This window comes from Ochotona curzoniae, unplaced genomic scaffold (assembly GCF_017591425.1).
Source record: "Ochotona curzoniae isolate NIBS_2020 unplaced genomic scaffold, NIBS_Ocur_1.0 contig_523, whole genome shotgun sequence".
NCBI lineage: Eukaryota > Metazoa > Chordata > Mammalia > Lagomorpha > Ochotonidae > Ochotona > Ochotona curzoniae.
The window spans coordinates 10,418,533-10,524,019 of NW_024466459.1; the positions used below are offsets into that span (position 1 = coordinate 10,418,533).

Below are 105,487 nucleotides of genomic sequence, written 5' to 3' on the forward strand. Positions count from 1 at the left end.
CCGGGCCAGCGCAGCAGCCGGCGAGAGATCACCCTGATGCCCACTCCCTGTCCAAGCCCACAGCCCCGGCCCCGGGCAGCGGCTGCGCGACCCACGCAGGCCTCACGGGGAAGCGAGCCTCCCGTGCAGCCGCAGCCGCAACCGGCCCTCACACGGCCCGCCCCGCGCACGGCCCGCCCTGCAGCCCCCGCCGGACGTCACCGGGCCGGAAGCTGGCCTGCCCCGCCGGGGCCCCGCCCACCTCCGCTCCGCCTCTCATTGGCTCGCGTCCGGCCGAGCCCCGGCAGGCCTCGCCCGCCGCGGCTGCTTGGCTGGCTTCCAGCGAGCCCCGCCCCTGATGGCGTCATTTCCGGGCAGGGAGGCGGAAGGACGCGGGAGAGGGGCCGGCGCGCTGACCTGTTGCTGGGGCCTCCCGGCTCCGCGCTCCGCGCTTGGGGACTGCGAGCGGCGCTCCATGGGCGCCCGCCGGCCACGGGGCCCGACGGGGTCCGCCGGCTGAGCCCGCTCGCCCGCCGCCCGCCGTGCGGGACCCTAGCCCCGCACCATGACGGCCGCCGCCGCCTCCAACTGGGGGCTCATCACCAACATCGTCAACAGCATCGTGGGGGTCAGCGTCCTCACCATGCCCTTCTGCTTCAAGCAGGTGAGTCCGCGCGCCGTGACGCAGGGCTGGGCTCGCGGGGCACGTGGACCCGGACGTGGACCCGGACGCGGACACCTGCGGAAGGGCCCTTGGCCCCGGACGTGGACACCTGTGCCACGTCCAGGCTGTGGGGGCCCTTGGCCCCGGACGTGGACAGCTGTGCCACGTCCAGGCTGTGGGGGGCACAGACGGGCGCGCCCTGCCCCTGGAGGTCGCCCAGGAAGCGCAGCCTTGCAGCAGGAAGTGTGTGGCGCTGTGACATGTAGTTTTGTTAGTTATTTCATTTGAGCGTCAGACATGGAGAACCCCCATCTGCTGGCTCACTCTCCGAGTGGCTGAGCGGACGCGATGCCAGGAGCTTCTGCCAGGTCTCCCCCACGGGTGGAGGGCCTCGAGGCTTTGTTCTGTCCCCTGCTGCTTTCCCAGGCCCCGAGCAGAGAGCTGGATGGGAAGTGGAGCCACTGGGACTCAGGCCTGTGTCCACATGGGACACAGGTGCTGCGGGCTTGGCTCCCCTTCTAGGGACGGGGTCCACAGCCTCTCTGGGTGTGGCTGGGCAACTGCTGTTGTCAAGATGCGCTCTGTAAACTCACCTTGTGGCTCAGGGCTCACCCTTCACAGCGTCTGGTGCCCACTCGGCCTCGGCCTGGGTATGCCGTCACTGCTCGCTCTGTGGCTGGGCCACGGTTTGTGCAGCCGCCAGTCAAGACTGTCAGAATGTCGGTGGGTTTGGTTGGCTGGTGGAGGTGCTGTGTGTGCATGACCCCCCCCCCGGGTTGGTGGTGCCATGGCTGGGCACCTGGCTGGCATCTGACTGACCCATGAGGTGGGCGGCGGCATCCTTCTCAGTCTTTCCACACAACCTGCAATGGGCTGGATGGTGCCCGTGGCCACTGCTTCCAGGCAGCATGGGCCGGGTGGAGGGGCAGGCTGCGGAGGGGTGCGTGGGGAAGTGTGGGCCTGCGTCTCACGCGCCTGTCTCCCCATGCAGTGTGGCATCGTCCTGGGCGCCCTGCTGCTGGCCTTCTGCTCCTGGATGACACATGAGTCGTGCATGTTCCTCGTGAAGGCTGCCAGCCTCAGCAAGCGCAGGACCTATGCTGGCCTGGGTGAGCCCTGCGCTCGGTTCTTCCCCCGCTGCTTTGTCAGCTACTTCCTTCCCCATGTTCCGACCACGACGCACGGATCAGTGCTTCTGGCACCGTAAGATTTGTTTATTAGAAAGGTCAAGTTCACAGAGACAGTGAGAGAGACGTTGTGTCTGCTGGTTCGCTTCCCAGATGGCTGCACCGAGCAGGGCTGGCCCGGAGCCAGGAGCCAGGTGTCCCATGTGGATGCCAGGGCCCAGGGCTCAGGCCTTCCTCCACTCCCTCCCGGGCCACAGCAGAGACCTGAGCCGTGCCCACACCAGCTGCTACACCGCACTTTCAGCCCCGTGCCCACACCAGCTGCTACACCACACTGCCAGCCCCGTGCCCACACCAGCTGCTACACTGCACTGCCAGCCCCGTGCCCACACCAGCTACTACACCACACTGCCAGCCCCATGCCTGCACCAGCTGCTACACCACACTGCCAGCCCCGTGCCCGCACCAGCTGCTACACCACACTGCCAGCCCCATGCCTGCACCAGCTGCTACACCACACTGCCAGCCCCGTGCCCGCACCAGCTGCTACACCACACTGCCAGCCCCGTCCACTCCTCAAAGGCTTTTGGGCAGTGTTGTTTTTTAATGCAATTCTAGAAAATGGTTGGTAATTCACACTTTAGAACTCAGGTGACGTGGAGGGGGGTCTGTGGGCACAGGTTCCTGGCCGCAGAGTACATACCTGCCGCTGAGGGCACGTGGTCCTGGGACTGTCCAGTGCCTAGCCGCCCTCTGCTCCCACTCACTAGGCCCGTGCCCAGCCAGGTCCAGGTCGAGGGGTGCGCTGCCCCACCCCGCCTATCTCCTCCAGCTGCTGTCACGGGTCGTCGTTCCATCTGCCTTCATTCTCCCTCCTGGAACAGGTGTCTGGGTAGCTTGCCTGCAGGGTACACTCCTCCTCAGGGTTCTGCCCGTCCCAGCGTGGCCCTGGACGTTGGGCGTGGGTGCTGGTAGGCTGACAGGAGCCCAGGAGCCTTCCTGGCTGTGGCTAGCCGTGAAGGGGAGAGGGAATGGGTGGAGCCTGGGGGAGGGGTCTAGCAAAGCCCCAAGCTCCAGGCTGCTCCCACATTCAGTCAAGGCACCCACAGTCAGTTAGGGTGCCCACGGTCGTTCAGGGCAGCCGTGGTCTGTCACTACGCCCACAGTCAGTCAGGGCAGCCACAGTTGGTCACTACGCTCACAGTCGGTCAGGGTGCCCACAGTTGGTCAGGGCGCCCACAGTTGGTCAGGGCAGCCATGGTCAGTCACTATGCCCACAGTCGATCACTATGCCCACAGTCGGTCAGCACACTGTGCCCATGGTAGGTCAGGGAGCCCATGGTCGGTCACAGTGCTCTGCATGGTGCTGGCACGAAGTAGCAGCAGTGGCTTCTGCCTGGAGTGCCCAGGAGGCCTTATCAGTTAGCCCTGACCGTGACCCTGACCCAGCAGCCCCAGAGGACGTCCTGTGGGTTCCTGAACAGAGGCTGGCGGCAGGGCCCTGTGGACCGTGACTGGGGCTGGCCGTCTGGCTATTCTTGGAAAGCTCCTGAGAAGCCGGACCGGTTTGGCTAGATGGAGTCCCCAGCCTCTCCCTGTAGACCTGGGGTACGGCTGTGGAGTCCCAGGTGGAGCATGCTGACGCGAGCAGCCAGAGGCGCCTGGCACTGCCCCTACGCCTCCTTGGCTCCCAACCCCTGGCAGAGCTGCTCTCTGGGCCCCGGTGCTGTGGTTGAGCCCAGCTGGGCCGGCGGGTGCTCCACCACTGTGTGGCCCGTGGGCCGTGTGTGGGCCTAGGGCCAGCTGTTGGGTGAGGAGGTGGGTGCAGGGTTCCGTGCAGTCCTGGGGGGCTTGGGAAGTGGGGAAGCGCGCCCAGCTGGGCCGGTGGGCTGCATGACCATGTGGACTCTCCCTGCTTTTTTAAAGATGTGTACGTGATGAGGCAGAGGTACCAGGGAAGGGGGCGAGACCTTCGTTCATTCTCTGGGTCACTCCCCAAGTGGCTGCGGAAGCTGGGGTTGGGCGGTCCTCCACCGCGCTGCCAGCTGGGAGTCGGAGTGATGCATGGGGTGCCCCCGGCCCGGCTGGCCCGCGTCCCCGCCTCTGAGGGACAGGAGCCAAGGCAGGTCCTGCGTCGGAGCCGCTCAGAGCGACCTGCATGCGTCAGCTGTGTTCACTAACTGCTTGTGCTAGGTTTTGAATTTTTTTAAAAGATTTATTTATTTTTGCTGGAAAGTCAGATTTACATGGAGATGGAGAAACAGAAAGATCTTCGGAACTGAGCCGATCCGAAGGCAGGAGCCGGAGCCTGTTCCGGGACTCCCACGTGGGCGCAGGGTCCCCAGGCTTTGGGCCGTCCTCTGCTGTTCTCCCAGGCAGGGAGCTTCAGATAGCAAGTGGAGCAGCTGGGACTCAAACCCGCACCCATATGAGATATGGACACTACGGGTGGGGGATTGGCCAGCATGCCGGCCTGTTTCTCACTTTACTGAGTGGAACCCCACCTCATGTTGCTGTCTTGCTCTATGACTGGGGGACAGAGGAGCTCGTGGGCGGGGGGCTAAAGCCCCTGTGAGGCCCGCAGGAGCCCGGCTGCGCGGGGTGTGCCCGGGCCGCGCTGACTGGGCGTGTCTCCCCCTGCCCCGCAGCATTGCACGCGCATGGGAAGGCAGGGAAGATGCTCGTGGAGACCAGGTAAGGGCTTGGGTGCGGGGTGGGGTGCCGGGGGGGTGTTCTGAAGAGCTGCCCTACCCCGTGGTGCCCTGCTCCATGACCCCTCAAGGGCTTCACGTGGAGGACAAGACCTGACAGATGCAAGCTTGGGGGTCCGGGGTCTGCGAGCAGCTCCCTGTCCCCATGCTGCCACATTCGCCTCCTCTGAGTCAGGGCTCAAGATGACGGTGTGCGGGCAGCGGCACTTGCAGGCTTCTGAATTAGACGCAGACCTGCGAGGTGGGAGGCCGCGGCTGGGGTTCCCCTACCTGCCTGATGCTGCAGGGCCTGTTGGGTTCCATCCTGCGTCCGCGAGGGGCAGCCTGGGGTGGTGGGACCCCGGCTCCTTGCTCCGCGTCCCACGTGTCCCTGCTTCCCCAGCATGATCGGGCTGATGCTGGGCACCTGTATTGCCTTCTATGTCGTCATCGGTGACCTCGGCTCCAGCTTCTTTGCTCGACTGTTTGGGTTCCAGGTGAGGCGGTGCACTTGGTCACTGCTGCGGCAGCTCCGCTGAGCCACACTCTGCCATGGGAGCTGGGTCGGGGAGGCTTGCCTTGCTGTCCCCAGGGTGCTGCTGCCCAGTGCTGGCAGAGGGAGTATGAGCCCGGGGCCAGCCCCTGGCCGGGCAGGAACACTGGGAACCTCAGAGGGACGCACAGGGGATCACCTCGGTCCAGTCTGCGTGCCAGCCAGGACTGGCTGGGCCGGGAGCCTCAGGCTCCATCCGGTCTGCCATGTGGGGTGGTGCAGGCTCTTGGGCCGTCGTCCCCTGCCTTCCAGGTGCAGTAGCTGAGGCCAGGTCAGGGCCAGGTCAGGGCCAGGGCCAGCGTTCTGAGCGGTGCCTGATGTGCACTGCGCCCCGCACCTGTCCCGGGATCCTGTGTGGCTTCTAGGCTGAGCACCCTTCCTGGAGGTCACTTTGGAAGGGACCTTGGCAGGGCTGTCAGGGTCTAAGGGAGCCCTGGATCCCCTGCTCTGCTACAGCCTGTCTCATCCAGCACTGGCCTGGGCCCCTGAGGCTCCCATGCACTGTGCAGTCAGAGCCCTGCGGTGGGTAGGGCCCTGCCAGAGGACAGCTCAGCACGGGGCCGTGTGTTCTCGGCGCCTCTGACCCTTGGTGCCCGGCGCTGCCTGGCAGGTGACGGGCACCTTCCGCGTGCTGCTTCTCTTCGCTGTCTCGCTCTGCATTGTGCTGCCGCTCAGCCTGCAGAGGAACGTCATGGCCTCCGTCCAGTCCTTCAGCGCCATGGCCCTCATCTTCTACGCCATCTTCATGGGTGTGGTGAGTGCCACGAGAGGTCCCGACGGCCCACCCGCACCCCTGCTGCAGCACCCACACCCCCGGTGCTGACCTGCCCCCTCCTGTCCCCTCTGTCCCTCTGCAGATGGTTCTGTCCTCATTCAAGCACGGCCTCTTTGGCGGGCAGTGGCTGCGGCGCGTCAGCTATGTGCGCTGGGAAGGTGTCTTCCGCTGCATCCCCATCTTTGGCATGTCTTTCGCCTGTCAGTCGTAAGTGCTCTGCCCTTGACCGTGGGGAGCCACTTCCCTGGGGAGAGGGTCTACTAGACCCACTGGGCCGTGTTGCCGGGCCTCCTTGCACGACTGTCTGCCAAGGTCCCTGCGAGTGGCTGTTGTGGAGAACCTGGGGCCTTGAAGACCCAAGTGGAAGTCGCCAATGTCAGCTACAGGTTGCTGTGCAGTGGTGTGAGAGTGTGTGCATGGGTGTGTCACCCAGCATGAGAATGCTAGTGAGGGGTGTGCAAGCATGTGAGAATGAGGGAGTGTGTGCACAGAGTGTGTGTGAGGGAGTGTGTGCACACAGCTCTGTGAGTGTGAGGAGTGTGTGCACACAGCTCTGTGAGTGTGAGGAGTGTGTGCACACAGCTCTGTGTGTTTGTGTATGCGGGAGTGTGCACACAGCTGTGTGAGTGTACGGACAGGCATGTTGGGAGCGTTGTGGGTTTGTGGGAGAATGCGCACAGACAGGGCCTGTGGGGGAGTGGCTTTCTACTGTCATAGCAACTTGTGTCAGCCGGCTGAGCAGAGCTGCGGACGTGGTGCCTTTGGCATCAAGCTGGCACCATGGCCTCCTACCCTGCCCGCTGTGGCCAGTGGGTGTGGCCGACCAGCGGGGGACGGCTGCAGCCTTGTCTGAGGCGCCACTCAGGCCTCCTTACCGGGGTCGCCCGGCATATTCTGGCCTTCCCAGCTGAGGTCCCCATGTCCCTGGGTACTGCGTACTCGCTATCCACCTGTTTGGCCACAATAAACCGCGGTCGGACAAGCTCGTGGCCTGGGGTGGCTGTTGGTGCTCTTGGAAGCTTGGAGTCCATAGCTACCCCTGTGCCTCCCCACCCCTGCAGAGCACCCCCCTGTGTGCCTCCCCACCCCTGCAGCGTGCATCCGTGGTCCCTCTGCTGCCTCCCCCTCCAGAGGGCTGGAATATGGTCCCCTCTGCCCCGGCAGAGAGCCTTCCAGACTTAGGCAGATGGGTAAGCAGGAGCCTGGGTCTCCACTGCTGGCACCTGCAACTAGGCTGAGGGCGTGGTCAGCTCGGGGAAGCTCGAGCTGGCCCAGGCTGTGAGGCTGCAGGGGCGGGTGGGGCCTGGCCAGCCTTCCTCTGGCTCTGCCATTGCCCTGCTGGCCTGGCAGGACGGGCCCTGATACTGTGCTGAGCGGGGGTGCCCCCAGTGGGTGGGGCACGCGTCCACGTCCTAGCGTGCTGGCCCTAGCCCTGTCCCCCACAGCCAGGTCCTGCCTACCTACGACAGCCTGGACGAGCCGTCGGTGAAGACCATGAGCTCCATATTCGCCTCCTCGCTCAACGTGGTCACCACCTTCTATGTCCTGGTGCGTGCCCTCCCCCGCAGCGCTGGGCCCGCGCTATGGGCTCCCATCCCACACTGCATCACGGCTCTCTGTAGCCGCTCTGCCATGCCCTGTGGACAGGTTTATCTGTCTATGCATGTGACAGCTGCCAGCTCCCACCCCAGTACCCACAGGAGCAGGGCTGGGCACAGTGACAGCCAGGAGCTCCCGCGGGCTCTCCCGTGTGGGTGCGGGGGCCCAGCACTCAAGCTGTTGCTCCCAGGGCATCTCAGCAGGGTGCTGCTTGCAAGTGCAGCAGCCGGCACATGAACCCCCTGGATGCTGGGGTCCTAGGGCAGCCGCTTAGCTCAGCAAGCCCCAACATGAACCCCCTGAGGGGGCTGGGTACACTCTGGAGGCCCCTGCCCGGCCCTGGGGCCCAGCAGGCGAGTGTTCATGGCAGCTCATCCCCGCTAGGTGGGCTTTTTTGGTTACGTCAGCTTCACGGAGGCCACGGCTGGCAACGTGCTGCTGCACTTCCCCTCCAACCTGGTGACCGAGATGATCCGAGTGGGCTTTGTGATGTCCGTGGCCGTGGGCTTCCCCATGATGATCCTGCCGTGCAGGCAGGCACTCAACACGCTGCTGTTTGAGCAGCAGGTGAGTCTCCAGGCGTGCTACTGGGGGCCGTCGGGGGTCGCCGGGCGTGCTGCTGGGGGCCGTCGGGGTCGCCGGGTGTGCTGTCAGCCGGGCGTGCTGCTGGGGGCCGTCGGGGGTCGCCAGGGCATGCTGCTGGGGGCCGTCGGGGGTCGCTGGGTGTGCTGGCTGGGGGCCGTCGGTGGTTGCCGGGGGGTGCTGTCGGGGGTCGCTGGGTGTGCTGGCTCTGTTACCTGTAAACAAGCCTCGCCCAAAACCACACCTGTCTGTGAGCTCCGAGTTAGAGCTCTTCTGCCAGATGGCGTCCGTGGCCGGGCCAGGGCCGGGTCACTCCCACGCGGCCTCCATGGCCAGGCTGGGCCAGGCTGGAGCCAGGCACCCTTGCAGGTCTCCCATGCAGGGACCTGAGCCCTGGGGTCGTCCTCTGCTGCTTTCTCAGTATGTGAGCAGGCTGCTGGATGGCAAATGAGCAGCTGGCACTGGAACCAGTGTCAACATGGGTATGCTTCACCCAGTTACTGTGCCACATTGCTGGTCTCTTAAGATGAAACCATTCTGTATAAGTTTAAAAAAAAGAAACAATTTTGGAAAGTAGCCCAGAATAGGGGGCTGGAGGCCCGGGAGCCTTCAGCTGGGCCTTGGTCATGGTGACGTTGCAGCCAGCCCCTGGTCTGTACTCGGGCAGGGCACGAGGTAGGTCTGGCTGGTGCTGGCAGGGAGTGTGGACAGTGCCAGGTCCAGCAGCCAGTCCCCTGCTGTGGCTGTAGCCATTGGGGTCTGAGAGCTTGGTCTGCCGTTTACTCGCTGCTGTGTACTCACTGTGGGGACTCGGGGGTGGCCGGGACGTGTGTTCCCTTGAGCTGCTTCCCAGGCTCCCCCCGCCTGTCCTGTGGCGCCCCAGCTGGTCTGTGGCTGGCCAGGGCAGGGTGCAGGGCACTGGGACGCTAGCTGTCCAGCTGGGGGAATGTGTTCTTAGCAGTAGAGGGGGTGAAGCGGCTGCTGCCCTGCCATCTGGTCCTCTGGCCTTTGCTGAACGCTTCCTTCAGCAAGGCTCTGCTGCCTTACCCTTTACCCGGCCTCACGGAGACGCTCGCTGCTGTGTCGGGATGGGGAGTGTCCGTCTCATGGCAACAATGTCTGATGTGGTCGTGCTGGGCATGTCTGTGGGCCAGTCTGGGGGCCCTGGCAGAAAGGAGGTGGCCGCCCCTGTGTCCTGTTAGTGGGGTGTTCTGTGTAGATTCGTGGGCATTCTGCTCTGGAAGGTTCTGCAGTGTCTCCTAGACTCGCTGTCTGAATCAGTCAGTCCTCAGGAGGTGCTCCTGGTGGAGAGGGAGTTGTGTGCACACCTTGCCTGTGTACCTGTGTCTGTGTGTGCACCTTGCCTGTGCACACCCGTGTCTGTGTGTGCACCTTGCCTGTGTACCTGTGTCTGTGTGTGCACCTTGCCTGTGCATACCCGTGTCTGTGTGTGCACCTTGCCTGTGCACACCCGTGTCTGTGTGTGCACCCGTGTCTATGTGTTCAGTCTGAGCCTGTGTGCACACCCGTGTCTGTGCACAGCTGTGTCTACCCAGCGGTGGTGCTGGCCTGCCAGGTGAGCTCCCGGCTGGCACTGCTAGGAGAGGGAGGGGAGGGCGGCGCCGTGCCCGGCGTCCACATGCACGTCTTCCCTCGCAGCAGAAGGACGGCACTTTCGCTGCCGGAGGCTACATGCCGCCGCTGCGGTTCAAGGCGCTGACTCTCTCAGTGGTGTTTGGGACCATGCTCGGCGGCATCATGATCCCCAACGGTAAGAGGGGGCCCCCACACCCCATCTTGCTTCTCTTGCCACGAGAAAGGCAGGGGTCCGTGCTTGGCTCCTGGCCCGGGCCAGTCTGTGGACACTCCTCTCCCCGCCTCCCCGGCCCCTCACCCACCTGCCGCTCTGTCCTCCCCAGTGGAGACTGTGCTGGGCCTCACGGGCGCCACCATGGGAAGCCTGATCTGCTTCATCTGCCCAGCTCTGATCCACAGGAAGATCCACAAGCACGCATTCTCCTCGCAGGTGGGCCGGGGGCTTGGCTGTCCTGCCACGTGGGGCTGCGACCGTGCTGCCAGTGGGTGGGAGAGCTGGTGCCCTGGTCAGCTCCCAGTGTTGCCTAGTTTGACCATGGTTTCTTCCTTCCTGCGGTCCCGGGGGCTCCCCCGTGACACCCGGCAGCGTCAGCCTGTGGGGAGGCTGCTGGGAGCTATGGCTGCCATGACGGGCTGGGTGTTGAGGCCACAGCCCCTCATCCGCCAGTGATGAGCAGGCAGGCGGTTACAGAGTGTTGGCCCTCTCTGTCCCAGCTCCATTGGCGTGGCGCTTGGTCCTAGGGTCGTGGTCACAGGAATCCTGTGTACTGCCCGGCGTGCTCCTGGTGCCCAGGTTCCTGGCTGCTCCGCTCCTGGCACACAGCCTGATCCCTCTGCTTCTGTCAGAATCAGGCTCTGCTGTCCACGGTCCCCAGGCCTGCCTTCACTTACATCCCAGGCAGCTGTTCTGTGCAGCTGCCCCCCCGGAGCTGGGGCTGCCGGGAAGCCTCTGCTGCTGGCCCCTGGTACCCACTGTGAGCATGAGACCCTGGGCAGGACTGAGGCATGCCAGGAAGGAGTGGCTGGCTGTGCCAGCAGCTTTTTCCTCCCAAGACTGATTTATCTGGGAACATTGTGACACAGTGGATCAAGGTGGTGGCATTACCTAGGGGTGCCAGTTTGGGTTCCAGCTGCATCACTTCTGATGCAGGCAATTTGTTTTCTTGTTTGAAATGCAGAATTACTTCCTGAAGGAGAGGCGGGGCCTAGGGAGCAGATAGGGCATCAGGAGTTCAGTCTTCCATCCTCTGGGTCACTCCGCAAATGGCCACGGTTCCTGTGGCTGGGCCACGCTCAAGCTGGGAGGCAGCAACTCCATCACCAGTAGGCTCCGCGTGGTCACACCTCAGGACCGTGGCTGGGCACACAGCATTAGGGGCGTGGTCTCCCCGTGTCCGGTAGGCTCATCAGAATGCTGGCCCTGGCCCACAGGTGGTAGGCGTGGCAGCACCCCACGACGGCTGGGCAGCTGAGGGCCCTGGGTGACCTGGAGAAGTGGCCCTTGGAGCCCCAGGGTCTGGCAGGGGCCGAGGACTTGGTGCACTGTGCCCTGCAGGCAGCAGGGGGCACAGTGTGGCTGTGGGAAGGGGCAGGGTGGGCCTGTGGGAAGGTTTGGGTCACACTAGTTGCTGAGCCTCTGCCCCAGGGTTTGGGGTTCATGTGCAGGGTTCCTGGTCGGCCACAAGGCTGGTGTGCGCGCTCCTGGCCGTCCCCAAGGTAGGTCCTGGACTAGGAGCTGGGTGCTCTGGTCTGGAGTTCCTCTAGGGCAGGGACCGGCCTGGTTCTGGCTCTGAGTAGGTGGGTAGGACTTGCCGTGCCCTGGACGGTGGCTTCGGGGGCCACAGGACCTGCCATGTGCTCTGCTGGTGGCTGTGCACCAGATGCGGTTCTGAAGTTTTATCTCCCAGAACAGTGGGTCTGGCCTGCTTTCTCTTTTGTTGGCCTTGTCACAGCCTAGGTGTGTCCATCTCTAGGGGGGTGTGGGTTAACTGAGCACCGTGGGCCTGGTGCTGCTTGCACAGCTGGGCAGATGGGAGCCGCTTCCTTCTTGCTTACACTCCACCAGCTGTGGCCCACGTGGACTGGGGTCTGCATCTGCCCACTGAAGCCCACGTGGACTAGGCGGGTCAGCTCCGCTTACTATGGCCCACATGGACTGGGGGCTGGCCCCGTCTGCTGGGACCCAGGGGCTGCTCCAGGCTCAGTTCCGGGTAGCAGGGTGGGTGCCCACGCTGCCTGCTCTGCTCTGGAGGGCACACAGCATCATGGGTTGGCAGCTGCTGCTGTGAGGCAGTCTGCTCTGTCTCGTTCCCCACTGCACCCTGGGCACGACCCTGGGCCCCTCTTGCTGGGCAGCTGTGCCATCATCCCTCTGCTCTGTCCAGCGTGGCCACTGCTGGACCTTGAGGCACGCTGGGCCTGGCCTGTGGCACTATTGCAGGCGTGGGTTTTGGGGTAACTGAGCAGGAGCCACCTAGCTTGTCCTCCTGGAAGCTCACGCCCTGCACTGCTTGGCCAGCTGTGGGAGCAGCCAGCGTGGCTGGAGCTGCTGGGGGCTCCTCTGGGGCAGGCCCCTGAGCAAGGAGGCACCTGCTGGGTTAGGGGGCTGGAGCCCTCTCCTTGCTCCTGCCTCCCATTGCGTTCTGCAGCCCCAGTGCTCTGTGTGTTGAAGTGTGGACCAGATCCCTTCCAGCTGGCAGCCAGCTGGCAGCCAGCTGGTGCCCCCACGTATTTCATGTGCAACCCTGCCCCAGGCTCCTCTCATGCCATGGCTGCTGGTGCCATGGCCCCCGGCTGATGGGTCCTCACAGGCAGCTTTGTGCCCGTGACCATGCATGGGGCTCCGTCTCACACAGGTGGTGCTGTGGGTCGGCCTGGGCGTCCTGGTAGTCAGCACACTCACTACTCTGTCTGTGAGTGAGGAGGCGCCGGTGGACTTGGCGAGGGCAGCTGCAGGTGATCCGCCGGGAGAGGCTGCTGGCGGCGTGAAGGCCAAGGAGGACGCGGCCCGGCTCGCAGGTGGGTGCTGGCCTGGGCAGCATGCACGCCTGGGCGGGCTGTGAGCTGCGTGGCTTCGCGCGCCCCCTGGTGGAAGTCGTCGGCATCGCAGGGCGGGCGGCCCCAGCCGCGAGCCACCGGACATGCGGTCAGCGGGGGTGTCTGCTCACAGTCCAGGACCCCGTCGTGGACGGGGCTGTGGCCGAGGATAGCCGGCAGAAGCCGAAGCTGCCCGAGGGGCGAGGGGAGCCAGAGCAGGCCCAGATCAAGGGTCCCGTGGACGTGCCCGATGGAGTGGACACCAAGGAGAGGCTGGAAGCCGCCCAGCTGGACCGCCCGGAGCAGGGTGAGGCTGAGGCTGTGGTTCGTGGCAACACTCGGGCCGAGTCTGGTTTCAGCCTTGCTGCTGGAGCTGGTCCTCCCCGCTGTCCCTTGGGCCATAGCACCTGCGATGGGAGTCTGCCTGCGGGGAGGGGCCCAGTCAGGGTGGCTAGTAGGGGGTCCTCACCCACCCCGCCATTGGTGACCCACAGGTGTCGCTGTGCCTTTGGGTGAGGCCCACCGCCACGAGCCGCCTGTCCCCCACGACAAGGTGGTAGTGGACACTGGGGAAGATCAGGAAGGACCCGAGGGGAACAAAGTGCCCTCCCAGCTCATAGGGGCACGGGCTGTGGCCCCGGAGCAGCAGCAGCGGGAGCCTGAGGTACCAGCGGCCGGGGAGGAAGTGGGCCATGTCCTGGAAGGTCCCCAGAAAGTTCCAGAAGCAAATGGTCAGCCCGTTGTCCAGCCTATGAAGGAGGATCCGGGGCCCCAAGCAGCAGCCTCTGAGGAGCGGGCTTTGGCAGCAAGAGCAGGGGCGAAGGCAGAGGCTGTTGCCGCTCGAAGCCTGCAGGAGCCTGCAGACAGTGACCCTGGTGGGTGGCGGACACTCCTGGCGGGGTGGGGGAGCCCCAGGGGCCTGTCACACAGGGGCAAGGTTAACCCAGGTGAGTGACCCTGCTTTGCATCTGTGGGTACAGGTGTGCCTGCCGAAGGACCAGCACCTGCACAGCAGGCCGACGTGGGCGGGGAGCACGCGGGCAGCAAGCTGGAGGGTAAGCCGGGGGACCTGCCGCCCAGGAGCTGCGAGTGGCCACCCTGTGCCCAGCTGCCACTGGTCTGTGTGCTGACCTCCTTGGCACCTGCAGGGAGTGGGGGTGGCTGCAGGGCCCTGGTCCTCAGGGCTCCCCGGGGGCGTCTCTGGCTGCCCTGCCTTCATGCTGTCTCCCTCCTGCTGTCCTCTGACTGCCTTCTGTCTCTCGCTCTCTTCCCTGCCTGCCTGGGACGGGACATGCAGCTGAAATTAAAAAGATCGTGGCAGGTATGCGGGCTTCCTGATGTCCTTTCAGCCAGGGCCCCCACGTCACCCTGTGCTCGAGACAGCTCCACCCCTCCTGCAGCCTGTCCCCACGGGCTCTATCTGCCCCAGGCGGGTTCCTGCTGGATGCGGGGGCTGCTCATCCCCTCCCCCAGCCTTCCTGTGGGTGGGGGCTGCACAGCAGGAGTTACCTGCCCGTGCTGTGCCTCTGACCTCTGTGCGATCGGCCATGGGCTCCCTGCATGGGAGGGGGCTGCAGGAGACCCTGTGGCAGCAGGGGCCCTGCTCCTGATGGAGCTTACTGCCAGTGAAAACTGGACTGAGCCCTGTCCAGGGTTGAGTGGCCTCGGGTCCAGGATGGCTCCCCTGGTCCCAGCAGCTTCCAGGCACCCTTGCCCACCAGGTCCCTGTGTGTGTGGCAGTGCTGGCCTGGCCACACAGGTGCCCCTGCCGTAAAGTTCTGGTTGTCACTGGTTCCCACCATGGGACTCCAGTGTTCCTCTCATGCTTGCCAGCGCAGGGGCCGGGGCCAATGCCTACGCCCCAGCTCACTCGTTCCCTGGCTGGAGTTGGGATGGGCGCTGGCCCCTGGGCATTCCAGAGGGTGTCCTGGGGCCCAGCTCCCAAGCCCAGGTGAGTGTGAGGGACGGAGGCCTGGTGGCAGCCCCCTGACGCTGGTCTCCCACCTCAGACGCAGGCCGGGCCGAGATGCTGGAGCATGCCGTGCTGCTGCAGGTCATCAAGGAGCAGCAGGTGCAGCAGAAGCGACTGCTGGAGCAGCAGGAGAAGCTGCTGGCCGTCATAGAGGAGCAGCACAAGGAGATCCACCAGCAGAGGCGGGGCGACGAGGAGGGTGGGTCCCGGCAGGGCGGGGGGGGGGGGTCCCGGGAGGGCGGGGGGGGGTCCCGGCAGGGCGGGGGGGGTCCCGGGAGGGCGGGGGGGGGGGTCCCGGCAGGGCGGGGGGGGGTCCCGGGAGGGCGGGGGGGGGTCCCGGCAGGGTAGAGGGGGGGGTCCCGGCAGGGCGGGGGGGGTCCCGGCAGGGTAGAGGGGGGGGTCCCGGCAGGGCGGGGGGGTCCCGGCAGGGTCCGGGGGGGCCTGCCAGGTGACCTATGCTGGCTGAGCTGGCGACTTCTGTTTGCAGTGGATGCACAGGCTGAACCCGGGGCTGCCGTGCCCGCAAGCCAGGAGGAGGCCCCCGCAGGCCAGGCGGGAGAGACGGTGGAGCAGCACCCTTCGCAGCCCGCTGTACCCGGGGAGCTGGAGCACAAGGGGGCCATCAGCAGAGAGCAGGCGGGCGCCCCCGACTCAGAGCCCCAGGCAGCCCAGGCCAGGCCTGCAGAAAGCTGGAAGGATGCCGGGAAGGCTGGCGCTGTGCAAGAGCAGCAGGTGCTGGGGCCGGACGCTGCTGGGCCTGGGGGCCCGCCTGCACAGAGCCAAGACACCGCGGGTGAGGGAGCCCCGGAGAGGAAGAGGTCTGGGAAGGAGGCAGGCAGGCCTGCGGCCGGGGCAGAGGGAGACCGCAGGGGCCCGCTCAAGCAGCCCAGGCCGACTGGCCCAGCCCTGGTGCCTGGAGTGCGCCCATCCAGCAGGTCGGAGGCTGTGGCCCCTCAGCCCCAGGCTGCACTGGGCCTGCCAGAGCAGCCGCCTGTGCCCCAGGTCGGACAGGAGGACCAGCAGCCGGGCCAGGGTGGTGCCCAGGAGGTGCCCGGTGGGGGTCATGCCCCCGCCCAAGAGCAGGCCAGGGCCAGGGTCACTGCTGCCCAGGACTCTAAGCCAAGACTGGAGCCAGGGCCTGGACCTGAGGACAAGCAGCCTGACACCACCAGACCCAACCAGGGCCTGAAAGCACAGGCGGGCGTTGACCTGCGGAGAAGGCGGGACCTGGGCCACGGTGAGCCCGCTGCCAGGGACCGAGTTGTGCTCAGCTTCCACGACCTGCCCGACGTCAGGGGCAACAACTTACACGGCGCCCTGGATACGCAGCTCCGCCAGGCTGCGGGGGCATCGCTGCACGTGGTGCAGAGCCGGCAGCTCAGCCAGTGGCCCCGGGCCCCGGAGGAGGCCTGAGCCTCTAGCACTCCAGGCTTCCTGTCAGCTGGGTGCTCGCCCTGCGTCACCAGGACCTGTCCAGCGGCCACGCTGTGCTCCTACCCAAAGGACGGTGCCCCCTGCCCTCTGACCAGTGTCCACTGGGGCTAGACTGGCTGGCCCTGCAGCCTCCCAAGCAGCTGACCACGGGCCCAGCAGAGGGCGGGAATGGCTCAATAAACGCTTCTGCTCCACCTGCGTTCTTGGGGTGCTGTGGGCACAGCAGGCGGTCATCCTGCCGGCCGCACTCCCCGGGAGTAGACCTGGGGCTGCCTGCCTCAGGCCAGGACCTTCCCGCCTGCCTGCGGGAGCCAAGGCCGGGCCCAGCTTCACGTGAAGCCCTGGGGAGCGGGCAGGGTTGGCACAGCCACCCTTTACCCCCCTGGCTTGATGAAGCAGCTGCAAGATGAAAGCGGCCCGACGTGGCTACCAGCTGGCCCCGGGGGGCTGCGCGGAGACCCCGTGCCTGCACCGCAGGGCGGCAGGCGGGGTGCTGCGCGGGCGCCAGAGGGGCAGTGCCGAGGGTGACCGCGAGTGACCTGCCGCGCGGGAGCTTTCCATCATTTATTTGCACGAGTGGACGCGGCGCCCGGCAGGGGTCGAGGCGGGGTCCGGGTGTCCACGCGCTCGGCTGCGCGGGGGAGCGGCGGGCGGCCTCCGGGCGGCGTCCTGCTGGCCTGCAAGGGAGGGCGTCCGCTCGCTGGGGAGGCCGGGCCCGCCGCCCGCCCCGCGCCCCGCGCACCTACCGCGGCCGCCACGCAGCTCCTCAGGGCCTCGAACTCGCGCGCGCACAGGTCCCTGCCGAGGCGGCCGCCCGGGGCCGTGGACGCCCGCACGCACCGGCCGTAAGCCGCGGCCTGCGGAGGGACGCGCAGTGAGCAGGCCCGCCCCGCACCTCGGCCCCGCCGCCCCGCCCCAGCCTCCGCCCGCACCTCCGCCCCGCAAGCCGCCAGGCGCTCGGGGAACGAACGCAGCCGACTCCGCACGCGCTCCCACACCGCCCGGTCCGCCGGCATCTTGACCCGTCCTCTTCCGGCGTCCCGCGGCGTGATAGGCCTGCGCTCCCACCTCGAGCGTCTGCGATTGGCTGCTGTCCTCGTCTGTTTCTGGGTCGGGAGTTCGGATTGGCTCAGGCTCAAGTTGTTTACGAGGCTGCGCTCGGGGCCCGCCCCGTCGCCAGCGATTGGCGGGAGGAGTCAGGTTCGCAAGGTGATTGGAGGACTCGGAGCCTGGCGGAAGCGGGGCAGACAGGCCGGGCGGCGACCGGGACCATGGCGGCCGCCCCGCAGCTGCGGGACCGCCTGAGTTTCCTGCACCGGGTGAGCCAGGATGGCCCTGCTTGGTGGGCAGCCCGCGGGATGGCGGCTGGGACCGCGGTTGCCCTGCAGCCCTCGCCGACTGAAGCCGGGGTGTCCAGGCCGGGGTCGGCGCCTTGGCGTCCGCTCACGGGCCGCGCCGTGTCCCTCACAGCTGCCGATCCTCCTGAAGGGCACAGCGGACGACGCCGCCCCGTGCCCCGGCTACCTGTTTGAGGAGATCGCCAGTATCCTTGCCGAGCGCCCCCCCCCGGGGTGGGGACGGGGTGGGAGGGGTCCCCAACCTGCTCCGGGCAGGGCTGCGGCTGGGGGACGGCTGGGGTCAGCGCACCCCTTCCCTAACCCGAGCGCACCCCAGAAATCTCGCACGAGTCCCTGGGCAGCAGCCAGTGCCTGCTGGAGTACCTGCTGGGCCGGCTGCACAGCACTTCGGGCCACGTGAAACTCAAGGTGGGCCCCGGCCCGGCGAGTTGGGGGGCAGGAGCGAGGGGCGCGTCCGGCGCGGCCCCCAGTGACCGCTGCTCCCCAGGTGCTCAAGATCCTGCGATACCTGTGCGGCCACGGCTCCGCCTCCTTCCTGCTCATCCTCCGGCAGAATGCGGCCCTCGTCCAGGAGGCCACGGGTGCGGGGGGCGCCCCCAGACCCGGGACCCGCAGTGTGGGCAGCTGGGGGCCCGTTGTCTGCTCGGTGGTCACCGCAGTGCCCTGAGCCGGGGTGGTCGGTGACCCCTGCCCCGTGCAGGCACTGCCCGACGGACGCTCTTGGGGGGAGCAGCTCCTCGGGGAGCTGCCCTTTGGCTGGGTTTAGTCCAGGGGAGAGCCTGACTCTGTGGGGGCTGGCAGGGGAACCCCGGGTGTGAGTCCAGAGCGAGGCATACGGTTGGCCGTGGGAATGGACTCCCAACAAGAGGCATGGATCAGGCAGCCCAGGGTCCTGGGGTGGTGTGGTGTTTCCTGGCGCCCTGGCTGGTTGCAGCCCCCCACTTTGTCCTCAGCTTTCTCAGGGCCCCCAGATCCCCTGCATGGAAACAGTTTGTACCAGAAGGTGCGGGCGGCTGCTCAGGTGAGCCCCTGGGAGCCACATGAGAGCCAGGCTGGGAGGGGACTTGAGGGGGCCAGCAATCTCAGTGTCCAGCTGGGGTAAGGGTAGGACAGCAGGGTTCCCCCAACCTGGTTCCGCTGAGGCCGCGCCTCCCCTTCAGGACCTGGGAAGCACCCTCTTCACGGACGCCACCTTGCCCCTGCCCTCGTCACAACCCCCCAGGACCCTGCCTCCAGCAGGTACCACAGCCTCCTTGGCCCCGTGGGGCTGGGGGCCGGTGCTGGGTGCTTGGCCGCTTACACCAGGCCTTTCCCCAGGTATGGGCTCGCAGTCCAGGCTTGACGGTACACTGCAGGGCTTCGGCTATAGCCAGGATGGGGGCCAATCAGGTACAAGGGGGGGATGGCCTGTGGGGGGCCGCTCAGGTACTGGGGGTACCTATGGGGGCTGCTTAGATAAGGGGGAATGGCCTCTGGGGGACTCGTCAGGTAGTGGGGGGCCTGTGGGGGCTGCTCAGGTATTGAAAGGGCCTATGGGGGACCGCTCAGGTACTGGGGGGGGGCCTAGGGGGGCTGCTCAGGTACCTGGAAGGGTCGCCACGGGGGGCGGGTAGAGGTGGTTGGCACTGGCTAGGTCCCATGAGTGGCTGTCCTGGTCCCCTCTCCCAGTGTGGAGCCTGTCCCTTCCTGCTCTGGCAGGCTGTTCTGGGGACAGGTGGGAGGCGGGGGCCTGGCCAGGTCCGGCTAGATAGGCCGTCCAGCTCCTCAAGGGCCAATGGTAGTGGCCTGGCTGGGAGTAGAATGTCAGGGCACTATTACCATCATGGGTGCCTGTCGGGGTACAAAGGCTGCAGGTGGGCAGCCTGCCTGGCTGTCCTGCAGCCCAGCGCCCCAGCAGCCGTGAAACATCATGGGGGAGCCATCCTGGCGCAGGCTCAGACTTTGCTTTGGGGCTACCTCCTGCAGGGGCCCAGGAATTGCTTACGTGGGGTATACTAGGAAGCTCCTGAAGAGACCGGGTGTCCCCCAGGACGCCATCTGTGCCGTGTCCTGTTTCATGCAGGCTCTGCAGGCAAGGCCCTCCTGTCCACCATCCAGAAGGCTGCGGAGGTTGTGGCCAATGCCGTGCGCCCCGGGCCCGAGGACCCCGCCACCCACAGGCCCCTGCTCCAGGATGACACCTACCAGCCAGCCCAGACACCGGGCGCCAGCCACAGCTGCTCTGTCCCTGGGAGTTGTGGGGCCATCCCAGCTGCCCGAGGTACTAAGGCGAGGTCTAGAGGTCCAAGTTTGGCGGTGGCCATTGACACTGTAGACTTGTGAGCTCCCATGTGGGTGGCGGGGGACAGGAGGCCTGGCGGTGCAGTCATCAGGGCCTCTGTACAGGACACAGCCACTGGGGCTCCCAACCTGAGAGTCCCGAGGTCAAACCTGTTGTCCCTGTCACATCCAGATGCCAGACACCAGCCAGGGCAGGCCGGAGGGGGCTGGGACGACTTGGACAGCAGCCTGAGCCCCCAGAGTTCCTCTCCGGGCAGCAGCGGGAGCAGGACCTCTGACTTGGGCAGCCGCTCGGGCAGTGACAGCCATTCAGGTGCCAGCCGGGAATTCGGGGAGTTGGCAGAGAGGTGAGCCAAAGCCACAGGGGTGCCTGGGGGTGGCCCAGCCTGTGGCCCTGAGTGACTGCCAGCAAGAGCTCAGCCTGGTGTAGAATGCGGTTGGGGTCCTTGGCTGTACCCCACTGCCCAAGCCTGGGGCCCCTGACCTGCCACCACCTCTGCCAGGGCTGAGGCTGTGGCCCCGAGCGACTGCCAGCAAGAACTCAGCCTGGTGCGGAGGTTGACTCAGGGATCCTGTGCCTTCCTGAGCCCCAACGAGGTGCAGTGCTTCCTCAAAGAGTGAGTTGGGGCAGCCCTGGCCCCCCGGGACGGGGAGGAGGGACCACTACCACCTGTGCCACTCACCTGTGCACGTCTCCTCCTTCAGGTGTGGGCTGCTCAACTGCGAGGTTGTGCTGGAGTTGCTGGCTGGCCAGCTACGTGGGGCCGGCGAGTGTGAGCAGATGGTGAGGGTGGGCGGGCGTGTATATGCCAGCAAGGGTGACTGTGTGTGCATGTGTGTGAGCTGTGTGTGTGTGCCAACACGTGTGCCTCTGTGTGTGTGTCAGCAGGCGTGCCTGTGTGTGTGTGAGCAGGCGTGCCTGTGTGTGTGTGTGTGTGAGCAGGCATGCTCGTGTGTGTGTGTGTCAGCAGGCGTGCCTGTGTGTGTGTGAGCAGGCGTGCCTGTGTGTGTGTGTGTGTGAGCAGGCATGCTCGTGTGTGTGTGTGTCAGCAGGCGTGCCCGTGTGTGTGTTTGTGTGAGCAGGTGGTCCCGTGTGTGTGAGCAGGTGTGCCTGTGTGTGTGTGAGCAGGTGTGCCTGTGTGTGTGTGTCAGCAGGCATGCTCGTGTGTGTGTGTCAGCAGGCGTGTGTGTGTGTGTCAGCAGGCGTGCCTGTGTGTGTGTGAGCAGCTGTGCCTGTGGGTGTGTCAGCAGGCGTGCCTGTGTGTGTGTGTGTGTGTGAGCAGGCATGCTCGTGTGTGTGTGTGTCAGCAGGCGTGCCCGTGTGTGTGAGCAGGTGTGCCCGTGTGTCAGCAGGCATGCTCGTGTGTGTGTGTGTCAGCAGGCGTGCCCGTGTGTGTGTGTGTCAGCAGGCATGCTCGTGTGTGTGTGTGTCAGCAGGCGTGCCCGTGTGTGTGTTTGTGTGAGCAGGTGGTCCCGTGTGTGTGTTTGTGTGAGCAGGTGGTCCCGTGTGTGTGTGTGTGTGAGCAGGTGGTCCCGTGTGTGTGAGCAGGTGTGCCCGTGTGTGTTTGTGTGAGCAGGTGGTCCCGTGTGTGTGTTTGTGTGAGCAGGTGGTCCTGTGTGTGTGTGTGTGTGAGCAGGTGGTCCCGTGTGTGTGTGTGTCAGCAGGCGTGCCCGTGTGTGTGTGTGTGTCAGCAGGCGTGCCCGTGTGTGTGTGTGTGTGAGCAGGTGGTCCCGTGTGTGTGTGTGTGTGAGCAGGTGGTCCCGTGTGTACTTGTGTGTTGGGGTCTTACACGTGCATTGGCCTGCTTGCCCACACTGTGTGTGTTGTGGGCTGGCTGTACTCTACCTCACCACCCCCGGGCCCCAAGGCCTGCCCTTGGTGTTGGGCGCAGGTACCCAGTGGCTGCTCCCCTCGGGTTGGGCACAGGTGCTGTGGTACTGACTTCCACCCTCCCTACAGAGGGCGCTGGGTGCCATCGCTGCCCTTGGGCATGCCGACCTGCTTCCCCAGGAACTCATCCTTGCCCTCACCCGCCTTCGGCTGCAGGAGCTGAGCTCGGGCAGCCCTGGACCCGTCACCAACAAGGCCACAAAGGTGAGTGGCAGCAGGGGCCGTGGGTCACCCTTCCCTGCCCTCGTACTGTCCACTAGAGGAGACGCTGATCAGGTCCTGCCTTCTGTGCTTGCTCCCTTTCTGTTGGCCCCTGGCCCTGCTGGGCAGCACCTGTGACATAGCTCCTGGCTGCCCGGTGCTTGGGCACAGGTGGTGGCCTTCCACTGTGCCCACCAGCCCTGCCTTGGAGCTTCCATGCTGCTTCCTGTCCACAGTGTGGTCCTTGGCCACAGAGTCCAGCCCCATTCCTGCTTGCCGATGCCTCCTTGCCAGGGGTGATCCCAGGCCACGGTTTCCATGGTGCCCTGGGCAGGAAATATCCCTTTGTAAGTGGGACTTAGGTGCGTGGTCAGCACTCCCCACTGCCATACTGGACCCACCTGCCAGCCAGTGTCCCACCCCTGGGCTTACCCACAGGGGAGTAGACAGAGGGCACCATGCCCACACTGCCAGCCCCACTTCTGCTTCCGCTTACAGATCCTGAGGCATCTGGAAGCCTCCTGCGGGCAGCGGCCCCCTGCCCCGCTGCCCCCAGCCTGGCCTGGCCCTGCCACCACCACTGCCCCGGACAGCTCGACCGACCTGCTGACCACTGCAGTGCCACCCGCCGTGGACCAGGCCTTCCTGCAGCCTCTGAGCCCTGCCCCCATCTCACCCAGGAGTCCTGTGCCCACCACAGTGCCCGGGGACATCGGGCAGGCTGAGACCAGGCCAGAGCAAGTCACCTCCCTGTTTGCTGGCATGGATCTGGTGGCTTGTCCCTCTCCACGCCTGGCGGGGCCTGGCCCTGCAACAGAGGCCCCCCCCACACCATGCCCGGGCGCCCAGGCTTCCCAGACCTTGGCGCAGGGAGCAGCCGGCTCGGGGCAGTCAGTTTTCGCTTTCTTAAATGCCTGATGACCTGGGAGCGGCCACTTGCGGGGGTTTCCTGCACAGAACAGCTGGCTGGTCCTGTCTTTCTTCCGGGACTACCCCACCCTTTCCGGGGCTCTGGTGTGGGTAGCGCTCGCCCCAGACGCTGCGGTGGGCCTGGGGGCTGTGGGGAGCTACAGACTGCAATCTCAGCCTGCCCCGCTGCCCCCCACCACACGTCAGCCGCCCAGGCCCACAGAGGCCCTTGCCACGTCCAGCAGAGCTGCAGCCAAGCCACGTGCTTTCTGGGTGGCCCTCAGCCCGCCCCCTGCCCTCGCCAGGGTCACGTCCCTCCCCTGACCTGGGCCAACAGCTGGCCGTTTGCACTCAGATGCCCGTAACAGTGAGGGCCTTGAGTGCTGCCCTTGGGCTCCCAGGGCACCTGGGGCCGCTGCTGGGTCCCCGCCACCTGTCTGTCAGGTGGGCCCAGGCCAGGACTGTGCCGGCCTGCCTGTGTCCCAGCTGTACATCCTACAGGTCAGGCTTCAGGAGAGTGCCCGGCTGAGAATAAATGTCTCCTCCGGCAGCGCTGGAGGGACCGCCTGGTCTCTGCTCTTCCTCCACCCCTGCACCCGGCTCTCAGTGTCCCTGTGGCCGGGAGGACTTGCTGCTGCGTGGGGCACGGGCGGGCCCCGGGGCTGCCCCTCCACCCAGCCCTCACTTTTTTTTTTCCAGTGTTTTCCTGTCTTGGTTAATTTCCGCTCATTTTAATCTCCTGACTACTTGGGGCTTCTCCCTCCAGTCGCGGAGGCCTTGCGTGCCTGACACGCAGGGCTGGGGGTCTCCTCTGAGCACTGTGGTGGGACAGCCATGAAAGTTAACATGTTTTCTTAATGACACTCAGAGTATGTTGTGATTTCTCCTAAAACTTGTTTCTGTGCCATAGCTACGCCAGTGCATTGCTGCGTTACTGCTCTTTGAGTCCGACAGCTAGAGAGGGCCAGCCTCATGGCAGAGTGGGTTAGACCTTGGGACCTACGGCGCCATCCTGCTCTAGTTCAAGTCCGGGCTGCTCCACTTGCCACCGAGCTCCCCGCCTGTGGCCTGGGGAAGCGCTGCACCCACAAGGGGACCCGCAGGAATCTCCTGGCTCCTGGCTTCAGATCGGCTCAGCTCTGGCTGTTGCTTCCTCTCGGGGAGAGAACCAGAAGATGGAAGATCTGTCTGCCTCTCCCCTCTGTAAATCTGCCTTTCCAATAAAAATAAAGGCTGGTGGGAGACACGGGTCACTCCCCTGAGGGCCTTCCTAAAGGCTCCGTGGCCGGTACCCCACCCCTGCCGCTAAACCCGGCAGGGTGTGCGGGTTCGGGCAGGTGCGTGGCTGTCCACGGGGCTGTCCCGTGCAGGCCGGACCCGACCTCAGCAGCTGTCAGGGAGATGTAGCAGTGCGAGGCGCCTGCTGGCCTGCCTTCCGAGTGTCCCCTGCTTCCCGCCTGTGCGGGCCAGCAGGTGGCAGCTGCCCCTTCCTGCTGGGCACGGTCTTCCAAGTGAATAAACTGGTAAAAGCCAACAGTGCAGGGCGGGATCCCACAGCCCTCGGGAACACTGCGCGGCCGCCACCTCCACCATGGAAGGACAGCTGCCCGAAGGGCCTGGGAGTGACCGGCCCCGGGGCAGCCGGTGTCCACCGTGTGGGTGACCTGTCCCCCATGGACGGGGCGTCGCTGTCGGCACGCTCAGACCCTGGTGGACCCCAGACGCTGAAGGTCGGGCTGGAGGTCCACCATGTCCACCTGAGGCCAGCGGACCGAACAGCCTTCAACCACGGAGAGAGGCCACAACCCCTCCTGGGGCAGCCTTGCTCCCGCGTCGGCCCCGCTGACAGGCCCCGCCCACTCCCTCTGGCCCCGCCCCGGCCAGCCGCGCCCCGCCCGCTCCCTCTGGCCCCGCCCACTCTATCTGTCCCCGCCCCCGGCCAGCCGCGCCCCGCCCGCTCTCTCTGGCTCCGCCTCTGCCCTGCTGCTTTCGGCTCCATCGGTTCTGGTCCCGCCCCCACAAACCCCGCCCCCTAGGATCTTGTCCAATCGCACGCTGGAACCCTGTGAAGGACAGCCGAGAGGCTCAACGGGCGCCCGGCATTGCCAGGACTGGCGGTCCGAGGTCCAATCGTGGAGAGGTGCGCGCAGGGAGGGCGGGCCGGCGTGACGGACAGCGGGGGCGGGGCCCGGCTGGTTGCTAGTGGCCGCCGCATTGTGGTCCCCGGTCCGCGCGTCCTCCCGCCGGCCGCGTCCGCGGGCCTCTCGCCCAGGCCTGGCCCGCGCAGGTGAGAGGGGTCGGGGGTCGCCTGGGTCAAGGGCGCGCAGGTGCGGGGTGCACGCAGGCGGGGAGCTCTGCACGCTCCCGGGGGGCAGCATGGAGTCCCGTCCGGCCCCCTCGGGCCCGGGGAGAGGGGAGCGCCGGGCTTGCCCCGCTTGGACCCTGGGAGCCAGGCCGCCCATGCCGCCCCTTCCTGGCGAGGTGGCCCCCCGGGCCTCCTTGGCGCCGGCTCCCAGGTTCCCATGGAGAGGCTGTGTTTACCAGCCGGGTGTGTCCGGTGTCGCCTCGGCGACCCAGGCTGCTGGCCGAGGCCACGGCGCTCACCTCCCCGGTCCCTCTCACGGAGCAGCCGCCCAGAGTGTGGGGCCATCCCAGGCTGGCCTCGCCGGGGAGGTCCGGCCTCTCTCCGCTGTCCACGCTGCTGCCCAGCCTCACCTCGGAGATGGGCTCAGATATGGCTTCTGCGCTCCCAGGCAGGTGGCCCAAGCCTGAGCTGCGGGGGCCGTGGCTCACTGTGGCTTCCCTCGCAGGGCCTGCCTCGTCCGTCCACCATGCGAAGCTCACGTGCGACCCCCAGCACCCCCGAGAGTAGCCCCGAGGCCCTGGACCTGTGTCTGACCGGCCTGCCCCCGCCCGTGTCCCGGCGCCCGGGCAGCGCCTCCACCTGTCGGTCCCTCGTCCGCTCGGTGTCGGTGGTCTCGGGCAGCAGGCCCCGGAGCAGAGTGCTGGTGAGTGTGGGCCCACAGCGAGTTCAAGGCCAGGCCTGGAGTTCTGTTCTGCGCGTGTCGTGATCCACCTGTGACTCTGCTGCTGCTGGTCTCCCAGTTCCTTCCAAGGCGCCCCCTTACCCTGTGGCACTTGTCAGGGAGTGGACCCCTGCCCCTGACGTCCTGGGGAGCCCCTCGCCCTGATGTGTGTGAGTCATTTAGTCACCCCACATGCGCGTTTTACAAGATTGTGTATTCGGGAGGCCGTGTCCCAGAGAGAGCCTGCATCCTGGGTCACTCTGAAGGGGGCCGCGAGAGCCAGGACTGGGCCAGGCTCAGGTCTGGACTGAGGCGCTCCATCAGGGCCTCCTGCACAGGGGCGCGGGGCAGACACCTGCCGCCTTCCAGGCACGTTAGCAGGGAGCTGGGGCTTGAACAGGTGTCTCATACGAGGTCGGGGCCCCCAAGCATTGACCCCCACCCCACACCCGTGCATGCTTTGAAGCAGGTCACAGGTGAGTCTCTGCAGGGGGCCAGGCCTGCCTCTCGGCTGACCTGCAGGCCGGTGTCCGGGCATTGGAAGCCAGGCTGTGGCCTGGGGGCGTCCCGTGCCCTGTCTGATCTGCACACAGGGCCACAGCCCTGGCCGTGTGTCTGTGTCCTTGGAGTGTAGACAGGCGTCTGGAAGTCAACCAAGATGGCCTTTCCGCAGAAAACTGCTCTTGGAGTTCAAGATTTCCTGCACCAAAATCAAACACGTTGAAAAGGATTTACTTACTTATTTACTTGGAGGAGTTGTAGAGAGAGAAGGTCAGCAGAGGGAGGCTGGCCGCCCGGTGATTTAGGCCCCAAATGGCTCCATAACTGGAGCAGGCGTTTTGTCCAGGTCTCCCATGTGGGGGCAGGGGTCCAAGCACTTGGGCCGTCCTCCACTGCTGTCCCAGCTGCGTAAGCAGGGAGCTGGATTGAAAGTGGAGCAGCCGGGACTCGAACTGGCACCGTGGAACGCTGGTGTTGCAGGTGGAGGCTTAGTGTGCGATGTCACTCTGCTGGCCGCCTTCTCCATGTGCTTGCTGAGGCGCCCTTCTGTCGTGCTCCACGGTGGGTCTGAGCCGAGCCCGGATGAGGTCCCACGGATGGGCGAGCTGTTGGTCCTTGGCTCTTGCCAGCTGTACCCTGCCATGCCCCTTGCTGCACCATCGGCTGGCAGCCACACAAACCCTGGTGACTCAGCCCTCTTTTGCCCTCTGCCCCCACAGCATCTCCTGTCTCTCCACAAGGGTCCAGGCAGAGGCCGGCGGCAGCCCTAGGGGTCTCTGGCTCCATGGCCATCTGCCTGCCTGGAACTCCTCACCAGAGCCCAGGCCTTAGCACGTGAAGAAACGGGCCCAGGTGCCCTGGGGTTCTGGGAGCTTGCTGGTCAGCGAAGGTGGTGACCATGCTGACAGCCCTGGCCAGGCCTCGTCTCTGCTCCTCTGCGCCCACACAGCCCTTGCTAGAAGGCCACGTCTCAGCAGCCTGGCCAGGAGCCCCTCACCTGCGTAGGCCATGTCCTGGGGCCACAGCGGACCCCTAACTGCTGTGTCCCGTTTGTGCGTAGGAGGCAGCGGGGCCCGCAGACTCCCAGGCCATCAACAACCTCCGGAGGTCCAGCAGCGCCACGCAGGTTGGCCAGCCATGGCCCGGCTCCCCGCCCAGGTAACTGGACCCGTGAGCCCTGAGGCCAGCTGCAGGGCTCGGGGCTCAGAGTGATGGCCTGTGCCCTGTCACTGGAGTGCAGGTGGGGCGGCCACATGGAGCTGTGAGCCCAGGGCCCCTGCTGCAGCCCGCAGCTCTGCCCCATTGCTTACTGGCTGGTGTGGGCATGGGGCATCCTGGTGGCCCCTATGGCACTAACACTGCCCACACCTGCTGTTCATGCATGTGGTATGTGTGCTGGGCAACTGTGCCCTCAGGACGCTGGCAGGGCCCACCCCGTGGGGTGTGTTGACAGCTGGCCGGCCGTGGCTCTCTCCAGGGGTCCGTGGCTCCGTCCCTGACCCCCGTGTTGGCCCCATTTTGGTTGCAGCCCCTCCTATTGCCCTGCAGTCCCAGCCTGTGAGCCATCAGTCAGCGTGTACGCCTGGCAGTGATGGGCGGGGCTGAGGCAGAGACACCGTGGGCCAAGGGCTGTGTCAGACCGTGGGAGCCACGGGAGTGGTCCTGGTGGGCACTGGGGGTGCTGGGCCGCATGTGCTTGGCCTGAGTCCATGACTGTGACCACCGCACCCCCGCCCCTCCATGCACGTGGCTGTGCTGGGGTCACGCGTATTCTCTGCATGCAGGCTTGGGGAGCCCCCTGACTTCCTGGCACTTTTTGAGGGTAGCCCTGACCAGGGGAAGAGAACGGCCAAGCTGAGCAAGGCGGCCAGCGAGAAGGGAGCCATGTGGAATGTGCTGGTGAGGGTGGCATGCCCATGGCCCTGGGGTGGGGGCGGGAGGCGTGGGTGCCCAGTGGGAGCAGTGTGTGACACCGTGCAGGGTGAGGAGCCCCGGGGCTCCGGCTGGGCACCCAGTGCCCGGAGCGAGAACGCCTGCGACCCACCGTCAGACCTGCAGGGCGGAGAGCAGACCAGGGCCCTGGCGGCCAACTTCACAGCCAACAACAGGTGCGGAGCCCTGGTCGGCCCCTGACCCAAGGCCTGGCCCCTGCCCATGTGCCCCCAAACAGAGCCCCAGGCAGCAGGCACACAGCCAGGCGTCTAGAGAGGACCCCACCCATCTCAGCCTGGGGCGGGGGGCGCTGGGCAGCATTGGGGGTGGGGCTGGAGAGGTGCCGAGGGGGCGCCTGGGGGGCCATTAGGACCACTGACCTCACTGGCTGGAATCCTCCCTGTGCATGTAAGCTCTGCCCACAGCGTGGCCCCAGCAGGCGGCCGCCCCTGCCATTTGACCCTCCCTTTGCCATAGGAGCAGCAAGGCAGCTGTGGGCAACTGTGTCACCGCCATGGTGCGCAACCGCTACGCTCCCGGGCAGAGGGGTGCTGCCCCCAAGAGCTCCAACCAGGCAGCTCCCTCCCTCAAGTAAGGCTGCGGTGGACGCTGCAAGGGCCAAGCTTGCCCAGGAGCCCTCCACCCCTCGGTGGGGTGCTGGTCCTGGTCCTGCTGTGGTGCCTCTGACCCAGCTTGGGGGCAGGAGCGGGTGGCCCCAGTGCTGAGCTGTTGGGCACTGAGTGGAGCGGCGGGTGGGCGGTTTCTCTCCGTCCCCCTGGCCCTTGGTCCACAGGAGCAATGCGCCGACGGCTCTCTCGCTCTGTCTCCCTGTCCAAGGGCTGAGGAGGGAGCAGACAGTCAGGGCCAGGGAAGCTGCCAGCTGTGCCGTGCCCTGCCCCGTACTCACTGGGCACTGCTGGGGGCTGCAGGCTGAGGTACCCGGTGCCCGTCTGGGGGTGGGTTGATGAGCCTGACTCCGTTTCTGGCTGTCAGCAATGTTGTCAAGGCGGCCACCTGTGCGGGTGGCAGCTTCCGGAAGGCTCCGAAGAATGTGAGCAGCAGCCCGGCGGCAGGGGACGTGGCCCCAGTGGCCAGGAGCCCGCGGAGGACGGAGGTGACCGAGGAGGAGGCTGAGAGGTGAGCGCCCGGGCTGGGCTGTGGGAGCAGGAGGAGGCCGAGACGGGGGCGCCCGGGCTGGGCTGTGGGTTTCGGTGGAGCAGGCTGAGCCTGGCCATCGGCCTGGGTCCACGCGGGCTTGTCCTGAGTCCTGCCCTCTGGGCAGGTTTATCCACCAGGTGAACCAGGCTGCCATCACCATCCAGCGCTGGTACCGTCGGCAGGTGCAGCGTCACCACGCAGGAGCTGCCAGCCTGGAGCGCCTGCTGGCATCCAAGCGAGAGGTCGGTGTAGGTGCAGGGTCATGCCAGGCTGCTCCTGGGGGACACTTGGAGAGGTGCGTCCAGGGTGCTGGCGCAAGGGGCCTGGAGTTGTGCCCTGTGCCAGCCTGGCCCTCGTGTCCATCCCTGGGCTGGGTAACCCACCTGCCAAGCCCAGACTGAAGCTTGCTGGCTGAGATGCAGAGCCCAGGGGCCACACTTGGCCTTGGAAGAGCAGAGGTGGCCAGTTCTGCCTCACTCTCCCTAGGGGTGTGCCCTGGTTCCCGGACCTCTGGTGACCTGGGGTCAGGGGCTCTGTCCTGCACATCCATGGGTGCCATGGCCTCTGCCTGTGCAGGAGCAGCGGCAGCAGCCAGCCCGAGAGAGCCTCCTGGATGCTCACAGGCATGAGGCAGCAGCACGGAGGAAGGCCCGTGAGCAGAAGGCCCGCCAGGCCAGGCAGGCGGCCATTCAGGTACCTGGGGGCCGGGCGAGGGCTAGGGGCCACCTTCCCTTGGGGGACTCACACAGGCCCCCATCCTGCTCCTGCCAGGAGCTGCAACAGAAGCGGGCCCAGAAGTCCAGCAACACGGAGCCCGGGCTGCCCCAGGAACCCTGGAGGGCCGGTGCATCAGGGACCCCCCGGCCTGCCATCAAAACCAATAATGCCAATGGGGGTGAGCCCAGCCGCCCCTCCCTGTCCTCCCGCACACACACAGGCCTCTGCCCCTCCTTGTCCTCCCGCACACACAGGCTGCTGCCCCCTCCCTCCTGCTGGCTGGGAGGTGCAGCCCCACAGGGCTCCCAGGGCTATGCCCTGCCTCACTGTCTTGGGCTAACCTATCCGTGGTGGCTCCTGGATGCTTGGTCCCAGACCAAGTGACCCCCTGGAGCAGAGAGGCTGGGGTCCTGGGGTGCACCAGCCTCCCTGGCCCTACACCCCGACATCGGAGCTCCGTGGGACCTGCCCCTGGCTTGTTTGGCTGCCTGTGATGGGCCATTTTCCTGCCACACAGGGGCCGGCGTCAGCTCTGCAGGTCCAGCAGGTCCCTGCCCAGCCGCCTCTAGCCAGCCCTTCGAGCCCCCACGATCCCCGGCAGACAAGCCTCAGGTCTGTAGTGCTGAGGGGTCCACCCTGGTCAGGGCTGAGGCTGTGGCCCAGGGAGCTCTCCCTGGGGTGGGTGGTCGGGTGGCTGCGGCCACAAGAGTCGGCACAGGAGGCCCTGGCCCAAGCTCGGTCATCAGCAGCCCTTCTGGCTCCCCGCTGCCCATGTCCCCAGGCCGGTCCCAGTGTCGCCAATGAGGACCTGACCCATAGCAAGGTTCAGCCCAGGACGACCTTGGACGAGCTGCTGGACACGCTGAGGCTGCTGGAGGAGGAGCCGGAGCCACTTCCCCCGCCCAGGGCCTGTCACAAGGAGAGATACGCCTGGATGGACGAGGTGACCTGGGGCCTGTGTCGGCGTCCCCTCCCTGGGAGGCCTACGGGGAGGCTGGCCTGTGCAGTTTCGGGCAGCAGCCCCTGAAGGCCTGGGACACCAGTGCTGGTTGCCCCTCCTGGCCCTGCCCTGCCACACCCTTCCCCAGCGGCCCCAACCGCCCGGGCCGGTCCCGCCCGCAGGACACCACCAGCTCGCTGACGGCTGACAACCTGCAGCGGCTGGGGGAGCTGGACGCGGCCTCGTCCGAGGCTGCCGACGGGACGCTGCTGTCCGAGGCCAAGCTGCAGAGCATCCTGAACTTCTTGGATGAGATGGAGATCGGGGAGCAGGAGCGGCCGGTCCGCTCGGGCGAGGTGCGAGCTGCCCCACGGGCACCCGGCAGCTGCTCTGGTTCTCCGCAGGCGGGGGACGGCACTGTCAGTGGCCTGTGCTCGGCTCCTGATGCTGTGGGTCCTCTCTGCGCCCCACGGGTCCCCTCTGCGCCCCACGGGTCCCCTCTGCGCCCCACGGGTCCCCTCTGCGCCCCATGGGTCCCCTCTGCGGCCCTGGCTCTGGCCACGGGACTCTTCCCAACTGAGGGGCTGTGGGGTCGCCCCACAGCGTGTCTCCAGCCAGCTCCCGCTCCCCAGCAGTGGGCTGCTTGCCCAGGGCCTGTCCGTGTCTACAGGGGCAGGAGGCGGAGGCTGGGCCGAGGTGCCCTGAGCTGTCACCGGAGGCGAATGCGTCGGTGATGCGGCTGAGGCTGGAAGTGGAGGAAAAGAAGCAGGCGCTGGGGCTGCTGCGGAGGGCTCTGGTAACGTCCGCCCCACCTTCCCCACGCGCTGGCCCTGCCGGGGAGCCAGGCCAGCACTGTCCCCTCTGCCCTGCAGGCACAGCAGCACGACCTCACCGCCCGCAGGGTCCGGGAGGCCCAGAAGGAGCTGGACAGGCAGCTGCGGCAGCAGAGGGAGCACTACGAGGCCGCTGCCCAGCGCCATCTGTCCTTCATCGACCAGGTGACAGGAGCTGGGGCCAGAGCAGGTAGCACGGGGCTCACGGGGCTTCTAGAGCCTTCTGGGCTCCTGTGGTGCGGCCATACGCGCCCTGCCGCCCAGGCGTGCAGAGGGGCGGGTTTGCTGGAGGAGCCCAAGGCTCTGCCGTGTTGCCCGAGCTGAGCCCGCCCAGGGAGTGTCCACTTGTGCCGTGGGGGCTGCCGGGCAGCCAGTCTCCCAGCGAGCATGAGGCTCAGGGCTGTGCGGAGCAGAGGTGGCTTTGGTGGCCAGCGTCATTGTGTCCACATGTCCAGGGGGCCGTCCCCATCCCAGGCTGGTGACCCAGTGACTTGTCCCGGGCAAGCCCGAGGCTGTCTATACTGCGTGTCTGACAGATCTAAGGCTCGGGATGGAGGCCCTGGGAGAAGGGTTCCCCCGATCCGGGGCAGAGCCTCAGCTCCCCGCTTTTATTGCCACAGCTGATTGAGGACAAGAAGGTACTAAGCCAGAAGTGCGAAGCAGTGGTGGCCGAGCTGAAGCTTGGGGACCAGCGGAACCGGGAGCAGACAGCCCATATGCAGGAGCAGCACGAGCTGGTGTGTCCGGGGCTCCCCCCGTGCCCCGCAGCTGCCTGGTGCCTTTGGGGCTAAGGCCGGGGTAGAGGACCAGCCTAGGTCCCACGTAGCCGGGGCCTGTGTGGGGAGCCGGGTCCAGGCCAGCTGCACTCCTGCGGCATGAGCTCAGCCTCTGGCCCGGGAGCATCTCCTGACTCCCCGGGCCTCGTCCTCAGGAGATGAAGAAGCTCAAAGAGCTGATGAGCGCGGCCGAGAAAGTCCGCAGGGAGAAGTGGATCCATGAGAAGGCCAGGAGGATCAAGGAGATCACCGTCAGAGGTGAGGGGGTGAGGTCAGAGGTGAGGGGTGAGGTCAGAGGTGAGGGGTGAGGTCAGAGGTGAGGGGGTCAGGTCAGAGGTGAGGGGTGAGGTCAGAGGTGAGGGGTGAGGTCAGAGGTGAGGGGGTCAGGTCAGAGGTGAGGGGTGAGGTCAGAGGTGAAGGGGTGAGGTCAGAGGTGAGGGGGTCAGGTCAGGTGAGGGGGTCAGGTCAGAGGTGAGGGGGTCAGGTCAGAGGTGAGGGGGTCAGGTCAGGTGAGGGGGTCAGGTCAGAGGTGAGGGGGTCAGGTCAGAGGTGAGGGGGTCAGGTCAGAGGTGAGGGGGTGAGGTCAGAGGTGAGGGGGTCAGGTCAGGTGAGGGGGTCAGGTCAGAGGTGAGGGGGTCAGGTCAGAGGTGAGGGGGTCAGGTCAGGTGACGGGGTGAGGTCAGAGGTGAGGGGGTGAGGTCAGAGGTGAGGGGGTCAGGTCAGGTGAGGGGGTCAGGTCAGAGGTGAGGGGTGAGGTCAGAGGTGAGGGGGTCAGGTCAGGTGAGGGGGTCAGGTCAGAGGTGAGGGGGTCAGGTCAGGTGAGGGGGTCAGGTCAGAGGTGAGGGGGTCAGGTCAGAGGTGAGGGGGTCAGGTCAGAGGTGGGCGGGGGGTCAGGGCCAGGTGGCTGGGGGCTCTCGGAGAGAGCGGTGGCTGTGGCCGCAGCAGCACGGGACCGTCCCAGGAAGGGTTAGGGCTGCAGACAGTGGCCACAGCCCCGTCCTGGCCCCTTAGGACTAGCGTGGGACGGGGCGGCTGCCGCAGGACGTGGACCTGAGCCGAGAGGCGGGGGGCACGGGGTCCCCTTGCAGCATGCCCCCCTCCACAGGCCTGGAGCCCGAGGTGCAGAGGCTGATCTCCAAGCACAAGCAGGAGCTGCGGCGGCTGCGTGGCCTGCACGAGGCGGAGCTGCAGCAGGCGGAGGAGCGGGCTGCCCAGCGGCAGCTGCGCCAGGTGGAGGAGCTGCGTGTCCGCCTGGAGCAGGAGAAAGAGGAGCTGGGCCGGCAGGAGCGGGAGCGTGCCCGGCAGCGGTGGGCCTCGGGCTGGGCGCTGGGCTGGGCCGGGCTCCCCAGGCGGAACCCGCTCCAAGGCGTGACCAGGCTGGTGGTTGAGGGCCACGTCCGGCCATGTCCACTGGGTGGGCAGCAGTGTCCAGTGGGCCCACCCGACCCCATGGTCCCCTGGGCTTCCCTAAGAGGCTGCTGGGCAGAGGTGGTGGCAGAAGTGGCCGAGCAGGCTCCGTGAGAGGCCTGTGGCCCCCGTGGGGGTTGGGCTGCTGTGGGCCGCGGGAGCTGGGGCTGACCTGCCACCGGCCGCCCCCGCAAGCAGGTTCGAGCAGCAGCTGGAGCAGGAGCAGCTGGCCCTGGAGCAGCACCGGCGGCGGCTGCAGGCCGAGGTGGTGGCCGAGAAGGAGCGGCTGGGCCAGCAGGCGGCCAGGTACCGCCCAGGGCGACTCTGTACCCGCTGACCCCTGCCGCCCACCCCCACTGACCCCGGACCCCCGCAGGCAGCGGGCCGAGCTGGAGGAGCTGAGACGCCAGCTGGAGCAGAGCACGTCTGAGTCGGCCCGGGCCCTGAGGGCCGAGTTTGAGAGGGGCCAGGAGGAGCAGGAGCGGCGGCACCAGGTCCGAGGGCCCCGACCCCAGCGGCCCTGGCCTTGGCCTTGGCCTTGGCCCAGGTGGCTCTCATGGCCCCTCCCCTGCAGGCGGAGCTGGCGGCCCTCAAGGACCAGCTGGAGGCCGAGCGCCAGGCCTGGACAGCCAGCTGTGCCAAGAAGGAGGTGAGCCTTGCGTCTGGGGCCGCCTGGGTACCCTGCCCACCATGTTGGGGTGCTGACTCAGCCCTGTCCCCCCAGGAGGCCTGGCTGCGGCAGCACGAGCGGGCCCTGAGGGAGGAGCTCCGCCAGGAGCGGGACAGGGAGATCGAGGCGGTCATTCGGCGGCTGGAGGCCGACACGACGCAGGCCAGGGAGGAGGGCGAGAGGGCGGCCGAGAGCCGGTGAGGGGCGGCGAGGGGCGGTGGGGCGGTGAGGGGGCGGGCGGAGGCCGTGCTGGCACGCGGACCTGCCTGCTCTCCGCCCGCAGTGTCCAGCGTGTCAGGGACAAATACGAGGCAGAGCTGCAGGAGTTGGAGCAGTCGGAGCGGAAGCTGCAGGGCCGCTGCGCCGAGCTGCAGGGGCGCCTGGGGGAGGCCGAGGGGGAGGCCCTGCGCCTGCGGGGTCTGCTGCGGCAGAGGGAGAAGGAGCTGCAGCAGGAGCGTGCGGTGAGGCAGCCCGCACCCGTGCCCCGCATGCCCACACGCCGGCCCGCACCCGTGCCCCGCATGCCCACACGCCGGCCCGCGCCCGTGCCCCGCATGCCCACACGCCGGCCCGCGCCCGTGCCCCGCATGCCCACACGCCGGCCCGCGCCCGTGCCCCGCATGCCCACACGCCGGCCCGCGCCCGTGCCCCGCATGCCCACACGCTGGCCTGCACCCGTGTCCTGCATGCCCACACGCCGGCCCGCGCCCGTGCCCCGCATGCCCACACGCTGGCCTGCACCCGTGTCCTGCATGCCCACACGCCGGCCCGCGCCCGTGCCCCGCATGCCCACACGCCGGCCCGCGCCCGTGTCCTGCATGCCCACATGCCAGCCCGCACCCGTGCCCGCACACATGCCAGCCCAGCCGCCTCAGCCCAGACCTCTCTCACCAGCCCTGGGCACTCTCCCCCGGCCCTGCCCCCAGGTGAGCGAGCGGTTGACTGCCGAGCGAGGTAACCTGGCACAGGTGGTCCGCCAGGAGTTTGCCAAGCAGCTGGCAGCCTCTGAGGAGGAGAACCGACAGGTCAAGGCTGAGCTGGCAGCGCTGCAGGCCTGTCAGCGGCTGGAGCTGGACGAGGTGCACCGGAGGTGGGCAGGGGGCCTGCAGGCCCTTCAGTGCCCAGCCAGGCGGGGGTAGGGGTGGGTCCTCCCTCCTGTAGGCAGAGCCTGTGGCCTCGTCACGGGACCCCAGTTGTGCCACAGGCTTGGGCTCCGTGGGACCAGGACCTGTAAGGACTGAGCTGTTGGGGGATCTGAGGGGTCCCTGTGCAATGCCACCCTACGCACTGAGCATCTGGAGGGGCCAGGGGCAGGGGCATTCCTTACCCACCTTAGCCTGGCCTCCAGTACATCTCAGGATCACCGGGTGCCACACCCATGCAGACAGGACAACAGGGCAGCTCTTCCTGGGGTCCCCTGAGGGCCACACACTGACCCACGGCTGAGGGACTACATGAGAGCCACCCCGTGTCCCCCTCAGGGTGAAGACTGCCCTGGCAAAGAAGGAGGAGGCCGTGGACAGCCTGCGGAGGCAGCATGAGGTGGTGCCAGCGCCGCCCTGGGGAGGGGGTGGCTGCAGCCGGTCTGGGCGGGACCCTGGGCTCACCCTGCGCACTGCTGCAGGCCGCGGTGAGGCGTGCGGACCACCTGGAGGGGCTGCTGCAGCGGCAACGGCAGCCGCCCCGAGCACCAAACGAAGCCAAGTGACGCCCCGGGAGCCAGGCGGGGCAGTGCCCGTGCAGCCTGCACCCCCACTCTGCCGCCTGCCCTCGCCGAGCCAGACTTCCCTGCTGGTCTCTCAGTAAAGGGACCATGCTCCAGTGGTCAGCGTTGCTGTTTTTCGTGGGCTTACAGGCCCTCCGCCCTTCCAGCTCAGCACCCTGGGGTGGGTGACGCTCCGGCTGCAGGCGCTACACCGCAGGGTCTCACACCATCTCCATGTGGGAGAAGTCCTTGTCCATCTTGGCCCGGGGGCAGACAGAGCCACCTGCGGGGTGCGGGGCATGCTGTGGGCAGGGGGGAGGGGTGGTGGAGACAGAGTCCCACAGGGACAGGTCCCAGTGTGCCCTAGTCCACAGACATTGGACCTGCCAGCCCTTCCTGATCTCCATTCATTCCCTGGAGAATGGGTGCCCATACCCCCTCGCCACACCCATGGAGCTTGCACTGGCACAGCTGCGTGTACCCTCCATCAGCCCACACAGCTAGGACCCCCCTGGGCTGACGGAGCAGCCGGCAGGAGCCAGCCGCCTCCCCGCCCTCCTACGTCCTGTGGCTACTTCATCTTGGGCATGATGAGGCCCATGCTGTCCAGCCCTGTGCCCACAGCCATGCTTCCTGGGCAGCTAGAAGCTCTGCCAGGTAACCCCGGGCTCTGGGGAGCCAGTGGATGGGGCATGGGCCTCCAGTCTGGGCTCCGGTTGTCCTCTGCCTGGCCTGGCCACCCCAGGGGCTCACCACCACTTGGAACATCCATACTGGGCTGGCCAACTGACCTCCCAGGGCTAGAGGCTGTGCCCCTAGGGTGTGTCCAGCCCAGGCAAGTGGGGACAGCAGCCTGTCCCGGCGGATCACTCCCAGAAGGCCTGTGCTGTGTCCCAGTGACACTGCTGTGTCCTGGAATGAATCAAGTCTGTCGGACACACATTTCCCCAAGCCCTACAGCGGCCAGGGCAGAGCCAGGAGCCTGGACCCACACCTGGTTCCCCCGTGGGTGGTAGGACCAGACCGCCCTCCCCAGGTGTGTCAGCAGGGACTGAAGCCTGGTATTCCACATGGGGTGTAGGTGTCCCCAAGCTTGGGCCTAGCACAACACTGGCCGTTGCAGCCACCTAGGGAGTGAGCTACAATCAGAGCTGACTTTCAGATACACGGGGGGTGGGGGGGGGCGCTGGGGACAGGCCCCTGTGACTCCAGACCCGCTGTGGGAGCTTCACCTAGCGGGAAGTTGTGGCTGTGGCTTGTCATATAGCTTCCTCCTGGGGGCTGGTGGCCAGGCGCATGGCCACCTCCAGACCCTACTGAGCCCTTTGCTGGGGAGTTTGCCCCAAAGCTCGTCAAGGGTACCCGACGCCTCTCCAGCCTGTCCCTACAGGCGGCTTGGACGTCACCACGGTGTGGTCTGCGTGTGCCAGGAGCGCCCGTGCTGTGAGGCTGTGACGTGAGAGGCCCACGGAGGTGCTGGCCACGTGAAGTGAATGTGCCAGTGCTGCCAGATCCCCCCGTGGCAACAGGGCAGCAGCCACAAGTCAGGAATCCTAGCTCAATGGGACAGCACTAGATGCCAGCCCTGGCAAGCTGGTCTGGCCCGCCCTGCCCTAAAGGGGCAGCAGATGGCCGCTGCCCCGGGCAAGCCGCCTCCCAGCTCAGTGGCCCCCACGTGAGCCTCCGTGACGGCAACCTCAGCCTGAGGCACTGGGCAGGAGGACAAGGTTGGAGGCCACCCCCCCACCACTGCCTTAACCTGGCATGGGCACACTGCTCGCAGTGGATTACTGAATTAATGTCAACATGGAGCGTTGCCTTGCAGAGGGCACTTGGTGTGGTGTCGCAAGGGACACTCCACGTGCCGGGGTCCCTCCTCGTGTGCGAGTCCTGGGCGCAGTGCCCAGCTTCAGCCTGGCCAGCCCCGGCACTTACAGCCATCAGAGAAATAAACTAGAAACACCGCACTGGAGTATCCGTGATGAGAGCCACGGGGTTCACTTTATTGAGGCAGGATTCACCCCCTATTTTATGGTGCTGTGTGCTCAGCACAGCCCCAGAGCAGCCCGACCCCGTCAGCTGCACTCCAACCCCAGGCCAGCAAGCAGGGCCACTGTGCCATGTGTCCAGTGTGGGTGCCTGCTGCGTGCACAAGGCTGTGTCCTGCTGGTGGCCCAGTAACGTGTCTGCTTGATGGGCTTGTCTGCCAAGGGACAGATGGCTGTGACCGCAGGGTCTTCCAAACGCTGCCCCTCACTCTCGGGACCCTCGCTGCAGCTAGGCCCTCACCCCGGCTCCATTGTGTTCCTTGTCTCAGTGCAACCCAGCACGCGTGTCCAGCCTGGCTCCCGGCCTGGCCACACCCTGGGGCATGTGGGGCAACCAGGACAGCACAGGCCCCTGCGGTGTCCACGGCTGACCTCTGGCCTGTGACACCACCACTGTGAATGAGCACCCAGGGCCCAACGGGTGCTGGTCAGTCCATTCCTCGGGCCTCTGTTGGTAAAGCACGGGGCTGGCCTGAGGCTGCGGCCCTCATGGCCCTCAGGAGCAATCCTCGCCCACCTGCTGATCCCAGGTAGGGGGTCCTGGGGGTCGGGCCCCTGTGGGCTCTGTGAGGTTGCACAGACAGAACAGGGTGGGACCTGGCCCGGCTGTGTACATGTGTGCACGCGTGGGAGGTCTGGACCGGCCCCTCCCCACTCCGGGGCTGAGTCGGCCCTTTGGCTGGCTGAGGGGGGCCGTTGCAGGGTTCCTGGACCCCAGGCTACCAGCAGGTGCGGAGGAGGGGCCTGGGCCCGCCATGCCTGGAGCTCCAGCTCTGCCTCCTCAGTGTGCCGGGGAAGTCCTCCAAGCAGCCGGGAGGAAGGTTCTGGATGCCTCCCTAAGCCGCGCTGGGGCAAGGCCCGCTGGGGCCCGGCCTGCAGTGGGGCAGCGGGCCCTTCCCCCAGCCGGCTTCCCTGGGGTTCCATGCACCCTGCTGGGTGTGCCTAGGAGCCCTTGCCCTGCCCCGCCTTCCAGCTGGGCCCAGGTGCTGCTGCCCTCCGCACACCCGACCCTGGCTCCCTGTCCAGCCCGCGCCAGCCCCGCCGGGCTCCGGCGCAACGACGCAAGATGGCGCTGCCCAAGGGTGCGGGAGGGGCCGGGCCGGTCAGCGGGCGCAGGCGGCGTCTGCGGGAGGAACCCCGCACCCCGAGCGCAGGTGCCGCCCAGAGCGCGCGCGGGGACCACCCCCCTCCAGGCGCCTCCGAGGCCTAAGCCGTGCACCCCGCCAGGGCCGCTGGTCTCTGTCCGCGCCTCCCCGGCCCAGGCCTCCGCGTCTCCACCGCATCCTCCGGCCGCCTCCGAGCCTCTGGCGCCGCCCCCGCGTCCCTCTCACCCCCAAGCCCCTGCCCCCGCCAGCCTGCCCTCCGCGCTTCTCCGCCGGCTCTGCCCTCGGTCCCGCCCCCGCAGCTCCAGGCCGCCCCGCTCCCGCCGCGTGCCGCTCCGACCCCCGGCCCCGGACACCCCCAGACCCTGTGCCCCCTGCAGCCTCGTGCCCGCGCGCGCGCCCGCCCCAGCCGGAGCCCTCGCCTGTCGCCGCCCCCTCGGTGCGCCCGCGCTGCGGCGGAGGCCGGGGGCGCGGGGCCGGCGCGCTCCGCACCTGCGGCGGCGCCTGGCGATGGGCCGGCCGGGGCCGCGGGCGTCCTGAGCGCAGCGCCCACGGCGCCCCCTGCGCTGCTGGCCCCGGCCATGTCGTCGCCCTTCTTCAACCCCAGCTTCGCTTTCAGCTCCCACTTGGACCCCGGTGAGTCCGCGCCGCGCCCGCGCGCCTCCGCCCCCACCTGCCTCCCCACTGCGGACCTGGCGCGGCCGGGCGCCTGCTCCGGGTGTGCGCCGGGGTTAACCCTTTGCCGCCCCGCGCGCAGCGCGCAGGGAGCGTCCGGGCTCGCGGCAGGACCGCCTGGAGGCCCCGCGTCCGCCCGGCGCGCAGGCCTCGGCGCGGCCCCTGGGCTCCGTGGACGCGGCCCGGGCAGGTAACGGGCGCCCCAGGGGTCCCGGGGAAGGAGGTCGCGGGGACTCCGGTCCTCCGGGGGATGGGGGCTCCTGAGGCTGGGGCCGCCGGGGTGTCTCTCTTACTGGCCCATGGCCTTGGCCTGGGCCGGGAGCCCTGCCTGGCCCCCTGAGCCTGTCTGGGAGTTGGGGAAGAGAGGGGCCTGCGTGCGTGTCCAGAGCCCTGCACCGTGGCCGCAGTGGCCCTGAGGGAGCGGCAGTGGCGTCTTCACTGTCTGGCCATGGTGGGCCGGGGGCTGCGGCAGCGGGAGGTGCGGGCTGCTTCCTGCCATCTTCTCCAGCTGCGGCCCGGTGGCAGGTGAAGCCCCTGCCCAGGCGCCTGGTGTCTACCCACATTTCTTTGCGTGCCCCTGGGCGCTTGGGCACGGCCTGGTGTAGGCCAAACGAAGCTGGGCCCTGAGTGATGTTGGCAAGCCGGCGCTGAAGGCGTGTGCTGGGGAACGGGGATGGTGGGAAGCCTGGGGGCGGGCTGAGGGGTTCCCGCACCGAAGTGACTCTCTGGGGTGACCCCCCGGGGTCACTGGTACCCGGCCAGGCCCGGGGCAGCACACAGAAGTGTCCAGGTGGGGGTACTGCCCAGTCCCTGTGCCAGGGTCTCTGCCCTGCCTGTGGGGACCCTGTGCTGATGGGCAGTCTGCTGGTCAGAGTGCTGTGCCCGCTGCCTGAGGGCTCCAGGCTAGCCCTGTGGTTTGATGAGCCCCTCGCCTGCCTGCCCCTGGGGAGCCAGCTCTGCGGCCTCCTGTGGGAAGAGCTGCATCTGTGTAATTACAATGTTGTCAGTTCAATGACTTAAAAGGGAAAAAGTTGTCAGGAGGCGAGGCTGCTGGCTCTGTGGGCACCCCAGGGCTGCCCACCTGCTGGGAGGGTGCGGGCGGGAGGGCAGGAGGACCCTCCGTCTGGACTGTGGACTGGCCTTGCTCGGGGACCTTCGTCTCACCTCCGGGAATGAAGGGGACGGTGCCCGGTGAGGATTGGGGGCTGGCGTCCTCACTGGCTGATAGCAGGCCTGGGCACAGGGCCCTGGCACAGCTGCGAGGCTCTGTCCCGCTGTGCTCAGAGGGGCAGGTGGCAGAGCGAAGGGGGTGGAGCCTGGGGCATGGGTCGGGGGTGGCCTGGAGCTACTGGCCGTCCACGGTGGGTGTGGAGACACTGTGGGAGTGCCGTGGGCAGGCAGTCTCCCGACTGCCCCGTGTGTTCCTCTGTGACAACCTTTGCCTTTACTTTCCTAACCTGTGGGCTGGGTTCCTGGCAGCCACATCTCGGACCTGGGGTATGCAGTGTGGAGCTGGGCCCGCTGCCCCAGCCCCTGGGCTCCTGTCCCCTGCTGGGCCCGCCACCCTTGCCTGCTGGCCCGGGGGTCCCCAGCCCAGCCTGAGTGCTCGGTCCTGCTGTGAGGCCGGGCTGGGCTCCTGGGTCCCACCCTGAGGACATGAATATGTCTGGGTGACTGTGGAGGGACAGGGTGGGGGAGGAGGCTTGGGGCTGCAGGCACGAGGCTGTGCTCAGGGGCCCGAGGGGCCGGGGCAGGCCTGGGTGGTCCCAGGGGGCCTTCACAGCTGCCACTGCCCACTGTGTCCTTCAGCGGCATGACCGCTCCAGCACAGCCAAGGACTGCGGGGTGGCCAGGGGCACGGGCAGCTCAGGCCGTTGGGCACAAGGGCTGGACCAGCGAGTGGGGGAGGGTACAGCCACAGGTGGACCTGTCCCCCCTTGGCTCCTGAGCGCCCCTGGTGGCCAGGCGAGACTGTCACACTGAGAAGGTATGGCAGCTGTGGCCCCACTGGGAGCGAGGTCAGCCCTCCGCTGGCCAGGGTCACTGAGGCCACACCCTCCATCCTCCCGGGGTGGATGTTTCACCACATTCCACGCCCCACACACGCGTGTAACACGCCTGCGCATGCACAGGTCCACACTGCAGACACTCCACGCCCCACACACGCGTGTAACATGCCTGTGCATGCACAGGTCCACACTGCAGACACTCCATGCCCCACACATGCGTGTAACACGCCTGCGCCTGCACAGGTCCACACTGCAGACACTCCACGCCCCACACACACGTGTAACATCTCCATGCACAGATCCATGCGTGCATACACTCCCCCACACGTGTGTATATCACAGTAATACATGTGCACACCCCACACTTCACACGTGTAACGTGACACACAGACGCTCAGGCTCCACCCCTCACATGTGTGTGGATGTGATGTCTTCATTTACATGCAGGTGGGCAGGGTGCACACGCTGCCTTGCCTGGGCAGCTGGCTCCCTGGGGGACACTATCTTGCAGTGGGGTGTGGGTTCACCCCCTTCCTCCTGCCTGCTGACTCCTCTGTTCGCCAGTGCCTGAGCGTGATGCTTCCTGGGCCTCACCCAGCCTGGAGCCATGCTTGGGTGCCCTGCACGAGGCTGAGCTGGAACATGGCTGCCCGGGCTGCCAGAAGGTTCCACCTGCCACAGCTCTGTCCCAGGAGTACCACCTCAGTCACCATGCCTGACCCTCCCCTTGGGGAAGAATGAGCTCGGGGACCTCCCTGGGCCTGGCCCACGTGGATGACCTCAGGTGAGCGTCCGATGTTGGCTGGCCTGCTCGGATGTGGAGCGTGGTGGCTGCTGCCCTTCGGAGGTGTCACAGGGCCCAGGACTGCACCTGCCCCCTGCGGCCGAGGGCCGGGGGCTGGACAGCTCTGGACACCCCGGGCACTGCTGGAGCCAGGCTGGGGCTGAGCGGGGCTGTTCCTGGAGCCCGAAGGGCCCATCAGAAGTAGCAGCTGCCTAGATGCGGCCTCACAGGCTGCACGCCCCGAGGTCCAGCAGCACCTTCCTGGGAAGAGAGGACAGGCCGTTGACGTAGAGCTGGGCGGCCGTGGAGGGCAGGGGGCCCTGGGACCCAGGACATGCTGGAGGAGCTCTTGGCCCGCGCTGTGGGGCCTCCTTCCGAGGGGCCCCAGGAGGCAGCCTGGCCTGGGACCCCACTGGCCATGACCTCCATCGATCTGGCTTAGCCTCAGCTGCCACACACCCTCCTTGGAGGCGTCTCTGCAGCAGAAAAGGGGGGCACACGTAGCTGCACCTTGGAACACTTGCTGGGCCAGGCCATGGTGAGGGGTGCCCCCCCCCAGACTGCAAGATCAGGTCCTGGGTAGCAGGCGCTGGGCCACTGTCCCCAGCCACAGCACTTCCCAGGGGCAGGGCTGAGGCCTTGGGCACACACTGCTGGGCCCCTGGCCGGCTGTCCAGGGGCTGCTGGGCCCCACACGCTCCTAGGTGGAGAGACCCCTGTGCCGTGCCGCAGCTGGCCCTGGGTACTCGCCTCCTTGTGGAGGAACCGGCAGGCAGGCGAGGGAGCCGTGGCCTCCCCACCCCCACAGAGGAAGCCAGCAGAGGAAATGAGGGCAGTGGCTGGACGTGGGGCCCGAGCCAGTTCCCAGGCCCCAGGGCCGTCCCAGGAGGTGGCGTCACACGGAGTCCCCAGCCTTCTTCCCACGGAGCCAGGCCCTGGGCTGGGGGCTTCTGAGGGTGCCCTGCAGGAGCGACCACGGGAGCCCGGTATGTGGGGGTTCCTGGGGACAGAGGCTCCTCTCCACTGTGGGGTGTAGGGAGAGCTGTGGTCACAGGGCCTGGTGGACGCTGCTAGGAAGGGGAAGGGCGTGGCGGAGCTCCGGGCAGGTGCCTGTCCTGTCACAGGGGAGGGAGGGGAGCTGCCAGACCCTCCGTTCCCTGGCCACCCCACAGTGGGTTTGGTTGTACTGCCCGCAAACCAGCCTGGTGAGGCTGTGCCTGCTGGTGCCCCTGCACGCTGGGCTGGACATCCACACGAAGCAATGAGCTGTTGGCGAGGCTGGCAGGGGGCAGGGGCTGGCCCGGGAGCGAGAGGCTGGGGTCCCTGCGTATCCTGGGGGGGTTGACGCCAGGCACAAAACCCTGTCTGAGTCCTGGGGGGCAGACTGGCACTTGCCTGCCACACCCCTCACCTGGGCCATGCCCTGTGCAGAACCCAGCTGTTTCCAGCAGCTTCACCAGCTTGACCCCATGAAGTTGGCACATTTTCTTGGCCAATGGGAACCCCGAGATTCGAAGCAGCCCCGCTTTTCCTGCTGTCCGGTGGAGGCGTGCCCGACCTCAGGAGGCTTCCTGGGGCCATGGCCTCCCCCATTAGGGTCAGTGCTTCCTGCCTGTCCCGGACCCCTCACGATGGGGTCTCTCCTGGGGCTCCTGTAGCCACAAGGGCTTCTCATTGCCTGGCTGTACCCGTCCCCTGCCAGGAGGGTGTGCCCCGTTTTCCACGGATGATTGCTGGGTGTCAGGGGCACAGCAGGCGTGGGGGCTCGCTGGGTTGTGCCCAGCTGCCTGTGGGCGACTGGCTGGCCCACCTCAGAGTGCCCCTTGGTGTCCATTCTGGACTGGGGAGAGTCTTCCAGCACTGTCCTCTATGCCTGCTGGGTGCATGGCATGGCAGCCTGGGCACTGGGGCAAGGAGGCCTCTTGGACGCTGCTGGGACTGGCCCAGCCTGGGACCTTCGGCGTGTTGTGAAGGCTGCATTTCTCTGTCCTGGGTTGTGGAGGGGCCAGACGGGGAGTCCTGGGCTCGGGCAGAAGAGCCAGGCGGGGCAGCTCACGTGTGTGCACGGTGCGTGTAGGAGCCTCCTCGCTCAGCTCTGCTGCAGATGGAGGTGACGCCCACAGCCCAGGGTCCCAGCACGAGCTGGTGCGGCCACCGCGGCCCGGCCTGTCACTTCAGTCATGCCCGGTCGGCTGCAACAGCCACGGTCACATCTGAGGGGTGGGGAGGTCACCCCTCACGTCCCCTGTGTGGGGAGGGGCGATGCTGAGGCCTCTGGTGGTGGGGGGCTGTTGGTGACAGCGGTGGGCCTCCCGAGCTGACTTCTGACACTGTCCACCGAGTGGTCACCTCAACCCCCTCCTCCGGCTCCCTGCCGGCGTGGCTAGTTCCTTCTGAGGTGTGCTCCTGTGGGCATCCCCTGCTGGCAGCTGGGCTCACAGGGCTGGCACAGGCTTGGGGGGAGGAGACGACCCTCGGGCACCCCAGGATTCTGATGGGATGTGGTCCCTGTCCTTGGGGCAGGCGAGGAGCGAGGTGGTGGCAGGCCGCTCGACCCCCGTGGGCATCGCCAGTGTGGAGCAGGGAGGAGGGGTTGTGATGTAGCGTGCCCCGTGGGCCCAGCTTGGCCGTGCCTGAGCGGGACCCTGAGCAGCCGCCATGCTGCTGGCTGCCCTGCCCTCTGTCCACCTGCCGTTCACGTGGTTTGGCCAAGGGAGCCAGGCCTCCTGGGAGCATGTGGCCCGGGGGACCAGCACTGGCTGGGAGGCAGCTCTGTGGGGGCTGGCCTCCTGTGAGTCGGGTGGCTGCTGTGTGGAACACGGCCTGGTTTTACTCCCAGACGACCGCCAAAAGGCAGCTGTCTATCCAGAGCTGCTACAGCAGAAGCCTGCAGGAGAGCTAGCTGTCAGCTTCTAGAAGCTTCCGCAGCCTGGATGCTGGGCTTTGAGGTCTGAATTGCATTTCTCTGTGACGGGAGCCGCGTGTGTCCTTGGGAGAAGTGCTGCTGTCTGCCGGCCTACGTGTGGGGGTCTTAGTGCGTTGTTTATTTTTACTTTTTTTGAACATTGTTTATTCTTATTTGAAAGGCAGATCTACTGAGAGGAGAGACAGAGGACACTTCCTCTGGTCCTCTTCCCCGGCTGGCCCAGCCTGCGATGCCAGCCTCCTGGTGATCTTTGCAGTGAGTGCCACACCTGGCCTGAGCTGCGGTGGGCGTCTGTTCCCGCCATGTTGTTCCGATGCTCCAACATGCGGTAGCAGTGGGCAGTGGCTGCTCCTGTGCCTGGGTGTCCTGCTGGCGCCCTGCCCAGCCCCGGAGCCCCCCGTGCCTGAAGTGCCGACAGCAGGCTGGGTGGAGGGGTCTCACGGGCCATGAACCTAGGGGGTCCCTGTCTGTCAGTTGCCCCCACGGGGGCAGCGGATGCTGCTGCTGAAGGGATACAGGGCTGAGGGTCACACATTAGCTGGGGCAGCAGCCTTCTGGATGGGAGCCACACCGTCACCCCCAGGACCTGGGGTTACGGGGCTGGCCTCGCTGGAGCCCCAGACATGGTTCTGGGCTGATATGTTGGAGAGAGCCGGGGCCGGGGAGCTGAAGGCTCGGGAGTGGACACAGCAGCCCTGGCAAGTCCCTGGTAGTGGGGCAGGGAAGCCCTGGTCTCAGGAATGTGGCTGACCCAGGCTGGGTGGGCTGGGGGATGTGACCAGGGTGCTGGCCAGGTACTGGGGCTCCTGCCAGGGCGTGGAGGAGTGGGGATGGAGCGAGTTGGCCGTGGTCTCAGGGATGCGGCTGTGGGTAACTCCTCCCTCCCCTACTGGCCTGGCCTGGTGTCTGCTAGGTCTCCAGGACCCTGAACCAGGCTGCTGGGGGCGGTATCCTGAGCTGGCCCCATGACTGCCTGGCAGAGGTGGCCTGGCTGTGTGTGTGGACAGCAGGGTCTGGCCAGTATGCCTCTTTGCCTCTTCTGTCCCGTGGTGGGTTATCAGCAGGGCTTGCTGGCGCCAGCCATAGGCATACAGGGGTAGGGGACTCACAGGAGCCTTGAGCTGGGGTCAGGGAGCAGGGTCTTGAGGAAGGGGTGCCTGGAGGGGACCAGGCCCAGTGAATGACGTGGGGCACCCTGGGAGTGGGGGGCAGGCTCAGGCCTGCAGCCGCCATGGGTGATGCATCTGTTGTATGGCTGACAGTATGGGGCTGGTGGGGTCCTCCACCCTGGTGGTTACAGCAGGCTCACGGCTCAGCCCACAGTGTGGGGTCCTGGTATGAAGGGGGACAGCACTCTATGGGGACAGGGGACCCTCAGTGTCCGAGTCTGTGAAGTGACCTGGGAAGGCTGCAGTGACCTGGGGTCCAGGAGCAGGCCGTGGGTGGGGTGGCACCTTGGCCCCTCCTGTAATGCCAGGTATCCGCTGGGTGTGTGGGCCGGGAGGGCCGTTTGCCAGGATGCCCCACCCCCGGGTGCCCAGGCTGTGTGCTCCGGAGTAGGTGGCTTTGAGAGGATGCAGGGTCACTCCCGCTGGGAGCCCACCTACAGACCGCTGCAAGCCCACCTGCAGAGGGGCGGCCAGCTCGCTGCAGGTGCGGACAACCCTGGAGCGCCACCTTGTGGAGGTGAGGCTCACCTCATGTGGGCGTTACACTGAGCAAGGGTCCAGATGACCGCCTGCCCCGGCGACTGGGGACCTTCCGGGGCATTCAGGTGGACAGGACTGCCCGGCCCGACACCTCGGGCCATCCTCTGCAGCTTCCAGGGCTGTTCGCAGGTGGGAAGTGAAGCAGCTGGGCCTCGAGCTGGTGCCCACCTTGGGCGTTTGTGTCACAGGAGCTGGCTTCAATCACTGAGCACCCATGCCAGCACCAAACCCACACCGCCAGCAGTGCAGGTGGAGGCTGCTTGGCACAGGCCCCTCCCGCAGGCTCCCTCCCCCTTCTTCAACCCACTCAGCTCTCCTCTTCCAGGCACCCCCCAACACAAGGGCCACCCTGGGGCCACCGAGCCATGTGAGGAGGGAGACAGGGGCACTCCCCCCAGTCATGGGGGCAGACTGGGCACTCACTCTGCCATGCCAAGCTCCTGCCCTGCACCCACAGATGGGGCCACCTGAGACACAGCTTGTTACAGGAGGGGAACCCCGGGGCATGCTGTGGCTGGCACCCTTGTCCTATATCAGGGTGCCTGCTTGCCCCCAAGTCCGTGTCTTGGCACAGCCTGGGGGCAGCAAAGGTGGCACAGGTCACGTGGGAAACGGGAAGGAGTTCCTGGCTCTTGGCTTCAACTGGGCCAGTCCCGACTAACGTGGGCATCTAAGGAGTGAACAGCCATAGCCGTGGAGGGTGGAGGCTGGTCTTGGGGGCACCTCAGCTTCGTGGGGGACAAGCTGGCACCCGTGTGGAATGGCCTGTGTCACCAGCCTGGCCTGGTGTCTGTGGGCCATGTGCCCCGCCACCTTCCTGTCTTTCCCGGTGCTGCCAACCTCAGACCCACACACTCCCCCATGGACCAGCACCCCCTGCGGGTGCCAGGAGGCAAAGCTGGGATCAGGAGCTGGCGAGGCCATCCCAGCATCTGGACACTGCAACTGGGGGCAGCCGGGGGCAGCACGGGGGGCCTGGTGCCCAGGCCGGCAGAGAGGCCCCCGCAAGTCCCGCTCTGTAGCAACAGGAATGTTCCAGCTGCTGCTGTCTGGGGCAGCCTGTTTGCAAGCGTGCCTGGACTGCAGGGTTGGGGACTCCCGGTGGCAGGAGCCAGGCTCTCCCTGCCCGCCTCTGAGGTGCAGAACTGCAAGGGCCTGGCCAGTAGTCAGCAGACCTGGTGGTGGAGGGGGTCACCCCTGCTGCTGCTGCGTTTGGGGTCCCAGGGGCCAGTCCGGGCATCCCTCGGCCAGCCTGTCCCATGCGGAAAGCAGCAGCTGGGTCGCCTCGGGCACGTCCGGCACGTGTGGGTGCCTTGGCGGAGAGCGGGCGTGCGTGGTGGAGGTGCCACATGGACATACCCACAGTCCCCCAGGACACGTGTGTGTCACATGTGTGTCCGGGATGCTGTGTACGCGTACACACCAGCACACGTGTCCAGACTTGCCTGTGTGGGTCTTCTGCTTAGCACCCGTCCTCTGCCGGGGGGCCATCCTGGGCAGCCCCCTCCCTCGGGCCTTCCTTGGACCAGACTTGCCCGAGCTGGGGAGCCCAGACGAGGGGCAGACTCTGGCTGTGTGATGGAATATGGGGTGCCCAATGTGCTGGGAGCACCTGAAGCAGCAGCTGCCGGGGACTCAGCCCCAGAGGCACCCTGGGGACCTAAGGGGGCCTAATGGGGACACCCATACGGCTTCTAGCCCGGTGGCCACCGTGAGGTGGGGGCAGCCGCCTCCAGCCCCAAGGGGGCAAGGGTGAGTAGAGCTGGGCGAGGCAGGACAGGGTCCCTGGCTCCCGGCCTTTCAGAGCGGCCTCCACGGACCCCGTCACTGGGGGTCGGGCAGCTCCTCAGTCCCCCCAGTGAACTGGAGCACCAGTGGCCAGGTCATAGCCAACATGGTCAGCCTCGCGGAGCCGGGTGGGTCGGCTTGGGGGACGGGGCAGGAGCGTGGAGGGCGGCCATGCTCACCACCCCTCTCCCACAGACAGCAGCCCGCTGGGCGAGCTCTCCTGGTCGCCCTCACTCGCCGTGGTGGCTGTGTCCTTCTCAGGACTCTTCACGGTCATCGTCCTCATGCTGGCCTGCCTGTGCTGCAAGAAGGGCGCCATTGGCTTCAAGGTGAGGGCTGTGGGCAGTGCCTGGGCTCCCCTGCTGGGGGGCTTTCACAGCGGACTCAGCTCTGTCGGGGGGGGGTTCAGCACTGTCCAGGAGGCCCCTCAGTCCTCCCGGGAAGCCCCCCGCCAGATCTGCTGCAGCCCCGGCCCCTCCCACCCCCAGTCCACGGGCCCCAGAGACTGCCCAGTGTCCTGGCTTCCAGCAGAATGGAGTAGTGGCATGGGGGTGGGGGAGAGGGGAGCCTCCCCTGGGCCGCATTCCTATGGCTTAGCCGAGTGCCAACCCTTGGGCGTTCTTACCCACTGTGGGTGAAGGTCAGATTCCCGTGCTGGGGGGCAGTCAGCATAGGAGGGGTGCCCTGCATGAGAAGTCCCAGCTTTCCTGCCTCATCCCAGGATGTTGGGGGTCCCAGCCCCCCAAGTGTGGCCTCTGCCCTCTCTAGAGACCCTACAAGGTGGCCCAGGACCCCTCAGGCTGGTGCAGCACCAGCACGGGACTCAGGCCCTTGCCCCTGACCCGCAGGTGCAGAGGCCAGGCTGTAGCCTCAGGGGCGCAGGGGGCGGGGCCATAGGGCCAGCAGCCCCTCCCAAGGGCCCCATGAGAACAAGGCCTTCCCGGTTCCCCCCACACCCGCGCCAAACATGGGTTCTGGAACATTCTGGCGCCTGTGGAGTTCCATGGCAGGGGCTGCGCTGGCTCCATGTTCACGCTGTGCTGCCTGCTTGCCCGCTGGGCTGGCTGCTCCCCGCGGGCCCCTAGGCACCATGGTCAGGTAACGAAGGGTTGCAGCCAGGGCCTGACCCTGAGTGGGCAGGTGGGTGCCCAGGCCTCACTCCTAGCCCAGGTGCAAGCTGGGGACGGGGCGGGCGGGTGGCAGCCGGGGTTGGAGGCCCTGGGGAGGGGGCGCCGTGTCCTCCCGCGTGTGCACTGGGGTTGCCCCTGGGGGCCAGCTGCCCCCTGCAAGCCCCTGGACCCCCGAGCCTCAGTTCCCGCCCTAGGCAATGGGTGGATGGAGGCTTAGTGACAGGGCCCCGGGGCTGGCCTGGGTGGGGGCTGGCAGCTCTGGGGACAGCGTGGTCCCGGCCAGGTGCAGCAGCCGCCCTAGTCCCCACCTCACCTCATCCCTGGGGAGGGCGGGGGTGCCGGTGCTGGGTCCCCATTGCCAGCTCATGCCCTGCCCGTTGCCCCAGGAGTTTGAGAATGCCGACGGGGAGGAGTACGCGGCCGGGCGCTCGGCGCAGGGCTCCCCGGCTGCGGCGGTGGGTGGCCCGGATGTCTATGTGCTGCCGCTCGCCGAGGTCAGCCTGCCCATGGCCAAGCAGCCTGGGCGCTCAGGTGAGGCCAGTGGGGCTGGGGTGGGCCCAGGGGTGCTGCTGTATGGAGGGGCGGCTGGGCCGGGCGCGGCCTGGTGTGCAGCTGTGTGGGAGCTGGGCTGCCTGACCTCGGGGGCCCGCCCCCTGGGGTGCTAGGCCTGCTGGACACAGGCGCTATTGTCCGCCCACTGTGGAATCGTTCTTGCACTGGGGCTGGGATGGGGCGGAGGCGGCAGGAGATGCATGCCGTGTCCTTCCAGTGCTCCCTGAGCTGAGGGTCTGTTCCCTGCCAGGGCCCCCAGTGGCCTCAGCCTGGGGTTCCACCTACCAGGTGTAAATGGGGACCCTCCTCCCATCCTGCCCGGAGCCTCGGGGCTTCCAGCTTAGGGCTGCCCCTCCTCCCCATTGCCCTCCCCAACCCAGCATGGCCAGGGCTGCCCAGGCACTCGTGTCACCTGCGCAGCCCACCCAGAGCCCCAGGCCTGTACCCCTCCCCTGACCAATAGAGTCTAGGCAGGATCAGCCGACCAGGGATGGGGTCACGGCAGTCAGGGTGGGCTCTGCTGTCCTGGGTGACCCTGTGGGGGCTGAAGGCTGGCCAGGGACAGTTGCGTGCTGGGACCCCAGGCCCTTGGAGGCCTGTCCCTGGGGCTCTGCTGCCTGCACTGGCATCTCCCTGGGGGCTGGTCAGAAGCTGGGCGCAGGGACCACTCTGTCCCAGGCCCCGCCCCTCCTGTTGCCAGGATGCCCTGGGCCTGACAGGGCAGCCTGGGGTCCCAGTGAACAGGCCCTGCCCCTGGCACTGTGGGCAGCTGGCGTGGGCGCAGAATGTGAGGAATCCCTGGGGCAGGGGCATGAGTGGGCGCAGCCGGCCCGCCCCTTGGCCCTGAGCCCCCACTGACCTCACAAGGCCCAGTCTGGGGGAGAATGGGTCCAGTGTGCACCGTGCGGGGCCGTGCCAAGCGGCCCCCAACAAAGGCGTTCTTGGTGACTGGTGCTGTGGGGGCGGGGGGCGGGCTGCTTCTGGGGGCCCTGCCGGCGCCCCGGCCTCACTGGCTGCTGTGTCACCTGCGCAGCGGGTCTAGTGGGTCCTGCTCCAGGTTCTGTGGCAGCCGGCCTGGCTTGTCCCTGTGCCTGCCGGCAGCCCTGGGCCTGGCCCGCCTCACTGCCTGGAGACCCCAGCAGGATGGCAACTGCCCCCGGTCCCTCTGTCTTGGGGTCCAGCCTGGCCGCCCTTCTGGTGCTGGGGAAGCCAGCTGAGGCTGGTGAGGACGTGGAGGTGGCTGGGCCGGACCCCTGACCCCCTGTCCCCGTTACAGTGCAGCTGCTCAAGTCCACGGAGCTGGGCCGGCACAGCCTGCTGTACCTGAAGGAGATCGGGCACGGCTGGTTCGGGAAGGTGCGTGGCCTGGCTGGGGTCGGAAGTGGGAGTCAGGGCGCCTGGGAAAGCAGGGCCAGCCAGGGGCCGGGCGGCGTGGACGCTCAGGCGCTGCTGGTGGCCGGAGCGGCTGGAGCTGTGCCTGCTCGCGGGGCTGTGGGTGTGACCGTGGCCCTGCTGCCCTGCAGGTGTTTCTGGGGGAGGTGAACTCGGGGGTGAGCAGCACCCAGGTGGTGGTGAAGGAGCTGCAGGTGAGCGCCAGCGTGCAGGAGCAGGTGCAGTTCCTGGAGGAGGTCCAGCCCCACAGGTGGGTGGCGCCCGACAGGCTCGGGTGGTGGGCCCCCTTCCCTGGGCGGCTTGCAAGCCTCAGGGGCCGCCCGTGGCTCTTGCAGGGCCCTGCAGCACAGCAACCTGCTCCAGTGCCTGGCCCAGTGCGCTGAGGTGACACCCTATCTGCTGGTCATGGAGTTCTGTCCCCTGGTGAGTGTGGCCCTGCCCGGCCCAGATCCCACACACAGGGCTCAGGCCGCTTTGCCCGAGGATGGTCTCTATCGGGTGCCCCTGGCCACCTGGGCAGGACAGAACGCAGCCTCCCTTGGCCGGCTCAGGGAGCCTAGTGGGGGCGGCCCTCTGCCCAGCAGCCTTGGCTCCCTGCTGCCCTTCCACCTGCGAGCGGACCTGCAGTTCTGTGGCCCCCCCCCCCCCCCAGGATGCAGGAATGCCGTGGGGGTGAGGCAGGCCACAGTGCGGCCTCCCAGCATTGCTCCCTCCTGCAGGGTGACCTCAAAGGCTACCTGCAGAGCTGCCGGGCGAGCGAGTCGATGGCGCCCGACGCCCTGACCCTGCAGCGCATGGCCTGCGAGGTGGCCTGCGGGCTGCTGCACTTGCATCGCCACAACTACGTGCACAGGTGAGGCCCCCTGGGGCGTGGGGTGCTGCCCTGGCCCAGGTGCCCGGCAACAGGCGCCCGGGGCTGCCGGATGGAGCGCGACGCCTCCAGGGCCGCCCGCCCCAGCAACATCGTGGTGCTGAGTGGGGACATAGCACCTCCAGCATCAGCGATTTTGTTGGCGAGGGCGGCCACCAGCCTCCCGACCTGCCTGCCGCACCCCGCCACCCCTGCTGGCCAGGGCTGGGAGGAGGTGTCACGGCGTCCCAGTGGAGGGAGGGGTGGTCTGTCAGGGACCCTTTCTTCCGGGTGCACGCGTTCCGGGGCTTGGCAGGGGAGCAAGGTGGGCACGCCCCGCCGGATGCCCAGACTGCTGCCCGGGGGCAGGCAGGGCCCCTTCTCCGGCCTGCACCCCTGACCCCGCCGGCCATCCCTGCAGCGACCTGGCCTTGCGCAACTGCCTGCTGACAGCCGACCTGACGGCCAAAATCGGCGACTATGGCCTTTCTCATTCCAAGTACCGGGTGAGTAGGGCAGCCAGGTGGCCGGGGGCCGGCAGCGGCTGGGTGCCTAGCATGACCGTGCCCCGTACCTGCAGGAAGACTACTTCGTGACGGCTGACCAGCTGTGGGTGCCACTGCGCTGGATCGCGCCCGAGCTGGTGGACGAGGTGCACGGCAACCTGCTGGTGGTGGACCAGACCAAAGCCAGCAACGTGTGGTGAGTCTGGGAAGGCACCAGTCTGGGTGTGCCCCCTGGGGAGGCCTGGGGCTGGGCCACCTTTGTGGGTGGGCGTGAGGGCTCTGGGGGAGGCGTTTCCAGGACAACAGCCCTGAGCCCTGGGCTCGGAGCTGGCCCGGAGTGGACACTCATTCGTGAGTGGACACTCAGGCGAGCGTGGGCTCTCGCGCCTGGCATCGATGCCTGCTCCTGTGCACGTGTGCTCCCTGTGCCGCGGCCGCCCCCTGCGCCTGCCAGGGCCCTGCCATCTGCGCCCTCATGGGTGATCCGTCTCTCCTATCGCCACCGAGCACCCCTTTCGCAGCCTGCCCACCTCACCACACGCAGGCTGGGACCCCTGGGGGCAGCAGTGCAGCCACGGCCCCTGTGGCCCGTCTGCCTCCCAGGAGAGGGGCCGGGGAAGCTTCCTTGTCCCCTGCAACGCTCTGCTGAGCCCAGGTCCTCTCGGTACAGAGTGCTCTGTCCCACAGCCCTGCTGCCCTAGCCTAGCTGCAGTGTGACCAGTCAGGGGCTGGGGTCCAGCCAGAGCCGTGTGGTCCATTCCTGAAGGGACAGGTGCCCCTGGGCAGGGCTGGGTGCTGCGGGGCTGAGCCGTGGCCCAGCAGGTGTCAAGGCGGTTGTCGCTGCTGCTGTCCCGCAGGTCCCTGGGAGTGACCATCTGGGAGCTGTTTGAGCTGGGCGTGCAGCCCTACCCCCACCACTCGGACCGGCAGGTGCTGGCCTACGCCGTGCGGGAGCAGCAGCTCAAACTTCCCAAGCCACAGCTGCAGCTGACCCTGTCCGACCGCTGGTGAGGACCCCGGGGTGCAGGTGGGGGAGCCCGGGGGCTCTGCCTCCCCAGCCGCCCCGCCCTTTGGGTATCAGGGACCCTTCCCCTGTGTCCGCGCCCCGGGTCGGGCTGGGGGAGCCTGTGTGCACGGCCTGGCTCCCACGGGGCTTCCCCCCAGGTACGAGGTGATGCAGTTCTGCTGGCTGCAGCCGGAGCAGCGGCCCACGGCGGAGGAGGTGCACCTGCTGCTTGCCTACCTGTGCGCCAAGGGCGCCACCGAGGCCGAAGAAGAGTTCGAGCGGCGCTGGCGCTCCCTGCGGCCCGTCGGGGGCTCCGCGGGGCCGGGGCCGGCGCTGGGCAGCGCCTCGGGGGAGCTGGCCGCCGCCGCCTCCAACTCGTCTTTCCCGCTACTGGAGCAGTTTGCGGGCGAAGGCTTCCACGCGGACGGCGACGATGTCCTGACCGTGACCGAGACCAGCCGCGGCCTCAACTTCGAGTACAAGTGGGAGGCAGGCCGAGGCGCCGCAGACACCTTCGCGCCCGGGGCTGCGCGCCTGCGGGAGCTGTGCGCCCCGGACGGCGCGCCCGGCGTGGTGCCCGTGCTCAGCGCGCACAGCCCCTCGCTGGGCAGCGAGTACTTCATCCGCCTGGAGGAGGCCGCGCCCGCCGCCGGCCACGACCCCGACTGCGCTGGCTGCGTCCCGGGCCCGCGCACCGCCCAGGACTCGGACTCGGACTCGGGCGCCGACGCCTCTCTGGCTATGGAGCCGCTGCTGGGCCCCGCGCCCGCCGCTGCCTCCTGGGGCCCCTGCGACCCGCGGAGCCACGCCCGGGCCGCGCCCTGCCGCCCAAGCTCGCCCTCACAAGGCGGACCCGCGGCCCGGCACGCCGACTGGGGCGCGGCCGCCTTCTGCCCGCCCTTCCTGGAGGACCCGTGTGTGTCGCGGGGCGCGGGAGCAGCGCGGCTGTCCCCGGGCCTGGAGGAAGAGGAGGCCGGCGCGGCGGAGGCGCGGAGGGCGCAGCGCGGGCACTGGAGCTCCAACGTGTCTGCGAACAACAACAGCGGCAGCCGCGGCCCTGAGGCCTGGGACCCCGGCCTCGCGGACAGCTGTCCCAGCCCGAAACCGAGCCCACGGGCTTCCCCTGAGCAGGAGGACCCCCGGGAGCCCCTGCTTGGGCCGCAGGCAGCTCCCCGCAGCCCAGGGCCAGGTCGCTGCCTTGGTCTCCCCCATCTCTGGCCTCTCCGGGGTCAGGCCACAGAACCCTGGCCGGAGGTGGCCTGGCTGGGTGCTGACGGCCAGCAGGCCCACCTGGCGGAGCCCCAGCTAGCCCAGGAAGCTGAGGGCTCTGGGGGACCCCAACTGCTCGTGCCCTCTGTCCCCTCTCCCTCCCAGGAGGGCGCGCCCCTCCCCTCGGAGGAAGCAGGCGCCCCAGATGCCCTGCCCGGCTCCCCGACCCCCGCGGCCGGCTGCCAGACCCCGGACAGCAGCTGCAGCCCCCCGGAGCTGGAGGCAGCCAGCAGTGATGACAAGGAAGCAGCAGCCAGGGCCACCGAGGCTGTCCCCCCCAACCTGAGGGAGAAGCCAGCCACGATGCTGGCCGGGCAGCCCCAGGACCCCATGGACTCGCTGGCCCTCCCGTGTGCAGTGGGTGAAGGTGGCTGTGAGCCCTCCAGCCCCTTGGCTGCTGGGCCTCCTGGGGGGCAGCCGCGAGCACTGGACAGCGGCTACGACACCGAGAACTACGAGTCCCCTGAGTTCGTGCTCAGGGAGGCTCAGGAGGCCGGCCAAGAGTTGGGGAGCCCAGGCCTGGAGCCTGAGACGCAGCTGGCTGCCCCCCGGGGGGCCCTCAGCGAGAAGAACCCATACCGAGACTCGGCCTACTTCTCAGACCTGGATGCCGAGCCGGACCCCCCTTCTGCCCCGGGAAAGCAGCAGGTCCATTCCCCGGGGCCTGAGCGGGGCCTGGGCAGCCCCCAGGAGGCAGCGCAGGGCACTGGCTCCGCCGAGGTGTGGCTGCCGGCGCTGCCAGCAGTTGCCCCGGGGCCAGGGTCTCCCCAGGCCCCAGGTCCAGCCAGCAGCCTGGGGCTCGTCCTGCTCCCCGGGACCTCGCTGAAGGCAGGAGGCAGCAGCCTGGAGCCCCCTGGGTCCCCCCAGGAGCGCACAGTGGATGCCCTCTGCCTGGCCTCGCCCGGCCGCCCCCCAGCAACTCCAGGGCCCCACCTGCCGGAGGAGGAAGAGGAGGACAGCGAGGACAGTGAGGAGTCGGACGAGGAGCTGCGCTGCTACAGCGTGCAGGAGCCCGGGGAGGAGAGCGAGGAGGAGGCGGCCGTGCCCGTGGTGGTGGCCGAGAGCCAGAGTGTGCGCAGCCTGCGCGGCCTGCTCAAAGGCCCAGGCCTGCTGTCCCGCGCCCTGCGCGACGGCCTGGAGCACAAGAAGAAGGCTGTCTCCTTCTTCGACGACGTCACAGTCTACCTCTTTGATCAGGTGGGTTGTGCGGGGCACAGGGTGCGGGGGGGGGGGGGAGCGGGGCCGCGGCGTGCCGGGTGCCCGAGCCACCAGCTGCTGCGGCCCCTGCAGGAGAGCCCTGCCCGGGACCCGGCGGAGCCCCCGCCCTGCGCCAAGGAGCAGCCGCCCACGTTCCTGGCGGGCAGCCCCGGGGCCCCCGGCCGGCCGTGGCCCGCAGAAGGCTCCCCCGCGGCCAAGGGTGAGCAGGGCAGACCGAGACCTCAGGGAGAGGGGCGGAGCTGGGCTGGGTGCGCCCCTTCCACTCATGTGACCGTGGGTTGTAGGTGGTGCGTTTGAACGGGAGGACTTCCCATTGATGCCAGCCAAGGCCACCCTGGCCCCAGCCCTGGACCCTGCTGCACCCACCCCGGCCACACCGCCCACGCCCGCGTCGCGCTTCACTGTGTTGCCCACGCCCGCGTCCCGTTTCTCCATCACACACGTGGCGGACGCCGACGCCCAGGCTGTGGGAGGTGAGGTGGTGGGGTTGGGCCGGGGCCCAAAGGCTGGTTCCCTGCTGGGTTCAGCTGCCCAGACCCATCCTGTCCCCGTGACCTGGCCCCCGATGCACTCGGCATTGACCTGTCTGGCCCCGCTGGGCCCCACATGCAGGCCTGTGCCCTGCCTTTGCCCTGCAGCACCTGCTGGATCCTGAACCCTTATCTGACTGCTGGCCCGGCCCCCGCACCTTCCTGTCCAAGGATCTCTCACCCCACCTCAACGCAAACACCTGCAGGGGCACCCCAGCAGTCCCCTGACTCCACCAGGGGTCACCAGAGGCCTAGAGCCTGGGTGTTGGGCAAGGTCTTCCTACCGGCAGCCCTCCTCTCCTGGCCACTCCCTGTGAGGCGGCTCCTTCCCACCCCCCGGCCAAGGGCTGGTCTGCTGGCTGGCTGGGGGAGGGAGGCTGCGTGGGTGTCGCAGGGTAGGCCAGCCCTCTCATGGGGCTCCTCCCCGAGCAGGCCCTGCAGCCAGCGCCACAGACGCCTGAGCCCGGCAGCTCTGCCGTGGACGTCACGGGAGCCCTGACCTTGCCTGCCTCAGCCAGGACGGTGACCAGGCCCCCGGACCCCGAGACCGCTGCCCGGCCACAAGTCCTAGATGTCCCCGTTTGCTGCCAGCCCCTGAGGAAGCCACGTGCTCCCGGTGGCTGCACGCGGGTTCAGGGGAGACCCCGACTGCTGCTGGCCGGCTGGGCCTCAGGCAGAGGGGCCACTGCCCAACCGGCTGGCTCCCTGGGTGCGTGTGGAGGGTTCAGGCCGCGTGGGCTCGGCTGGCTCTGCAGCACCCCCTCCAGGCCACCCATCCCATCCTCCTGCCGGAGCCGGGGCCGAGGCAGGCGGCCAGGACGGCTGGGGAGGGTCCAGGCCATCCCCCTGCTGCCAAGATCCCGTTCTGGAGGTGCCCTGGCAGGTCCGCTCCCCAGCCCAGCCGGCAGTGCCCCTCGCGATGGGGGCTCCTGCTGCAGGGCTGGGGGAGGGAGGCAGAGTGGGGCCCCACCCGCCCTGGCACCCTGGGAGTATTTTTGTAGTAGCCACTGTTGCCGGAATGAATGACACAAGGCGGCCGCGTCACTGTTGCCAAAGAGCCGTCCTTTATTGTCGCTTTGGGGCAGCTGGTGATTGCTCCGCCCCGTCAGGTTCAGACCCTGCATCCCGGCTCTCCTTCCCCTCTGCTGGTTTTTTAAAGAGAAATCAAGCTAAGAAGGCCTCAGTGATCGGTGTGGTGGCTCTCGGGGTCTTGCGGGGGGCGAGGAGCCGTTCCCTGGCCCTGGCTGCCGCTCAGCCCAGATCTGGCCTGGGGGGGCAGGGTGAGGCGGGGACCCCTGGCCTCTGCTGCTCTTCCAGGCTCAGGGACGGAGGAGACACAGGGGCCTGTGCCGCGTGCATCCCGCCATGACCAGCAGTTGCAGCCTGACCTCCCCGAGCAGGTTAAGGGCGATGCCCCAGGCAGCCGTGCGGGAGACCTGGACGGAGCCCCACTTCTGACGCCCGCACTGGGGGCACGTGTAAGGGAATCCTGGTGAAGCGGGCCCCTCTGTCTTCAGCAAGGCCTGGTACCTGCAGCTGGTGGGTTTCCTGGAAGGTGGCGACTTTGACCGACCAAAGACTTGGGGGCCAGAGGGCACAGGGAGGGGTGTGGTGCACCGAGGTAGGTAGGCAGGACTGCAGTGGGCAGGACTTCACTTCAGATGGGGGCGTGGCTGCCCCACCGGCCCTGGCAGACGGATGGTAGCGGGCACAGGTGGGCACCATGGCTGACCTCGCTGGGGCGACGTGGTCTCCTTTCACCCTGGCGCTGCCACGGAGCAGCCTGGGTCCTGCCCAGGCCAGTCTTCATGTGGGGGTGGGGCCCAGAGGCTGCAGGTGCGGCGGGAGCCGTGGCCGACACAGCAGTCAGCTGAGGAGGGGCGCGGACCGGTCACGGGTGACTGTGGGCTTCAGCTGGACGCTGGCAAAGGGGTTTCTGCAAGGACAGAGGAGGGCAGCCTTAGCTCGAGGAGTGACCCACACAGTGGCCACTCTGCCCACGTGATCAGGGAGCACGGGCCGTGGCCACACCCCGGTCACCAAGAGGCACGCCCCAGCCAAGTGGGGAACGGGGACAGCCCGTGCAGGCCGTGTCCGTGTGGGAAGCCCCCACCAGGCCATGCGGGGACGTGTGGACGCGGCTCCGCTCGGCAGACACACCCTGGGAGCCCAGGCATGCAGGACAGACACGCGGCCCCTGGCTGCACGTGGTGACATGATGGCACACACACTGGCACACACAGGGTCCCTGCCCGCCTGCCAAGGGCTCAGCTGCTGTCCCCCAGGAACCAGGCCCTGCCATGTCCGGGGTCACACCTGATGCACAAGGACTTAGAGACAAGACGAGATGGCACGTGAAGGACATGGGGTGGGGCTCCCCGGCGGGGACCGCACAGGGCGGCAGACAGGGGCGAGGGGCAGCTCTGAGGACGGCCGCACAGGTGGCTGGCGGACACGGACGCGGGTGAAGCAGCCGTGCGTTACCTGTGGCAGGTGGCTGAGGGCGCCAGCAGGGCCCAGTGGGCAGCCAGGCTGCTCTCCCACGGGCCTGCCCGTGTGTGCTCCAAGAACCAAGACACCAGCTGCAGGCGCAGGACCCCATGAGGCTGGCTCAGGCCGGGCAGCAGTGTGCCCACGGGCCAGCTTCACAGCACAGGATACACCCCTTGACGCACAGACCAGCCGGGGCGGCCGGCAGCCACTTGGCCCAGGCCCTGCCCCGTCCCTGCTGTGGAGGTGAGGGTTAGGATGGAGCAGTGCACTGAGAGCCCACGGGGAGGCTGAGACTGGCCAAGTGGGTGCCAGGGCCCTACCGCCGGCCCACCTAGCCTGGGCCCCTAGGAGAAAGGCTGGAGGGTCTCCTGCTAGGGCCCACGCCCCCCCTTCCCCGCGTGCCGGAGGGGGCCGAGGCCACCACGGTGATGGGGGGTGTTCGGGGAGGTGGCTAGGATGCTATCAGGGCTCCCGGGCCTCGGGCAGCAGACCAGCAGGGACTGCAGCTAGAAGTGCAAGCTCTGCCACGGGAGGCGCGGGGGCGCCAGTGTGAGCCTCATGCCGGGCCAGCGGACAGCGGGCCTGAAGTCCAGCCCATGTGTCCTTTGGGGGAGAGCCGTGACAGGAACGCCACCCCTCCGGGCGATAAGGGGGAGTGCTGGCCGCCACGGTGTCTCCAGAACAGACGGAGCCATGCAGGGCAGCAGCCTGGGTGCCAGGGCTCTGGGCAGAGGGCCCATGCTGCGGGGGCCTGGCCACGGTCCTAGGCAGTAGTCAGGTGCCTTGGGCAATCACGGTGCCCACACACAGCGTGCAGGTACCACTGTCAACAGGGGCACTTGCTACACAACTCCAGGACTTAGGCTGCTCCCCTCTGCAGCCCTACAGTGCTAGAACGTAAACAAAGTGGGCTTGGCACTGCCCTGCCCACTGATGCCATGAGCCCTGCTCTCGGGGCCCTGAGCACAGCCAGGCTGGGCACAGCTCCCCCTGGCACCACCAGGCCAAGGCTGGGCACAGCTCCCCCCCACACCATTGTCAGGCAAGGCCTGGGAGAACCCAGGCCAAGGCCCCAGCAAGAATGCCAGCTCAGCCATGGCCCTGCTTCTAACTCCAGGCTCATGCTTCTACAGAACCATCTAGAAGTCACACTCCAGCTCTCCAAGTCAGAGCATGTGCCCAGGATGGAGGACAGCAGTGGTCACGAGTGAGGCGTGCCGACGCTTAGCGCCTGCTCTGGGGCATCTGCCCCATGTTGGGGTCAGACGGCAACAGAGCAGAGCGGCGCCGGTGCCCACGCGGCCGCAGGAGCCAAGGCCTGCCCTGCTTGGGGCTCACCTTATGACACCCACCACGCCGGTTCAGACCCGCCCCCCACACCCGGCAGCGCACGGCTGGGGCAGAGACTAGCTCCAGGTCACCCGTGACCATGGCAGAAGCAGCCCACAGGGGCAGGAGAGGCCAGCACCACACCCAGCACAGAAGGTCCGTGAGCCCAAGGAGGATGCCCAGAAAGAAGCCCAGAGCCCAGGACCCGACAGGCTAGGCTGACCCCCAGGCTGTGCCGGGCAGCCGGGCCCCTGCACTGAGCGTGGCTGCCCCGACCCAGGCCGGGGGTGCGGCACGCAGAAAGCAGGCCACTTACTACCTCCGGGCAGGGAGCTCAGAACCTGGCCACCTCCTCCTCGGCACTGCAAGGAAACACGGCACGCGGTTAGGGCTGCCCGTGGGCAGACGGGGCCTGGCTCCGGGGCCCTGGAAGGAGGCGCCGAACCCAACTCAGTGCGATAAATAAAACTTTTATTCAAACCGTCAATCGCAGCACAGGGCACAACTCAGGTTTTTAAAAAAGGAAAAGGAAAAACGATGGGGCGCACTGTCCATTTCCTAGTCTGCTGCGGGCACGTGCCATGCTCGGCGGCACGTGCCCGCAGCCCACGCACCCTGCCTGGCCATGGCAGAAACGGCAGTGGCCCCTGCTCGCTGCCCACGGGGCGCCCTGGGCTGCAGGGCCGCGCCGGCCAGGCTGGGACAAGACAGCCACGAGCCACCATGTCCACGCGCACAGGGCACAGGAGCCACCGAGGCAGGGGCCGCCCGCTCCCTGGGCCCTAAGACACTGTCTGTGCCACGCATGACTGCCTACCCGGCAGGGCTGGGCAAACACATGGCTCCTGGCCAGCGTGGGGTCTGGGAAGACCCAGAGGGGCCCCTGTGCCAGTGCCCACTGCCCCGGCAGTCCTGGTGGAGCCATCGGGGCCAGCCCCCCCCCGCGTGGCTCTCCCCGCTTGGCCTCTGGCTGGGGCGGCGTCAGAAGCAGGCTCACACACACCAGGAGGCCATGCAGAGTTGGTGTTTTCAGGAAAAAAAACTCCTTTTCCTCCCCTTTTTTTTGAGCAGGAGAGGGAGGAGAAGTTTTTTATTTTCTTCAAATCCAAGGCCAGCTCGCGGCCTCGGGGACGGCGCGGCAATGGCAGGCGGCCGAGGCCTGGCGTGCGGGGGCGCCGGGTGCGGGCGGCAGCACCATGGACCCTGGGGCAGAGTCTGGGGTAACAACCAAAAGGCGGGGGCGGGGCAGGTGGAGAAGAAACACCCCAAGAACAAGTCGACGAGAGGGAAAGCGCTGGAGACCGTGCGGGGCGGAAGAGCTCGGGGCCGCAGCTGCCCGCCGTCACACCGTGGACACGAGTGTGCCACTGCCACTGCGGAACAAAGCACAGGGCCGTGCCAGCTGCCGGGGCCGCCCGTGCCTCCGGACCCAGACCTGGTGCCCCCACTGCGGTGCCCAAGGCGAGTCGGAGACCCTTACCTGCTCACGGACCGCGCCCCGTAGTCATCCAGACCCTATGGCAAAGACAGAACAAATCAGTGTGGGGGGCTGCCCGCAGCCCTGCCTCAGCCGCAGCCCTCACACCTCAGCCCTGCCTCAGCCGCAGCCCTCACACCTCAGCCCTGCCTCAGCCGCAGCCCTCACACCTCAGCCCTGCCTTAGCCGCAGCCCTCACACCTCAGCCCTGCCTCAGCCGCAGCCCTCACACCTCGGCCCTGCCTCAGCCGCAGCCCTGCCTCAGCCGCAGCCCTCACACCTCAGCCCTGCCTCAGCCGCAGCCCTCACACCTCAGCCCTGCCTCACACCTGCAAGGGGTGGTCCTGCCCCTTTGGGATCCAAATGAGGTTCCCAAGGAGGTGTCCCTCACCTCCCCTACATCTTTGCCCACTGCCCTCCTGTGTGGCCGCTAGGTGAGAGGCAGCAGGCTTGGCTAGGTGGCCCCCAGCCAGCCCTCAGTAGCCCTGCACGCAGGGCGCCCCAGGGGCATGGCGTGCTGCCTGGGTCCCTGTCAGGCCCTGCATGCTTGTCTGCCACAGCTTTATCTTCTACAAAAGATAAACAAAAGTGAGCCCAAGCCTGGCCACACTTGCAGCCCCTCAGCCTGCCCACACTGCCCATGCTGCTGCCTGGCACCCGGGCCAGCCAAGCCTTCCTCACAGGACCCAGAAAGCTGCTGGGGGCCCTCGGGTGCTGAGCACACGCCATGGGGTTCCCTAGGCTGTCCACCCACATGGTGGGCCCTTCTCTCCTGCTGCCTGCCTTGGCCCAGCCAGGAACAAAGCCACTGGCCTGCCCTGGTCCTAGGGCCGGGTGGATGAACCCCTGTAAGCTGTAGAGGGGCCCCATGGGCCAGCCTTTCCACTCCTGCTGGCCCAGCCAGCACTGAGGCCAGCAGTCCAGGCCCTTGGCCCTGCACAGAGCTGCAGGACCAGGTGCCAGCCACCACCTGGGCACCTGAGCCACCTCGTGGATGGATGGGGAGCTGCACAGTCCTCAGCCAAGGAGCCGCAGAAAAAGCTCCTGGCTCCTGGCTTCGGCTCAGCCCAGCTCTGGCCACTGTGGCCATCTGGGTAGGGATCCAGCAACGGACACCTCTCTCACTCTCAGCCTTTCACTTAAATAAATTAATCTTGGGGAAAAAAGCAAGAGACTCCATCTCCTCCCTCCGCCCCGCCCTGTGTGGGCACCTACCTGGGAGAAGGCTGGCATGGCCACGCTGTAGGGCCTCTGCTTGAAGGTGCCGGCTGGCTGCGCGGGGAAGGCCCGGGCCGACGTGCCGTAGTCAGGGGGCGGGAGCGCCAGGTCCTCCTTGTCCAGTAGGTTGCCCGTGCTGCTGCTCTTGCCTTGGTGCAGGCTGCAAGACGTGGTGCTCAGAGCGCCCACCCGGCCAGGGCACCGGCACCTGCCTGCCCCAGGCTGCAGCGTGGCCACCCGCCAGGCCCGGACATGCAGACGAGGGACAGGGCAGGCAGGAGGGGCCGGGTCCTCTGAGCTCTGGGTCCCAGCCTCTGGGTTCTTCCCCACCCGGCCCCTTTCACTGCCCCCTGGGTCCTGGGGGTGCAGCCAGCTCACCTCATGTGCAGCCTGTCGCTGGCATCGCTGTCCAGGACCCGCGTGTAGGAGAAAGGGAACCAGCCCCGCCTGCCGCAGAGAGGCGTCGTGAGGGCCAGGTGTGGGGGAGCAGCCCTGGGGGGCCTGGCTGCCCCTGCCCCCCCGGGGAAGGACACAGCTCCTGGGGGGCCTGGCTGCCCCTGCCCCCCCGGGAAGGACACAGCTCCTGGCTGGTACTCACATCTTGGTCTTCTCACTCTCGCCGTAGTGCCAGCCGTCGCGGGCCTCGGGCACCAGCAGGGTGATGAGGTCGCCCTCCTTGAAGCTCAGCAGCGTGCTGTTGTCGCCGGCCGCGTGGGAGAAGATGGCCTTCACCCGTGTGCGGCCGTTGCGCTCCAGGCCGGCGGCCATGGAGCTGGAGCGGGGCAGAGTCTTGTTCTCAGCTGTGGGGACAGCGTGGGCAGCTGTGGGCCCGGGGAAGCGCTGCACGCACGTGAATGCGGGGCTGACCGCACGCGGAAGGGTCTACCCCCTCAAAGATGGAGCAGCCAGCTCATGGGGCCCAAAGGTGCCGCTGCCCAGTCGCCAGGGACTGAAAGCGTGGGAGGCAGGGCTGAGGCCCTGGGGGCAATGCTGTGCACACTCGTGTGGGCACACCCATCCTCAGTGTAACAGCACAGCGCAGACACATCTGTTCACACTTCCCTGCCCAAGGCCCCCCATGGGCACACACGTGCACACAGCATGTCCCCCCCAGCGCCGCGGGGGCCTTACCGGTGGCATAGCTGTTTCTGGGGGTGACACTCTTGCGCACGGGGAGTGTGTTGGAGTAGGAGTCGCTGAGCTTGCCCTGTGACTGTGGCGGGGACAGGGACTTGGGCTGGGTGGCCTTGCGGTCAGCCCAGGGGTGGTAGTCCTCGCTCTCTGGGCCGGAGACGCCGTTCAGGACGGGCGCGCTCTCCTGGGCTGACATCCGCTGCGGGGAGGCAGGCGCCACATCGCTGGGGACCTGGGTGCGAGGCCAGCCCGGCCCCCCAACCCTCGGCAGGGGGCCTGCTGCCGGACGCCCGCCCCCACACCTGGGGTGCCCGGAGGCCAGGGACTCACCCCCACGAAGGGCGCCAGCTCGGGGGGCACAGGCAGAGGCTTGGCCCCCGGGATGGGGTCCGAGATGACCAGGCTGGACTTGGAGGCCGACAGGGCGCTGGGCAGCACGGAGCCGTTACTGCTGGCTATCTGCTGCATCAGCTGCACCGCGCGCTCCGGGATCTTGTTGGGGTCGGCACAGGCTTGCTGCCAGACTGGAAGCTTCTGAGCCAGCAGCTCCTTTCCCTGCGGTGGAGCCATGGGACGGAGAGGCGGTCAGGGAGGTGGGCAAGGCTGGGGGTCTCTCTCCTGATCCACGGGGAGCCCCTGGGGCTAATCCGGAGCTCGGCCTGCCCAGCCGCTGGGGGAGGGCTCGACCCCACACGCAGCCGGGTGGGGTCCCCTGCAGAAGCAGTCCGCCACGGGCGGAGCCTGCAGTAGAGACAGAAGGCAGCACACTGCAAGGGGCAGGCAGGACCTGGGGCCTACCCTGGCACGCCTCCAGTGGCCAGAGTGCCTGGCGCTGCCTGCGGGCTCACCACGGCCACCAGGTGGGCACAGGGTGAGGCCCAGCCGGGCTCAGGAACCTGGGTGAGCTGACTGGTCTGCACGAGGGTCCTGCACCTGCTGCAGGCACCAGCCAGATGCCAGGGAGCCGGACACCTGTCCTCCTGGCCACTCGGGCTGCAAAGTGTGCGCGGCCGTGGCCCCTGCAGGCCGAGGCAGCCCACCCCTCAGGGCCTCTCCTGCCCACCTGCCTGTGGAAGCGTGGGTGATGTGGGTTGGCAGACACTTGGATAAAGGGTCTCCGTCCCTCCACCCCAGGGGTCAGCAACTCAGAGTGCGGGATCTGCCCCTTCCTGCTTCCCAACAGTCCCATGAGCCGCTCCCACGTGGCGAGGACTGGGGAGGCTGCTGTGGAGACACCTGCTGAGACCCGGCATGGGTGACCTGGGTATCTCAGACTGGAGGCAAGAGCCAGAGTCAGGGGCCCAGCTCCAGGGCCACGCTGAGGCCAGCACCCACCCGAGGCAGTCCCTACTGCCACCAGGCCGCCACAGGAAGGAGCAGTGTCTAGCGGTGACCACCAGGGGGCAGACGCGGCCCACACCAGAGCCTCCACCGAGCTGGCAGGAGCTGCGGGCAGCCGGGCCAGGGGCCTGGTCTGAGCCTGATGGAGATGTGCCCCCTCCATGCCCGCAGGTACAATGGGCGTCGGGAGTCCCTAGGAGACACACCTGTCACCCCTGCTAGCTCTCCTCTGCCTGCCACCGCAGGCCAGGGGCACAGGGAGGCTGTGGCTGGCCGTGGTCCCACTGAGCTGCAGCCAGGAACCTGCCCCCAGCAAGCAGGTGTTTCCAGCAGTGAGAGCAGAGGGGAGGGGAGTGGGGGGTAGGGCTGTGCCCCGGGGAACACAGGTGCACCTGCCCCAGCCAGGGAGCAGGCTTGGGCAAGTCCAGGAGCCGCTCAGGGAGGGCGGGGGAGGGGCAGCGCGTGTGTGGGCGCGTGTGAGCCGGAGAGGCAGGCGTCGGCGTGTTCTGTGTCCCGAGAACTCCCCCGCGGAAGCCGCACACACTGTGGCCTCCTGGGCCACCCCACTGCCACTCAGATCCACTATGCCTGGGAAAGGTTCCAGAGTGTTCTAGGGGGCCCTCTCCAGTCCAGCCTCCTCCAGTCCTGGTGTGCAGGGAACGGGGCCCAATGAGCTGCCCGTACCCAGCACAGGGGAGAGCCTGGGCCTGGCCCGCCCCGGCCTAAAGGGGCACAGAGCCCCCTCTTCAGCAGGCTCTGAGCTCAGACCCCCCGCCCCCACAGAGGGTGAGATTCCTTCACGGCTGGGCGGGTCCTGGGACTGGTGACGGGCGAGGGGGAGCACAGGCCCCCCCCAAGGGGTCAGGAAACAGCCGAGGGTGCCCGTGGCGCCCAGGGAAAGAGCGGAGAAGGCCTGGTGGACAGCCTGGGCAGAGCAGAGGCCCGAGGGAACGGGGGCTGCCGTCTCTGGACAGGCAAGGGTCTGCTCCTCTGAATGCAGTCCTGCGTGGCTGGGCCAGGGCCGAGGAACGACCAGGAGCCCGCTGCACGCCGCCCTCGCCTGCAGCCCCCGGGCACCACGCACCTTGGAGTGGTAGGCGGCTGAGTTCTTGGCCACAGCACACTGCTTCTCCACCAGGAAGCAGAAACGCCGGCGCTCCTCGGTGAGTGCGGTCTTGTAGCCGTCCGACACGTAGCTCTCCAGCTCGCCCTGCTTGTTGCTGATGGCGTCGATGTACTGGGGGAGGGAGGAGGGGGGAGGGGGAGGGGGGGCTCAGCTCCACTCCCAGCGCCCCAGGGACCCCGAGAGCGGCGAGCAGGGCCGTACCCCACGGCCGCCCACCGCCGAGATCTGTCTGCCCGCTGTGGCCGAGGGTTCCAGGCAGGTGGACAGGGCCTGCCCCTGGTAGGCTGCAGGCCAGCGGCCCTCCTGAGCCAGGCACAGCGACTGCAGCCACTCATCACGGAGGCGGGAGATGGGCAGGCATAGCGTGCCCCCCACAGCGCGGGCAGGAGGGACACAAGGCTGGCCGTCGGCAGCTAAGGCTCTGCACCTGCCACGAGGCAGGCCTCAGCCTGGCCCCCGTTCTGAGCAGCCCAGACACAGCACTGCTGGAAACAACCCTGGTCTGGCAGGGCACAGCACAGGACTGGCAGCAGAGTGGGGCGCTCCCCACGTGCCCACCTGCCAGCCCCTCCTCCCATCCTGGCCTGGGAAGGAAGCTAAGGTGGAGGAGATGTGAGGGCTGCGGCAGGCTGAGGACCCTCCACTGGCTCGTGCATTTACTGCTCGTTGGGGCTGAGTCTCCGGTGGGGGTCACCGGTTTGAGTCTCAGCTCACCTTGTGTGTCGGTGAAGCCACAGGATCCCCATCACGCGTGCAGCAGACTCGGTTCAGGGCTGTGCCATTAGCCAAGGCAGCCCCAGCACTGGGGGCATCTGGGCAGCAAAGCCAGCAGAAGACCCCCCGAAAACCAGCTCGAGCAACCCCGACTGAGTGGTCACTATGGGACAAGCGGATGAAGCCGGATCCGGGGAGGGGCCACGCAGAGGGGCAGGTCAGGCGTGGGCAACCATCACCACGCACACAGGCTCCAGGACTCCCTGTCACCTTGGGGACTGGGGTGGCTGGGAGGCTCCACGGTCACAGGCATGACCAGGCCGCAGGGCAGACGCCCCAGGCCCCATCTCCAGCTGGTGCCCTGAGTCGGGCACACACCCCCCCGTCATTTGCAGAGTCCTTGGGGAGATGGGGCCTCCAGCAGGGCACAGGCCCGGCTCTGACTCACACTGCACCTCCAGCTGAGTTGGCGTGGGTGAGTGGCGCCCACAGAAGGAAGGGGGAGGGGAGCGGGCTGTTCCTGGGTGCCACCCACCCCGGGTGCCACCCACCCCAGGCTCAGCAGTGCAACAGGTTCCCAGCGCTGCCTCCAGGATGCTGGCTCTGCTTCCAGCTTGCTGAGCCAGCCAGGCCTTGCCCAAGACCACGGGCACCCCAGGGTCTGTGCCTGGTGGCCCCTCTCTCCCTAGCACGCCCCATCTCTTCACAGGCTCCGTTCCCACCCCACCAAGGCCACGGCCCCCACGGGCAGCCAGTTAGTGGTTCTTGGAGACGACCTGGGCTGGCACCTGCCAGCCTTGGGGTCCCCCTTCGGTCCCCATTCCGGGTGGCCCTGAGTCCTTTGTATCTGGTCACACACCTGCGCCCACGGGGCCACCTTGCCGCTGGGATCCCTCTCCCCACTGGCTTCAGCACGGTGCATGCACAGGACCCCTCCCCACCTTCAGGCTGAGAGGGCATGGGGGTACAGGCCCATCCCCTAAGGCCACAGCAAGCCCGGCCTGCGCCTGCCCGGAGGACCCTGCACCCCGACTCCTCCTCACATGGCTTCCCTGAGCAGCAACTCGGGGCCACATGAGGCTCCCGGGGGCTGGACAGGCCCAGTCCACTCCAGCTCTGGGTCCCTACGCCCTGCCCAGGCGCGAAGGGCGGCCTGGGACGCTGACCAATGATGCCCAGGCACCCATCACCTAAACGGGTTTTGCTGAACACGCCGCTCGGCATGGCGGCAGGGCCACGGGCATAAACCAGGACACAGGCCCCTGGGGGCTCCCGGCACGGCAAGGACAGTGCCTCCCGAGCGTTTCTGGGTTTGTAGGCTGCGGTGTTTCCCGAGTGGCGCGCTCCCTGGAGGCCGGCCCGGTGCTGGCCTCATTCCTGGGGCTGCTGCTCCCTTTTTCAGTCTCCACCCGCTGGGGAGGCGAGGGGCGTGTGCTCTGGGCGTGCCCAGCGGCCCCACGGCTCCCACAGTGGGCCTGGTCCACCAACTCCTGTCACCACACGGGCGCACTCCTGCTGGGCGGGACCCCTGCCACTGGGGGGGGGCATGCTGCAAGCCTCAGCTGCCACTACAGCCTCGCGGTGGCCATGGCGATGGCACGGGCCGTCCCTGCTCTGCCTGCTGCCTCCGCTGCTCCTTGCTCTGCTGGGTGCCATGGCGACGCGCCGCCGTGCTCCCACTTAGCCACCCCAGCTCTCAGCCCTGTAATCCGAGAAGACAAAAGTGCTGAGAACCGGCCTCTCCTTCGCGCCCAGCCAGCCTGTGACTCAGAGAGGGGGTGGGGCGTTCTAGAACAAACCGCCCCCTCGGAGATGGCTGCTGCAGCTTTCCCAGGCTCCTCAATCCCAGGGAGGGCGCCGAGGCTCAGCAGTCAGCACGGGGTGCCAGCGGCCACTCCCTGCAACCGGGGACCAACAGCACAACGGCCAACCAGCTGCGGTGGCCTCCAGACCCCTGCCATCGGCTGCGAGGCTGGCGTGGGCAGGCTGTGGCCCAACACTGGGGTACAGAGCTGGGAGTGGACACCCCATGCCACGGGCAGTGCTGAAGTGAATGCGAGGGGACGTCTAAGGACCCTCGGGGCTGCAGTGGTGACAGACCCCTCTTCTGTTACAGCCACTGCAGACTGAGCAGTTCCGAGGACAAGCGACACCTGATGTGTCACCACAGAGCAGGGAAGTGCAGCGCCCTGCCTGGGTCAGCAGCCCAGCGCTCCCAGTGTGGCCGGGCTGGCTGTGAGAGGCCCACTCTGCTTGCCCACCTCCGCCCACACGCCCTTGGCACCCACTGCCCACCCATGTCCACGCACATGGCCGAGGCGAGGCCCAGCTGCTCTCATGATGGCCCCGCCTGTGGGCAGGGCAGGTGGTGCAAGGCTGGAGACGTGGCCTCACGTGTGCCAAGGTGCCCCGTCCGGCCCAGGCAGGGACCTGAGCTCTGAGGAACCCAAGTGGGCAACAAGTCCATGGCTGGTGCTCAGGTGCCCAGCTGCCCCTCAAGGCAACATGCTCTACCCAAAAGGGCACTTCCTTTGTACCCATCCTGGCTTCTGCCTGCTACTGTCCACACCCTCCGCCCCTGGGGAGCTGGATGGGACCTACAGCCACCTTGAGGGGCACACTGTCCTGCACCTGCCTCTCCAGCTGCAGACACGCACGCTGGCTCTGCTCCGATCCTGGGAGGAGTGAGGGCTCAAACGGTGGGGGACCCCAGGCCTGGCTGCGGGCTCCCGGCCTGGCCCAGTCCTCACTGACGGAAGCTTCCTCTGTCCCTCACACACCCTCTGTGTCCTTGCGGGCACCCAGCAGCTCCGTCCCCTGACCTACAACTAAAATTAATTCTTCCTGGAAACCCCAAAGCCCAGAGTCAATTACAAGTGGGCCTGGAGAGCAGCGGGCTCCTGGGCAGGGGGCACGCGCCTGGTCCCCCCTGCTTGGGGCGGGGTCATCCGTGGGCACTGTGGGTGGAACCCCGTCTGTCCTCAGTCCTGCAGGGGTGAGGCTCCCTGGGGACCACAGCACCAGGGCTCTGCTACAGCCGTGGCAAGACTTCCTGCCAGTTCCCAGCCCAATTCCCACAGCTCCAGGCTGGGGCACAGTGGCTGAAGCTGGGGAAGGGGTGGGGCTGAGTGGGGGTTAAGGCTGTGTAGCCGTCAGTTCTGGGGGCAAAGCCCCCGGGGCGCCACAGGAAGGCACGGGGGGACAAGTGCTCGTCGGAGCCTGCATTGCCTGTTCCCGTCCAGGAAGGCTGAAGGGGGCCTGGGCACTGCGTGCTCTCGTCACCGCTGCCCCCAGCAAGCCAGTCTTTGGCACAGCTTGAGGTCAGCCTCCTCCCGCTCTGGCCCACTTGGGCCAGAGGGATCCCCAGGAGGGATGTGTGGGCTCAGTGTGGCCCCGGTGTGCGGATGGGAGCAAGGGGAGTCCTCAGGCCGAGTGAGGTCTTGGGTCCTTGGCTCCGTGCGCCCTGCCCGGCTCCCCACCTCTTCTTCCTGGCAGCCCAGGAAGAAGCTCAGAGCGGCCAGGTGGACATGGGGCTCCGTGGGACAGTACAAGCCATGCCCGAACACCCCCTGCTGCACGCTATGGAGAGTCCTGCCGGCCAGCTGGGACTCCATGGAAGAGGTGAGCGTCCTGTGCAGGCCAGGCCCAGCAGGCGGCTTCCGCAACCGAGACCATAGCTGGCTAGCCTAGCTGGCTTGAAGGGGCCCGCTGTGCCCACCTGCTCAGGGTGCAGAAGGCGCCAGCTACGGTAACAGTGCCCCCAGCTGGCCCGGTGGCCAGGGGACCCCACCCCCTGCCCAGGACAACAGCTTACGTCACAGCGCTGTTCCCACAAACCCAGAGGAGGCAGCGAGGGAGTCTATGGCCCTGGGGCCAACACAGCGGCCCCGACACTGCTGCCTGCTCCAGGAGCACACCCAGAATCAGGCACCCTCTCTCGCCAGGGGCACACAGGAGCCAGCCCTTCCTGAAGGGTCACCTGGGAAGGGACACCACTGCTGAACCCCGCACTCATGGGTCACGTACTGGCCCCCAAAGGCTGCTCACAGTTGGTGTTCACCACTCCTGGCCGCCTGAAGCCAATTCTGCATTAACATGCGCTCTGGGGCCCCTGCCTGCCTGAGGGACAGGGGTCTCCCGTGGAAGAGGCGTCCACAGCACTAGGGTGACCCCAATTGAAAGCTTCCGTTGCCCAGGCCATGGCCTGGAGGTGGCCCACCTTTGGGTCAATGAGCCCAGGGCCTGCCGAGGGGCTGCAGGTGCCAGGGCAGCCCGCGGGCAGCACAGGTGCAGCTGCCTCAGGCTCCTGGGGTATCAACCCTGCAGGGCCTGGTTCACAGCACACGGCCCCCTCCCACGCCCAGCACGGGGACAGCTGGGAGCAGGGCGGGAGGCACGTGGTTAGGGCTCCCTGGAGAGAGGAGCGCCAGCGGTGGTGGGCAGAGCAGGGGGTGCCAGGCTCAAGTTGTGGCCTGAACACCACTGCCCAAGTCCAAGGCCTGTCTCCTCACCCTGGCCCTGCCCTGACGTTGGGAACCCACCAACTCAGCTGATGGTTCCTCACTGGGGTGGTGGTCAGCAAGCGTGGCCACACAGCAAGGCCCGTCGACTCGAGCCTGACCCGAACCCCACAGTGCCCCACCCGGCCAGTGCTGCACTGTCCAGTCACGAGGGGTCTTCACGGCTAGGGCTGGCAGAGTGGCACAGCACATGAAGCCACTGACTGAGATGCCAGCACCCCTAAGGGCCAGTTGGAGTCCCAGCTGCTCCCCTTTCCACCCAGCTCCTTGCAAGTGCGCCTGGGAGAGCGGAGGTGACCCATGTGCCTGGGCAAACACTTGCACGGGAGATGTGGCACCAGTGGCTCCCTGGCTGCAGCTGGCTCAGCCCTGGTCACTGTGACCATTTCTGGAAAGAACCAGAGATACGAGATCTCCATCTCTCTGTAACTCTTTCAAATAAATAAAATAAAAATCTATTTAACAAGGGGACACGCCACAACCCAGGACACCACGTGGAAGAACACGTTTCCACACGGAACACGCCAGGCACGCGAGAACACCGCTATCTGCGGAGCCACACGCCGCACACGCTGCTCTCCAGTGCTGCCACGTCGCAGGTATGGCAGACACGGGTCGAGGGGTGGCTGTCACACACGGGACATCAGTACACCTGAACACAGCCCAAGTAGGAACATCCCTAACGCCACCCACAGGTCACTGTCGCAGCCACTGCGGCCCCAGGTGCAAGTGCCTTGGGTCATAGGTCACATGGGGGGCCCTGGAGGAACCGTCTGGCCTCACCACGCTCACACCCGGCTGCCCTCACCCCTCCTGCGCACACCCGGCTGCCCTCACCCCTCCTGCGCACACCCGGCTGCCCTCACCCCTCCTGCGCACACCCGGCTGCCCTCACCCCTCCTGCGCACACCCGGCTGCCCTCACCCCTCCTGTGCACACCTGGCATGTGGCAGCTCAAACACGGCAACGGGGGCGCTGGGCAAAGCTGCCCTGCCCCCGATGCGACAGTGAGTGGGGCCTGCAGTGGTCCTGGGCGTGGTGACAGTAACCCCAGGCCAGCCCTTCCACAAGCGGTCTCGGCCCCCCAGCCCAGAGCCTTCCAGCGCCTGGCAGAGGCTCCGCTCAGCAGCCTGTGCGGTGCCCTACCTGCAGCTCCTTGTCCGAGTACTTCTGCGGGTTCTTGCTGCCCTGGCTCTTCTTGCGCAGCTTCTTCAGCTCGGCCTGGCACTTGTCCAGCGCGTCCCCGCGGCTCCTCTGCTCCGTCTGGTACTTCTTCAACGCAGCCTGGCGCCGAGAGCAGCGGGCAGGGGGTGAACTGCCACGCCGTCCCCGGGCTCCCGCCTCAGCAGGCCAAGGCCCAGCCCTGCCCCCGGATGCCCCGCCAGACCCCCAGGGCTCGTGCGCCCACACAGCCTCAGTCCCAGGCCTTCTTGCCAGCGGCCGGGACAAGGACGGGCCGAGGGACCACGACAGGTGCCCCCACTCAAGGCACACGGGCCCCAGCGTGAGGGACTTGGGTCCACAGCTGCGGGCCCACGCAGGCGGGACTTGGAGGGAGCTGAAAGCCCCCGTGACTGAGGGGAAGACATGGTGGCGGGGCGGCAGGCCGCGGTGGCCGCCGGCCGCAGGGCAGGGGTACTTACGCTCAGGTACCTGGAGTCCAGTTCCACCTTCTGCTCCAGCTGTGTGAGCAGCTCGTTGTGGAAAGACTTCAGCTGCACACGGAGAGAGCAGGGGTCAGCCCCGAGGCCCGGGGCAGGCAGAGGCCACTACGCAGCGCCACGGGCTCTGGCAGGGGGCGTGAAAGAGGAGCTGCCCGTGGAGCACCCTGCCCAGCTGCCAGGTGCGCGTCAGCATGGGACGCAAGTGCTGGGTGCTGCGTGAGCCTGGCCTGCCAACAGGCTTCGTTCCTCACAGGGGACAGAAACAGCCGCCCACCGTCCTTCCCATACTGGCCCATGCTGGGGTCACTGGGACAGCTTCCCTGGGAGAGACCTCTGTGAGCCCTCAGGCCAGGATGTGTTTTGGGGGGACACCCTTTGGGCCGGCTGTCCCCAGGTAACAGTCGGGAAAGCGGGAGCGAGAAGAAGCCAGTCGGCAGGAGCTGGTTGGACCCACCCCGCCTGGCCCGCCCTCGGGGGCGGCTGACCGGACCCTCTCCGCCTGCCCAGCTGCTTCCCTGGGGCACGACTCACCATCTCCTCCAGCTGGTTCTGGATCTGCCGGTGCACCTCGGCCATCTGGAAGAGAACGTCCCCTGGGCAGGGGGAGAGGGGCCACGTCACCCGTGCTCACGCCTGCCATCCGACAAAACCAAGGGGCCACGTGGGAAGGCAAGGAGATACCACGACACTCGAGAACACCCAGGACCCCAGAGCCCCGGCACGGATGCCTGCTGCTGAGTGGGCACAGTCTCTAGGGCAAGCCTCACACTCAGCTCGCAGACCTGCCAGGGGAGGGTCCCAGAGGGAGCGGGATGCAGGTTCCAGACCCCACGGGTGATGGCATCCTGGAGTGCAGGCACCTGGCCCAGCACTGTGCACAGGTCCTGCCATGCAGCCCTGGGGGGTGGACTCCCCTAGGCTAGCGGCGCTGCCCATTGAGGAGGGCCCAGATCCAGGCTCTTGGCTGTCAAATATTTGCTGAGCAGCCTCCACAGGGCGGGTGCTGAGCTACCCTGCCTGGGCCCAGGGCAGTTGCTGTCCCCGTTCTGCGCACGCTGGGGCTGTGGCGGGGTCTTCCTGAGTGGGGAGCAGGCAGGGTAGTGCCTGACGTGGCCGTGCTGCCCAGTGCAGCTGGCTGGAAAGCAGAAGCCAGCAAGACTGTCTGGCCCAGATCTGCCTCCCCTGGATGCCGGGGTGCTGGCTGGGTCCTGGGCAGGCCCCGGCAGGGGTGGAGACCACAAGGACACCCAGGTACAACCACAGGACCAGTTACTGAGTAGAGCCCTTGCAGGCCCAGCTCTGCTGGCCAGTCCACACCCCTGCAAGGCCCAGAACTTCCTTCGGGCAGGACATGTAGGCAGCGCCAGCAGCTGCCCAGTCTGCTCAGATACCACCTGAACACTGGGGTGACCTGGAGCTGGGACAGGCAGGTGAGGGACAGGGCTGGCACCCCACTGCCATCTGTACCCAGGTTTGAGGGGCTGAGGGAAGGGGTCCGGGTCCCTGGCTGGGCAAGGACAGTGGGTGCTCAGCACCTGCCAGGGGACGCTGGAACCTCAGGAGATGCAGAGGCCCTGCGGCTGGCCCGGGGGATGCAGAGGCTGGCCCGGGGGATGCAGAGGCTGGCCCAGGGGAGGGCCCCTTGTGGCTCTTGCCTTGGGCACCAGGAAGTGCCCGGCTGGGGCTCCCAGGACAGCCACGAGTTGGCCTCGTCCACGACAGGGGAAGCAGCTCTGTCCTCCCCTCCCAACGTCCACACGGGCTCGCTGCTCACCTACCCTGCAATGGGGGGCATTTCAGGGTCCCAGTGACGTCAGGGAGGCCAGCAGTTCCGCCCACCACCCCAGACCTGCGCCCCCAATGTCATGGTCACGCTGCCCCCACATGCTCCACACAGAACACACTGAGGCCTGGCTGAAAACGCATGGAGGCTTCCACCCGTGAAACTCTGGGCAGGGCTGGCGATCACCCCTGCCTGCCCGGAGCCCTGAGCGTGTGCGTACCATGCAGGAAGCATGTGGTGGCTGCAGCTGCCAAGGCTGCGGGGGGGCCTGGGACTGCACCCCAGCTCCACTTCTAACCCAGCTTTCTGGGAACAGCAGCGATGGCCCTGGCTGTGGGAGTCTTCAGGCACGCAGCCCAGCATCCCTGATGCCCACATGAAAATAAACACAGACCTGGTGTCTAGTCCAGCTAATCCAGGGGCATGGCTCCTGCAGGAGGCCACCCTGGGACCATGCCAGGGCTGTAGGGGCATGGCTCCTGCAGGGGGCCGCCCTGGGACCATGCCAGGGCTGTAGGGCACAGCCGTGACACACCCAGGCAGTGCAGGTGGACCTGTGTGGGGAGTCCTCGCCACGGGTCAGCAAGGGGTGGGCGCGACACACCCTGGCACGCCCAGGGCTGAGTCAGGGGCCGGGCAGCAGCCCAGGGAGGGTCTTTCCTGGGGAACGGGACACCAGGTGTCCCTGGGATGAGTCAGGAGGCCACAGAAAGGTCACTGGGAGGAACCTAGGCGGCCCCTGCTCGACCCCAGTTCTGGAGACTTCTCTCCTCTGGGTGATGTCCCTGGGCCTCCCAGGGAAGCTGCAGTGGCCAGGGCAGGATGGGCACACACACAGGACAGCACAGTGCAGTTACCAACACCCTTGCCTCATGACCAGCCCAGACAGGAGCCAGCATCCTGCCGCACACTTTGGGGAGACCAATGGGATGTTGGTCACTGCAGGGTCCAGCAAGGACAGAAGGCTGGGCCCCAACTGGCACAGGCCGAGTGGGCCTGTCTACCCTCTCCTCCTTGGCTCCAAGGTGCAGGATGGAAGCCCAAGGGCTCTTAGTAGACCTGTGGCACCTGCTTGGGTCCGATGGTGCTCCTGCACAGAGCCTACGCACACGGCTGGCTGCAGCCACCCTGACAGCCACCTGCCTCCCACAGCCCTCCCGGGCAGCTCCATCCAGCCTGGGGGACACGCAGGAGGCCCAGAGCCGAGCCGGAAGCAGGTTCACAGCCCCATCTGCCTCCTCCCTCTTCTCTCCTCTTCCCCAGGACACTCCCACCTGTGTCAGCCACTTCCCCTCCTCCAGGGCCTGCCCAGCTGCCACCGGGCTCCCGCCTGTACAGACAGGGAGACCCGTGGTGAGGGTCTCCTCTCCAAGCCTCCCACTCCCCCTGCACACAGGTCCCAGCCCCCACTCCAGGCGTGGGCAGCAGGAGCTCCTCTTGGACCCAAGAGCAAAGCGTCCACATCACAGCACTGGTTCAAGTCCTGGCTGTGCCACTTCCCCTCCAGCTCCCTGCTGAGGGCCTGGAAAGCAGCGGAGGACTGCCCGGGGGCTGGCCCTGCACCCACATGGGAGACGCACTGAAGCTTCTGGCTTTCCTGTGCCCTCTCCTGCTCAGGCACTGGCCTGGGGGTTGGAGCAGCTGGATGCTTGTGACCCACTGCGCCCTCCCTGCCCTGGGCTGGCCCCTCCCCAGCAGCCTGGCTGACCCAGCGCAGCCCCCAGTTCCGTGGAGCCAGTGGCAGCAGCCTCTTCCGGCCCTGGCCACTCCCCAACTCTTCCTCAGGGTTTTTGAAGGATTTATTCTTCTAAAAGTTGGGGGACAGAGTCTGGACACTGTCCATCTCTGAGTCCATTCCCCAGCGGCCCGGTGAAGCTGAGGCCAGGAGCTCTGACCCAGGGACGCAGCCACTCGAGCCTTCCTCTGGGGCTTCCTTCCCAGGCCGCTTCGTGGCAGCCTAGCCCACAGTACCACCTGCTCCTCCCGCTGCAGGCTCCAGACACACTCTCAACACCAGAGGCCCCAGTGAGCCCCTTGGTGCCTAGCAGGGGTTCCCGGGCAGCCCGGGCATGCCTGCCACCTGGGAGCGGAAGCAGGTATAGGGTGAGAGCTTCAGGCAGCGCACAGGAGGCAGCAGGCAGGGCCGACACGCACTCCAGGCAGGCCTACTCGGTCAGCGCTCGCCCTGGCTGCCCTGGTCTACTGGACAGATCCCTGAGGAACGTGGCCCTGCTCAAGCTTAGGGGCCCAGGACTACCATCTGGTGGGCTCTGTGACGTGGGATGTGGCCCATCACAGGGGGGCGGGGGCTTCAGGGACCCCTCTGAGGGGTTGTCAGTGGGGTGGCCCTTAAGGACCTCTGTTGACAGGCACAGCGGGCAGGGCGTGGCAGGACAGACAAGCAGGGAGTCAGCTCCCCAGTCCAGGACCCGCCCCCTAAGCGAGCACCAGGAAGAGGACTAGTTGGCAGGGCCAGGAGGCTGAGCCCAGGCCACACCTAAGGTGCCCGCTTTGATGAGCGTGAAGTCACTGGGTGACTGTACTCAGCTCTGCTGGCCAGCTCATGACCCATCACGAGGAGGCCGGGGACGCACCTACCACTTCCCAGGCGCCAGCACCAGGCACCACCACGCACCACACGTGTGCCTGTGATCCCATACACCGCTCACACCCACCCTCCACACTCACACTGCATGCCAAACCCAGCACACTCACTGCACACACTCACACTCACTTTCTGAGCCGCGTGAGGCTTTGCGGTGGGCGCTGAGGTGCCACCTGCTCCCCAACTCTGTGTCCCAGGGGCCAGAGCCCCCCGCCAGCCCCTGGGGACAGACGCAGGCTCTGATCGACAGCCAGTGGCTAGCAGTGAAGAGAGGGCGAGTCTGGGAGATGGGCAGGGCAGAGGTTGGCCAAGCTGCCCCCAGCCCCGGGCTGCAGCTGGCAGGAGGCTGTGTGGCGCTCTAGCTGGGGGAGGCCGGGGCACTGTGATGGGAATGAGGCGGCTGGCTCACTGGATGGCATGCCCCTGTCAGAGCACGGCCATGCTCTTGCACCCCTGGGTCCCTCGGTCGTGAGAAATGGCCTGACAAAGACGGGGGGGGGTGCAAGAGTCCCACACTCGTTAGCAGCAGGGGGCCCCACTCCCACAGAGGTCCACGCTGCGAGCTCACGGGAGCTGGTGAACGCCATGGGCTGAGCTCGGCACACACGCCAGGACTAGCAGCTGCTGGAAGCGTGGGGTGTCAGGAGTCCTACAGCTGAACCCCAGTTCCTGCAGTCAGCCACAGGGGCCTTCTGAACAACTCCCTGAGCCACAAATCCCTACCACCTCAAACACAGCTAAGCTGGAGCCCAGAGCACACGCACCCACGCATGCCCTGAGCCCGGCACCCACACCCACCCTGAGCCCAGAACCCATCCTTGAGAACATAGCAGCCTCTGCTGTCTCCCAGAGCCCCAGGAGCAGTGGGGGCGGTGAGCCGGCGAAGGCTCCACACGGCCTGGGCAGGTGCACTGAGGTCCTAGGCCTGACCCCCCCAACTGTACGGCTCCCAAGGGAGGAGGGGCACAGCAGGTCAGCGAGCTCATGTTCACCTCATGGGTGATCCCCTGGCAGCCACGGTGGCTTCAGAACCCAGGGTCTCATGGAAGGGCAGTCTCTGCTATGGCCCCCCACCCTCTGCAAGTCACAGAAACGCCACAGCTCGGGAGTCATCTCCAGGAGCCGCAGGCTGGCGCTCCTGGTCACAGGGCCGGACGACGCAGAGCTTCGGCTGGACCCGAGGGCACAAGGCTTGCCCACAGCCTGCCAGCGAGAAGCCCTCTGCTCTGGCCTGGGCTGGGTCAGTCAGGCCACCTCGTGTGGCAGTGGGGACAGGTTCCTGCAGGCCGGTGTGGGCTCCACCGTCCCAGCTCTGTCCCCGACTGCGGCCCCTACAGGCTGCGAGCAGGGTCCTGTCTCGGCCACAGGCCACCCTCAGGCCCCACTCCCCAGGGCTGTAGGTGCAGAGCCCCCAGGGGAGGGCCCGACGCTGACCCTGCAGGTGGGGGGCCAGCTGGCCCAGGGCGTTGTTCCCCGACGCTCGGCGGACACTGCAGGCAGCACACTCGCTTCGGGGTTTTTGCTGTGGTTTCCGTAGACGCCAGCACACTGACCCTTCTTTCCGCGGGCCACGGGCCAAGTGTCAGCGGCTCACACTTGGCCGTGAAACACGTACCCTTCCGGAGACTTCTGAAGCAGATACCCACAGCACTACTCCTCCAGGGAAAGGCCGTTCCGAGAGCTCAGTGGCACAGGGCTGCGGCCCGAGCTGAGGAGCCACCCCGGCCCCAGCCCCCAGCGTTCCTCCCCTCCACCGCAGAGGCAGAGCAGGACAAGGCCGCCAAGAACCCACAGGAAAATCAATGGCCGTGCCGCCCCATTGCCATGGCGACAGCCGCAGCCGGGCTGCGTAGGGCCGTGTTGTGCTGCACAGCGCCAGGTCCCAGGAGCCACTTGGCGCTCGTGTTGTGTCAACAAGCAAGCCTCCGACGCCAGGGACCACGCCGGGAGGAGACAAGAGGCCGGTCACCCCTGCATCCGGTCCTTCTCTCACCCCAGTGTCAGAGCAGTCACCCAGAGGGCCGAGCCAGAGGACGCTGAGCCAGTCCCAGGGCCCCAGGAGCCCACCTTGGGAGTCAAGGACAGAGTGGGAAGGTACGGGTGGCCACTGTTGTGTGCACGCCTCCCTGCTGGCCACCATGCCCTGCCCATCGTCCCCCAGCACTCCACGGAGACGCCATGGGCACACGAGGCGTGGCCAGCTCAGCACGGGCCCCGGAGAGTCAGCATCTGCGCACACGTGTAGGCTACCTCAGCCGCATGCTACGTGTGTGAGCATGACACACTTCCAGTGCACACAACATGCTCAAGACTGCATGACCAGGGTCCGCTGACCGCTCAGCCCCACGAGGGAACCGGAGGGGGGCCAGCCCAACCCACGGTGCTTCCTATACCACACTGCAAACCACGTGACTCAAAGGATGGAAAGGGTCAGAATGCCACAGCGGAGCTTAAGGGCACGCTTGGGACCACAGACACCCCTGCGAGGGTCCCAGTTGACCCCACTTGCACCCCTGGGCCCAGCACCCCGGCTGGTCCCCACCTGCACCCCTGGGCCCAGCACCCCGGCTGGTCCCCACCTGCACCCCTGGGCCCAGCACCCTGGCTGGTCCCCACCTGCACCCCTGGGCCCAGCACCCTGGCTGGCCCCTACCTGCACCCTAGACCCAGGAGCTGCAGCTCACACAGGCTTCCTCTGCAGACTTGAGGCAGTGACTCCGCAGCAGCAGTGGGAGGTTAGGAGCTGGGGAAGAAGGGGCTGCACAGGGGCATCCTGCTGGGAGCTGACTGCCCCACCTTCAGTCCTGCTGGCGGCCAGGCTGGGCAGACCCCTGAGGGCTGTTTTGCCAGGGCTTGCCAAGTGTCACTTGAGGCTTTGGCATTGGCATGGCAGCCTCTGCCAGGCAAGCCCCTCCATGCCTCACATCAGCTGCGCGGTGGCCATCAACCCTCCCTGGGGACACTCCCTCAGGCCTGCCCTGGCCTCATGGGACACAGGTGCTGGCTGCCGCCCCACCAGGCTGCCATGCCATGCTTGCACCTCCAGAGCCGGGAGAGGCAATTGAACAGTGTCACAGCAGCAGGCCCCGGCCCTGGGCAATCCGGCCGGCGCCCCACCCACTCACCTGCAGGGAGAGGCCGGCGCGCCTGCCCACAGAGGGTTCCTCATTTCCTCCCAGGCAGAAGCCAGGCTCCGAGGCAGCGGCCAGCAGCCCGGCTGGCGGTCCACCTCCCGCCACACCTGCCAAGCGGCAGGACACTGAGCCGTGACCCAGAGCCCAGCAGATCCAATCACGGCACCCGTTAATCTCTCTCCCATGACAAGGGCTACATGGGGTGGCCAGTGCTGGCCGCCCCGAGCCCAGGCCCTGGTCAGGCGGCCCAGCCTGCCACCCGTCACCCCAGGACAATGAGAAACCAGCTCACCCCCTTCATGTGACCCTAATTAAGGCCTTCACGTGGTGTCCCAATGCCAGCCCTGTCGTTAAGGTCTGATGGCAAGTGCCACCTCTGACAGACGCCCCGGGGAAGGGCCAGAGCCGTTGCCTGCATCATGCCAGGGCTGAGGGCTTTGCCCAGGCCAGCCAGACCACCAGCCCAGCCTCACTGCTGGTCAGAGGACAGGCAAGCCAGCAGGAGCCCAGGGGATGGGACGGGGCCTCCCTGTGCCTGCAAGGTGGAACGGAAGTCACCCGGCCCCACGGGGCTGTCCCCCCGAGGCTGGCCGCTGGAATGCTTCCCGGCTCCCCATGCCAGGGCAGGGTGTGGACGGCTGCCACTGGGCTGCACCTGGATTCAGTGACTCAGTGACCGAGTCCAGCCCACAGCTCTGGGTGGGGACGCTGGCACCTGCAGCCAGCACCCTGCTCTGCGGCTGCGCCCAGCACGGAGCTCCGGGGCATGCCAGGCAAGCACACACATGCCCTAGGTCATAAACAAGCGGACCAAACACCTCTCCCAGGAGAGACCAAGGCCTTCCGAGGGGCCCAGGGCTCTCGGCAGAGCTGCACCTGGGACGGGGACACAAACATATCCAGGCCAGCAGTGTGCGGGAGCCCAGGAGTACCGCCCCACACTCGCCCCATAGGCCCTGGGCTACAGATGGGTGCCAGCAGGTGGGACAGGCCCAGGGAGTGGGGGCGAGCACTCAGTTCTAGCTCCCATGCCCACAGGCACGGGGGTGCCCGGAGCCAGGAACCCGGTGTGTACACGGGGAGCCTGGGTCACAGAGGCTGCGGCAGCAGGACTCCCTGGCAATGAACGTGCGGGCAAGCCTGGGCAGGGACAGCACTGGTAGGCTCGGAGGAGGCTGGGGAGCAGGCACCGCCCCCGCTCAACAGGGAGGACTCCCGGGGGGAGGCCTGGGAGGGACCCTGGCTGCAGGCCAGCGCCGCTGTGCCCTCTGCGTGCCCCTTCCGCGGGGAGCAACGCCCGCTGGCACTGCAGGCACAGAGAGGCCAGCGGGACCAAAGGCAGATGTGGCGCAGCCTCTCAGCCTCCTGCTGACTCGTCGGAGAAGTGGCTGCTTATGGAAGCAGGGATTCCGTGGGCCCGCCCGGAAGCGGGGACGCCTGCCTGGAGTACTCCTGGCTCGAGGCAGGGCTCTGGCCTCAGCCTGGCTGTCCTGGGGGACAGGACTGCTGCTGGGACCCCCGTCCTTGCTGTCCTTTACCGTGGGAGCCCAGCCGGCGGTGTGGGCGGGGACAGGGTCTGGCAGGAGAGGCGGCAGAGGAGCACCCAGGGGCCCAGGCAGGCAGGTCTCAGAGGGAGTGGGGGCGTCTGTGTCAAGGTGGAGCCCCTCTGCCCGACTGGCCCGCCCCTCCCCTGAGGACTCTGCTAGCAGGGGCACTGCACCCCTCCCGGAGCCAGGCACCAGCAGCTGACCTGGGCCCAGCACTGCCTGGACTGCCCACAGGAAGTCACGGAGGAAAGCAGAGTTGGCCCCAAGCAAAACACTAACAGTGAGACAGTCGGGAAGGCAACACCCACCAGGAAGACAGCTGTGCAGGCAGCAAGACCCACCCCGCGAGCCACGGCCACTCGCTCCCCTGTCCAGCGAGACCCAGCAGCTCGACCCACCCCGCGAGCCACGGCCACTCGCTCCTTTGCCCAGCGAGACCCTGGCCCGTGTCTCCCTAACTCCCACGGCCTTACAGGACCAGCTCTGTCCTGGAAAGTCTGGGCCCGCCCTGGCCAGGCCCAGCTTAGTGTCAGAGCAGAGCGCAGAAGGAAACAAAAGTGAGTATCACGGACACAGAAGCGGGGGCCCCACACCCAGCCACGGACCCAGAAGCGGGGGCCCCACACCCAGCCACGGACCCAGAAGCGGGGGCCCCCCACCCAGCCACGGACCCAGAAGCGGGGGCCCCGGCAGCCAGTCACGGACCCAGAAGTGGGGGCCCCCCACCCAGCCACGGACCCAGAAGCGGGGGCCCCCACCCAGCCACGGACCCAGAAGCGGGGGCCCCGGCAGCCAGTCACGGACCCAGAAGTGGGGGCCCCCCACCCAGCCACGGACCCAGAAGCGGGGGCCCCAGCAGCCAGTCACGGACCCAGAAGCGGGGGCCCCCTACCCAGCCACGGACCCAGAAGCGAAGCAGCGAGGCTGTACGTGCAGACCGACAGGAGCAGACATGGCAGACCCCACTTCCACAGCACCTTGGCCATAGGGTCCCCAGCTGCCCCGACAGGCCCGTCTGGGCTGGGCAGGTCCACGGCCTGGACAGAGCTGGGGCTCCTGAGGCACACACGTAGAGCCCACCACCTTGTGCAGCACACGTGGGGTCTGCCAAGCCCACTACACCCAAGCCCTGAGGACAGCACCTTCGGGGGGCACAGAACCACGAACCCCAGACCTGCTCCAGGGAGCACGCACCCAGATACGGAGGACCTGGTGCTATCCACCCATGGAGACACAGAGCAGTGAATGCCAGGAAATGGCCCTGGGGGTGAGGGTGGTCCCGCGTGCAGGAACACAAGCAGCAGCACTAGCCTCACAGGAGAGCCCTGACCACCCAGGCACACGTGACTGGCCATGGTCCACCTGAGACCGCACCCAGGGTGTCAGCCCTCAGGTCCCCGTGGGCTGCCAAGAGCCACAGCCTCCTCCCGGGCACCCAACGGGGTCACCCTCTGCAGGAGCTCAGCCTGCTGGGTATGACCCATGAACTGGACCTGGCCCAGGTGAGAACTATAAACCCACGGCAGGCTCGCTCCAGACCCACGGCCTCCCACGGCAGGCTCGCTCCCGGGCCCACGGCCTCCCATCGCAGGCTCATTGTGTGATGGGTTTGAGGGTTGGTGGCCCTGCCGGTCAGCACCAGCCCAGGGCAGTCCCCAGGAAAACCACAACAGAACAGGGTGTGTGCCCATTCTGCCACCGTGACCTGTTTCCGCCTGCGCATCTGCATGTGGTGTCCTGGCTGCCCACCCCCAGCCCCCACTCCAAGCCAGGAGCTCACGGGCCACAGCTCAGTGCTCTGTGGTCCAAGGCCAGGGGCACTAATGCAGCGCTCGGCCCGTCCCATGTCCCCGCTGACAGCCAGTCTGCGCCTCTCTGCCCCAGATGGCAACTGACCACAGTGTCAGGGTCCTGGCCAGGCCCTGGGTTGCTGGACATGGAAGCAGCTGGGTCGTCTGTTTGGCGTCCTGCTCGCAGTAGGGAGCGATCCCATATCTCCCTGCTGCCCTGCGGTCTGACCGTCCAGGGTGTTCCCGTACCAGCTGCCGACAGCCTGCCCTGGACACCTGCCCATGTGGCTGTGCCCACTTTGCTACCGTGTATGCTGGTGGGTGGCCCTGGAAGGTGGGCAGCAGCCTGGGCTCCCCAAGCTGGAGGCACCCCTCGTTGCCTCGGTAGCTCACAGGGCTGGGGCCATTTTAAGCAGCTGCCACTCCCACCCAAGGACCACACAGACAAAAGCCCCGACCTATGGGACGGCACGCTCCACCAGGAACCTTACCCAGCTCCTTGGAGCCCTGACTCTCGCTGGCCAGCTCCCCCATCTTCACCAGGGCATCGAAGTAGCCTTTGGCAGCGAACGTCACACCTGTGAGGACAGGGAAGGGGGTGTCACCTCCTTCCAAGTGGGCACCCTGCAACCAGAGGACGTTGTACCAGCCTCTGTCTGCACAGCCCCCAGCAAGCCAAGGCCTCCCTGCTCCCCTCAAGCCACCCAAGGGGTACTGTGCCCAGTGTCTGGTGCCTGGTGCTGGCCTGCAGCTGCTGGGGCCTCAGTGCCAGGCTCCTCTCAATGGGGATGAGCACCCTGCGACAGACACAGCATCTAGGCAGCAGCTGGGCCAGGCTGGCCTCCTAGGGGAGTGGGGTCCCCAAATGGCTCCTGGCCTTGGGAGGGGAGTACCAGGGGAGGGGCTGAAGGCATACCCCACAGGAGCCTCCTTAGGTTGGGGTGGGCACTGTGGCTTGCTGCAGACTCCTAGGCCCCCCCTCCCGGGGCTGCAGCTGCCCCAAATCTGGCAAACACCTCGCCACCCGGCCTCAGGCTCCAGGAGGGAGAGACGCTGCCCAGGGGCCTGTCCTGTGTGGGACCGAAGGCCTGAGGGGCGTGCATCTGGGGCTGTGTCGCACTGACTGACACCATCGGGTCTGCTCTGGGACACAAGGTCCCGTCCGTCCCCATAGCTTGAACACAGCTGCCGGGAGGCTCCTGGCACCAGGGACGCCACCGCAGCCAGGGCGGACCCGCACAGCACTCCGTCCCAAGGGACGGCCAGGAAACAGGAAGAGGGAGGAGAGCCCCATCCCTGCAGCCCGGCCTCGCCAGGATGCCGGGGAAGGAAGCAGGGCCAGTATCAAAGAGCTAGAACCAGAGAGGGGGTCTGGACCCAGCCCCCACGACGCAGGAAGGCAGCAGAGAGGAAGTTGCCCAGCCCTCAACGGAGACCTGAGGGTCCGAAAGAAGCCGGGGCCCAGTCCATGCAGCACCGTGTCCCCCACCAGGGGAGGCCCCAGGAGAGTGGCCATCACAGTCACCCAACTCCCCTGGGTGCAGCCTCATGGAACTTTCCACCCTGGGTGGCCCCAGACCCAACCGGGCCACTACAGCAGCTGCTCATCAACCATCAAGGACCCCCACCGCCGGGCCAGGCTCCCTTCCCTTCTGTTCAGAAGCTGCGTCCGCTTGGCCGAGAGTGTTGGAGGGCCGTGGGGGTGACAGCCGGAGAAAGCCAAGAGCTGAGTGGCCTGGCCTCTGGCTGCAGCCCACCCGCTGCAGGGGCTGGCTCAGGGCTGTGCTCAGGCCCAGGAAGGCCCGGTAGCAGGACCCGGCCCGTGGGTGCCACACAGCGAGCCAGACGCCCCGTGCCAGCGGCCAAGGTGATGCCACCAACCCTCCCCCGCACCCTCTGGGAGGTAAAGCCAAAGCTGCCACGGCCCACGCCCCAGGGTGCAGGTGACCACAGGACCGACTCCTGAAAGCTCTGCTTCCGGCTGCCACCTCGTGCTGCACAGCGACAGGAGCTGCCAGCCGGGCTCACGGGCACCAGGCGCGCACTCGTACCTGCCAGGGCCTTCTCGTAGTTCTTCCCCATGGCGATGAAGTTCCGCAGGCTGGGGTTGAACTGCTCCATGATGGTCTAGAAGAAGCCGAGATGGAAGAATGTCACAGGCCCGCGTGGCGGCACAGCGCAGACAGCCCGGGGCGCCAGCTTGAAGCCCGTGTGCTCCACCTCCCATCCAGCCCCTACTGATGTGCCTGGGACGACACGGGCCGAGTGCTCACAGCCCTGTGCCCATGCGGGAGACCTGCATGGCGCTCCTGGCTTCGCCTTTGGCAGGCCCCAGTCATGGTGAGTATTTCAGGAGTGAACCAGTGCATAAAAGATCTCTCTGCCTTTCAAACACATTAACAATCTTTCATAAAAAAAACAATTTAAAATAGAAAAATAAAAGGTGTTCCAGGCCCAGGTGTTCCAGGCCCTAATGACCACAGCCTTGATTTACAACCACCAGGATGCCATACGGGCACCAGTTCGAGTCCCGGCTGCTCCACTTCCCATCCAGCTCCCTGCCTGTGGCCTGGGAAAGCAGTGAGGACGGCCCAAAGCCTTGGGACCCTGCACCCACGTGGGAGACCTGGGAGAAGCTCTGGGCTCCTGGCTTCAGAGTTGCTCAGCTGCCTGGCTACTTGGGGAGAGAACCAGCAGATGGAAGATCTTTCTGTCTCTCCACTTCTCTGTTATTATTGGAAAATCAGATTTACAAATACACCTTAAAATTAAAAAAAAAAAAAGGCATTGCAGGGCACGGTCCTGTGGGGCTCATTTCTCGGGGAGCCCATGAGCCAGGCAGGCATGCCCAGGATCCAGCCCCAGGTCTGCCCTTGGCCCCAGCCCCCAGGCCTCAGTGCACATCTGTGCCTTGAGGCCGAGACAGACGGAGCCCAGGGGCTCACGCAGAGCAGGTGGTGCTGGCATGGGGGCCACGGCTGCAGGCCAACGCCTGGTGACAGCCGTCCTCTTACGTCCTGCGGGCTCCGCGCCGTCTGCCCGGCTGCTGGCCGTCTCGTGCCAGCATCAGCAGCTCTCAGATTCCGCCGCCAAAGCCAAATCAACGTTTTAATTACAAGGCGTAAAACCAGGCACCACAAACAACAGCCGAACGGGACCGCTACCAGCTCGACCCGCGCCGCCCACGGCCAGCCCCAGCCCAGGAGGATCCCGGGGCTGGCCGTGCTTGGAGGAGGACTCGGATGGAATCCTGCCCAACCTCTCCGGCTGCCCAGGGCAGGCTGGACTTTGGCCAACAGCCCAGACAGACGTTAGACTCCCCAGGCCATGCCCACCCTGGGAAGGGACGGCCAGGAAGGGTGCCTGGTGCTCCAGGGGTATACGCAAGGGGGCAGGGGCACCATGCAGGCCTCCGAACCAGGGCTGGGTGGTCACACAGGCACAGGGCAAAAGGGGTCTGGAGCCTGTTAGATTCTGGCCACGGGGCACACTGGCCTGGGTGGACTCCTCTGCCTGTGACCATGTTGGTGGGCCGCGAGCCATGCAGGTCTGCGCTCGAGGCCCCAGTGGCAGGCATGTGTGCCACAGATGCCCGACAGCTGGGCCAGGAGACAGGCAGGGAGCCCCCCAGAGCCCAAGGGAGGCACAGAGGCAGCTAGCCAGTCTCCAGGTGACACACAGGCAGCCCACGGCCTGCACACACTGGGGCCCCTGCAGCTGAGTGCTGGCAGAGGTGACACACGGCAACTTATAGGCAACTGTCCGCCTAGGGCACCTCTCCGGCTCCGCCATCACCTCCAGGCACCCTGAGCCTGGAGACGCCCCCGCCCTTCAAAAGGAGCCAGTCCCACCTGGGGGGCCCTCCAGAGTCCCCTGGTGCACGTCACTGCTCCCCCAGCGGTCCCGTGGACCAAGGAGAAGGCGGGTGGCTGCCTCACTGGCTCCCAGCTCCTCCAGCGAGGACGGGGCATCAGTGCCCCATGCTCCCTCCCGGGGGGAGGGTAACGCACAGCTTCTCCAGGCGCTGCTGCTGGCACCCACACACCTCCCCTGCACGCACTCTGGGGGTCGGGAGAGGGCATGGACACACGCAGAGGCTCAGCTGGGGCTGCACCCGCGTCCACGGCAGGGCCTGACCGCTCCAGGGGCCAGGCGTGAGTGGCACTCGCTGAGCCCCAGACAGGGCTTCATTCCATTCAGAAAGATCCCCTAGGACAGACACCCCAGTTCTAAGATGGAAACAGGTCAGGCACCCGCATGCCGACACCTCTGCCCCCCCAGCCCCCCAGGTCCCTCCACACCCTTGCCCAGCCCAGGGAAGCAAGCTGTGCCTAAGCCAATGTGTGCAGGGCCAGACTATACCCCAAGCCAGGGACTCCGAGCCTTAGGATCCCTGCCTTGCGGGGTGGAGGCCCGCCTCAGGAAGGGCGGCCATGTGGGACTCGTACGGAGGTGTGCAGGCAGCAGGCCAGGGGGCGGATGGGGCAGAGGGACAGCCCAGCCTCTCAGGGGGTCTGTGAGGGCAGAGGGCCAGCCCATCACGAGGGAGCGGCTCCAACTCCAGTGTGACCATGGGGACACCGCTGCATTTGGCTGTGTCTGGGTTTAACGGGCATGTGGGGGCAGCAAGCAGGGGCTCCTTCCCTGCCCCCTGCCCACTCAGTCTGCTCCAGACCACCGCGGGACTATGGTCCAAAGTGGCCGCAGCTGGTCCCTTGTCCCAGCACAGCGAGGCAGAGCAGCCGTTCCACTCAGACTGGGCTCTCGCAGGTCACCCAAATTCCCACGCCCCTGTCCTCCTGTTACACTGTGCCCCCACCCCTTGCTGGCTTCTTCCAGTCTGATCCCTAGGCAATGACCCCAAGGGCCATAGTCACGCCTGTGACAGCGCCTGGCAAGGCTGGGTATGGAGGTACCCCACGCTAGAAGCCAGACCTTGGCCACATGCCCTTCACACCACGGACTGACCAGCCCAACTCCCGGGGGCAGCAGCCCCCCATCAGGCCCTGCCCGCACTCCTGTGTGCCTGGGCCATGGGCCTCACCGCCAGCCACTCCACCTCAAGAGGCACCTGCAGGTGGAGGCGTGCGGGCAGCGCTGCTTGATCGTGACATAACAGCGTGGTTCCGTGGTGTGGGAGCTGCCTGTGGCCTAGCCTGAGGATGGGGCACAGGATGGGCAGGGCTGGTTGCTGCAATGAGGCTGGGAGGTGCCCACCCAAGGCTGGGCGCTGTGGGTAAATGCATGCCCCTCAGACACACTGACCCAGGCTGGGTCTGCAGACAGGGTCTCCGGGGTGACCAGGGTGGCAGGTGGCCACTGGTCCTGGACAAGGCCAGCCACGCCCGGGGACGGCAGCACCGGGGCCACAGGGGAGGGAGCCAGGCTGCCAGCATGGCCACGATGTCCCACCTCCGGGCTGTGGCCCGACCCTGGCGCCGAGGAGACCTGGCAGCCGGGGCAGGCTGGAGAGGCCGGCTTGAGAGCCGACAGCCCTGCCTGTAGCAGCAGGGCCCAGGAACTGCCGGCCTCGCCTCTTCCTGGGGGCAAGCTCTGGCCCGCTGCAGGAAGAGGAAGCCGAGGAGCGGGTGGGAGGCAGCCCCTCCTCCCGCTGGCCTCGGACCCACAGGTAGGACACTGGGCTGCAGCAGGCCGCCGCTCCTGAGGACGTTCCGCCCCTCAGGCCACAATCTGGCCGCCACTTCCCCAACGCTGTCGCTGTGCCAGGAAGCACGCCATCGTCCTGCTGGATTATTCACGACATGGTGGCACAGGAATGGAAACGCGCCCGGAGCCACGGGACAGGAACTACACCAAGCCGCAAGGGGGCTGGCGCCTCCCGAGGGCGAGGGTGGTCACCGCAGACCTCAGGCTGTGCCAGCACACACCACGAGTGCCACTCTGTGCTGGCTCGGGCACCAGGCTCCCTGCCCGGCCGCAAGGTTCCTTCCCCCCGCCCAGCATGGGGGCTCTCTGTGGGCGTGCAGGGAAGCTGACAGACACAAGAAATCTTCTGCCAGAGACAGCTGCCCTGGCCAGAGGGAACTCCGAGAGGGACCCCAGGTCCACGCCCCCCCAGGCAGCAGTTCCCTGGCCCCCGCCCCGTGGGAGCGGCCAGGCTGTTGCACCGCGGCTTGGGGCTGGATGTTGGGCTGGGGACCTCAGACCCTCAGCCAGGACTCGTTTTTGCACACGTGCTGAAACTCCAAGATGAACTGGGCCTTCCTGTACGCCTAACTCTTGGCTTAACACCCTGAGCGAGCGACACTGGGACCCCTACTTCAGCAACCACAGGACACTTGGTCTGGCTGGTCGCCCTTCTCCAAGTGCCGCCCTGCCCCCAGGACCGCACAGCGTAAGAGCCTCGGGGGTCCCTGCCCACCAGCCTGCGGCGCAAGGCACACAGCCAGGCTGGAAGGAGGTCAGACCAGGTCACACCGGCAGGCAGCCCACAGCCCAGACAGGCCTCCCCCCGAGGTGTGGCTGGCGACAGAGATGGCACAAGCTGCCCAGGCCCCTGCAGGGTGAGTGGCTGCACCAAGGCAGGTGGGGTCACTCGGGTGTGGGGAGGAAGGCGCAGGCCCACCGCGGCGTGCAAGGCGAACCTCCCATCGGCCAAACCCTGAGGGGAGGACAGAAGGCGTGGCACCCCCACCCCAGCTTGCAAGCACCCACAAGGCCCCTCCCTGCCTTTCCAGGCAGGACACTGCACCCTGCATCCACCTACAGGCTGCCCGTAGGGGACCAGGCAGGACGAGGGTCCCAGCTAGGGGACGACCAAGCACTTCTGGGGCTCTGGTGTCACAAGGCAGGTAGCAGCCAGGCCCGTGACATGGGGCCGACTCCAGCCATTGTCGCTACGTGTCACACACAGGCTGGGGCGGGGGCGGTGAAGGTGCGGTGGGAAAGGTGCCGGCTGGCACTCCGCCGGCAGTTACAGGCACTGGCAGGATAGGCCGCGACGCACCCAGAGACCAAGGAAAGATGGCAGAGGCCAGCTCAGCAGCAGTACCTGGTAGCCCCACTGCTCACGAGGCGTCCGCACTGGAGGGCCACGTCCCCTGCAACGGCCGGCGCGCAGATGACTGGGTGGCACGGGTGGCCCTGTCCACGGCGCCTGCTCCCAGGGGGGTGGGCGGCGACCTCAAGCAGGACCAGGCACGCAGCGTCTCAGCTCCCCAGCCTGACCCCAGGGCTGGGAAGCAGCAGGCCCCACACCGGCCCTCCCTGCTGCCCATGGCAGGGGGACAGGCAGTGGACTTCCGGACAGGCTGGGCCTGAGCGGGCAGCAGGCGCGCGGCTCCCAGCAGCCCCTGCTCTCACAGCACACCCTGGTTCTCATGTGGCAAGCTGACCCCTCCAAAGGTCGCAGGGCCTGGTCAGCACAGGCTCAGCACCCCGAAAACTGCCCTCACTGCCCCTGAGAGACACCCTCCTGCCAAAACGGAACGGGGTAAGGCCAGGGGACAGAGGGGGGACGGGGGAACGTGCAGGCCCCAGGACGGCCAACCCAACCCCAGGGGCCAGCCCCAGACATGTCCAGGAACAAAGTACCCCCCCACACACATACACACACACGATGGCCACACGTATGTGCTCACACACATACATAGCCCCCACACACATACACAACTCACCCACAGCACTGCACACAGCCCACACTTAGCACTGCACACAGCCCACACACAGCCCCCCACATATACAGCTCTGCACGGAGCCCATACACACACACACAACCCACACACACAGCCCCCCCACACACAAGCAGCTCTGCACACACAGCCCACACACAGTAGGACCCTTTGCAGTGCCCCCACGGCCCTCCAGGCTGAGACCTTCCCGCCTTCCCGACCAGCCTGCCCTGCCCAGGCTGGAAGCAGCGAGGCCCCCCTCCCTGCCTGGGGGTGTGGTTGCTCAGCCCTGTGGAACTGTGCACGGGTCTGAACCCATTAGCGCCCCAAACACTCCCCTGGGCAAGGTGGGAGAAGGGCAGGATGAGCAGCCCGTGCCCGCCCTGGCCCCTGTCCACCATTACACCAGCCCTGACTCCGTGCCCACCGGGGCCCAGCCAGCTGCTGGCACCTGGCGGAGGCCACTCGGGCTGTGCTGCCCGCCGGGGCCTGAGGCTTTCACAGCTCCCGCGTGCCAGGGCAGGGCGGAGGCCAGCGGCACGGTGCCTGGAGCACTCAGGGGCCCTGTGTCACCCGGGAGCCAGGGCTTGACTGGTTTCAGCTCCAGGACCAGGAGAGCCCTGACCTGTTTGCTGGCTCCTCAGCGGGCCAGGGCCCGCCGACAGCCTGCAGGGGTCCTGGGGGGCCCGCGGGACAGCAGGCCCCCACACGTCCCTCTCTCGGGGCTCCTCTCCCCGGCAGTGTTCATGAAATCCCCCGGGACCCGCTCCCAGGGGAAGCAGCCACCAGGAACGGGGTCAAAGTCCTCCAGAGAGGGGACCGAGCCAACATTTCATTCTCGCACGGTACTCAGCGGGGCCAGGGACAAGCAGCCGGGCCTGCCAAGGCAAACACGGCCGGGTAGTGCCAGGGGGAATGCCTGGGCCGGGAGCGGCTCCCGGAAGGGACGGGGAGGCAGCGGGGCGGCGGGCGCCCGGCGCAGGGGTGTCCAGCCGTCCAGCAGGGGTCGGCCAGCCCCAACGCCCTGCCGCCACAGGATTCCAGCCCCGCACCCTGAAGTTCCCGATTCGTGGCTTTGGCGGCAGAACGCGAGTCGCCAGGGAACTAATGACTAATAATTCAGGAAGCTCGCCCGCACACGGCGGCTGCGTACCACGGAGCCCGCTCGCCTCCCGCTCTCCCACGGCCCCGGCCGGTTCCCAGGGCCATCGCGGGGGGCATGGCCAGCTCCGGGGCGCGGGGCGCACGGGCACAGGCAGCGGAGGGACTCGGGGCGCAGAGGGGCGCAGGAGAGCGGGGCGCAGAGCAAAGGAAAGCAGAGCAGAGGGGCGCGGGGCGCAGATCGCAGGGGCGCACAGCAGAGGGGCGCAGGGGCGCACAGCAGAGGGGCGCAGGAGCGCAGGAGCTCAGAGCGCAGGGGCGCAGAGCAGAGGGGCGCAGGAGTGCAGGGGCGCAGAGCAGAGGGGCGCAGGAGTGCAGGGGCGCAGAGCAGAGGGACGCAGAGCCCAGGGGCGCAGAGCCGAGGGGCGCAGGAGCGCAGGGGCGCGGGGCGCGGCGCCGGCCTCCCACACAGGTGCTCGCGCCCCCCCGCGCTTACATAAGCCACCGGCGCCAACCGCCCCCCGCGCGCCCCTCTGCCAGGCGCGGTGCGCCCGAGCCGCCCCCACCTCCACTCCCCGAGCCGGGACGCGGGCGGCGCGACCACCTGTGACCGTCCTTGGCTGCCCCGGGAAGACCACCCCCGTTCCCCCGAGGCCGCCGGCCCGGGTGCGCGCCGGGGACTCACCTTGTAGACATTCTCCGTGAGCCGGTGCATCTCCTCCGAGCGCGACAGCGACATGGTGCCGGGTCTCGGCTGCACCACAGACCGGAGCGGGGGCGCGGGCGGCGACGGCGGCGACGCAGACGGACACAGGGCGCGCGGCGCGGACCACGGAGCGCGGCGCTCGGCGGCGGCCGCTTTTATATGCCCCTCACGCCCCGCCCCCTGCGCAAGCCCCGCCCCGGCCCCGCCCCCGCTGCGCCCGGATCACCGCCCCCGGCCGCCCGCCCCCGCCCAGCCCCGCTGCTGCTAGGCAACCGCCGCGCCGCCCTTCCCATTGGCGGGGGCGGGACCGGAGGCGGGGCTTGAGGCCGAGTCCTGGCGACGATTGGCCTGCTGGCGTGTCGCTCCCGGGGCGGGAGGCGGAGGCGCGCGCGGGCTGGGGCCCGGAGCCGCCGGGCGGCGCGGTGACAGCCGGGCTGGGGGCGGGCGCGGGGGCGGGGCGGCGCAGGAAGAGGAGCGGGAGGCGGGGAGCGCGGGGAGCGGCGGACGCCGGGCGCGGCGGGTGAGTCGGCCGGGCGCGGAGGGGCGGCCCGCGGGCTGCCGGGTCACGTGAGTGAGACTTAGGGGACCCCCACGTGAGTGCGGCCGGCGTTACCCGGATGTGCAATGGGCGTCCCGGTGCTGGCCGCTCAGGAGGACGGCGGCCCTGAGACCCCCTGCCCGGCTGGGCCCCCAGGCCGGTCCCGCTCCCCGTCCGCTCCCCTGGTGCCCGCGCGCCCGGAGTTCTCCACGTGCGCCGCGTCTCCGGGCGAAGCGGAGGGATTTCTGGAATCTGTTCGGCGGCGTGTGCTGGACGGGGCCCGACCAGGCGCGACCCCCAGCCCCCGGCTGCCCGTACCCTGCGCGGGGTCCGGTGCCGGGGCTCCCGGCTCATCGCAAGGGGCTGAGTGTCCGGCAGACGCGGCGGCCCCGGGCCGGGCCCCGACTCTGAGGGGCTCCTGCCCCTCTGGGCTGTTCCGGGGTCCTGGGCCCTCTGCACCTTCCGGCAGCCCCCAGGGGTCTCGCCTGACCCCCACCCTGCTCAGGGGTCCCCGTCAGGGAAACGCTCCATTCGCGGCCGCCTTCTCCACACCGTGTCCAGCCACTCAGTCCTGGGCGGGAGGAGATCGAGTGGCCGGGCGGGCGGCAGGTGGGGGAGCAAAGCCGGGCATGAGGACGGGTCTGTGCCCTCAGTCCTGGGGGGTCTGACCCCCAGTAATCCGGGGTGCTGTGTCCCCCCGGCTCCCCGGCGGCGGGGTCTGTCCCCCCCCCGACTCCCCGACGGTGGGGGTCTTTCCTTCAGTAACCCAGGGGGGCTATGTCCTCTAAGCCCCCCTGGTGGGGTCTGTCCCCCCCCAGCTCTTTGGGGGTGGGGGTCTGTCCCCTAAGCCCCCCTGGTGGGGTCTGTCCCCCCCACTCTTTGGGGGTGGGGGTCTGTCCCCCTAGCTCTTTGGGGGTGAGGTCTGCCCCCAGTAGGCTGTGTCCCCTAACCCCCCGGGGGTTCTGTCCCTGCAGCTGCCGCGGCCTCTGGCCCTGGTGTGGGCCGAGTACCGGTGTCCGGAGCGCATGGTGCTGGCAGGCCGGGCTGAGGGCCCTGGCCTTGTGGGACAGCGGTCAGGCTGCCCTGGTGGGGTGGAGCAGCTGCGCCCCCACCCAGGCCGGACAGACAGACACCGCAGGCTGGGGGCGCGGCGGGCGGCACCGGCGGGAGCCAGCTGGCCATCCACGTGCCCGGCCGGCCCTGCGCCCGCCTGAGCGCGTGGCTAGGCGACGCCGCGGCAGAGATGCCGGGTCCCGGCGCGAGCCGCCCCCCAGGGCCCCCCGACCCCCCGGGCCCCCCGACCCCCAGGGCCCCCGACGGCGGCTTGGGGGGGAGGCGCCGCCCCGCAGCTCGAGCGGCTTATTTTTAGTGGTGTTATGTAAGTGGCTTCGCTGCACGTCATGCGGAGGGGGGGTCTCGGATTTAATTACACGATGACAGCCTTGGCTGTTGAGGCAAGCTGTTCTCCTGGCAAGGCGGGCCGGGGAGGCGTGAGGCTTGGCCGCGTCCAGGGGCCGGCGAGGTGACGGCCAGCAGGACCCCCGCCCTCCCCGGAGGGTGCAGGTGGGGGGCGGGGGGCAGCCCCCTTCCCCAGGCCCCGCCCAGCACAGCTCCCCTCCCTCCCTTTGCTCCTGAATTAATCTGCGTGGTTGCCGGAAGGTTCCAGAGCCCGGTGCTGGGCGGGGCCCGGGAGCCCATGGAGCGGTGCCTGGGCCCCGGTGCTGGGAGGGCCTGACCAGGCCCGACCACCTGCACACGGTCACCCGAGACCAGAGGGGACCCCTCCTGCCTCCACACACTTTGGGCTAGTCCGTGCTGGGGGACGCCCAGGAGGCAGTGGGTCCCCGAGCCCCTGGACCAACTTAGCGAGCAGTGCTGCGTGAGGCTGTGAAGGGCACTCCTGTGGCTGGGTGTGCCCACAAAGCAAGCCAGATGCCCTGGGCCTGCAGTGGCCAGCAGGACCTGGAGAACTGGCCCCTGCCATGGGCCGCCTGGGGACCTCCCGCAGGTCAGAGGTTCATTCTAGAAGCGCCATGGGACCTGCCTCAGCCACTGGGCACGGGTGCCCCCCGGGACCTCAGCAAGGAATGGGACTGTGCTCACGCTCCTTTGTGGCCCCCTTTTCTTCTTTATTTGGGAGAGACAGACAGACAGCCACACGTCTTCCACTTGGTTCACTCCGCACTTGGCCACATGGCCAGGCTCGGCCAGGAGTTTCCTATTGGTCTCCCCCGTGGGTGCAGGACCCCGAGCGCTTGGGCCGTCCTCCACTGCTTTCCCGGGTACATTGGAGGGAGCTGGATGGAAAGTGCAGCAGCCAGACTTGAACTGGTGCCCACATGGGATGCTGCGGGCAGTGGCTTTACCTGCTGGCCATCTAACCCCTGTCTTATCCCGAGGCAAACTTCAGGCAGATCCCAGGGCGAGGACTGTCCCCCCACCCAAGCAGCTCTCTGCAAAACTGCCAGGGGCGCCCCAAGACAAGGAGACTGGGTTTGAGGAGGCATGGCCACTGGTGGGGGGTGGCAGGTTCCTGGACATGAGGGAAACTGAGGGTGAGGCTTGGGTGCAGAGGGCTGGCATGCTGGGTTTCACCAGGGCACTCCGGTACAGCTGTGAACTGGGTGGGTGTGCACGGGCAGGCTTGGCACAGTCCCTACGCTGCCTGCAGGGACCAGGGCTGCGTGGGTCCCATCACAGTGGGGTCTGCAGGTGGAACGGCTGCCTTGTGGCCGGACGCCATGGGACCAGCAGGCAGGGGCAGGGCTTGGGCACCAGTCTGTGGGGCCAGCTGGTGACCGAGGTGGGGACCCTCCTGAGTGTTTGAGCCTGCAGGGTCTGAGGGCTGGCCATGGCCGTGGCAGGGCAGTGCCTCCTGAAGCTGCTGAGGTGGCCCACATCCCCCAGGAAGGGGGAGCCCTGTGGGACTGGGGGCGGGGAGGCTCCTAGCCAGATCCGGCCTCCTCGCTGGCGCCTCGGTCCCCGGGGGGCAGGGCAGGAGAAGTGTGACTCCCCCCTTGGCGGTGGGCGAGGAGAGGTTCCCCAGCAACCAGCCCCCTTATGTAAGCGGGCGCCGCGCCTCGGCCTGACTCCAGCGCCCGTGGGAGGCGGCGCGGGGGCGGGTGCGGGGGCGCCAGCGAGCCTGTTTGTTCCCCGGTGCAGTGGTAGTCACCCGGTACCTGCTGACTCGGTCACCCACCTGCGCCTTACAATGCAATGGCTGACAGGGCGGGGTGAGGCACCTCAGGACGGTGACAGCCCCCGGTGAGGCGCATGAGGCCGTGGTGTCCATGCACCCAGAGCTGGCCTTGGGGGCTGCCTTGCTGGCATGGGGCTGGGCAGGGCTGGCACAGGTGCCTCCCCAGAGGGGCTGCTGCCAAGGGTGGGGTCGGCCACGTGCAGCTGCATGTCCTGCTCGAGCTCGCCCCAGACAGAAGGGGCCTCGCCTCACTCGGACCCTAGACTCCTCAAGTGACCAGAGAGGTGTGCTGGACGTGGCGAGCCACACAGCGGCGCCTCGGCCCTGCGTTGGTGGCCGTCCCACCCGCGCACAGACGGCGCCCCTCCCCCCAGGGCTGCCTGCTGCTAATTTGAGCTGCTGGAGGCTCCGTGCGCTTCCACCCTCTTTTTTAATCCCATGTTTATTTAAAGCCAGATTTTGAAATGCTGTCTCAGCCCTGAAGTCTGACTCCTTGTGGAGGCCTGTAAAGCACCCTCGGCCCCAGGGGCGCTCTGCAGGTGGACGCGGGGCTGCCCCTTCCCTGTGGGTCAGCTGTGGTGTGCAGGGCCTGGAGGGCGGCTGTGCCGGGCGCCCACCCTGTCGGGGCCATCCGCTGTCTGTTTCTTTTTTCCTTTTCAAGATTTACTTGTTTTTATTGGAAAGTCCTATTTACAGAGAGGAGGATCTTTCATCCACTGGTTCACTTCCCAAGTGGCCGCAATGGCCAGAGCTGAGCCTGTGCGAAGCCAGGAGCTCCTTCCAGGTCTCCCATGTGGGTGCAGGGTCCCAAGGCTTTGGGCCGTCCTTGACTGCTTTCCCAGGCCACAAGCAAGGAGCTGGATGGGAACTGGAGCAGCTGGGATTAGAACTGGTGCCCATATGGGATCCTGGTGCATGCAAGGCGAGGGCTTTAGGGACTAGGCAACTGCACCAGGCCCTGCTGTGTACTCTTGATGGTTTACTGGCAGTGGGAGCCCTTGGGGTCCAGGCTAGTCTCTTCTGAGGCTGGGGTGGAGACCACCAGAGAGAAAGCTCCAGAAGCCCTGTGAGTGTGGCACCATGCTGTCTGCCATGCACTGCACCCTCCTGCTGGCCATGCAGTGCTGGGAGGCCAGTACCACAGGAGAGTGGGAGGTGCTGCCCACTCAGGTGCTGCAGGGTCACGCAGGCTGGAGTGATGCCGTGGGCAGGGCCTGGCAGGCTGGGTGTGGTAGACACAGTGGGAGTTGGGAGGGGGCTGTGCTGAGTGCGGGGAGGAGGAGGGGGCACCACTGCAGGGTCCACAGTGCCCCTGCTGCCAGGCCAGGGTATTCTCAGAGGTGTGGCTCCCCAGGGGTGCTGCTGCGGGAACCCTGTGATGTCAGCATCCCATGTGGATGCCTGTTCGAGTCCTTGCTGCTCCAGTTCCCATCCAGCTCCCTGCTAATGTGGCTGGGAGAGCAGCAGAGGACGGCCCATGTGCTTGGACCCCTTCCCCCACGTGGGAGACCCAGAAGAAGGTCCTGGCTTCAGACCCAGCCGTGGCTGCTGTACCGCGGGGGAGTGAACGTGTGGCTGGAGGCTCTCTTTGTAACTGCTTTTCAAATAAATGAATAGATCCTAGTGGTGGCAGCAAGCCTGCAAGGCCGTGTCCTCTCCCCCCCGTGTGGGCCTGTGGAGCTCAGGGCTGCCCACCCATGTGGCAGACCGTCCCTGCACGCCGGCTCTGTGGGCCTTTGCAAAGGTCTGCTCGCTTCAACTCCAGGCTGCTGCTTCTCCACCAAGTCCCTGCCTGCCACCTCAGGCCCACTGGTGCTGGGCGGCCTGGGACTTTCCTGTCATCCAGCGGGGACACCTCACAGACCTGCACTCTGCCCCGGGACATGGGCCAGGCGTTCCCGGGCAGCTGAGTTCCCGCCCGCCCAGGAGCCGGGTGCGGGGCCTCATGCTGCTTTTCAGATCCAGTGCCTGAGCTGCTCGGCCAGGCTGCCAGGAGGGGAGGCGGGCAGGGGACTTGATGTGAAGCTGCCCGCCACCTGGCGGACGCCAGAGGGAAGCGCCTGGCTGAGCCCTGAGCGCTGGGATGTCTCTCTCCCCATGCCCCTTGCTGGAGGACGCAGGAGCGTGGCAGGCAGAGCCCCCAGGTCTGTGCCCCTGAGGCAAGGTGGAAGAGATGCCAGGACATTGGCCTAGGACCCAGTGTGGGACCCCGTGTGTGGGGGGGGGCGAGGGTCTGTGGAGCATTGGCCTAGGACCCAGTGTGGGACCCCGTGTGTGGGGGCGAGGGTCTGCGGAGCATTGGCCTAGGACCCAGTGTGGGACCCCGTGTGTGGGGGGGCGAGGGTCTGCGGAGCATGCGGCATGGTGGATGTGGGGGGGCAGGGGTCTGCAGGGGGCCCTGGGCAGCGTGGTGGATGTATGTGGGGGGGTCTGCAGGGGGCCCTGGGCAGCGTGGTGGATGTGGGGGGGGGGGTCTGCAGGGGCCCTGGGCAGCGTGGTGGATGTGGGGTGGGGTCTGCAGGGGGCCCTGGGCAGCGTGGTGGATGTGGGGTGGGGTCTGCGGGATCCCTGGGCAGCGTGGTGGATGTGGGGGGGCAGGGGTCTGCAGAGCGTGCAGCGTGGTGGATGTGGGGGGGGGTCTGCAGGGGGCCCTGGGCAGCGTGGTGGATGTGGGGTGGGGTCTGCAGGGGGCCCTGGGCAGCGTGGTGGATGTGGGGTGGGGTCTGCAGGGGGCCGCGCCTGGCCTGGTGACATGGAGCGTGGATTCTGCGCAGCCAGTGCTACGCCACGTGGGGTCATCAGCAGGGACTCCTGCCCTTCCCTGGCCACAGCCTGCCTTGCCTGACCAGGGGACTCGGGGTGCCATCTCAACCAGCCTCTCCCCGCCACGGTCCGTGCTTCCTGCTCAGGGTGAGCGTGTCTGCTGTGTGGCAGATGAGTCCACTGGCCCGCGGCCCCCAGTGCAGCGGGGGTGGGCTCAGGAGAGGCACTCCTGATCTCTCAATGCGGGTTACGGTGCGCATGCTGCTTCAGCCAGGAGCCCCGAATTCATCTGGTCCCCCATGTGGACAGCGGCCCAAACACTCAGCTCACCATCCGACACACACAGCTGGGCCTGTGAACAGGCCTGGCCGTGGAGCAGGTGTGGTGGCCACAGGCTGCCCCTCTTGGGCCCACAGCAGGGAGGGGCATCCGGGGCTTGCCAACAGGCCATCCTGCCAGGAGACTCTGCTGTCCTGGAAGGCAGAGGAGCCCTGAGAGGCCCACTTGTGGCCGCCCGTGGTTCCATCAGGTAGTGGGTCTGGGTCAGCCTTCAGCTGCTGCTGCCACGGCCACATTGGCCCCGCCCCGCAAATGGAACTCTCTGACCTGGCACAGCCCAGCTGTGGCGGGAACCCAGGGTGCTGGTCCACTGCCCGCAGTGACCCTTGCGCCACAACTCACCAGTCTGCCCAGTCTCTGAACTTGGGGTGCTCCCTGGGGCCTCCCACCTGCCCCCAGAAGCAGCCAGCACGCAGGCCCCAGGGCTGCTCGTGTGGACTGGGGTGAAGACGCCTGTGCCCTGGGTGTGGGCACCTTGGTTTGGTTCTGGGGAACAGGGCTGATCCTGCGATAGTAGTGACAACCCAAGCGTCTGGGCCCCTGCACCCACACAGCAGACGCAGCGGAGCCCTGGGGTTCTGGCTTCAGCCTGGCTGCTGGGGCTATACCATGGCAGGGAAGTCAGGGATGGAAAATTTCTGTTAAAATAAACATTTTGTTTTTAAAGAAAACATCCATGTGCCCTGAAGGGTGTGATGAGCGGCACCTGGGAGCCCCAAAGCAGGACTAGGACTCTGCCCCCCAGGTCCCCGAGCGGGCCTAGAACCCTGCTCCCTAGTCTCAACAGGACTGTCCGAGGCGGAGGCCAGCGTGGGTATGCCAGCCATGGCTGACCCTGCCCATGGAGGCCCCGCTGGGTACACCAGCTGTGCAGGACACCACCCCTTCTAGGGAAGGTGGAGGGGCTGGCAGAGTCCGCACAGACAGTGCCAGCGACTTCCTGTGGTGGGCACAGGTGGCTCTACACGAGTGGGGCTTGGCCTGCCCCACCCAGAACAGGGACCCCCAAGATGACTCGAGGAAGAGGTGGGGAACACTTGGGGAGCATCAGGTGAGGGGCCCCACGCTCGCATGTCCACCCCATGAGGTCCACAGAGAGTGGTCAGTGTGAGGGGCCCCACGCTCGCATGTCCACCCCACGAGGTCCCCGGAGAGTGGTCAGTGTGAGGGGCCCCACGCTCGCATGTCCACCCCACGAGGTCCCCGGAGAGTGGTCAGTGTGAGGGGCCCCACGCTCGCATGTCCATCCCACGAGGTCCACGGAGGAGTGGTGAGTGAGGTTTGGGGAAGCTGCCTGGCCTGGGACCGGCCAGCTAAGGCCTGGATTGACAGCACTCGGCCTCCGTGTCCGACCAGGTCCCTGCAGGTGGGTGGGTGCAGGCAGCACGTGGGCCATGGCCAGCAGCGGGTGTCACGAGACCCGGGCTTCCACCTTCCAGCCTGGGCCGCATCCTACGGCAACGCTGTCCTCTGCAGGGAGCTGCTGCTCCCCTGGCAACTGCTCTGGAGCAGTGCCCATGCTGGACCTCCAGTGCTGCCCAAGACTGGCTGGCTGCTGCACAGGGGTGCCGTGGGGCTCAGGGGTGAGCCTCTGGTCAAGGGTGGTGGCTGTCAGGGTCACTGTCAGGGCAGGAGCCGCCACCCCCCAACGAGCAGCACTGTGGTGCCAGGTGCACAGGGCAGCGGTGGCCGGTAGCCAGCTTTAATACATGCTGAGCTCTGAGTGCGTAGGCTTAGGGTGGAGGGCCCCACGCCGGCCTGGGCACTGCCGAGTGGCAACTTCAAGTTTGTCCAGTGTCAAGGTTGCCTGGCAGATGGTCTCCGTCTCAGCTGTGTCTCCGTGGCGCGACACACAGCCAGGCCTGGCCTGGGCCTCAGCCGCCACCGGCACATAGAACAACAGGAAGCAAGGGCCCGGGGCCTGACGGTGACAGCCCCACCCAGGAGCCGTCCAGGCTGGGCCGGCAAGCACCAGGAGTGGCCACCACGGGAGCCTTGGTTCAGCTGCCACGGTGGGCTGGGCCCAGGTCGAAGGCTTCCACTTAGTCCACAGATGCTCAGAGTGCAGGCCGCTCCGAGCCTGGCATGCCCGCTGTCAGCCTCACGGCCCGGCGCACCCACCAGGCCTGGGGGAGCCGTGCACTCAGTGTGCACCCAGACACGGTAGGCCAGGCCCGAGGTCTGCAAGTCAGGAAGCTGCCACCAGCTCCGCCTGCCTGGGCCGGGCCTTGGCAGGGGCCTTTTCTGTGGAGGAAACACAGGCACGTCACATGTGGTCCAGCAAGGGAAAGCGCAGCACAACTCCACCAGCGAAGCCTGGTGCCCTGTGCCCACCGCTGCCTGGGGGCGGCCCCGGGGGTGCCTCGGCTGTGCTGGAAGCCTCGGCCTGGCCCCACCCAGTGTGTGTGCATGTGCTAAGCTGGCAGCCTCAGGCCATCCAGAGCCCCCAGGGCCTGGTCCAACCCCACAGCGACCACCCGCCCCACTCTGGGCACCTGCCTAGCAGGCGGGGCCGGGGGAAACCACCTTTGCAGCAGGAGGAGCAAGACCCTCCTGGGGCACCTGCTCGTTCTAGAGCTGTGTGTGTGAGGCTGAACCTGTGGGAACATTCTAGAGCTGTGAATGTTGACCCTGTGGAACCTTCTAGAGCTCTGTGAGGGCTGACCCTGTGGAACCTTCTAGAGCTGTGTGAGGGCTGAACCTATGGAACCTTCTAGAACTCTGTGAGGGCTGACCCTGTGGAACCTTCTAGAGTTGTGTATGTGTGAGGCTGATTCTGTGGAACCTTCTAGAGCTGTGTGTGTGTGAGGGCTGACCCTGTGAAACCTTCTAGAGCTGTGTGAGGCAGGAGGGAAGAGGCAGTACCTGGCATCTTCTCAGGCAGGGGCTCCGTGGGCACCTCCGGCAGCTCGATCTGCTCCTGGGAGGGAAGGTAAGGCCATGAGACGCTCTGGCCAGAGGACACCAGTTGGCGTCTGCCACCAGGTAGGGAGGCAGCCACGCTCGGGGGTGCCGGCTGACCCCTGAGCCTTCCTAAGACCCTGCTGGCAGGGAAGGGCTGTGCCAGGCCCCACACCTGAGAGATCCTGAGGCTGTCTTGCCGTCCACTGGGTGCCCCACCATGTGCAGGGGCACCTTGCAGTCTGCCCTCCCCAGCCAGGCACATAAGGATACCCAGGATGCAAGCCGCAGCCCAGGCAGCTGCAGGTCACGGTGAGGATTTGGGAAGCCAAGGCAGCTCCCCCAGAGTCCCTCGTCGGGGAACACAGAGCCCCCGATGAGGGCTGTGGCAGAGCTAACCTCAGCGTGCATGGCATGCGTGAGCGTGGAGCAGCCTCAGCCACGCAGAGAGAGGTCAGGTGGCCAAGCTTGGCACGCACCCTTGTCCTCCTGCTGCCTGCCTGGCTAGGAGCTGAGAGGGCACGGAGGAGAGCCTGGGCGCAGCACGGGTAGGGCGGGGGCTGTGGGCGCACACGGGGCTGGGCTGGGGGGCCGCTACCTGGGTGATGGCGTCCAGTTCTTCCAGGAT

The 105,487-nt window shown here is 67.2% G+C and overlaps 7 protein-coding genes across 22 annotated transcripts in view; 4 read left to right on the forward strand and 3 right to left on the reverse strand.

Annotated features, from left to right (window-relative positions):
* The first annotated feature begins 378 nt into the window (after positions 1–378).
* Positions 379–16,201, forward strand: SLC38A10 (solute carrier family 38 member 10). Of its 4 annotated transcripts, XM_040989788.1 has the most exons (18): positions 380–643; positions 1,635–1,752; positions 4,419–4,464; positions 4,864–4,957; positions 5,624–5,767; positions 5,871–5,995; positions 7,234–7,336; positions 7,772–7,954; positions 9,629–9,740; positions 9,889–9,995; positions 12,421–12,583; positions 12,735–12,908; positions 13,096–13,476; positions 13,582–13,656; positions 13,899–13,922; positions 14,611–14,772; positions 15,061–15,536; positions 15,576–16,201. In XM_040989788.1, exons 1-18 carry the CDS (start codon positions 545–547, stop codon positions 15,984–15,986), a joined length of 2,997 nt encoding a protein of 998 aa, XP_040845722.1. In that variant the 5' UTR covers positions 380–544; the 3' UTR covers positions 15,987–16,201. The 4 variants fall into 4 exon arrangements, with proteins under 4 accessions (XP_040845720.1, XP_040845722.1, XP_040845719.1 ...); XM_040989786.1 differs by having other exon boundaries at positions 379–643; positions 9,632–9,740; positions 15,061–16,201; XM_040989785.1 differs by having other exon boundaries at positions 15,061–16,201.
* Positions 16,202–16,557: 356 nt separating this feature from the next.
* Positions 16,558–17,023, reverse strand: NDUFAF8 (NADH:ubiquinone oxidoreductase complex assembly factor 8). Its single transcript, XM_040989805.1, has 3 exons — positions 16,940–17,023; positions 16,754–16,864; positions 16,558–16,684 (listed from the first exon to the last, which is right to left on the reverse strand). Exons 1-3 carry the CDS (start codon positions 17,021–17,023, stop codon positions 16,568–16,570), a joined length of 312 nt encoding a protein of 103 aa, XP_040845739.1. The 3' UTR covers positions 16,558–16,567.
* A 232-nt stretch (positions 17,024–17,255) lies between these two features.
* Positions 17,256–23,504, forward strand: TEPSIN (TEPSIN adaptor related protein complex 4 accessory protein). Of its 3 annotated transcripts, XM_040989789.1 has the most exons (13): positions 17,256–17,326; positions 17,478–17,550; positions 17,682–17,773; positions 17,853–17,946; positions 18,319–18,386; positions 18,526–18,604; positions 18,683–18,754; positions 19,428–19,625; positions 19,818–19,992; positions 20,149–20,262; positions 20,351–20,429; positions 21,606–21,740; positions 22,236–23,504. In XM_040989789.1, the coding sequence occupies exons 1-13, from the start codon at positions 17,279–17,281 to the stop codon at positions 22,653–22,655; spliced, it is 1,647 nt and encodes a 548-aa protein (XP_040845723.1). In that variant the 5' UTR covers positions 17,256–17,278; the 3' UTR covers positions 22,656–23,504. The 3 variants fall into 3 exon arrangements, with proteins under 3 accessions (XP_040845723.1, XP_040845724.1, XP_040845725.1); XM_040989790.1 differs by lacking the exon at positions 19,428–19,625; XM_040989791.1 differs by lacking the exon at positions 22,236–23,504 and having other exon boundaries at positions 20,351–20,418; positions 21,606–21,691.
* Positions 23,505–24,901: 1,397 nt separating this feature from the next.
* Positions 24,902–36,420, forward strand: CEP131 (centrosomal protein 131). Its single transcript, XM_040989372.1, has 26 exons — positions 24,902–24,933; positions 25,457–25,654; positions 27,234–27,331; positions 27,958–28,072; positions 28,154–28,281; positions 28,583–28,696; positions 29,099–29,242; positions 29,388–29,505; positions 29,840–29,956; positions 30,035–30,158; positions 30,498–30,592; positions 30,762–30,923; positions 31,103–31,276; positions 31,591–31,716; positions 31,793–31,918; positions 32,374–32,490; positions 32,685–32,787; positions 33,635–33,836; positions 34,135–34,242; positions 34,313–34,430; positions 34,511–34,585; positions 34,661–34,803; positions 34,890–35,067; positions 35,533–35,696; positions 36,088–36,148; positions 36,231–36,420. Exons 2-26 carry the CDS (start codon positions 25,478–25,480, stop codon positions 36,312–36,314), a joined length of 3,171 nt encoding a protein of 1,056 aa, XP_040845306.1. The 5' UTR covers positions 24,902–24,933; positions 25,457–25,477; the 3' UTR covers positions 36,315–36,420.
* A 3,623-nt stretch (positions 36,421–40,043) lies between these two features.
* On the forward strand, positions 40,044–58,672 carry AATK (apoptosis associated tyrosine kinase). Its single transcript, XM_040989806.1, has 14 exons — positions 40,044–40,098; positions 49,549–49,682; positions 50,870–51,014; positions 52,312–52,391; positions 52,559–52,677; positions 52,763–52,850; positions 53,147–53,280; positions 53,699–53,783; positions 53,858–53,979; positions 54,641–54,790; positions 54,948–57,255; positions 57,349–57,484; positions 57,561–57,749; positions 58,239–58,672. The coding sequence occupies exons 1-14, from the start codon at positions 40,044–40,046 to the stop codon at positions 58,265–58,267; spliced, it is 3,774 nt and encodes a 1,257-aa protein (XP_040845740.1). The 3' UTR covers positions 58,268–58,672.
* A 648-nt stretch (positions 58,673–59,320) lies between these two features.
* Positions 59,321–95,246, reverse strand: BAIAP2 (BAR/IMD domain containing adaptor protein 2). 11 transcript variants are annotated; one of them, XM_040989794.1, is made up of 14 exons: positions 95,099–95,246; positions 87,733–87,808; positions 86,173–86,259; positions 75,354–75,415; positions 74,802–74,873; positions 74,305–74,442; positions 67,883–68,035; positions 65,788–66,012; positions 65,455–65,656; positions 64,922–65,123; positions 64,702–64,770; positions 64,321–64,483; positions 63,109–63,143; positions 59,321–59,742 (listed from the first exon to the last, which is right to left on the reverse strand). In XM_040989794.1, the coding sequence occupies exons 1-14, from the start codon at positions 95,150–95,152 to the stop codon at positions 59,673–59,675; spliced, it is 1,608 nt and encodes a 535-aa protein (XP_040845728.1). In that variant the 5' UTR covers positions 95,153–95,246; the 3' UTR covers positions 59,321–59,672. The 11 variants fall into 11 exon arrangements, with proteins under 11 accessions (XP_040845728.1, XP_040845737.1, XP_040845726.1 ...); XM_040989803.1 differs by having other exon boundaries at positions 74,812–74,873; positions 95,099–95,231; XM_040989792.1 differs by having other exon boundaries at positions 64,922–65,144; positions 95,099–95,224.
* Positions 95,247–103,631: 8,385 nt separating this feature from the next.
* Positions 103,632–105,487, reverse strand: part of CHMP6 (charged multivesicular body protein 6) — a 4,458-nt gene continuing 2,602 nt past the window's right edge. The window contains exons 6-8 of the mRNA XM_040989454.1: positions 105,458–105,487; positions 104,824–104,878; positions 103,632–104,202 (exon numbers count right to left, since the gene is read on the reverse strand). The exon at positions 105,458–105,487 is cut by the window's right edge and continues 51 nt beyond it. Of these exons, the coding sequence (XP_040845388.1) occupies positions 104,147–104,202; positions 104,824–104,878; positions 105,458–105,487 (141 nt within the window). The 3' untranslated portion in view covers positions 103,632–104,146. The remainder of the gene's footprint in view (positions 104,203–104,823; positions 104,879–105,457) is intronic.

Bases quoted from the DNA above. Each gene is read 5' to 3' on its own strand.
- CEP131 (XM_040989372.1), top strand. From the start codon at position 25,478: ATGCGAAGCTCACGTGCGACCCCCAGCACCCCCGAGAGTAGCCCCGAG. The intron at 32,788-33,634 runs GTGAGGGGGTGA...CCCCCTCCACAG, and splicing joins CAAGGAGATCACCGTCAGAG to GCCTGGAGCCCGAGGTGCAG. The intron at 36,149-36,230 runs GTGGTGCCAGCG...GCACTGCTGCAG, and splicing joins GCCTGCGGAGGCAGCATGAG to GCCGCGGTGAGGCGTGCGGA.
- NDUFAF8 (XM_040989805.1), bottom strand. From the start codon at position 17,023: ATGCCGGCGGACCGGGCGGTGTGGGAGCGCGTGCGGAGTCGGCTGCGT. The intron at 16,865-16,939 runs GTGCGGGCGGAG...GTCCCTCCGCAG, and splicing joins TGGCGGCTTGCGGGGCGGAG to GCCGCGGCTTACGGCCGGTG. The intron at 16,685-16,753 runs GTAGGTGCGCGG...CCTCCCTTGCAG, and splicing joins GGAGCTGCGTGGCGGCCGCG to GCCAGCAGGACGCCGCCCGG.
- SLC38A10 (XM_040989785.1), top strand. From the start codon at position 545: ATGACGGCCGCCGCCGCCTCCAACTGGGGGCTCATCACCAACATCGTC. The intron at 9,741-9,888 runs GTAAGAGGGGGC...TGTCCTCCCCAG, and splicing joins CGGCATCATGATCCCCAACG to TGGAGACTGTGCTGGGCCTC. The intron at 14,773-15,060 runs GTGGGTCCCGGC...TTCTGTTTGCAG, and splicing joins GAGGCGGGGCGACGAGGAGG to TGGATGCACAGGCTGAACCC.
- BAIAP2 (XM_040989792.1), bottom strand. From the start codon at position 95,152: ATGTCGCTGTCGCGCTCGGAGGAGATGCACCGGCTCACGGAGAATGTC. The intron at 74,874-75,353 runs GTGAGTCGTGCC...CTCCGTGTGCAG, and splicing joins AGAACCAGCTGGAGGAGATG to CTGAAGTCTTTCCACAACGA. The intron at 64,484-64,701 runs GTGAGCTGGCTG...CACGTCTTGCAG, and splicing joins AGCGACAGGCTGCACATGAG to CCTGCACCAAGGCAAGAGCA.
- AATK (XM_040989806.1), top strand. From the start codon at position 40,044: ATGTCGTCGCCCTTCTTCAACCCCAGCTTCGCTTTCAGCTCCCACTTG. The intron at 53,980-54,640 runs GTGAGTCTGGGA...GCTGTCCCGCAG, and splicing joins ACCAAAGCCAGCAACGTGTG to GTCCCTGGGAGTGACCATCT. The intron at 54,791-54,947 runs GTGAGGACCCCG...GCTTCCCCCCAG, and splicing joins CTGACCCTGTCCGACCGCTG to GTACGAGGTGATGCAGTTCT.
- TEPSIN (XM_040989789.1), top strand. From the start codon at position 17,279: ATGGCGGCCGCCCCGCAGCTGCGGGACCGCCTGAGTTTCCTGCACCGG. The intron at 18,605-18,682 runs GTACCACAGCCT...GCCTTTCCCCAG, and splicing joins CAGGACCCTGCCTCCAGCAG to GTATGGGCTCGCAGTCCAGG. The intron at 19,626-19,817 runs GTACTAAGGCGA...TGTCACATCCAG, and splicing joins GGCCATCCCAGCTGCCCGAG to ATGCCAGACACCAGCCAGGG.